This window comes from Oryctolagus cuniculus, chromosome 9, assembly GCF_051225735.1.
Source record: "Oryctolagus cuniculus isolate XC-2025 breed Fujian yellow rabbit chromosome 9, ASM5122573v1, whole genome shotgun sequence".
NCBI lineage: Eukaryota > Metazoa > Chordata > Mammalia > Lagomorpha > Leporidae > Oryctolagus > Oryctolagus cuniculus.
The window spans coordinates 13,028,822-13,173,000 of NC_142875.1; the positions used below are offsets into that span (position 1 = coordinate 13,028,822).

The window sequence follows — 144,179 nt, forward strand, 5'->3', positions numbered from 1 at the left end:
AAAATAAACAAAAAGGGGGAAATGTGGTGGAATGAGGTGAGAAGGTCATATCAAGATGGCCACTGAGGTGAAAAGTTCATGCCAAGATGGCCACTGAGGTGAAGAGGTCATACCAAGATGGGCACTGACAACAGACACTGCCTGGCAACAGGCCATGATTGGATGGCTTCGGAAACCACATGACAACAGAGCCTGACTGATGGCAGGTCGTGATTGGATGGTTTCAGAAACTGCCTGGCGACAAGAGCCTGACTGGCAACAGGCTGTGATTGGTTGGGGCATAGACCGCCCCTTGACAGGATTGGCTGGTCTTGGCTATATAAGCTGTTGTACTAACTCAAACAAACAAGTCTGCGGGCTGCTTGCCTCAGGCCTGCTTTCACCTGACTCCCGGGGTCTCTGTGGTGACTCTGTGCCTCTTGCCCCCACGACGCTCCTTCTCTCAGAAGGACCCCACTGCAACATTGTTGAGAAATCAACTGACACATACCCCCATCTGACTGCGTCCCTCCCACTCCGGCTCCACTCCCCTCTGCGCACACGTTGGGCAGCAGCCTCCCTCCCACAGGTGGGCGGATGCTCCTGTGCATCCTGTAGGTGACCGTCAGTTGTTCAGGTGCGGCGCTCTTTTCTGATGGAGGCGTTGGAGCCAGACGCACATTTCCCCAAGGGCAAAGCAAACGCTACAGCCCTGGTAGCGTTTCTGGATGTCCTGAAAATTTGTATCTTTTAATTTATTTGAGAGGCAGAGTGATAGAGACAGACAGATCTTTGATCCACTGGCTCACTCTCCAAACGGCTGCAGCAGCTGGTGCTGGGCCAGGCCTGGTCAGGGACTCCATGCAGTCTCCCAGGTGGGTGGCAGGGGCCCAAGCATTTAGGACATCTTCCGCTGCCTTCCCCGCTTCCCAGGGACATTAGCAGGAAGCGGAATTAGAAGCAGAGCAACCAGGACTTGGGATACTGGTGTCACAGACAGTGGCTTAACCTGCTGTGCCCCAACACTGGCCCCTGAAAAGATTCTACCTGTCTTGGGACTCCATCCATTGTTTTCAGGGGCCAACACACTTGGGCCATCGCCTGCTGCTCTTCCCAGGCCATCAGCAGGGAGCTGGATCAGAAGTGGAGCTGCCGGACCGGAACTGGCACCCACATGGATGCTGGTGCTGCAGGTGGCGGCTTGACCTGCTACGCCATAATGCTGGCCCCTTCATCAGTTTTTCATTGTATTGCCCCAGTGACAACTTCACCTTCTCATTAATAACGAGTCCTTTATTTTCTGAAGAAGAAAACATGGCTCTATAGTCTTTTATGCCTTCAGAAAATTTTTGGCAAAAACTGGTCTAGGTTGAACGGATGACGGTGATCAGGATACATAAGCAGCATCAAAATGATCATGGAGGCTGGTGTTTGGGGTAGCAGTTACGACGCTGTCAAGTCAGTACCAAGAATGAAAGAGTGAGAGGGCAGATGTGAAATCAGGGTGAAGAACCTGCTCTTCCCAAAGCTAGAGGAATGTGCAGAAGCAATGATCAGCCGTGTTGCTAGTTAAGGAGAGAAATAGAGACACAGGCTGGGTTCTACCAAAGAAAACATAAGAAAAGCATGATTTTACATACAGGGATGTTACGGTGGGCAGATACTATGGTCATCATCTACTTGGGCTGTAGAGAAAAGAATGTAATTATGAAAGAATATTTTCCTAATGTTTACATATTAATCAAGTGTGCAAATAATCCTGTTATCCGTAAACAGAAGTTGAAGACTTCATTCTGTGTTTATTCTATTCACTAACCAGAGCGGGTCTGAAGGTGGTCACTTCGAGACATAAACCTATTTGTGATTTTAAAGTGTTCTGCGATTGCTGGTGTTATGTGATTTTATATACAAGCACACTCAAAGGTGTGTTTGAAAAGTGCAAGGTACTGACTGTACAGGTTTAAGTTATGGTTAACCTCCAAGTCAAACACAACCAAAGTAGTCAGATACCGGCTTGTGATCACACAGGACAACTCTGACCTGTGTACTCACGGTGGCCTGGAAAACCTGTTTGCCTGCTGCCCCCAAATCATCTCATCTCGATGTCACTCTTTGGAGTCACTGAGTACACACCATAGACCTTAAAATGCAAATGTTACAGGACACGATCAGTTAAGGGCAAGTTCTGTATGGCCACTGCCTCGATCATCCAATCAGCCGCAAGTCAGGATGGAGAGGGACTTGATTAGGATTCTGAAGCAACAGAGAGGGACATCAGATTCTGAAGCATCCATTTCTTAATTCAGAGAACTCACGGCTAGGGGCCACGTGCACAGCTGCAGGACAACCAAGATGAGCCAGGGTCCCCGCTTGGAAAGAACTGAACACAACCCTTTGGAGGGGGCCGCACCCAGTAACTGTTAGTACGAAGGAAATGGTCTTTACTGGTGAGGATTTATAAAAAACACTTTCCAAGCAGCCGGAAGCCATCTTTCTGTCCCCTCCCTGGGTAACTTTGGCTGTGTGAGGAGTAGGATTACTCACGTGGGCCAGGATCTGCCGGGAATCCAGACGCAGAGAGAATGTCCTTTATCCTGCCGATGCAGCGCACAACTGTCCAGAGCTGTTCTTGGAAAACCCAGCCATGGTGCCGATACCCTCACTGCCTTGCTAATAATCCCAGGCTTCTGGGAGGGGTGGGAGCCGGCCAGAGGAGGGCTGCCCCAGCCTGAACTTCTTCTGCCAGGGGTCCCCTCCTTAACAGTGATCCCAGAGGGAATCCTGGGGGCGTTTAGTTCAACGGGTGGTTTGGACTTCAGTGCTGAAAGAATTCTGGTAAAGGAAGGAGAGTCCTTGGTGTTGGTTTTCACCAGACGCAAGGCCACCAGGTGTAGTATGGACACGTGTGTCCCTACTCCCCACTCACACTGAAGCCTGGTACTTCCGAGGCTAAATGAGGTCTCACTGGCATCCTTATACTGAGACAATCCAGACTCAGGGAGACATGGGGGATGCGCACACACAGGTGAGGACACGGGAGAAGATGGCCATCTGCAAGCCACGGAGAGAGGCCGCGGGAGGAACCAAACCCACAACACCGTGGCCTCGGACTTGCCAGCCTCCAGGGCACTGAGACAGTAACACTCTGTGGTACTGCACTGTGGCATTCCTAGTAAACTCACACTGTGTTAAAACCAAACACACAGACCTCTATTAAAATAAAATACAACTTTGTGTGTGTTTTTTAAGACTTTATTTATTTACTTAAGAAGTAGAGTAAAAGAAAGGGATAGAGATAAAGGTCTTCCATCCACTGATTCACTCTCCAAATGGTCACAATGGAGCTGGCCTGATCTGAAGTCAGGAGCTTCTTCCAAGTCTCCCGTTCGGGTGCAGGGGCCCAAGGTCTTGGGCCATCTTCTACTGCTTCCCCAGGCCATAGCAGAGAGCTGGACTGGAAGTGGAGCAGCTGGGACTCAAACCGGCACCCATATGGGATGCTGACACCATAGGCGGAGGCTTAGCCTAGTACACCAGAGCGCTGACTTTTTATTCTTTCTATCAGCTCTGAAAACAGCTTTTGGCAAAGAGGTTTATATCAGACAGAACTTTAAAGCAACTGCATTTGAAACACCTTTAGGTGTTCTCTCTGTACCAGAATCTCTGACAAATTCCCATGTCCTATCTACTCTGAGTGGTAAAGCCAATTTATATGATCTGTCTGAAACAGTCTGCTTACGTAAGCCCTTAAATAGTTCATCATTTTTAAAAAAAGATTTATTTATTTGAAAGTCAGAGTTACACAGTGAGAGGGGGAGAGGGGGAGAGGGGGAGGGGGGGAGAGGGAGAGAGGGAGAGAGGAGAAGAGGGAGAGAGGGGGAGGAGGGGAGAGGGGGAGAGGGGGAGAGAGATCGATCAATCTTCCATCCACTGGTTCACTCTCCAAATGGCCACAATAGCTGTGACTGGGCCAGGGCCAGGTCAAAGCCAGGGGTCAGGAACTTCTTCCAGGTCTCCCACATGGGTGCAGGGGCCCAAGCACTTAGGCCATCTGCTGCTGCTTTCCTAGGCACACTGCAGAGAGCTGGATCAGAAGTGGAGCGCTGGGACTGGAAGCGGCGCCCACATGGGATGCCAACACTGCAGGCGCCGGCTTTACTCCACAGGCCACAGCGCCAGCCCCCTATGTGGCCTAGCTACACTTTCAGGAGGCCTTTTCCTAACTGCTTAAATCAGAGCCCCGTGAAAGGTTTCCAGGCCTGCTCTTATCGCATCTCTGGCAGGTGCCGCCACAGAGGATCCTGCAGGGAAGTCAGTAGCAGCTGTTCCAGGAAGCCAGTGGTCATTCGTAATGACAGAGCAAGGGGACAGAGGATGTGAGCACACAGAAGTGAGTAAGGAACAGACACGGGACAGCCAGGTTGTAAGCAAGCCTGGGGTAAAGGCACAGCGGGGGCAGAGGTGGGAGGCCCTGGGCAGCCAGGAAGCTGCCTGAAGGCCAGGACACCTTCCTGATGCGTCGGGCAGAGATGCTGCAGGCGAAACGCCTCCACTGCCGCCAAATGCCTCAGCTCTGGAAGTGACCTGGGCTGACAAAAGGGCTCGAACGCTTCCCCGGCAGGAAAAAGCCTCCGTTACGGTTTCCAGTCTTCGACCACACGCCCCTTTCTTCTCAACAGCTCAGACTCGTGGCTCAACCTGACCACGGGCACCTGCTGCGAGCAGAGCGCCCTCCGTGGGAGAATGTGCTCAACGCAGTGCCGTCTCCGCTGCCCTCCTCGTCGTCCTTGTCAGTCTCCCTCCTCTGCTGTCCCCCTCCTCAGTCTTTTCCTTTGATACTTTCACTTCATTTTCCTCAACTGGCCCTCCACTGTCTAAGTGTGACTTACGGTTAATTCCAAGTAGAAAGCAAAACAGAACTGATATCAAAACAGGAAGTCGGTCATTCGAAATTTTTATTTTATTTGAAAGGCAGATGACAGAGACACAGAGAAAGGGCCTCTATCCCTGGGACCCAATGTCTGCAACGGCCAGGGCCGGGCAGGGCCGAAGCCAGAGGCCAGGAACCCCATGCAGGTCTCCCACAGGGCAGCAGGGACCCGGCGCTCCGGCATCACCCGCCGCGTCACAGGCACACTGGGAGGAAGCTGGCTGGGAGCAGAGGCGGCCTCCAGCCCAGGCGCTCCACATGGCATGGGGGCCTCCCAAGCAGCGGCTTCATGGCCCCAAGCTGGCTGCTTCACTGAAGAAAAAATAAAACCGAAGAAACTTAATTTGACCAACAAAACTAGCCCAACGCCTGAAAAATTCTGTTTTTCAGGGGCAGAGATGGAGAGACAGACAAACAAGTGGGCTGCCAGCTGCTCCCTGGCTCATCCCCACACAGCCACAACGGGCAGGACAAGAACACATCCTCCTGAGCCACTGCCTGCTGTTTCCCAGGTGCACAGCAGCAGGGACAAGTGGGAGTGCAGCCGCACGCAAACTCGGCCTCCCATAAGGAATGGGGCACCCCAGGCAGCCTCTTAGTAACCACCACGCTAAACACCCAGCCCCGTGTTTTTGGTTTATTTTTTTTTTTGCAAATGAAATTTTGTTTAGTCAACCAGCCTATCTCAATGGTACCTTACCAGAACTACATATAAAAACTAAATACACTGTATGTAAGAGATCTGAAAGGAACTTTCTATTGTAAATCCTCTATGTGAGAGGTTAAAAATAACTAGAGCTCCTTTACTCTTCTAAACCAACAGGTCAGTTTTTTTAAAAAAATGAAATGTGAAAAAATTATGCAGTAAGAACCCAGCAACATCATGTAAGGTGATAGCCAGTCATTTTAGCTGTGAGTTTAATGACAGTACCTGATTAACTTTCAAAGCAGCAGGCAGTAAACCCCTAAAGCACAAACGAGTATTCTCATAGCTGTAAGCCAACTAGATTTCTGAATCACCTCAAATTTCTATATTCCATATAAATGGAGTTCAATTACATGAATGTGAAAGACAGTCCTTTCTTAAGTCTAAGAGAGAAAACCGTTTGCAAAATCCAAACTAAAACAGCATAATGATAAAGATGAAGACTTGCTAGTTATTGCTAATGTATAGATCATAAAATCCAACTCTAAAAAGGTAAAAAATACTGTATTTTGGAAAACAACAAAAAAGTATAAAATCCTTCGTAACAATGTAGTACGGCCCACACTGATTACTGGACTCACACCATCTCTATCACTAGATAGGTGCAACAAAAGTTAATTATACTCCCTCACAGTGAAAAAGCTTAGACTTCTCACAAAGCTCATAAAACCGAAATCTCATTTAGATTAAAACTCAGAAAGTGTTACATTAACAGAATTCAGTAAAATCTGATAAAACAGTGTAATTCATTAAAAAACAGCCTTTCTAAACAGATTTGTATTTACAGAAACTCCTTGAACATAGAACAGGTAATGATGCAATGAAGACGTTTTTACAGTATTTATTAAGATAACAAATTTATAAATTGATAGACTCAGAGGCACATAGTTTAAAAGGCCAATACCATGGGAATAATGAAGTCAACACAGAAAAGAAAGATATGAACAGTTACAACCAATACAAGATTTTTAAAAGCCACATTCCCAAAGAACACATCATAGGAATCATCCTTCAAAATTACCATGATAAAAAGTTATTTCCTTCAAAGAAAAATAATTCTTTCCACCTACCGAGCCTAGAAAATCCTATTTACAATGAACTGTCCTGCATTTCGTCAGTATTATTTAATATGGCCTCCTCTATTCTGCCAGAAGTACTGAAAATTTTATAGCTATTGTATTTACAAATGCACATAATATTTAAATTTGCTCAGACTGAGAACAACGGAATATATACGTAATCAAATCACAATACAAATGCTTTAGTGTCGAAAACACGTTTTGTGGGCACAGGTGTATAGGAAGAGGTGCATTTGGAATCGTGTTGTTTCTGAAGGATCACTAGGCCAATAAGTCTGATAAACTCAAGGTAGTCACAAAAACAGGTCTTTGTTGATGAAGAATTTAATTTATTTCTGTGTACCTGGACACACTGGGTTTCTTCAGTCAACCTTCACCACGCTGTATATTTTGGTAACAAACCAAAAGCATGCAAAGAAGCCAATTGTTCCTATAAAAGAAAATACAAAAAGTAAATCCCATTTCAAAGGAAGCTTCATAATCTACACCAAAATATAGACTTAAAAAATGAATTGTTCCTTTAAAGCCTCAAAACCATAAATGTTTACCTGCCAGGAACACATCACAGATCCATAAGCTTTTTAAAAAGAAAGAAAGAAACGAAAGGAGGGAGGGAAGGGGAGGGAGGGAAGGAGGGAGGAAGGGTGAAAAGAAAGAAAGAAAAGATACCCAAAAAACAACTACCCAAAGAAATCACATTTCTTAGAGAAACCGACGGAATTTTTACTGGCGGCTAAGTTTTCTGTAGTATACCTAATTATCCTTACTATGTGCTGAAGACTGAATTAAAAAAATGAAAAGATCGCCAGCTTTCCTTTTTAAGAATATTTTATCAAAAAATGGAAGTTATTAAAATTTTTTAGGGCACAATATGGATATTCTATATAGATGCCAGATTCACAGAATAAACAAAAATATTTTTAAAAAAATGATGTATTATTTATTTATCTGAAAGGCAGAGTGATGGGTAGGGAGGGAGAGAAAGAGAGACATGTAATCAGTTGGTTCACTCTCCAAATGGTTGTAAGGGCTGGGGCTGGGCCTGGGCCTGGGCCAGGGCCAGGCCAAAGCTAGGAGCTTGAAATTCCATCCTGGTCTCTGACTTGGGTAGCAAGGGCCCACGCACTTGGGCCACATTGCACTGCTTTCTCGGGTGCAACAGCAGGGAGCTGGATATGAAGTGAAGCAGCTGGGGCTCAAACTGGCACAATATGGGATGCTGGCATTGCAAACTGTGGTTAACCCACAGCGACACAAAGCTGAGCCCAAATTATTATTATTTTTTAAAGATTTATTTTATTTATTTTAAAGACGGAGTTACAGAGAGAAGTAGAGACAGAGAGAGAGTGAACCCAAATTATTTCTATAAAATGTAACAAGCAGAATTAGGTCAATAGCAAAGACACGCCCAGCTAAAGACCAGACACAGCACAGTACCAGAGGACAAAGAGCAGCACCACCCGCAAGTGTGTGTATCATCCTGGACATGTCCACTGGCATCTCCAAGCCCATTTAGTCATCTTATTAAACAGAAATGTATCTGCTGCAGTTGCCTCAGACTGTTTTTGAAGGAGATAATCAAAAAAAGTATGTCTAGATTCTTAGCTATTTCATCAGTTTGGAGTCCAAAAACCTGAATCTTAGACAGTGACACCCCTTTAGTGTGCTCAAAACGAGCCTCAAAAACAGATCAGGTGACTGTCATATGGCCACACAGCTGGGTAAGCAAGGCTGGGACTCAAATTCAAATGTAGTGCTTTTTTTTTTCTTTATTTATTTGAAAGGCAGAGTTGCAGAGGCAGAGAGAGAGAGAGAGAGAGAGAGAGAGAAACAGAGAAAGGGTCTTCCATCTGCTGGTTCACTCCCCAAATGGCCACAACAGCTGAGTACTAGGCTGGGTCTCCCATGCAAGTGCAGGGACCCAAGCACTTGGGCCATCTTCCATTGCTTTCCCACGCCATAGCAGAGAGCTGGATTAGAAGTGGAGCAGCCGGGACTAGAACCAGTGCCCATATGGGATGCCAGCACTGCAGACAGCGGCTTTACCCGCTACACCACAGTGCCAGCCCCCAAATAAAGTACTCTTTAAAGTATAGTGTGTCTAGGGGCCAGTGTGTGGCACAGTAGGTTAAGCCACTGCCTCTAACACTGGCATTCCATACAAGTGCTGCTTCAAATCCCTGCTGCTCTACTTCTTATCCAGCTCCCTGCTAATGTGCCTGAGAAAGCAGCAGAAGATAGCCACGTGCTTGGACCCCTGTAATCCATGCAGGAGACCAGACAGAATTCCAGGTTCCTGGCTTTGACCAGCCTGGAACCTTGGTGACCCTGGCCTTGGTAGCCATTTGGGGAGTGAACCAGCCATTTGGAGAGTAGATACAAGATTATCTCCCTCCATCTTTCTCTGTAATTCTGCCTTTCAAAACTTTCAAATATTTAAGTCTTTAAAAAAATACAAAAAACCCTATCTAGGTTTAATAAACAAATGCAGAGATTTTGTTTTGCATAAGAATGCACACTAAATTGTAAAACTGCCTAACATATTTAAAAATTAAACTGAGGCACACCATTTTTTCCCAGCAGTGGCCTGAAAAATACACCAGATAGAGGTAAAGGGAAGACACACCTTGTGAAATGCTCATGTTTAAAGCCCCAGTGGTCTTTCTTGTTATGTCAAATCACTATACAGAAAAGCATCGCAGGAGACTGTCTACATCAGGAGGCCACGTGAGGATGACCATTTGGGACGTGATAGGCACTATCACCCACAACCTGACATTGTACACACACCAAGGATTGGCTTTGGGAGGGGCACCATCTGTGTGCAGGGCATAAAAACGTACCTTTGGGACACTCAAAAGGGCCATCAGTAAGACTTGGAAAGCGGTTGGGGTTATTTTGAAAAGGAATGGTGAAAACATAAATATGTTTAAATAATCTAGTGGTTAGGAAGGATTTCCAGATGACGAGTCAGTGTATCTTAAGATGAGAAAAAACACCTACCACCACCCTGGCAACTCCATGGGATACCATGTACATACTAACCCTGGACACCTTTTTTTCTCATGTTACAGAATAATTATTTTTGTTTTGTAACATGAACTGACTTAGATAAGAAGGTATCAGTTTGGAGTTGTTGTGAAAATAACCCACTATGCTTAGCTGTGCTGAAAGTTAAAAAGAGAAGTACTGAATAACAGAAACTTTTATGGGTACTGTGAAGGGAAAACATTGATAAATTATCTAAAAGTTTTCTAAGAACAACCTTTTAAGTTCTTACCTGTAAAAAGAAAGAAGATCAAAACCATTATCATGGTATAACCAAAGTACAGAATTGTACTTGCTGTCCCCGTGATCTGCAGTTTGGAGAAGAAGTAGTGTATTGCATATATTAAGAAATAAACGGCAGTAAACCCACTGGTGAGGAAGGAGCGCCACTGCCAATGATAATCCTAGGTAGAAAAGTGAAAAAGAACAGGAATCACTTTTCAATGATTAGGTAACATGGAGCTAAATAAGTAACTCCACAAAGCAAACACAGTTCAGCAAAACAGTCCCTAAAACCTAGTTTTTGCTACCAGTTCTAGTCTATCTTCTGAACTTTGCCCATTTCTCACCTCACTAAAGGTGCTAAGAAGCAAACCCTTACGTTTCATGGAGCTGAAGATTGGCTATGGCATGTGCAAAAATATTAAACAGCTTAGGACTAAGAATGCATTAGATTATACTTCAACGTATGTCTTCCAAAGAAAAGCAATGTACAAACAGCTTACTCAAGTGGTTCAAAATTACTTCTATTAAAGTTCAGTCAACCCTATACTAGAAAAAAAGATAATTCTTTTAAGGCCTGGTTGAAATTCATTATCAGTTATTACTAACCTAACAAGGTAGGCTACAAAAACAGTTCTTCTTGGCGTTTACACAAGTGGCTTATAACTTAGCAGATCTTTTAAGAGAGAATACTGTCTCTCCTACTTTCTGGAATATGTGAAAAATAAATGTTTTTTAAAAATCAAGACTAGAAAATGCTATAGAATCCATATACACAAAAAGCTATCAAACGCTAATAAGTGAATTCAGGCTGGCGCCGCGGCTCACTAGGCTAATCCTCCACCTTGCAGCGCCGGCACACTGGGTTCTAGTCCTGGTCGGGGCGCCGGATTCTGTCCCGGTTGCCCCTCTTCCAGGCCAGCTCTCTGCTGTGGCCCGGGAGTGCAGTGGAGGATGGCCCAAGTGCTTGGGCCCTGCACCCCATGGGAGACCAGGATAAGTACCTGGCCCCTGCCATCGGATCAGCATGCTGCGCCGGCCGCAGCGGCCATTGGAGGATGAACCAACGGCAAAGGAAGACCTTTCTCTCTGTCTTTCTCTCTCTCACTGTCCACTCTGCCTGTCCAAAAAAAAAAAAAAAAAAAAGTGAATTCAGCAAAGTCTCAGGGTAGAAGATCAACATACTGGGGCTGGCACTGTAGCACAGCAGATAAAGCTGGCATCCCATATGGGGGCCAGTTTCGAGTCCTGGTTGCTCCACTTCCAATCCAGCTCCCTGCTAATGTGCCTAGGAAAGCAGTGGAAGGTGGCCCAAGTCCTTGGGCCCCTGCACCCATGTGGGAGACCTGGATAAAGTTCCTGTCTCCTGGTTTTGGCCTGGCCCAGACCCAGCCATTGTGGCCATTTGGGGAGCAAACCATTGGATGGAAGATCTCTTTCTCTGCCTCTCCTTCTCTGTAATTCTAAGTTTCAAATAATAAATAAATCTTAAGAAAAAAAATCAACATACAAAAATCTTTTTTTTTTGTTTTTTGGCTAGGCAGAGTTAGACAGTGAGAGAGATAGAGAGAGTGTTACAGACAGTGAGAGAGGTCTTCCTTCTGTTGGTTCACTCCCCAAATGGCAACAACGCCCAGAGCTGTGCCGATCCGAAGCCAGGAACCAGGTGCTTCTTCCTGGTCTCCCATGGGGGTGCAGGGGCCCAAGCACTTGGGCCATCTTCTATTGCTTTCCCAGGCCACAGCAGAGAGCTGGACTGGAAGAGGAGCAACTGGGACTAGAACCGGCGCCCATATGGGATGCCGGTGCAACAGGTGGAGGATTAACTTACTGTGCCACAGCGCTGGCCCCAGTTGTGTTTTTGTATTATAGAAATAAACAACTCAAAAAGGAAATTACAAAAAAAAAAAAAAGGAAAAAAGGAAACAGTTCATTTAACACAGTATTCAAAAACCAAATACCTTGGAATAAATTTCATATAGGAGTGAAATACCTGTATATTGAAAACTATTAAAACATGTTGAAATTACCAAAGACATAAACAAATAGAAAAACATCTCATGTTCTTAGATTGGAAGACAGTATCTTTAAGATGGCAATATGCAGGGGCCAGCATTGTGGCACAGTGGGTTAAACCAATACTTGTGATACTGGAATCCCATATGAGCACTGATTCAGGTCTCGGCTACTCTGTTTCTGATCCACTTCTCTTTTTCTTTTTTATTAAAGATTTATTTATTTATTTGAAAGGCAGAGTTACAGAGAGGCAGAGGCAGAAAGAGAGAGAGAGGTTTTCCATCTAATGGCTCACTCCTAAATGGCCACAATCACTGGAGCTGGGCCAATCTGAAGCCAGGAGCCTGGAGCTTCTTCCAGGTCTCCCACAGGAGTGCAGGGGCCCAAGCACTTGGGTCATCCTCCACTGCTTTCCCAGACCATAGCAGAGAGCTGGATCAGAAGTGGAGCAGCAAGGGCTGGAACAGGCGCCCATATGGGATGCCAGCGCTTCAGGTGGCAGCTTTACCCGCTACTTCACAATGCTGGCCTCCCATTTCTCTACTAATGTGCCTAGGAAGGCAGTGAAAGATGGCCAAAGTACTTGGGCCCCTGCCACATGTGGGAGATCTATATGGAGTTCCTGGCCTAGACCTAGCCATTACAGCCATCTGGGGAATAAAAGGGAAGATCGATCGATATCTCTCTCTCTCTCTCTCTAACTCTGCCTTTCAAATCTTTATTTATTTATTTGAAAGGCAGAGCTACAGAGAGAGAGAGAGAAATCTTCCATTCGCCAGCTCACGCCCCAAATGGCCACAACTGTTGGGGCTGTACCAGGTGGAAGTCAGGAGCCAGGAACTTCCTCCGGGTCTCTCACATGGATACAGGAGCCCAAATACTTGGGCCATCCTCCACTGCCTTCCCAGGCACATTAGCAGGGAGTTGGATAGAAATGGAACAGCAGGGTCTCAAACCAGCACCCATATGTGATGCTAGCATCCCAGACTGCAGCTTTACCTGCTATGCCACAATGATCTTTTATTAAAGATAATTATTTTAAAACAGATTTTCTTTGGCTTGCTAAGGTTTGAACATGATTTGGCTACAAAACTCATGTGGGACTTTAATTCTCCAAACCACCACTAGCATTAAGAAGCAGAAACTTCATCCAATCATGCTGTTTAGAAGGTGGGCCTAGTGGGAGGTTCTTAGGTCCCTGGGGGTGTGCCCTCAGAAGTTAGTTCTTGAAAGTTGGGTCATAAAAACTACAGTCATATCCATCCATTTTCTCTGCTTGCTGGATTGCCATAAAGGATTGTTCCTCTACTAGCTCTACCACTGCCATCTGCCACCATCACTCCTTGCTCACTTGATGCCAGACCAACAAGGCTGCACCGTCTTGCCAGTGAGTTGAATAAACTTTTCCTCTTTATAAAGTTAGTTTCCTCATATACTTTAAGCATAAAGCTGGCTTAGACAACTCTCCAAAGCAATCTTCAGATTCAATATACTCCCTATCAAATTTCTAAAGATTTTTTATTTTACAGAAACAGCAAAGCCAACCCTCAAATTCATATGAGACTGCAAGGGACTCTGAAGGGCCAAAATAATCTTGAAGAAAAAAACTGGAGGACTCCTCTTTCTCTATTTCAAAACTTCTATTTTATTTATTTATTTATTTGTTTTTTGACAGGCAGAGTGGACAGTGAGAAAGAGAGACAGAGAGAAAGGTCTTCCTTTTTTCCATTGGTTCACCCCTCAATGGCCACTGCGACCGGTGCACCGCGCTGATCCGAAGCCAGAAGCCAGGTATTTCCTCCTGGTCTCCCATGCGGGTGCAGGGCCCAAGCACTTGGGCCATCCTCCACTGCACTCCCGGGCCACAGCAGAGAGCTAGACTGGAAGAGGAGCGACCGGGACAGAATCCGGTGCCCCAACTAGAACTAGAACCCGGGGTGTCAGTGCTGTAAGGTGGAGGATTAGCCTGGTGAGCTGCAGCGCCTGCCTCAAAACTTCTTACAGAGCTACGGTAAGCAGTACAACACGGTACTGGCATAAGGAAAACAGACAACTGAAACGGCATTGAGAATCCATAAACTGTCCAATCTTTTGGGCAAAGCAGCTAAGATCATTCAATGAAGAAAGAAGAGTTTTTTTTTCAACAAGTTGTCCTGGAACATTCCAGATACCCACATGCAGCACAACACAGCTTGGGGTAGGCATTTGGCTCTGCTTTAGGCTGTCCTCAGCCCATACTGCAGTGCCTGGGTTAAAGACCTGGCTTCACTTAAATTCTGGGTTCCTGCTAATGCACTGCATGTTCTAAGAGGTAGCGGGTAACAGCCCAAGTATCTAGGTCCCTAATTCCTACATGAGGACCCTGACAGAGCTTCAGGCTCCTGGCTTTGGCCTGGCCTAGCCCCAGCTGCTGTGTGAACTTGAGGAGTGAACCAATGAATGGACAATCGCCGTGTCTGTTTCTGTTTTGAAATAAACTAAAAAATTTTTTAAAAGTTGGATCCTCATCTCATCGTTTTAAAAAAATTAATTGCAAATAGATCAGTGACTTAAATATATGACACTAAGACTATAAATCTTAGAAGAAAACATTGAGTAAATCTTCACAATCCAATTTGGCAAAGAATTCTCAGAATATGACACCAAAAGCGCAAGAGACAGAAAAATAAACTTCATCAAAATTAAAAACTTTTGTGCAAAGGACATTAAGGAAGTGAAAACAAAGGGCAGAGTGGGAAAAAATGTGTGTAAATCATGTGTCTGATAAAGGTCTAATATTCAGAATATATAAAGAACTCTTATAACTCCACAAAAAGATAATCAATCCACTTAAAAATGGGGAAAGGACTTGAACAGACATTTTTCCAAAGACATACAAGCTGCCAACAACCACAAAAAGAGATGCTCAACATCATGGGTCAATGGAAAATGAAAACCAAAATGAGATACCACTTAACACCCTGTAGGATGTTAAAATAATAATAACAAAAACAGAGTAAGTGTTATAGGTGTTGGCAGGACTCTGGAGAAGCTGGAATCTCTGTATACTGATGGTGTAATGTAAAACAGTACACCCACTGCAGAAAACAGTTTGGTGATTCTTCAAAAAGTTAAGAATTATCAAATGATTCAGCAATTCCACTCCTAGGTATATACTCAGAAGAACTGAAAACATGTCCTGTAAGAAATACTTGAAAGTGAATGTGCACAGTAGCCATTCTTTACAATAGCCATAAAGTAGAAAGAATCCATGTCTGTCAACAGATGCATACTGTTTAACACAATCACAAAAAGGAGTGATACAGTGCACTACAGCATGAAGAACCCTGAAAACATTCAGGGCAAGAAGCCAGACACAAAAGGCCATGTATTGTATCATCTCATCTACAGTAAGCACCCAGGAAGCAGACCAGTGGCTGCCAGACTTTGGGGGAAGACAGCAATGGGGAATATCCTGCTTAAAGGGTATGGGGTATTATTTGAGAATTCTTTTGAAATTCAATAGAGGTAGGGGTTGCACAATATTATAAATGCAGTATGAGGCAGTGGCTTTTTACTTTTAAATGGTTACCTTTATGTCATATGAAATTAACCTCAACTTTTAAAAAATACCCATTTTAAAAGATTTTATCTCTTCTATAGAAAGTAATTTTAAAAGAATGGATTTAACACAATTTAAGTCTTCAAAAATCAATTCTATCTAGTTTACGATATCATCATTTTGATGCTGCCATGAATATAACTATAATTAATCACTGAAACATTTTCTAGAATCCTCCCACTTAAGGTGCTTCTTTTTAATAAATTTTCAGAGGTTAGAAATTTTAAGAAGAATATTAGTTTTTAAGCCAGACATAATTTCAACAGTGAAAATTCAGCACAACATGCTATGCTAAGGAAGCAGACATTTTGAAGCCTTTAACAGAAAGCTCTAAATAAATACACTGAACTGAGATTTGATCATAATTCAGTCCGAAAGAGGACCACATATGATTTAGGAATATAGGTCAACTGCTAGCATAATAAACATGTATCTCCAGAAATTATTCAATCAATAGTATTCCAGATGCAATCTGTAAAAGCTATAAGAAGTCTGTGAATTAACAAATATTACTAATACATACCTCTGCACACAGGTGGAAATAACAAAGAAGTATAGTTGCTTCAGAGCATGTAATAACCAAAATGATAAACACCAGGAAGAGGAAGCCAAACATGTAATACATCTGGTGTGACCTGTAATCAAAAATGTCAAGATGCAACGACAAATACCTTCTCTCTGACACAATAAATGACACATTTTTTTTTGTTTTCTTGAACTGGAAAGGTTTGCTTTTCCTACCAACTAACCACACAAGAAGAATTTTCATGGGTTTAAATGGTGATGGCAGGAGGAGGAAGAGGAGGAAGAGGATGGTAATGGCATTGGACTTAACCTTCCTGCTCAGGTAGAACTTGCAACTCTTACTCGATCAAATATTGTGAGTCATATGTATTTGATAAACAATGAAAAGGCAAAGATAAACTAACTGCAAAGGAAAATAGGTTCTAATGGCTAACAATCTCAGATTCAGTTCTAACTTAATAAATCCTACATCAAACCTTCGTACTGGGACATATCAATGTGATGAAATAATGGTCGTGGCACGCAAACATACACGTACACAGTAACAAAGTGGCTCAAAATTACGAGCTTTGCAATGTGCAAAGGAGCTCAGAGAATAAAGGGGGCTGGAAAAGACAGTCATCTAGCTGAAGCCTTCTCCACGCGTCCCCAGCAAGCCCTCAGGGCACCTCTCTCCTGAGCAGCACAGAGCAGTTATTTCAGAACAGAGGCTTGGAGAGACTTAGGCTAATTTTCTGTCACCTGGCTGCATCTCCAAAGCCCCATTTTCATTTTCCTAAACAGAGTTCTGCGAATTAAGTAGTAAGAAATTAAAATAGTAAGAAATAAAAGTAGGAATTATTAAGCACCCAATTAATATCCATCTTTTATCACTATGCTTCTTTTTCCTAACTAGAAAAGATAAAATAATCTTTTGTTTCTTAAGATCTCTGATTGTTGGAGAGGTGCATCCATTTGTAAGACACAAATCATAATCCATTTAAGTAAATGAAAAGTGAATTTTATACACAACGGTAATGAGAGTAGGAGATTTTGTCCTTAGCTTACCAAATACTATTCAGGATGAAGAAGAGCTGTATGAAGATGCAGCCAAAGGGCAAAATCCCGCCCATGATAATACCAGGTAAGGGCTTCGTGTAGAAGGACTGCTCAGGAATCTGACGCGGAATCTGATTTGTCCGGACTGGGTGTTCAATGGCCTTCAGTAAAGAAAGAAAGAAGGGACTCCTAAGTCTATTTGAAAATTATTCTCTATACAAGACTATTTGTCTGCTTTTGCTCAGCTTCCATGCTGACACTAATGGCAATGAAAATCTATTTAAGTCATCAAACTGAAATTTGTATTTAGAAGCAATGACCCAGACACTATCAGGTACAATGCTCAGTGTTTCTACTGGAATGAGTCAACTGTCTCCAGCAGTTATCCACTAACTAATGGCTTTAGACAGAATAAGAAATACACAGGAAGTAATACAGTACTTGGAAAATGACAGTTTAAGAAAGAGTATAGTTAAGTTTTTTCATTTTAACTACTTACTGCAAGAAATACTGCAAGAAATCAGCTAGTTCTGAAATCTATCAATGTATTTTTATGTGGAAATGAGTAATGTCATGTTTATTAAAATTGCTCAATTTTACTAGGACTTAGAAAAGACAAAGATGACAATGAATGGCTGGATGAGGATTAAAATGACCATAAGGTGCTGCTAATTTCTGTATTATTCACCCTTCATGATACAGCAGAAATCAAAGTACCTCGACATAGCTACATGAGAGGCGAAAGGTACATATTCAGAAATTTTCTTGCCAAGAAGTTAAAAAAAATCCCTCTATAATTTGGTGATGATAAATAAAAATATAAAACTTGGCATTTTTATTGACATCATATTTTCGTGGACTAATTATTTTACAGAGGGACACACATACAGGTATACAGTCACTGTATCATTCTCCAAAATTTGTACTTTTAAGTAGTGTATTTTTATAATTTTAAGTACTTGATCTGTATAATATAAAAAATTCAAATATCTTACCATTTATGATATATAAATTTAAAATCATAAATTAAATGCCACACAACCAAAAAATCCTTTAGTAGCCTGGCACCAGGTGTGCCGTGGAGAGGAAGAAGCGATGACCGTTTTGGCCAAGGTGCACCAGGTGTGTTGCACACAGTGCACTAACATAGGCTGGACTGCTTCTTTCTTTTTAAAGGTGTATTTATTATTTGAAAGGTAGAGTTACAGACAGAGGGGGCAGGGGAGGGAGGATCTTCCATCTGCTGGTTCACTCCACAAATGGGTGCAACAGCCAGAGCTGGGCCAGGTGGAAGCAGGACTCGTGAACTCCACTCCTGTCTCCCATGTAGGTGGCAGGGACTCAAGCAGTGGGCCATCATCTCCTGCTTTCCCAGGTGCATTAACAGGGAGCCGGATTGGAAGTGGAACAGGCAGGACTCAAACCGGTGCTCACATGGGATGCTGGCAACGAAGGTGGTGGCTAAACCCACAGTGTCCTAAGGCTGGCACCAGCTGTGTTGCTTTTACCCTTGTCAACTATTTCCACAGAAGAGCAGGGACAGTACAGTTATAGAAGCATACTCTCATCTGGGGAGTGAACCAGGGGATGGAAGACCTTTCTCTGTGACTCTTTCAAATAAATAAATTTAAAAAGGCTGGCCGGGGAGGGGGTCGGGGGGGGGAGCTGGCGTTCCAACGCAGCAGGTTAAAGTCCTGGCCCGAAGCGCCAGTATCCCACATGGGTGCCAGTTCTAGTCCGGCTGTTTCTCTTCCGATCCAGCTCTCTGCTGTGGCCTGGGAGGGCGGCTGAGAATGGCCTAAGTCCTTGGGCCCATGTGCCCATGTGGGAGACCTGGAGGAAGCTCCTGGATCCTGGCTTTGGATTGGCCCAGCTCTGGCCATTGCAGCCACCTGGGGAGTAAATCAGCGGATAGAAGTCCTCTGTCTCTACCGCTCTCTCTGACTGTCTTTCAAATAAACAAAATAAATCTTTAGGCCAGCGCAGTGGCTCACTTGGCTAATCCTCCGCCTGCGGTGCCAACACACTGGGTTCTAGTCCCAGTTGGGGCACCGGATTCTGCCCCAGTTGCTCCTCTTCCAGTTCAGCTCTCTGCTGTGGCCCGGGAAGGCAGTGGAGGATGGCCCAAGTGCTTGGGCCCTGCACCCATATGGGAGACCAGGAGGAAGCACCTGGTTCCTGGCTTTGGATTGGCACAGTGCGCCGGCTGCAGTGGCCATTTTGGGGGTGAACCAACGGAAAAAGGAAGACCTTCCTCTCTGTCTCTCTCTCTCACTAACTCTGCCTGTCAAAAAAAAAAAAAAAAAAAAAACCCGACGAGATGTAAGAAGACATCCTCATTCTCCTATTAGTCTGAGGGTGGACAGGGGGTGCAGAAGTGGAGACAAAAGGCTGGAGGGAGGGAGAGGCAAGAAGCAAAAAAGGGAGGAGGAACAGAGCCCTGATTATAACCTTCCTTAAACTCAAATATTAGTAGGTAAGTGTATAAAATTTCATAGTTACATATCAAAAAAAGGTATTCTTAATTTATAGTCACTTCTACAGCTTCACTTCCTAATTTACATTCTTTGCTACCCTAATTCAGTACTGTGCAATAGAATCAGTGATCGTGCTAAGGAAAAAATGAGCATGTTTTTAGGTTTAAAAGTAATAAAAATACCAGTATATTTAAACTCAAAAGTTCTAAGCTTGCATTAGTTTATATCAGCTTTTCTGTCAATTTTATTATTCCTTTACTTAAAAAATTTTAAGTTTTTTTTTTTTAGATTCATTTTATTTATTTGAAAGCAGAGTTATAGAGAGAAAGAGGGAGAGTCAGAGACAGAGCATCTGCTGGTTCTGTCTCCAGATGGCCACAATGACGGGGGCTGGGCCAGGCCAAAGCCAGGAGCTTCATTTGGGTCTCCCACGTGGATGCAGGGGCCCAAGGAACTGGGTCATCATCTGCTGCTTTCCCAGGCACGTGAGTAGGAGCTGGACTGGAAGTGGAGCAGACAGAATGTGAACCACTGCCCACATGGGGTGGCAGCGTTTCAGGCAGCAGCTTTACTCATTAAGCTCTAACACATTCCTAAATACTATTTTAGTAAGTTTGTTTTTATTTGAAAGGCAGACTGACAGAAAGGAAAACAGGGAGTGTAGGAAGGAGGAGGGAAGAGACATCTTTCATTTGGGTTCACTCCCCAAATGCCTGCAACAACCAGGGCTGGGCAAGGCTGAAGCCAGGAGACGGGAACTCCGTCTGAGTCCCCCATGTGCATAGCAGGGTCGCAAGCACTTGAGCCACGTAAGCCGTCATCCACCGCTTCCCAGCACGGCATCGGCAGCAGGAAGCTTGGTCAGAAGCAGAGGTCACACTCCGACACAGGACACGAGCATCCCGGGCAGCAGCTTACAAGCCTGGGCCACAGCGCCCACCCCTGCTTTAAGAATCTTCTGTGAAACTGAGATCCTACAGGACAAGTTTACATTCTTCAGGTACTTTCATGGTATCCTTCAGGGGGATATGCAATTTCCACAGCTATAAACTTACATTCTTCTTAAAACCAAAGTATGCACCAATAAACGTCAGAGGCACAGAAATGCAGAACCAGAGGGCCAAGATGGCAACCAGCGTCCCGAATGGAATGGCTGCTGAAGACCCCTCTCCCCAGAGAATCAGGTTCATCAGGAAGAAGTCGGCAAACACAATCCTGAATGACACAACAGAATAAAACCAGAGTTAAGAGCAAAAGCAGAACCAGTATTGCAGAATTAACTGTTTCCAGGATACAGGTTGTACCTCCTTAACGTAAAAACATGAGACCTAAAAATGCTTCAAAATCTGAAAGCTTTTGAGAGCTACGACTTTCTAAAGGTTTACTTCAAATTCTGGAGCTTTCTGGACTCCGTATTTTAGGGGTGCTCAACAGCTGAAGTCTATACAAGTACTCCAAAATCCGCAACTCTGAACCCTGAAGCACTCCTGGTTCCATGTATTTTGGATAAAGGATATTCAACCTCTATACAGAACTAAAGAAACGGTATGTGACTAAAAACTGACTAAAAACTGCCAAACTGCTCTTCAGCTTGTATTCATCTGATCTAAAATCCCACCAGCAGCCTACCAATGTCACCTCTTTAAATATTTTCATCACACTTTCATTCACACTTGTTGTCTGTGCACCTGTCTCCTACTGACAACAGCAGTGAGCACCTGGTGCTGGCCGGCTGCTCAGGTTTTACCTTCTCTGACTTGCTAGTTACATTCTCTGCTCACTTCTCAGTTGGTTGCAAGTCTTTCCCAAAGTCATGTATGTGAGTTATCTATACACTCCAGTTACTAACGCCTTGTAAATATCCTATTCTAGTGTGTGGCTTTTTGAAACCCAAACACCAGAAAAGTGTGTACTTTCCTTTCACTCTTTATTCTACCTTTTAAAAACCATAGCTGTATCAAGTACATCACTTTTATATGCAGCCCCCTCTTGAAAATGCTTATTTTTTCCCCTTCGATCTGGACACTAAGAACAACCTGAGATCACAAAGATACTCTTTTGTATTCCCATCCCACAGCCATGCCTATTACATGTAGTATGTGTGTATGGATGGATGTATTTGAAAGATGGGGACCGCGAGAGCAAGAGATCTGGTTTACTTCCCAAATGTCAGCTAAACATTGATCAGGACCCTACATGGGTGGCAGGGATCTAACCACTCGAGCCATCACCACTACCTCCCATGGTGCACAATAGCAGGAGGCTGGAATGGAGAGCAGAGCCTGGACTTACGGCAACTTAATCACTATGCCAAATGCCTGCTCCCACATTAGGTTGCTTTTGTTAAATGCTTATTTATTTGTTTTTACTGTATTTGAAAGAAGAGCTACAGAAAAAGATAGAGATCACATACTGCTGGTTCACCCCGCAAATGCCTGCAGAAGCTGGGGCTGAGCCAGGCTGAAGCCAGGCACCAGGAACTCCACCTGGGTTTCCCAAATGGGTGGCAGGGTCCCAACTACTTGGCATGATCTGTGGCCTCTCAGGAAGCAGGATCAGACTACGGCACTCCAATACAGGATAAAGGTGTACCAAGTAGCAATTTAGTCTGCTGAGCCATAATGCCCAACCTGTATGTGTGAGGGGAAAAAATGGGATTTTATGTATTTTCCCAGCATTCATTTTATTTAAAGATTTATTTATTTGAAAGGCAGAGTAACACAGAGAGAAGAACAGACATAGAGAGATCTTCCACCTCCTGGTTCACTGTCTTAATGGCCACAACAGCCATGTATGGGCCAGGATGAAGCCAGGAGCCAGGAACTCCATCCTGGTCTCCCACATGAGTGACAAGGGTCTAAGCACTTGGGCCGTGTTCCTCTGCCTTCCCAGGTGCATTAGCAGGAAGCTTGATAGGAAGCAGAGCAGTCAGGACTCACACCAGCACTCTGATGTGGGATGCTGGTGTAGCAGGAGGTGCGTCACAATGCCAATCCCTATTCTTATTTTTTTTGCTTTTTGTTTTTTTAAGATTTATTACTTGAGCTTCCATCTGCTGGTTCACCTCCCGAATGGTTGCCATGGCCAAAGCAGGGCCAGGCTTAAGTGAGGGGCCTCAGTATTTGAGCCATCTTCCTCTGCTTTTCCAGCCACATTAGAAGGGAGCTGAATCAGAGGCAGAGCAGCCAGGACTCAATCGGTGCTCAAATATCGGAGGCTAGTAGCATCACAAGAGGTGGCTTAACCCTCTGCACTACAACGCCAGTCCCATAACTACTACTGCTCTTATAAAACATAAGTAGGGGTGGGCGTTTGACATAGTGGAGAGGCTGCTTGAAATGCCTGCGTCCCCTATTGGGGTGCATGGGTTAGAGTGTTGGCTCTGCTTCTCATTCTAGGTGCCTATTAATGCGAGCCCTGGGAGGCAGCAGGTGACGGATCATATAGATGGGTCCCTGCCACCTGTGTGAAAACCAGAACTGAGTTCCAGGTTACTGGCTTGGACTTGGCCCAGTCGTGGTTGTTGGAGGCATTTGGGGTGTGAACCAGAAGATGGAAGATTTCTTTCTGCCTTTCAAAAATAAAATAACTAAAAACAAAAAGAAAAAAAAAATACTTAATTGGCTATTGGTTATATTCTGAGTTTGAAATACTAGCTAACATCTAGGCATTTCTCCAAATTTTCTTAAATTAATTCTACAAGTTCTCAGCTTTAAACTGTACTGGCATTCTTTGGATACAAATCATATCACATATCAACAATAATATGACCTCTATCTTTGTACAATGTATTCCTCTCAATTCTGTTCCCTGCCTTACTCTAAGAACTTAAGTAACTGGAACCAGGGAAGGGATTTCATGGGAATGTCTCTTATGGTTCATCGCTAAATGATACTGATTTTGAATGAGATAAGATTTTTAAAATATAAGGAAATATTTTTCACTAAATTTCTTTTAAAAACCTAGAAATGATGTTAAATATCTGTTGCACCTTTTGTGATGATCATAGCAGATATTTATTTATGAGAAACTATGACTGGCATTTCTGTTGTTAATTGATGCTTCTTTCCCAGGTAAGCACAAAGTCCCCCTGCCCCTGGAACACCTGGGTGCCCAGCTCTTTCTATTTACCTCAGCATCCTGCAGGTACACATTAGTTTTAAGACTGGGTTGAGGCCGGCGCCGCGGCTCACTAGGCTAATCCTCCGCCTAGCGGCGCCGGCACACCGGGTTCTAGTCCCGGTCGGGGCGCCGGATTCTGTCCCGGTTGCCCCTCTTCCAGGCCAGCCCTCTGCTGTGGCCAGGGAGTGCAGTGGAGGATGGCCCAAGTGCTTGGGCCCTGCACCCCATGGGAGACCAGGAAAAAGCACCTGGCTCCTGGCTCCTGCCATCGGATCAGCGCGGTGCGCCGGCCGCAGCGCGCCGGCCGCGGCGGCCATTGGAGGGTGAACCAACGGCAAAGGAAGACCTTTCTCTCTGTCTCTCTCTCTCTCACTGTCCACTCTGCCTGTCAAAAAAAAAAAAAAAAAAAAGACTGGGTCGAATACATGAAAGTACTTTTTTAGTGTAAAATTTTTTTTTATTTATCTGAATAGTAGACTGAGAGAGAGAGAGAGAGAGTCTTCCATCTACTGGTTTACTCCCCAAAAGGCTGTAACAGTCACAGACAAAAGTACTTGGGCCACTACCTGCTACTTCCCAGGCACATTATCAGGGAGCTTGGGAAGCAGAGCAGCTGCAGCTCCCACTGGCGCTCTGGTATGAGATGTGGGCATCCCGAGTGATGTTTAACCCCTGCACCAAAATCCCAATCCCCTGGTGCAAAAAAATTTGAAACCCATGTCTAATTTTTGATAGCATGCATTCTTCATGAACCTTTGAAGACCTCTTGTAAATAACTGCCATGAAGCCAAAAAGGACAGTTTCAGGGCCTGTCTTGGTTAGGAGGTGAACTTTTTTTAAAGATGTATTTATTTTTAAAAGTCAGGGTTAGGCTGGCGCCGCAGCTCACTAGGCTAATCCTCCGCCTTGCGGCGCAGGCACACCGGGTTCTAGTCCCGGTCAGGGCGCCAGATTCTGTCCCGGTTGCCCCTCCTCCAGGCCAGCTCTCTGCTGTGGCCAGGGAGTGCAGTGGAGGATGGCCCAAGTGCTTGTGCCCTGCACCCCATGGGAGACCAGGATAAGTACCTGGCTCCTGCCATCAGATCAGCGCAGTGCGCCGGCCGCAGCACGCCAGCCCCAGCGGCCATTGGATGGTGAACCAACGGCAAAAGGAAGACCTTTCTCTCTGTCTCTCTCTCACTGTCCACTCTGCCTGTCAAAAAAAAAAGGTTAACAGAGAAAGAGAGAGATACATCTTCCATCGGCTAGTTCATTCTCCCAGATGACCAAAATTACCAGCCTTATGCCAGGAGATTCATCTTGGTCTCCCACGTGGGTGACAGGGACACAGACACTTGGGCCATATTCTGCTGCTTTTCCCAAGCCATTAGCAGGGAGTTGGATGGAAGTGGAGCAGCTGGGACTTTAACGCATGCTCATATAGGATGCCACCATTACAAGCCTGCTGGCATCACTGACAGTGGCTTTATCTGCTACACCACAATGCCCTCCCCAGGAGGGGCACTTCTTGAGAGGACAAAGGGCATGGTTTGAGAAAAGCACAACAATTTGAATGGAGCATGAATGACTGAGAAGCATGCATATCTTCAAAAGGGGTAGTATTTGGAGAGTATTTACTGCAAACGTGTGTAAACAGTCCTAGTTTCTAGATTTTACCTTTGGCTTTATTACTGCCTAATCAGGGGCCAGTTCTTGCCTACCAGAAATGTGGTGAATGGCAGAGAAAGCCAGTTTTATTTCTAGGACAGACACTTGAATCAGACGCTGCCTTCTAGACAGTCAAGGTTTTTTGTTTTGTCTTGATTTGTGTTTGTTTATTTCTGATATATTTCCCTACTTTATTATCTCTAAAAAGTAGATTATTAAGGCCACAACAGCCAAGGCTGGTCCAGGCCAAAGCCAGGAGCCAGGAGCTCCACCTTTGTCTTCCCACGCAGAGGGCAGGGATCAAGCACTTGGGCCCTCATCTGCTGCCTCCCAGGTGCCTTATAAGGGAAAGATCAGAGCAGCTGAGCCTTGAACCCGTGTCCATATGGGAGGCCAGCGCTGCAGGCCATGGCTTACCCCACCACGCCACAGCTCTGGCCTCACAATGGCAATAGTTTTAATAAAAATCCAAAAAATGCATGCTTGCCCAAACCACCTTTAGATGAGGGGCCTTACCCGTGATTAGGTCAAAAGCTTTAAATGCGTCCTTACCACATGCTGGACTAACCACTACAGACTGAAAAACAGACTTTAAAGAAACAGAACAGAGGCTGGCACTGTGGTGTAGTGGGCTAAGCCTCTGCCTGCAGTGCCAGCATCCCACGTGGGCACCAGTTCGTGTCCTGGCTGGTCCTCTTCCAATCCAGCTCTCTGCTTCTGGCCTGGGAAATCAGTGAAAGAAGGTCCAAGTCCTTGGGCTTCTGCCCCAACGTGGGAGACCCAGAAGAAGCTCCTGGCTCCTGGCTTCAGATAGGTTCAGCTCTGGTCATTGTAGTCATTTAGGGAAGGAACCAGCAGATGGAAGACCTTTCTCTCTGGCTCTCCCTCTGTCTGTAACACTGCCTCTCAAATAAATAAAATCTTTTAAAGAAGAAACAGAATAAAAAGATTTCTCATCTGTACAGGAATATTTCCCAGATAGGACATGCAGTAGTCACTTGGTAAATGCTTACTCAATGTTCACTGTATACCTCCTCTTAAATGTTAAATTCATTTTCTTAGTGCATGATTTACAGACAGAGGATTAAAAACTTGGGATTGAAAATTTGAGCACTAAATCATGGCTATGCTAAGAAATAAAGTACTGAAAAATTCACTTACCCAGGACAAAGAAATGATGTCAATAAAACATTTGTTTTCCACTTTTCTCCTCCAAAGGCTACAGAAGAAAATGAAAGTAAAATAAATTCAGACTTCTCTTTAAAACAAACCAAGTATCTGCACTCTAGGTGCTTACCAGACTGCCAGGAAGCATGAGCCGCACACTCCTACAAACTGTACAGACATGCTCTGCTGCCCTCGTCCAAGGGCCCCAGACTGAGACACACAGCACAGGACAGCCCTGCACAGGCCCTGCTCCCGAGATTTCTGCTTCAGCATAACCTAAACCCAATGCCAAAACAAAGTCATCCTGACAGTTCTTTCCTACTTTAACTTCAAAATGAGACATTACATATATGTACATATACACACAGACACAAATATGAATTCACAGTGTTACTCAAAGAGACTGGTGTAATTAAATTTGGGCTTAGCACAAACCGATTAAATCCTATGCCTGTATCAATCAATGGGACTGGATCCAGAAGAAGCACACGGGGGACTCTCGCTTCTCTTGCGGTCAGTTACAGACCTGGTTTCTACAGCTAGACACCCTGGCGCCCAGCATGCAGGGCAGGGCCGTCCTCCAGGACTCCTCCAGCACAAAGTGTCCACAGTGGCTGAGGAGGTGAGATGACCCTGCCTGATCAGGCAACTCACAGGAGAAGGGGTATGTATCTGACACACACACACGCTTAAAAATGTGACGTTCTCTCTCTCTCTCACTATCCACTCTGTCAAAAAAAAAAAAAAAAAAAAAAAAAAAGTGACTCTCCTTTGTCCCTCTCCAATTTGTTTTTTTTTTCCTGCAAACTTACAAATAAGCAAATACTGAAGCACATAGAATAAAATAAAAGTATTCTTCAACTGCCAGTTCAAAAGTCTGAAATGAAACCGAGAATCCAAGAACAGTTCTGATTTTTTAAAAGGTTTTAATGAAGTTTATGAACAAATCTAAATACCATTGACCCTAAAAGTAGAGAAAGAATGGTCTATGAGCAGCACCTAAGTGTGCTAATTTTACTGTCTAAGCCGTGTGAACAAAGACATCTAAGTAGAGCCACTCACACCGTGTAGGCTTCTGTAACCCACAGACACCTGTACCACACACTGCGCACGGAGCATCACCTGTGGACAGTGGACTCAGGCCCTGACCCAACACCCAGAGAGAGCGACTTTTACTTACACTTATAGAATCTGGCAGCAACGTAGCCTGCAGGAGTGCCCAGCAGCACCCACAAGACCACAGCACACGTCATCAGTGCTCCGCGGTTGGCAGGTGACAAAAATCCCAGACATGCAAAAACTAAAAAACAAGCCATTAAAAGTTATAAACATTATTGTTGTCTCATGTGCTGTGAAATGAATAAACTTTATTTTAAAAATTATACCATCCTGAGGCCGGCACCGTGGCTCACTTGGTTAACCCTCCGCCTACGGCGCCGGATCCCATATGGGCACCAGGTTGTAGTCCCGGCTGCTCCTCTTCCAGTCCAGCTCTCTGCTGTGGCCTGGGAGGGCAGTGGAGGATGGCCCAAGTGCTTGGGCCCCTGTACCCGCCTGGGAGACCAGGAGAAGCACCTGGCTCCTGGCTTCGGATCGCCGCAGCGCCGGCCGTGGTGGCCATTTGGGGAGTGAACCAACGATCCAATGGAAGGAAGACCTTTCTCTCTGTCTGTCTCTCTGTCTATAACTCTGTCAAATAAATAAAAACAACAACAACAATAACAAAAACCCACAAAAAATATAAAATCTTTAAAAAAATTATACCTTCCTACCAAGCAGCTACACCAAACCTTAGTAATAGCATCACACCCTATGTGATCACAGGTAAGTCAAACTCCACTCTGCAAGCTTCCTGTCAAGGTACATAAGACCTCACCTTCCCACCATCAGGGAAGGCTGACTGATATTTCAAGCTCTTTTGAGATTTAAGCACAGGCTTTAAATTAACATAAACAAAATATTCCCACTATGAAATATTCTGCTTTCATTTCACTGAAAGATATTAGGTCTTATGAGGATGAAAAAAATTCTTACAACATTCAAACTTAAAGACACAGACAGAATCTAATCAAAAGGCAAAACCGGGAGGAAAAGGTATCACAGGACCACTAGCTTTTTGAAAACAAATTCCTGAAGCACTTGGTAAATGACATGGAAACTCTGGTCCCTACCTTTATTGAGCTGGTTAGTTTTATTTGCTTTTCTTTATACAGTCTGTCCTACTAATGAGAATAAAAATGCTATTTTCAATTCTTAGAGATTCTCAGCTTTAAGCTGGGCTCTGAAGCTATGACATGTTCAGAATTCCAAGGCTAGTAAGGTACTACCAAAAACTGTTTCAATCTTTTCCTAATTCCAGCAACAAGAAAATCACCAGTGTTATCCAACAGGTGTGCATGACCAACTACATATATGACCAAGCAAGCAAACCTTCTGATTGGCACCAAAAGCCACGATCAGGACAGGGACAGAGTGGCTTTAGAAAACCAACCAGGATTTAAGCCATGATGCCCCTCTTATTCTTTTCTTTTTTTGTTATTATTTTTAAGATTTATTTATTCATTGGAAAGTCAGAGATAGATATATATAGAGAAAAAGACAGAGATTTTCCATCTGCTGGTTCACTCTTCATAGGCTGCAATAGCCAGTGCTGGGCCAGGCTGAAACCAGGAGCCAGGAGCTTCATCCAGGTCTTCTACGTGGGGGGCAGGGACCAAAACACTTGGGCCATCCTCCACTGCCCTTCACAGGCCATTAGCAGGAAGCCAGAATGGAAGTGGAGCAGCCAGAACAGGAACTGACACCCATATGGGATGCTGGCATCCCAGGTAGCCTTACCCATTACGTCACAACACCAGCCCCAGCCCTCTCTTATTCTTCCTCAGGTCTGAGAAATCAACTCTCCTTAAGCTGAAAGTTCATATTTGAGGACTGAAGCAGAACGATTCCTTTTTTTTTTTTTTTTTTTTTTTAAATTTTTATTTTTTGACAGGTAGGGTGGACAGTGAGAGAGAGAGAGACAGAGAGAAAGGTCTTCCTTTTGCCGTTGGTTCACCCTCCAATGGCTGCCGCAGCCGGTGCACTGCGCTGATCCGATGGCAGGAGCCAGGTGCTTCTCCTGGTCTCCCATGGGGTGCAGGGCCCAAGCACTTGGGCCATCCTCCACTGCACTCCCTGGCCACAGCAGAGAGCTGGCCTGGAAGAGGGGCAACCGGGACAGAATCCGGCGCCCCAACAGGGACTAGAACCCGGTGTGCCGGCGCCGCTAGGCGGAGGATTAGCCTAGTGAGCCGCGGCGCCGGCCCAGAACGATTCTTACCATTTCCTATCCTAGGCTCTCTGGAAGTTCCTTTTTTTTAATTATTATTATTATTAAGATTTATTTATTTGAAAGTCAGAGTTACGGGGTGGGGGTGGGGGGAGAATCTTATCTGCTGGTTTACTCTCCAGACAGCTGGTGCTGGGCCAGGCTGAAGCCAGGAGCCAGGAGCTTCTTTCTCCCACATGGGAAAAGCAGGCAGCTAGATCAGAAGTAAAACAGTAGAGCAGCAAGGACTCGAACTTACACCTGTGGTATAACAGCATAGCAGGCAGTGGCTTTACCTGCTATGCCACAACGCTGGGCCCTAGAACTTCCCTTCCTTAAAAGTTTTCTTTCTAGCAGTCCTCAGCAAGGTCTAGACGGTGGCAGAGCGGTTCCTGGGAACATTTTAAAGCAGAACTTTACCTCTAAGCATCCATCCTGCCCTACATTTGTTAGTCTGCTGGCATCTGGTGCCTTTGTGCTATCTTCTGGCTGCATCCAAACTCCTTCTTACGCCTTCTCCCAAACTACCCCCTTCAGTACAATATCCTGGCAAATTCTAGCTCCACCTATCAGAGATACCATCTCCTTGTCAGTAGGTAAAAAATGTTCCAGTCAGTCTTCAAACGGGGCCCCAAGGTATAAACCAGCTACTCCCAAAAGTATTTAGGTGCTGGACATTTGGAAGCGATGATGCTCTTTGTAAACCATTTATAGAGATTATCCGATCATAAAAATCTGAAACAATTTTACTTACATAAAATGATTATGATTTTTTTTTCAATGTGCAATCAAACATCAGAACAAATGTTTACTAAAAATTATTAAAGGTCAGCTGTTTCTGATTTCTTTCAGTAACATTCATTTGTTACTGCTCATGCGTGGTAGACATCAATAAAGTAAATTTGGAAAGCCCTTTTCATCAGCATTGATTATTCTTACAATTAAGAAATTGAGAAGACTCTGGAATTTACAGGCCCAGAAGGCAGAACTATGCTGTGGCTGACGGACACCTTTAAGTGAAGTCTGCGAACAAACACAACAACGATCATCTAACTGACAGCAATTCCAGTAATAAAAGTTTTGGAGCCGTTCAGGTGGCACAGGAGGACATATTTTTGCAAAGGAAGGTTTTCCCTGACAACTGATAGACAGGTCGTCCTTCCTAAACCCCTCCCATGGGAAAAAGCTATGGGAAGCTCCCTGTTCCATTCCCTCTCAGGGGAAGCCAGAGTGTTCTGCAGTCCTAACCCAGCTGCCCTTCCCGTGGAGGCTGGGTGAGTGGCCAGGCTGCCCATACTCAGTTCCTCACGTCCAGCTTAGTGCTACCACAACAAAGGCATCACTGACCTTCAGTGAGTCGAGAGGAGGCACAAAGTCAGCCTCTGGGCATCGCAAACCTGTGCTCAAATCACTGACGAGTCACAGCACACAGACTGTGAGAGCCCAAAGGACTCTCAGAAACCAAGGAGCCCAGCTACCTCATGTAACTAGGAAAACTGGTTTTCAAATAATTACTTTGAAAAAGTATTTTAAGTATTTTTTACTTTTAAATTTTCACTTTATACTTACATAGGGTCACGAAAGTCATAATTAAAATCTGTGTCCCGGATCCTAGAAAGACTGACAGCAGCATGCCCTTTCTTGGAGGACGGAATATATCACCATGAACCAGCTTCCAGCCAAATTCTTCCTGGGCATCCTCCTGAAAGGGAATGAAATCAGAACAACTGTCATAGCTATCACAAATACAACCAATTTATCCACTGCGGAATATGCAGTTACAGAAAAAAAATTTAAATGAACTTATCTTTTAATTCCATTTGCCACTAACTTTTTAAAAAATATATTTATTTATTTATCTGAAAGAGTTACAGATACAGAGGCAAAGACAGAAGGCAGAGGCAAAGAGAAAGATCTTCCACTGGCTAGTTCACTTTCCAAATGGCTGCAAAGGCTGGAGCTGGTCCAATCCAAAGCCAGGAGCCAGGAGCTTCTTCCAGTTCTCCCACATGGGTGCAGAGGCCCAAGCACTTCGGCCATCTTCCACTGCATTCCCAGGCACATTGGCAGGGAGCTGAGTCAGAAGTAGAGTAGGGGCTGGTGCTGTGGCGTAGTGGGTTAATGCCCTGGCCTAAAGCGCTGGCATCCCATATAGGCTCCAGTTCGAGACGCAGCTGCTCTACTTCCGATCCAGCTCTGCTATGGCCTGGGAAAGCAGTGAAAGATGGCCCAAGTCCTTGGGCTCCTGCACCCGCATGGGAGACTCGGAAGAGGCTTCTGGCTCCTGGCTTAGGATCCGCGCAGCTCTGGCTGTTGCAGCCAATTGGGGAGTGAACCATCAGATGGAAGACCTCTCTCTCTACCTCTACCTCTCCTCTCTCTGTGTAACTCTTTCAAATAAATAAATAAATCTAAAAAAAAAAAAAAAAAGGAAGTGGAGTAGCCAGGACTTAAACTGGCTCCTATATAGGATGCCAGTGCCATTACCTGCTATACCACAGTACCGGCCCCAGAAAAAAAAAATTAACTTATGTATGTTAATATCTATTATAATTTTTGAGGAATACAACTTTATACTCATGGAGCTTTCTATGGCTTTCTTGAATTCTTTTTAAAGAGTTTTGTATATCACAGGTTACAAATAGAGCTATTAAGAAGCTTAACTTAAAAGACATTGTGATTCCTACCTTGCACTAGTCAAAGTAAAGCTTCATGATCCAACTTGATGATTTAATTTTAATCACACTACCCTTTCAACTTAAAGTTACCAATCTCCAAAACCAAATATATATCTGTTCTGATAGCTAATTAGCTAGTACAGTGAGCTCAGCTGTAAGCATATTAATAAGTGTGTGCAGCCCAAACAGTAGATCCAAGTGTTTATCACAGGCATTTTGAACACAATCATCTGCAACTCAATTGATTCTCCCTGCCTAACTCTGCACTTCCTCCAGCCTCCCCTGGTCTCCATCTTTTTTTTTTTGGACAGGCAGAGTGGACAGTGAGAGAGAGAGAGAGAGAAAGGTCTTCCTTTTGCCATTGGTTCACCCTCCAAGGGCCGCCATGGCCGGTGTGCTGCGGCTGGCGCATCGTGCTGATCCGAAGCCAGGAGCCAGGTGCTTTTCCTAGTCTCCCATGCGGGTGCAGGGCCCAAGGACCTGGGCCATCCTCCACTGCACTCCCGGGCCACAGCAGAGAGCTGGCCTGAAAGAGGGGCAACCGGGACAGAATCCGGTGCCCTGACCAGGACTAGAACCCGGTGTGCCGGCACTGCAAGGCGAAGGATTAGCCTATTGAGCCACGGCGCCAGCTCTGGTCTCCATCTTTAAAGCTCTCAGTCCTTGCAGGTTATGCTTATTTTTCCATGTCTCACATAAAACCCTTTAATAAGTCCTATAGATCCTATAGGTCTACCACCAAAATGTATCCACAGGACCTCCACTAACCCTGTTGGTTCATGTCATCACATCTTACCTGTCTACTGCAATACCAGGAAACCTGTCTGTTTCTGCCCTTGGCTCCATTTTGCTCAACCCTCAATACAGAAGTGAGGAACCGAAGGTCACTTCACTGACTTTTTGTGTTGTATACACCCCGCAGCCAACAATCAATCAGCTCTACCCCACCTCTCTCAGACCCCCTCTGTATTTAACTGTCCTCCTCCGTCCTTCCTTGCTGCCACCATCCTGTCTTTGGGACTCCCTAACAGCCTTCCAACTGGTCTCTGTGCCTCCAACTTTTTTTTTTTTTTAATTTATTTATCTGAAAGGGAGAGTTACAGAGATGGTAGGAGAGCCAGAGAGCCAGAGAGCCAGAGAGCCAGAGAGCCAGAGAGCCAGAGAGCCAGAGAGCCAGAGAGCCAGAGAGAGAGAGAGAACATGCATGTGAGACCTTCTATCTGCTGGTTCACTCCCTAGATGGCCGCAATGACTAGGGCTGGGCCAGGCAGAAGCCAGGAACCAGGAGCTTCTTCTGGATCTCCCACGGGGGTGCAGGGGCATTTGGGCCATCTTCTGTTGCTTTCCCAGGCACATTAGCAGGAAGCTGGATCAGAAGTGGAATAGCTAGGTCTCAAAACAGCACCCATATGGGATGCCAACAACGCAGACAGAGGCTTAACCTGCTATACCACAACACATGCCTCCAGTTTTGCTGAATGATTCTCCTTATAACATTCAAAGTGGTTTTCCTAAAACCTAAGTCCGGCCAAGTCATTGCTACTTCAAATTCAACAGCTTCTTAATGGCCTTCAACCTGCACGCTTGTAAATCCTTCAGGATGTGGCCCTGCTCACTGTTTCAGCTTCTGTTTTAACAGTACCCCTGGGTCCATCCGTATCCCTCCTCCCAATTCCCAAACTCCTATCCTTTCAAGTAGCAGACAATCCCCTTGCTAATACATATTTATACTTTTCTTATAATTTACAAATACAAATATATTATATAAAATATATAAACCAATTGAAATTTGAAACATGGATAATTGTATGGTTAAGACAATCATAAAAATCAAAATATTTTCTTCCTCTGGCACAAAATATTTTCACACATGTGGGAATTAGACTCTATCTGCTCATTTACAAGGCATGTACGAACTGAACTGTTATCAAAAGTACATGGGCAGCCGGCACCGCGGCTCACTTGGTTAATCCTCCACCTGCGGCGCCGGCACCCCAGGTTCTAGTCCCAGTTGGGGCGCTGGTTCTGACCCGGTTGCTCCTCTTCCAGTCCAGCTCTCTGCTGTAGCCCGGGAAGGCAATGGAGGATGGCCCAAGTGCTTGGGCCCTGCATCCGCATGGGAGACCAGGAGGAAGCACCTGGCTCCTGGCTTCAGATCGGTGCAGCGTGCCGGCTGTAGCAGCCACTTGGGGGGGGGGGTGAACGAAAGGTAAAGGAAGACCTTTCTCTCTGTCTCTCTCACTATCTAACTCTGCCTGTCCAAAAAAAAAAAAAAAAAAAAAGTACATGAGCTCCAAGTGGACTGCATAAAAATTATAGCCTGTATTAGCATAAAAAACCAGGGCGGGGGAGGGGAGTTGTGTATTCTACAGATCAAACAAGACTTGATCATTTTGGGGTGATTGACACACAGATCCCTCTGCCTCTGTGAAATACCTACTTAAGTAGAGAGTAAAAGAAGGACTAATTTTGATTTTAATAGTTAAAAAAACTTAAAAAAATTTCCTAGAAGAAAGTAAGATCCCCTCTTTGGAATAAACCAATGTCACAAGGTTCTTGTTTTAACTGCAGATATTCCAACCTGTAAGGAAATGTGTGTAAACACCTTTTTCCTTAATCTTATATTACACATTATTTCATACTTCATTTTTTTTTTGTTCAATAATATCAGGAAAGTCCTTTTACTCTGTATATATACAAAACTGCCTTTTTTTTTTTTTTTAAAGATTTTTATTTGAAAGGCAGAGAGAGACAGAGAGAGAGTGCGCGAGCAAGGGTGGGGGAGGTCTTCCACCCACTGGTTCACTCCCCAGATGGCTGTAATGGCTGGAACTGCACCAATCTGAAGCCAGGAGCCAGGAGCTTCCTCTGGGTCTCCCACATGGCTGCAGGGGCCCAAGGACTTGGGCCATCTTCTACTGCTTTCCCAGGCCATAGCAGAGAGCTGGATTGGAAGTGGAGCAGCCAGGCCTTGAACCGGCACCCATATGGGATGCTGGCCCTGCGGGCAGTGACTTTACTCACTACCCACAGTGCCAGCCCCCAAAATTGCTTCACTTTTAAAAAATTATTTGAGAGAAAGGGACAGACAGAAAGGAAGTTCCTATCCACTGGTTCATTCCTCAAATGCCTGTTTTGGCTGAGGCTAGTCCAGACTGAAGCCAGGAAATTAGACCTCAATCCAGATCTCCTAAGTGGGTGGTGGGGACCCAACTATTTCAGCCATTACCTGCTGCTTTTCATGGTGCATATCAGCAGGAAGCCAAAACCAGGAGCAGAGCCAGGACTTGAACCCAAGCACTCTGATGTGGATTACAGGTGTAGGTGTCCCAAGCAGTTTTAACTGCTGGGCCAAATCCCCACCTCTCCACATTCTTTTTACTAAGTATAGACTATTGCACAATATGGATATTCTATAATTTATATAACAGTCCCCTATTAATGGGTATTTGAGTTGCTTATAATCTTTTGCTATTTGTAAGCAACAACATTCATTGTTTTAAAATAAAAATTAACAATAATAAAATCCTTCGCATCCAGGTTAATTTCCAGGAATAGAACTGCTGGGTCAAGCTAGATTATAAACTAAAACAGGTATTGCCAGGGCCAGCGCCATGGCATACTAGGTTAATTCTCCACCTGTGGTGCCGACATCCCATATGGGTGCCGGTTCTAGTCCTGGTTGCTCCTCTTCCAATCCAGCTCTCTGCTGTGGCCTGGGAAAGTAGTGGAGGATGGCCCAAATGCTTGAGCTCCTGCACCCGTGTGGGAGACCAGGAAGAAGCACCTGGCTCCTGGCTTCAGATCAGCGCAGCTCCAGCCATTGCAGCCATTTGGGGAGTGAACCAAGAGAAGGAGGACCTTTCTCTCTGTCTCTCCTTCTCACTGTTTATAACTCTACGTCTCAAATAAATAAATAAAAAATCTTTAAAAAAAAAACAGGTATTGCCTGAATGTCTTTATACTGCTTTACATTCTCATACCCTATGTATCTAAACAGTCATGTCCTCCATCTCAACACAGGATTATTCTGAACGTGTACGTTTCTGCCAACTTACATAAGTGAACCAACAATATAGCACATTATAGTTTTAATCTGTATTTCTGTTATTGTGAATGATGTCTCATCTTTTTATAGTTTTAAGAACCATTTGTCTTTTCTTTTTTTATGGACTCTCCCTTCATGTACTTTGCCTAATGTCTTACTGGGTTATTGACTGTCTTCTTAATGGCTTTAGGATTTATTTACTAGGAAATTAACTATTTGATAGGTATTAAAATGCTTTTATTTTTCTCTTTTGCTCTTTTTTAGTTTATGAAATTTCTTGCTAATGAGAATTTTTCAAACGTAGCTATAAGTAAGCCATCATTTCTTTTTTTTTTTTTTTTTTTTTTGAAGATTTATTTAGGGGCCGGCCCTGTGGCACAGCGGGGAAAGCCTCACCTGCAATGCTGGTATCCCATGTGGGCGCCAGTTCCTGTCCCAGCTGCTCTGCTTTCATCCAGGTCTCCCATGTGGGTGCAGGGTCCCAAGCACTTGGGCCATCTTCCACTGCTTTCCCAGGCACATTAGCAGGGAACTGGATCAGTAACACAGCAGCCAGGAACCCAACTGGTGCCCAACTGGTGCCCAAATGTCAGCATTAGGAGCAGTAGCTTTACCCATTAGGCTACTACGCTAGCCTGAACAATTATTTCTTTTACAGGTTTTGGCTCTTTGTCAGAGTAAATTCTATCCTTTTCTAAGATGTAAACCCAACTTCCCATGTGTTCTCCAGTATTTTAGAGATTAACTTAATCCAAATCATCATCTACAACTAAAGAATAAATTTGGAATCTACCTTATTTATTTCCTAGATGATCACAACTCTATCCCAGTACCACTTACTAGCAATCTGGTTTTTTCCTGTGGTTATATCTTTATTAACTTCCAAATTCAGACTTGTCATTATATACAGAAAATGTTTATTTGGCATTTCATCAATCCTTCCAAATCTCCTTTTAGGGTTGGTTTCATTCATTTATTTCCTGCTAAATTATTTGTATAGACATACCTTTGGAGAAGATCAACTGTTTGTGTTTATCCAAAAAGGTATTACACCTCTGTCTGAAAGACAGTTTCCTACACCGGGCACATAATTCTACAACAGTTCATTTCTCTCACCAACTGAAAGATGCTGTGTCTGAGCTTCCACCGGCCCCCCGACTGCTTCTCCACGCCTGGTGTTCAGTGTTTCTCCCTGGCTGATTCTAAGACCTACTCTTTTCTCTGGCCTGCTATGGTTTTTCTGCAATTGATGTAATGCACGTATTTTAAAAATTTACTTTGAGATCCACTGTCTTTTCTTTATGGTATGGTTTCTTAACGTTCAGCTGTTCTGGAAAATTTCTTATTTTTTTTTCTTATTTTAAACTCTGTAATTAATAGTTCCAGTATCTGAAATTTTAGGAAATCTATTTTATTTTTTAAAGACTTTTTGTACTTGAGAGGCAGAGTTAGAGAGAGAATAAGAGACAGAGAAGAGAGGTCCTCCGTCTGCTTGTTCACTCCCCAAATAGCTGCAACAGTTGGAGCTGGGCTGATCCAAAGCTAGGAGCCAGGAGCTTCCTCTGGGTCTCCCACATGGGTGCAGGGACCAAGCACTTGGGCCATCCTCTACTGCTTTCCCAGGCACATTAGCTGGATTGGAAGAGGAGCAGCCAGGACATGAACTGGCAATCCAACTTTTTTGCACTCATTATAAATTTCTGTGATTCCTGTGGAAAGTTTATTATGTTGCCATGAAAGGAAAAGTTGTAAAATGTATAATGTTGGGGCCTATACTATGGCATAGTGAGTAAAGTTGCCACCTGCAGTGCCAGCACCCCATAATGGTGACGGTTCAAGTCCCGGCTGCTCCACTTCTGATCCAGCTTCCTGCTAATGTGCCTGAGAAAGCAGTGGAAGATGGCCCAAGTCCTTGGGCCCCTTTACCCACATGGAAGACCCAGAGGAAGCTCCTGGCTCCTGGCTTCAGCCTGCCCTAGGCCTGACCATTATTGTCATTTGGGAAGTGAACCAGCGGATGGAAGAACCCCACCCCTGCCTGCCTCTGCCTCTCCTCTGTGTCTCTGACTTTCAAATAAGCAAATAAATATATTTTTTTAAAAAGTATAATACACAACTTAAAGTATTTAAGAATAACCGAGGCTGGGGCAGTAAATTACTCTGAACATATCAAAAGGCTGAAATAATAAAAAGTCAGTTAAAATTAACAAATGTAAAGATACACACAAAATTTGCTTGGGAGTTACTCCGTTCCACTTTGTGTTTCACAAACTGGATGTGTGCTGGAGAGACTGTGACAGAGGATGGCACCTGGGTAAGGAAGGTGGCAGGGCTGTAGCTGTGCACCTCTCTGCCCACACAGAGGACCCCACGAATGGCTCAGCACTGAATGGTGTGGTGACTATTTCTAGAAAAGAGCAATTCTTACAACCCACTTTCTCATTTGAAAATGTGAATTCAAGGTAACGTCTGAGAAGAATACTTAAAAAAGCAGACTCTAAAGCTACTGTTTCAACTTTTTCAAAAGCAACAATAAAAATTGCACTTGGCAAATTAAACACTAGTTAGTTAAAATGTTTCTACTCACCGTGGAATCCATCTGATTGTATCTGGCAATATCTTTGTGCAGTGTCCGTAACATGATCATAGCTACCATTCCAGATAAGAAGAGGACAATGACTAGAGAATTCATTATGCTGCAGGAACAAGCATGTCACAGTAAATCTGTAGCTTAATCTTTGGATCGGTTCAAGAAAGTTTTTTAAAGTTTTTTACTGAGTAACATTAAAGCAGAATTAATGAAAACCAAAATCAAACTACCAAAAAATTCATCTGACTAATTTAACAGTTGTGTTTTTGCATGTTTCCTTCTAGTAAATATGTAACTTTATACACTTATCACACAGTATACAATCTAAATATAGAACTAGAATTTTTTTGTCCACAGTCAACTTTATTAATAGCCACTGCCCCCAAACCACCGCAGCACAAGCTGCAAGGAATCCGCAAAGACCAGCCTGGCGCCTCGGGGAGCTTACTGTTTTCAGACGCTCACCATTGTGTTCTTTAATCCTCAGAACAACCCATGGACCAAGTATCTTAGGAGCTAAAGACGTCTAGATAGAGATACAAACTCCGAGAAACTGAGCGGTCTGCTCTGACTCCTACTCCATGACTCAAAGCCAGGATCTGAACCTGGGTCCAGACTTTGGAATACACTAAAGAGGATTAAAGAGTAAATGAAACGTCCCAGGGACAAAGGGCAGAGTAAGCAGAAGGCAAAAAGCAGACTAACTCTATACTCTTACCTAAACCACTGAATGTGGGTGTGAGGCATGGACTCCAGAATATAGTCCCATCTAGACGCCCATCGGATATTCTTATCTTCCTACAGGGAGAAAGGAAAAAACTCTTCAAGCATCTGCTCACCAAGCAGTAAGAACCAGAGAGTTCCCATTCACAGCTTGCTCTTCCATTCAGGCATGACTGTAATTCCTAATTCTCATAACTTGGTCAGATATGAGGTACAGAGTTATAGATTTACTCAAGTCCAGTGGAAATCAGGATGAGATTAGGCAATAAGCAAATGAAAAACATAAGCCCTCCTACCAATAACTACATATAGTGTTTACAAATAGTAAAGGTTTATTATACTCTATGTCAAAATCTAGAGCTACATTTGATTTCCTCAGAAAATAAATATATCTTACTCTTAATGCCTTTCAGACAGCTAACAAAACCACGAAGTCCTAATAACCCAGGCACACTGAGCATCTGGCAAAGACCACTCACTCACACTGAGCTCTTAATACCTAGAAATACACACTACTTACTGCATTGGGCTCACAAAATTAAACACCATATAGGGACAGTAAATGTCACAACTCTGTTAGCTTGCCAAAACAAGTTTTGAAAACCAGGTGGAATATTGCCTAAGGTTTTCACAACAAACCTTTACTTGCCTCCTAAGAAACTTCTCCATTGATGAAAACATTGCCTTCAATTTCCAAAGAAAATCTACCAACTGGAAACTCCATTCAAGTTTTTGCTAAATCCTAACTTTGGATTAAAAATGGTAGTATTCTCCCAAATGCTTTTCTGTATGTGTCTTTGACATTTTCATACCCTCCCCTGAACCAATTTTCTACCTTTTGTCTTATATGTATGTTTAATACAAATCAGACTCAATTCTCCAATTTCCCTTACCTTATGAAAAAAACCATTTCAAAGGCAGAGAGACAGAGAAACATAGATGAGAGAAGGGTAGGGAAAACCAGGAGGTGAGGAGGGAGAGCGAGTGAGAGGCAGGAACAGAGACAGAGAGCGCTCATACACCCTCCCCACCCCCCAATCTGGTGGTTGATTCTGTGTATGTCCATGATGGCCGGGGCTGGGCCGAGGCCAAGAGCTAGAAACTCAATCCAAGTTTCCCACTTGGGTGGCGGAAACCCAATCATTTGAGCCATCACCACTGATTCCCAGAGTCCACACTAGCAGGAAGCTGAAGTCAGGAGCTGGAGGTAGGCATCGAACCCAGGCACGCTGGTATGGAATGCAGGTGACCCAGCCAGAATCTCAACGGCCAGGCTCAACACCTGTCCCTAAGATGTATGTTGTTTGGTGGACTGACAAACTCTTCCAAAAATCAGCTCATCAAAAGCATACCTATTCAGCAAACTTAATCATGGTATAAGTAGTACAGATTTAAAATCAATTTCAGTCATACTAAAGATAAAAACAAACTCACCTGGAAACTAACAGAGTAAGTATAGGCAATTTTTATCTCCCCAGAAGCTTTGTTACTTATATCCATGGGGGGTCCAGAACAGTCTGGTTTATCTATATGGGTATGTTTGAAGCTGAGGGAAGAAACATTTTGGAAAGATACTGATAAAGTATGGCTTAAAAAACCATTCAGAATAAAGGTTAGAAATTTTGAATATATTTCACAATGCTACTGACATTAATTAAATAATTAAATGATGAAATTAATCATGTCACATTTAGTAGCACAACTATTCACTTTATATAAATAATAGGCTTAGTTATAAGTATATGCATAATATTTTAAAGAAACTTCTGAAATATAGAGTTTACTATGCTCTTTTTAGTTACAAAAAGTAAATGAGAGTCTTTCAGTTAACTGGCATCTCACTATGGCATGCATTTATTTACCACCAGGGACAGGAGGAAATGGCTAATTCAACGGCAGGCAAAGTCACAGGACATCCAATCAGAACAGGATCTCACCACTGAGACCTACTTTCAGGCTAACAAACTGGAAACCCCAAGAGATGCTCTCTCAATGGCTCAGGTACTGGCACGTCAGATGGCACACAGGCTTCAGACATGACAGCAGTACTCAGAACCTTTGACAATCGCTCATGTTCCCCACCCCCACTGACACACAGGAACACTGTCAAAACTTCCTGACTGAAAAACAAAAGGGCATCTTGGCTTGACCAATTCCAGGACAGGAAAATTATATTAGTTATGGTTTCTTTGAACATCTTGTAACTCAGAAACAAACCATGCAAAAGGGAATTTTACTAAAATCAATCCTGAAATGCCAGAATAATGATTAAGGAACAAACTAATGGGGCCCAAAATGCTTATTCTTTGGACCTACATTTCAATTATATTTATTTACTATTTATTTGTTTGAATAATTACCTTTTCGGTTCAAGTTTAGCAGCCACTAATCTTGCTCCCATGGACCCAGTTTCCACAACATGATAGTATATTTTGATGTCAACATGGTTGAAGATGTAAAATGTATCTCTTTCATGGAATTCTGACTGTGGAAAAGAGCTTAAAGTTAAAGGCAGAAAATTTGGCTATAAGAGTCAAAACATAAAACCTAAAAATGGGCTATAAGAAGAAAACTTATCCCCATTAAAATGTCTAAGTTTTAAGCTTAAGCTTTTTATAAGTCAAAAATTAACTGAGGAAGATAAGAATTATGCTTCTTTTTTTTTTTTAGAATTATGCTTCTTAAAGTTTAATTTTCGGCCGGCACTGCGGCTCATTAGGCTAATCCTCTGCCTTGCGGCGCCGGCATACCGGGTTCTAGTCCTGGTCGGGGCGCCGGATTCTGTCCCGGTTGCCCCTCTTCCAGGCCAGCTCTCTGCTGTGACCCGGGAGTACAGTGGAGGATGGCCAAGTGTTTGGGCCCTGCACCCCATGGGAGACCAGGAGAAGCACCTGGCTCCTGCCATTGGATCAGCGTAGTGCGCCGGCTGCGGCGGCCATTGGAGGGTGAACCAACAGCAAAGGAAGACCTTTCTCTCTGTCTCTCTCTCTCACTGTCCACTCTGCCTGTCAAAAAATAAAAAATAAATAAATAAAGATTAATTTTCACATTAAATATTTTCGCATTAAATACGAATATTGTTGAAAAGAACATAAATCTACTATTTTCTACCTTTTCGTTTATAGTGAAAGTAACAAAATAAAATTTAAAATATTGTTATAAGCATGCTAAATCTTACACATTTAAATACTTTTCCTCCAAGGAAGTTTGTAGCTTTTTTTTTTTTTTTATTTGACAGATAGATTATAGACAGTGAGAGAGAGAGAGACAGAGAGAAAGGTCTTCTTTCCGTTGGTTCACTCCCCAAATGGCCGCCACGGCCAGTACTGCACCGATCCGAAGCCAGGAGCCAGGTGCTTCCTCCTGGTCTCCCATGGGGTGCAGGGCCCAAGCACTTGGGCCATCCTCCACTGCACTCCCGGGCCACAGCAGAGAGCTGGCCTGGAAGAGGGGCAACCGGGACAGAATCCGGTGCCCCAACCGGGACTAGAACCCGGTGTGCCGGCGCCACAAGGCAGAGGATTAGCCTAGTGAGCCGCGGTGCCGGCCTGAATCTAACTTTTCATAGAGCTAGAACAAAGAAAGTTCTTAGAAAACAACAGATACTCCCCGTAAATTTTGAACTGAATCTGAATTACTTTAATTCGAGTTAACTTTGCCGATTATCTAGTCTAAGTTTAAGATCTAAGTAGTTGTACTTCAAAACATCTGAAATATCCTCATGCAATTATTTCTGTCCTGGTGAAGACTAAATCCCATCAAAACCGTGTTTTAAAAAGTGGCTAAAAATTCATTATAAACTTACATTAATAACACAGGCATCTTTTGCATGACCTTTATCTGTAATGTAACAGCCAATAGGAAATCCAGGATTACAGAATCTCTGACCATCTTCCACATCGTAACACCACGTTACAGGCATATTATCCACAATCCTATGCACAGAAACCAGAGTCAGGTTAGAAGAGGATAAACGTGACTAAGAGTGACTGCCCAAATCACTGTCATCACACTGTAAAATTCCAGTCTAAATGCCCATGATTCCAAAAATCAAAAAGAATGTACATGAAAATGAAATGTGGTATTTCAAAAAGTAATGACATTATGCCAATATCTGATACACTATAGTGATAAAAAGAACTTTAAGCCTCTTTGAAACTATAAGTGTACATAGGAAGTTTTATAACTTAATTGTAATTGCTAACTGAATGATATTATCTAGACACCAAAGCATAATCTACCTTTAGTTTGACATTCAAGGTTCATAACAGCTACAGACCACTATTTCTAATTCCTTTAGAACATTTAACTACTTCAATAAAATGAAGAGGGGAGGTGTTGTGGCACAGCAGGTGAAGCCACTACTTGGAACACTTGCATGCGACATCAGAGTGCCGGTGTGAATCCTATCTACTCTGTTTCTGCGCTAGCTTCCTGCTAATGCTCCTGGAAAGGCAGCAGACGATGGGTGGAGTGCTTGAGTCTCTTCCACATGCATGAGAAACTCAGAATGAGTTCCTGACTGAAGAGGCATCTCTCAATCACTCACTCTGTATTTCATATACATAAATAAATAAATATTTTGGGGCTGGCACTGTGGCAGAGTAGGTAAAGCCTCCGCCTGTGGTGCTGGCATCCTATATGGGCACTGCTTTGAGTCCCAGCTCTCCACTTCCAATCCAGCTCCTTGTCCAGGAAAGCAGTGAAGATGACCCAAGCACTTGGGTCCCTGCACCCACTTGGGAGACTTGGAAGAAGCTCTTGGCTCCTGGCTTTCAATGAGCCCAGCTCTGGCTGCAGTGGCCATCTGGGGAGTGAACCAGTGGATGGAAGATCTCTCTCTCTCTAACTCTGTTTCAAATAAATAAATAATCTTTAAATATAAATATAATTGATATAAGAAAATATTTAATTAGTGTCAGATGAAAAAGGTGAAAACTTACAGTATTTATTGAAATTATAAATTCAAATTATCTCTAAAAGAAATACTGCTACAAAACTAGAGAACCAAATCTTTCTCAAACTCTACAGTGCAAGAGAACTGTGCTGAAAAAGGACAAAAGTAGAAGTGCTGTAGCATTTATAACTATATAAAGTCTGAGCATGTGGTCCCTTATGCCCAGAGCACACTGCAGGATACCAATAAAAAATTAGTAAAATATACTAACTATATTATAGTCATAAGACAACACTCCAGGGCATGTTTTATTTCTTAATTAATGTAAGCCTTAGGAAGTAAAATTATGATTCCATATTCACCAAATGTGTACATTCATGACCCAATAAAACACGCCTCACTACATTTAAATGCTGTTTAATAGTACCCAATGTACTAAGCTTTAATATCACCTATCCTATTAAGTTGCTTATTATAACCAGTAGGCTACTAACTGCAATGAAAAGACTATAAAATATTAGAAGCATAAAATCAATGCCATGTAAAATAAACAATTCACATTTTTAAAGGATTAAAGATTCAGTTAAAATTTTTTTAGATTGAGAATGTAGTTCAATCAATAAGTACATACTAGTAATACATAATATCTTTATATTATATCAAAGAGCAAGTACTATATAAAAGTTATAGTACTATTTACAGAATGAGGAATTAGGAACAATTTATTTTTTTAAGCAAACATCTTAAATTTATATAATTCTTTGACATAATAGTCTTTTTCTAGTTATAGGACACATTAAAATACAATGACAATAGCAAACCTCTTGAAATACTTTAAGTTAGAGAATAGTATTTATTTGAATGTTTAACATCAAAAAATTAAAACTCGCCTATTTCCACTCTGACAGCAGGAAACATGTATGAGAAGCGGCGCCGCAAGGACGCAAGCTGAGTGACCAGTTCCAGCTTTTTACTACTGGGGCTCCTTTCCATTATCCCCTCTAACCTCCACAGACTCCACTTGGCACACTTCTACCAATCGAGTTTTGTTTTAACTCATTTTCCTAATAAATTCCAAAAGGTTCTGATCAGAATGGAATAACCCATGTGGGGGTGAAGTACTTAGAAATACTGCAGCCAAGGGGCCGGTACTGTGGCACAGTGGGCTAAGCCTCCACCTGCAGCGCTAGCATCCCATATGGGTGCCAGTTCCTGTCCCACCTGCTCTTCTGATCTAGTTCTGCTATGGCCTGGGAAAGCAGTACAAGATGGTCCAGGAAACAACGTTGTGACATAGCCAGTAAAGCTGTCGCCTGCAGTGCTGGTATCCCATATGGGTGCCAGTTCAACACCTGGCTGCTCCACTTCCGGAGCAGTCCTTGGGCCCCTGCACCCTCGCTGGGGACCTAGAAGCTCCTGGCTCCTGGTTTCAGATGGGTGCAGCTCTGGCCATTGTGGCCAATTGGGGAGTAAACTGTCGGATGGAAGACCTCCCTCCCTCCCTCCCTCACTCCCTCCCTCTCTCTCTCTCCCCACTCTGTGTAACTCTTTCAAATAAATAAATCTTTAAAAAAAAAAAAGTTCCTTGCAACGAGGGTCAGATGGGAGAGAAGTGATGGCAAATTCCTTTTCTTTTTTAAAAAATATTTATTTATTTGAAAGGCAGAATGACAGAGAAGGCAAGATGGAGACAGATCTTCCATCCACTGATTCACTCCCCAAAAGGCCTCCATAGATTGGGCTAAGTCAGACAAAGCCAAGAGCCAAGACCTCCATCTGGGTTTCCCACACAGGTGGCAGCACTAAAGTGCTTAAGCCACCATCTGCTGCTCCCCAGGCACAGAGCAGAGGGCTGGACTGGATGAGAAGCGGGGACTTGACCTGAAACTCCAGTATGAGGCATTGATGTCCCAAGCAGCAAGGGTAACCTGCTGCACCACACCCCCCTTAAACGCAGGTTTCTGAAAGTACCCATTCCTTCCTCCTTCTTCTAACAGTCCCGCATGCTGTGGGGAACTTCCTCCTGGGCGGTTTAAGCACATGCTACCCAGGTCTGGCGAACAAAAGACTCCGTGGAAGCACAGACAACGAGTTTACAGACAGGCACGTGAGCCAAGGCTGTTTTTCCGTTCTTTATATATGGCAGTGGGAGGCAGAGAGAAGAACCCTGGCAAGAGAAGGGAACAGAAACTCCACCCACAGGACCTGGTCCCTTCTGAACTGAGACTTACTGCTCGGAACTTCCCTGAGGAGAGCCAAAAGTTCAATCTGAGATTCCGACAGAAATTCAAGGACACAGACAGACCACCTGCTTCAGGAGCTCACTCGTGTGAGAGGAAGGCAAAGCACACGTAAACTCTGACCCTATGTAAAACTCAGGGATTTGCAAGCCAAGGGTTGGGTTTAGGAAGCTTTTAAAAATATTCTGTGTTTGAATACTGTGTAAATACCTGCTACTTTAGAAGCAAAAATAGGCTTTATTTTTACTTATTTATTTCAGAGGCAGAGCAATGGAGGGAGGGAGGGAGGAGGAGACTGGGAGAGAGGGAGAAATGTGCTCCCATCCAGTGGTTCCCTCCCCAACTGTCTGCAAGGACTGGTACTGGGCTACAGCTAACAGTTAACTCAACTTGGGTCTCCCAGTGTGGATGGTAGGAGCCCAATTACTCGGGCTACCACCCCTGCTTCCAGGGTCTGCAATAATAGGGGCCTGAAGTGTGGATTGAACAGAGGTGCTTTTTTGGTGAAATGGGCTTCTAAACCTCCAGACTAAATGCCCACCACAAAACAGAACTGTTTTAAACGCTTGCTGATTTTTGACACAACTGGTACAGAATTTGTTAAAGTTACGTACACCATGGTGGCAAAATTAAAGCCAGGTTAAGCAAAATATCAGTGTTGTATCTGAAGTATACCTTATTTATCAAGCATCAAAAAGTTAAATTTGTTCTCTATGAACATTTCTTCATGCCCCACAACTCCCCACCCCACAGGGAGTGTAAAATACAACTCCCCGCCCCGTGCATTTTTCTGGAAAACTGACCCAGGCCCTTCCCTAAAGCACAGCACACTCCTGTTGACTACACATGAATCAAAGACACACCAACATATCAGGTCCACCTACCCAAAGTATTACAGCCACCCAGGCAGAGGCAAAACATGGCCTCTTATTCGATGACATTACCTTCAACAATCCCCTGGCAAGCAAAAGCCACCACTTCATGATACTACTACTAGTAACAGAAAAGGAAATCAACTGATTTGCTCTATTTTATAGTCATTTAAACAGTCCTTTAAACAGCAGTTTCATCTTGCACAGAAAACAGCCAAACATCCAAAGGCTCGTGTCTTACCAGTGATGCTGATAATTCAGTAACATACTCTTTTTCAGGAAGTCTAACTTTTGCTTATCTTCACCTTTCTCTGTGTGGTATGTTTTTGTACAAACAAGCTTACAGGTCTCCTCCTTATTAAATGTAAACTGTTAAAAAAAAAAAAGCAGAAAGCAAATTAAGAAAAAATACCCAGGCCCTTCAACAATAACACAGAGTAAAAGTACACACTAGGCTCAGTAAATTACTTAAACACATTCATGTTGGTAATAAACATTTTCAAATTCCTTATAGCTCAATCATTTTTCAATTTCAATTTTATTTCTCTAAAAACTTAAGTCATTAATTTTTCTTTCGACAGATTTTTCTTCTTAAATAATTTCAATCGTTCTACCTCTTAAATGCAATTGAGTCCTGGAAGAACAAAGAAACCCACAGGTGGACTATCAGTCTTTCCATAGTAATATCTCACCGTCACGTTTTAGAAATTCTGGAGCTGACTGCTTTCTAATAAGCCAATCTTTGTGTTCAAATATTTGATAAATAATGAGACGCGCCCTCCTTAAGTGCCAAGTAATGGAGATTCAGCACTGAATAACAGACAGGATGAGGTAAGAAAAAGCCAAATTTCACATTAGGCTGCCACAGGAAACACCTGCATCCCCTATCAGAGCACTGGCTCAAGTTCTGGCTACTCTGCTTCCAATCCTGCTTCCTGCTGATGTGCCTGGAAAGGCATCAGTCGATGATGGCCTGTTTGGGACCCTGTCATCTACGTGGGAAATGTGGATGGAGTTCCTGGCTTCTGGCAATGACCCAGGCCCAGCTCTTGCCTGCATTTGGGGAATGAACTGGTGGACAGAAGACTGGTATCTCTCTTTCACTCTGTTTTTCAAATAAAGCTTAGAAAAAAAATCAGGGTCTTACAACTCTTTTTACATTTCAAAAACTGGTTGGACCCCAATAAAAAAAACACAAATGGTAGGCCGGCGCTGCAGCTCACTTGGCTAATCCTCCACCTGTGGCACTGGCACCCCAGGTTCTAGTCCCAGTTGGGGCACCAGATTCTGTCCCCGTAGCTTCTCTTCCAGTCTAGCGCTCTGCTGTGGCCTGGGAAGGCAGTGGAGGATGGCCCAAGTGCTTGGGCCCTGCACCCGCATGGGAGACCAGGAGGAAGCACCTGGTTCCCGGCTTCAGGGCAGTGCAGCGCCAGCCGCAGTGGCCGTTGGGGGTGTGAACCAATGGAAGGAAGACCTTTCTCTCTCTCTCTCTCTCTCTTTCACTGTCTACTCTGCCTGTCAAAAAAAACAAAAACAAAAACAAAAAACCACAAATGGTAAACTTTCAGAATCTTATTTACAAGCACAGTCGAAATACAAATTTCAATGTTTCAAAAACTAAGTTTTAAAAACTACAGATTCATCCAATATATAAAAATAACAACTTGTTGGAGCTGGCACTGTGGTGTAGGGGGTTAAGCCCCCGCCTGCAGTGCCAGCATCCCATATGGGTGCTGGTTCGGGACCCAGCTGCTCCACTTCCGATCCAGCTCTCTGTTATGGCCTGGGAAAGCAGCAGAGATGGCCCAACTCCTTGGGCCTCTGCACTCATGTGGAAGACCCAGAGGAAGCTCCTGGATCATGGCTTTGGATAGGCCCGGCTTAGTCCGCTGCAGCCATCTGGGGAGTGAACCAGTGGATGGAAGACCTCTGGAACACTGCCTTTCAAATAAATAAATAAATAAATCTTAAAAAAAAAAAGCTTGTATAAAACTATGACATTCACAGGCCAGTGTTGTGGCTCAATTGGTAAAGCTGCCACCTGCAATGCAGGTATCCCACAGGAGCACCTTTTAAGTGTCCTGGCAGCTCCACTTCCGATCCAACTCTCTGCTAATGGCCTGGGAAAAGCAGGGGAAAATGGCCCAAATGTTTGGGCCCCTGTCACTCACATGAGAGACCTGGATGAAGCTCTTGGCTCCTGGCTTCAGCCTGGCTCAGCACTGGCTGCTGCAGGCATCTAGAAAGTGAACCAGCAGATGGAAGATCTCTGCTCTCCCTCCCTCTGACTTTCAAAATAAATAAATAAATCTTTTTTTTTTTTTTTTTTTTTTTGACAGGCAGAGTGGACAGTGAGAGAGAGAGACAGAGAGAAAGGTCTTCCTTTGCCGTTGGTTCACCCTCCAATGACCGCCGCGGCCAGCGCACTGCGGCCGGCGCGCCGCGCTGATCTGATGGCAGGAGCCAAGAGCCAGGTGCTTTTCCTGGTCTCCCATGGGGTGCAGGGCCCAAGCACCTGGGCCATCCTCCACTGCACTCCCTGGCCACAGCAGAGGGCTGGCCTGGAGGAGGGGCAACCGGGACAGAATCCGGCGCCCCGACCGGGACTAGAACCCGGTGTGCCGGCGCCGCTAGGCGGAGGATTAGCCTAGTGAGCCGCGGCACCGGCCAATAAATAAATCTTCTTTAAAAATTACATTCAAATATCAGAAAGAATTTGTCTTATTTAAAAAATAATTTCCATGTGAACTCTTGGTACTACTTTACAATTTCTGATTTGTATATTTAAAACTATTCTGAAAAAGAAAGTTAAGTATCTATTTCCTAGTTTCCAGAAGGCTGTCATCTACCATCTACACAGACTCATAATTGTATATTTTTAATACATTCAAGCTTTATTATAGTCAGCAAAATGTTATATATGTTTTACTTCTAAGCGGTCCACTTTTCTTTTTTCAGAAGCAGACACAGAGTGTACCTTCATCCACTGGTTCACTCCCCAAATGTCTTCAAGATGCCTGCAGGAAGGGAGCCAGGAATGCAATCCAGGTTTCCCCAGTAGATAACAGGAACCCAACTACCCAAGCCATCAGGGCTGCCTCCCAGGGCCTGCATTAGCGGGTTCTCAGGATGCGGAATGCAAGCATCTTAAACACTAAAGCCAATGCCTGCCCCAGCCCACTCCTTTGTAAATTATTTATTAACATTCCTAAACCAATTGCTATTCATCAGTTCAGAAGTGAAGTGTGAATGCAGCCCGCTGCTGCCACCTGCCAGCCAAGATGCTAATTTGGCCTGCACTGATCTTTCTATTCATATAATAATATTTGTACCATTACTTGACATTTTTAACCTTACATGTACACTAAAGGTTCATATTTTAAAAGTAGAAAATGGGAAAACGAAAGCATGCAGACTAAGGAATCAGATGCATTTGCTAGTCTCTTCATCTGGAACACCTTCTCCTAGGCATTCCCAGGGCTTATTTCCTCACTTGCTACAGGTTTTTTTTTTTTCCAAGACTTTATTTATTTCATTTGAGAGTTAGAGCTACAGACAGTGAGAGGGAGAGACAGAGAGAAAGCTCTTCCTTCTGTTGGTTCACTCCCCAAATGGCCGCAATGGCTGGAGCTGTGCTGATCCGAAGCCAGGAGCCAGGAGCTTCTTCCTGGTCTCCCATGTGGGTGCAGGGGCCCAAGCACTTGGGCCATCCTCCACTGCCCTCCCAGGCCACAGCAGAGAGCTGGACTGGAAAAGGGGCAGCTGGGACTAGAACTGGCGCCCATATGCGATGCTGGCACCACAGGCAGAGGATTAACCTACTGCGCCACAGCGCCGGCCCCTCTTCAGGTCTTTTACTCACCTCTTAGGGAGATTTTCTAAATTAAAAATTTTAAATATCATCTTCGTAGTAAGTCTATGTAAAACTGCAAATTCCAAGGCTGGTAGCAGTTATGAAGTTGTTTGAGGCCTCTGCATCCCAAATGAGAGTGCAGGTTTGAGTCCTATCCCTTACACTTCCATTCAGGTTTCCTATTTTTTTTTTTTTTTAAGATGTATTTATTTATTATTTGAAAGGCAGAGTTACAGAGAGGCAGAGGCAGAGGCAGAGAGAGAGGTCTTCCATCTTCTAGTTCACTCCCCAAATGGCCACAATTGGCTGGAACTGGGCCAGTCTGAAGCCATGAGCCAGGAGCTTCTTCCAGGTCTCCCACACAGGTACAGAGGCCCAAGGACTTGGGTCTTCCTCTACTGCTTTCCTAGACCATAGCATAGAGCTGGATTGGAAGTGGAGCAGCTGGGACTCAACCAACTCCCATGGGGGATGCCAGCACTGTAGGCAGCAGCTTTACCCGCTATGCCACAGGGCCAGCCCCACAGGTTTCCTATTAACAGGCATACAGGGAGGCAGCAAGTGATGCTTCAAGGACTCAGGTTCTTGACACCTACATGAGACCTGAATTGAGCTTGGGAGCTCCTGCTTCCAGCCTGGCCTATCCCTGGCTGTTGTGTGCATCTGGGGTAGAGGCTATTGCAGGCAATTGGGAAAGCATTCTCTCTTTCAAATAACATGAAACCATTTTTTAAAAATGTTAACTCCTCTATCCTCATCCCCTGATTTATTTTCAACAGTTCTTTCATCAAACTACTTCAGTAATTGACTGCTTCTTCTCCCATCAGAAGAGCAGACCCACAAGGGCAGATGTTTGTTTTGGGCACTGCCATATCCCATGTCTACCACAGAGATAATAGTCAACAAATGGGTTCACTGAGTGAACCTCTCTCTGAGTTGGAACACTGTGCTGGCTTTCCCTGTGTTTACGGCTGGGTATTATGGGCTTTCTGTTCACTAATGATTCCTGTTCTTCATGTTCACTGGGCACACTACCCATGTCCTCCCTCTCACCATCTCTTAAGGTCAAGGCACATATGAACAGAAAGATGGGGCTGAGATATCATTAGAGTATTGAATTCGCTTGTACAATTAAATAAATATCCCTGAAAATCACCCTCTGCTATTAAAAAAAAGGCAGCAACTTTCAAAATATCACAACAGAGATGGTACACAACTACTATGCATGGCCTGCTAAATACTCTCAAGTCCATACCAAGTTCCTTCCTCCCCAGTGACTTCATCCCATTAGACCTTAAAATCTACTCTCTGAAAAGTTTAAAATTGATATTTTCAGGATAAATTCCAGATTATATTAGACTAAGATCTATCAATGGCTGGAAAGTACACATTCGCAGTGGATTAAGCCTGCACGATGATATGTCTTTTTCCCACAATGCAGGGGTGGGGAGAGCCAGTAATACGAGTTCAGGTATGGGCATCTGCCAGACGTGTGCTCCATGTAATGAAGAGCCAAGGGAGCCTGGGGAGGCCGTGTCCTGAATGAGAAAATAGGGAAGTGCTGAGAGCAGGTCTAAGCCACAGGAAACAGGACCAGAAGCCAGGAGGGAAGCCAGGAAAGGCAGCTGACAAGCCAGGGAATAAAACCTGGGGTAAGGTTACAGTTATTAAAATCAACGTTCTGTGGGGGACAGATGCCCACGGTAGAGAGTTAGGTAAAAATGCAAAGTGCAGAAAACTATGTTTAAACATGAACAAGTGAATCCAAAGAAACTGTAAAGGGAAGAGACGCACTTTTCATTTTCTACTCTTCTGCACCATTTAGTCTGGATATGGTGATACACAGTTATCTTTCTAAAAGAGACAGACAATGTTCTGGGTGCAGCAGGCAAGCAGATAGAAAATGAACAGGGGACTATGCGATGTGCAGTAAGAGCAAGCTTTAAAGGTGATCGATTTAGAAGCAATTCTGGGAGATGATGAAATATATGTGAAGAGAATATTTTATATTGTGCTTAGTTTAACTGATGTCCGAAAAATGTATCAAAGATTTCCAAACATACTTCCAGTGGTCAAAATAGAAAGGCTGGCTTCCTGAAAATGCAATGGGGGAACAGAGGCAGCTTTACACTTGCCAACAGAGAAATCAACAGATACTGCTTGAAAAGAGGAGGCAGGATACACAGAGCAGCTGAGACCACGGCTCATGCCTGGCAGGCACAGTTCTAGGCTCTGGTGGGCAGGGATCTGAGCACAGTCCTCAGGCCATCACCTTATCATGAAACACCAGCTGTATGCTCACTAAAACAGCCTTATCTAGGACGTGTTGTAAGAAGGACAAGGATCCTTCTAAACTGTGATTTTAAGAAATTATTCCTGGATGCAAAAAGAGAATGAGTTCCTCTTTCACTGTGAGGGCTAGAGTTATCTCACTTTATCAAAAAACAAAAGGATACTGTAACTAATGAATTTCTGTATAATACTAAATACAAACCTTGTATGGTGAAGGTTCAATTCTTTCCCCGAATAACACCTGACCAAGATTTTCAGATGGGCGTTTTCCTTCTGATGCTTGGCAAAAATCAAACCTGGAGTAAGAGTAATATTTAAGCGGTCACATAAACACAAGAGGGAACAAGGAAATAACAAACACTCCACCAATCTCCAGAGCAGATGAGGTGTGGTCATTCTAGCAGCTCTAGTAGGTAGATAAAAAACACATTCATACCAAGTCCCAGGTACCACATGTCCCCCAAACAAAGCAAAATTACCCCCCGAAAATTACACCTTACAATACTCTGATTCCTAATATTCTTTTACTAAAATGTAAATTACAGGATTTTTAAAAACTGACATATTTTCTAATTGATTTCTGTTCATTCCAATGATAAAATTATCTACATCATTTTTCAAATGAATTCTGCGTGCTTTATCTCCTTTCATTGTAACTTTCCACTCCATATCTTTACTTAAAAACGACATTTCAGCGGCCGGCGCCACGGCTCACTAGGCTAATCCTCCGCCTAGCGGCGCCGGCACACAGGGTTCTAGTCCCAGTCAGGGCGCCGGATTCTGTCCCCGTTGCCCCTCTTCCAGGCCAGCCCTCTGCTGTGGCCAGGGAGTGCAGTGGAGGATGGCCCAGGTACTTGGGCCCTGCACCCCATGGGAGACCAGGAAAAGCACCTGCCTCCTGGCTCCTGCCATCGGATTAGCGCGGTGCGCCGGCCGCAGCGCGCTGGCCGCGGCGGCCATTGGAGGGTGAACCAACGGCAAAGGAAGACCTTTCTCTCTGTCTCTCTCTCTCACTGTCCACTCTGCCTGTCAAAAAAAAATAATAAAAATAAATAAATAAATAAATAAAAATAAAATAGTCTAGATTTAAAAAAAAAATGACATTTCAGGAAGATCTACTAAGTATACCTAGGGTTCTGTCTCATCCCAATATACTGGCCAGCACATCCTAGTATAAGAAATGCTTTGGCTAAACACTCTGAGGACAGAGTTGTGGAGAACACATATCCAGGCACCTGTAATATTCTGTCCGTGTTATAATTCCCTTGTATTACTAACCAATTTTATTTTAATATACTTTTGTTTAAACATTACAGCCTAATTTCAGCATTGCCATAGAAAACGAAAGGGCAGTCCTGTGTTCACCCAGGAACACTATGAGGAGTGCCTGACCCCAGGACAGAAATGGCAATACATTAGTGAGATTCCAAAAAGGAAAGTCAATCTCAGGTGATAAAAGACTGAGACTGGGGAGACTCCAAATGAAGACATACCATCTATTAGATACCGCAGATCCACTGACTTTCCTAAGAATATTTCTAAGATTTAAATAGAACTTGTTTACTTAGGAGAACAAACACACACTAGAAAAAGCATGTTAAGTCTCCAAAAGTTATACAAACTATGATCTGTTCATTCATTCAATTTTGTGCTCTCCTATATATTTAGGACTATGAATTCTCAGGGGATAGCCTTACTTTTGAGTGTAATGCTTTTCTCTATGGCAAACACACTTTATTCTTTTTTTTTTTTTTTTTTTTTTTTGACAGGCAGAGTGGACAGTGAGAGAGAGAGACAGAGAGAAAGGTCTTCCTTTGCCGTTGGTTCACCCTCCATGGCCGCCGCGGTCGGCGCGCTGCGGCGGGCGCACCGCGCTGATCCGATGGCAGGAGCCAGGAGCCAGGTGCTTTTCCTGGTCTCCCATGGGGTGCAGGGCCCAAGCACCTGGGCCATCCTCCACTGCACTCCCTGGCCACAGCAGAGGGCTGGCCTGGAAGAGGGGCAACCGGGACAGAATCCGGCGCCCCGACCGCGACTAGAACCCGGTGTGCCGGCGCCGCTAGGCAGAGGATTAGCCTAGTGAGCTGCGGCGCCGGCTAAACACACTTTATTCTAAAACTCTTTAAATAGCACAGAAATTCTAAGCCAACTAAAATTTGTAAACTGATTTACAATATGGAATACACTTATCAAATGATACATGATATGATATACATGCAGCATTTTTCATAGTACTAAAAAATTGGAAATAATCTATGTTTATAAATTGAGAATTGGGAGAACAAATAGCACATGGGAACTCTACAATGGAATAATGGGCAGCCACTAAAAAGAACGAAGGGGCTATACTCTGACTTGCAAAGATAACCACAAAATATTCAATGAAAAAAGTAAGACTCATATCAAATCTAGCAGTATGAACCTACTTTGGTTCCAAATAAAAATGCATAAATGTGGTTATATACATAAGAATACTCAAAGAAAAAATGAGGAAAAGAAGACATAAAAGTCTAAGTCATTTCTGGGGGCTGATTATGTGGGATATAAGTATTTTACTTTAAAATACATGAGAGGTTTTTTTTTTTTTTTTTTTTTTTTTTTTTTTGACAGGCAGAGTGAACAGTGAGAGAGAGAAAGAGAGAAAGAGTGAGAGAGAAAGGTCTTCTTTTTCCGTTGGTTCACCCCCCAACAGCCGCTGCAGTCAGTGCGCTGCAGTCGGTGCGCTGCGGCCAGTGCACCGCGCTGATCCAAAGCTCGGAGCCAGGTGCTTCTCCTGGTCTCCCATGCGGGTACAGGGCCCAAGCACCTGGGCCATCCTCCACTGCACTCCCGGGCCACAGCAGAGAGCTGGACTGGAAGAGGAGCAACCGGGACAGAATCCGGTGCCCCGACTGGGACTAGAACCCGGGGTTCCAGCGCCGCAGACAGAGGATTAGCCTAGTGAGCCGCAGCGCCAGCCTGAGAGTTTTTTATAATTAAAAATTTTTAAGAAAATGGTTTTCTGTCCAGATAAACAAGGAAATCCACTGTTGTAGCTGGTGTTTCAAAGCAAAAGAAAATGAGTGCCACATTTTAACTCTGCCCTGAAAGTAGAGAGTATACTGTAAAAACATTCTCAGGCCACGTACATTCAAAAATGCATACAAATTCATCCACAACTGTGGAGAAAGCAAAGTTCTAAATGTTCAAAGTTTAGATGAGTCACATAAAATCTTACATAAAACCAAGTTGAAAAACTTACGCTGTATATTCATAGGGAAGAACTGATTCAACTGAGTCGAGTCTGTTCACAAACAGTTCTATTTCAGCCTGAAAATGAAGAAACACATAATCAGAATACAAACAACTGGAGAGAAAGCCTTAAGTCATACACAGAATTGAAAAAAAATTTGATGTGTTTGAAATGTGAAACTTCATAACATCCAACCTACTTTAAATAATTCTTTTAAAATCCATTCACTGAGTGGATTTATATGCATTTAAAATAAAACAACTTTCAGAGTTGCAAATGCCTCCAATATTTTCTTTTTAAAGATTTGTTTTATTTATTTGAAAGGCAGAGTTACAGAAAGGTAGAGCCAGAGAGAGAGAGAGAGGTCTTCCGTCCATTGGTTCACTCCCCAAATGACCACAACGGCCACAGCTGAACTGATCCAAAGCCAGAAACCAGGAGCTTCTTCCAGGTCTCCCATGCCAGTGCAGGGGCCCAAGGACTTGGGCCATCCTCTACTGCTTTCCCAGGCCATAGCAGAGAGCTGGATTAGAATTGGAGCAGCCGGGACTTGAACTGGTGCCCATATGGGAAGCCAGCGCTGCAGTCTGGGGCTTTAACCTTCTGTGCTACAGTGCCAGCACCAGCATCCAATATTTTTAAAATTTTTTTAACTCCTAAATTTTATTTTAAAAAATGAAGATAATTTAAAAGCATTCATTACATTCATCACACTGATACTGTTTTTTTGTTGTTGTTGGTTTTCTTTTTTGAAAGGCAGAGAGACAGAAACACAGAGCGAGCTCCCTTCCACTGGTTCATTCCCCAAATGCTCGTAAGAGCTGGTGAGGTCTGGGTCACCCCTGCCAAAGCGAGCAGCCAGTAATTAGGGACTCAATCCAGATTTCCCACACTAGCGGCAAGGAGCAAACTGTGTGAGCTACCACCGCTGCCGCCTAGCACGTGGTACAGCAGGAGCATCAATCTAGGCACTAAGATAAGGGATGCACACTTGCCAACCAGCATCCTATACGTTAGGCCAAATGCCCAACCCTATATGCTGTTTTTACAAATCTGGTTTCCAAATTCATTATTCTGCTGTATACAATTTTTTTAATTTAAACATCCTCACAACAACCAAGAAAGGCTGCCAAACTGGTCAGGAATTTCCAGATTTGTTATAGTAGAAATATTATCCCACACTCATATACTCCTAAGCACACAGAAGACAGAGGATGACCACATGTCTAGCCTTACTGGACTTGCTTTGATCAGTTTGTGAATGAACCACACAGTCTTACAGTGATCAGACAGAGTTCAGCAGCAGGAGAGGGGGGTAAAAGCTGTTTTTAACCTCGTAAGAGATACAGGATAATTGAAAGCTACGTCTTCCTTTTGAAGCGTCCAAAATTTCTCCCAGGTGTAGATGAAATTTCTTAAGACCAATAACAGTGATCCATCCTCAAAAGCTCACTGCTATTCACGACAGAATTCACTAGTTGAAGGCGGCAGCAAGTCATTTTTGCCCTGAAGCACTTTCGGAGCTAAAAGAAGCTAGCTATTTGGGACAGACTGCTCCGGCTGCTTCCTGACTCTGATCAGACTACATGGAATGGCATAAAGCTATGCCTAGCATTCTGATCTTACTTGTCAGTGCTGTCACCAGTCTTCTGTGCTTGCTAACATCCCCCAAAGAGGAGACATCTGACACACAATTTAGACAAACTAGTAGTACACTGCCACTGCAGCAAATCACAGCGGGCAAGAGCAGACTCGTGCCAGATCACCTGCATTCTAATCCCAGCGCAAGCACTAACTAACAGGGCAGCTCTGGTCAACTTTTTTTTTTTTTTTTTTTTGACAGGCAGAGTGGACAGTGAGAGAGAGAGAGAGAAAGGTCTTCCTTTGCCGTTGGTTCACCCTCCAATGGCCGCCACGGCCGGCGCGCTGCGGCGGGCGCACCGCGCTGATCCGATGGCAGGAGCCAGGAGCCAGGTGCTTCTCCTGGTCTCCCATGGGGTGCAGGGCCCAAGTACTTGGGCCATCCTCCACTGCACTCCCTGGGCCACAGCAGAGAGCTGGCCTGGAAGAGGGGCAACCGGGACAGAATTCGGCGCCCCGACCGGTACTAGAACCCGGTGTGCCGGCGCCGCAAGGCGGAGGATTAGCCTAGTGAGCCGCGGCGCCAGCCTAGTCAACTTATTTCATGTCAGTATCCTCATAGGTGCTTCAGTTTTTTTACAAAATGGGAAAAATAGTAGTTATTATCATAGGGATACGAAGATAAATGAGTTAACATTCATAATGTACCATATATCTGGAAATAATTTAATGATAAATAAATTTAATGATATTTAGAACAGAGAAGGACTAACTATGGTGTTCATCCACTAAAATTTTCATTTAACATTCATGATACACAATGGGAGACATTATTAGCCTTTGCACACATAGGTTAAGCAAAACCAAAAATTCAAAATCTGAAACTTTTTACTTGACATGATGGGTCACAGTCAATATACAGAATTCTTCAAAAGGTTACCTAGAATTACCTTTATACTATGTGCATAAGGCATATGTGAAACAATGACTTTTGTATTCAGATTTTGGTCCCAACTTCAAGATATGTCATGTTATATGCAAATATTCCAAAATCTGAAAAAATCCAAAATCCAAAGCACTTCTGGTTCCAATCACTTCCAAAAACGATACTCCACTTGCAGTGCTGAAAATAACATACACAAACCTTACAATTCTACTTAAATGAAATGACAACTCAAAGGCAACACTGTCTCCAACACAAAAAAATTTCACTGTGTTCCCCTGCATAAAATATTTCACATTGTACCATCGGTCCTTTTAGCTAAAAAGATAATGGTACATGACACTGCAACATTACAGCTTGCTTGAATAAGCAACACAAATATATGTGACTGTTCTGAAGGCAAAATTTCCATATGACAGCTTACTGTGTCAAAGTAATATTAACTAATTAGAAAGATAAATCAGATTTCAAACCATCTATGAAACATATCTTCATGAACAATGAAAAGCTAATCTAGTTCATATCTCTAGATTTCTCTCTAGGAAGGAGTGGAGATACTCAATTTTATAGCTTTCAATGTTTTTGAGTTTCAAAATCCATAGAGCCACATTGTCATCACTTAAGCTAAGTCCCTCTTGTTCAGTTCAGAATGATTAAGAATCTGTATGCGGGAGCCAGGTGCCTAGGCTTAAAACCTGATGCTCACACTTACTGTGTGGTCATAAACATGTTTCCTCACTTCTTTGTGCCTCAGCTTTCTCATCTGTGGAATGGAGGTAATAATCAAACCTACTTCAAGTGGTTTTTGAGAAGCTTCAAGAGCAGTGCCTGGCACAGTCTTAAGTAAGTTGTGTGCAACTGTGCAGCAACGTCCAACAGACCTTGGAGCAACAGTGGAAACGCTCTTTATCTGCACTATCAAATACGGTAGTCTCTGGCCACACGTGGGTAACTGGACACTCAGGATGTGGTCAGCATGACTGAAGCACTGAATTTTAAATTCTATCTAATTTTAGTTAATAGTCAGAGGAGGCTGGTGGCTTCTGCACTGGACAGCACAGCAATACCACCGAATGCAGTTTAATACTGTTTATGTGACAGCTCTCCATACACTCACACTCTGCTCACCACAATCTTTTCTTTTCCTGGAAAAACAACTCTAACTTTATTTATGTAACCCAGAAGTTGGCAATTTTTTTTTTCTGTAAAGAGTTAGAAAGTGACTATTTTAAGTCTTGCAGGTCATGCAGTTTTTGCCTCATTGAATGAAATCAACCACAAGCAATACACAAACAGAGTGGCCACAGACCAACAAAAGTTTATTTATGGGCACTGAAATTTGATTTTGATGTAATTCACACTCATCACCAAGTATTCTTTTGATTTTTTTTCTCTAGCTGCTTAAAAATGTAAAAACAAAACAAAACAAAACAAACAAAAAAACAAAACAAAAAAACCCGCTTAGCTCAGAGCCCTACAAAAATCACTGGGCTCCTACTCCATCCCTGAGCAGCACTGTCTGGGTATTTGTGTGTGTGTACGTGTGTGTGTGTGTTCGGCTGATTTCTAGAAAAGCAGAGTGACAGACCAGGAGCAAAAGAGAGAGTGAGAGTGGCTCTAGTCCCGGTCGGGGCGCCAGAGTCTGTCCCGGTTGCCCCTCTTCCAGGCCAGCTCTCTGCTGTGGCCAGGGAGTGCAGTGGAGGATGGCCCAAGTGCTTGGGCCCTGCACCCCATAGGAGACCAGGAAAAGCTCCTGGCCCCTGGCTCCTGGCTCCTGGCTCCTGCCATCGGATCAGCGCGCCGGCCATGGCGGCCATTGGAGGGTGAACCAACGGCAAAGGAAGACCTTTCTCTCTGTTTCTCTCTCACTGTCCACTCTGCCTGTCAAAAAAAAAAAAAAAAAAAAAAATAGAGAGAGAGAGACAAAGATATCTTCCATCAGCTGGTTTACCCTCTAAATGGCTCCAAAGCCAGGAGCCAAGAACTCCATCTGGGTCTCCCAAAAGGATGGCAGGAACCTAAGTACTTGGGCCATCATCCACTGCCTCCCAGGATATTAGCAGGAGTTGGATCAGAAGCACATTAGACTGGGACTCTGATATGGGAATGCAGTCACTCCAAACAGTAGATTAACCCACTGTGCCACAACACATGGCCCCAGGGTATTTTTCAATGTTAATAAACTTACATCTCAGAGGACCCAAAGCAAGGCACATTATTTAAAGATCTGAAGCTATGTGAAAAATTTTAGGACATTACCTAAGGAATGTGGCAAGAATTTTGGTTTAGCTTGTTGCTCTGTCGTCCCTAAAGCACTGCTCTAGGATTACAGATTGAGAGAAAAGGACTCTCATTTTCTGACTCCTCTCAGACCCCCTCAGAGGCACAATTCTTCAGAATGGAAAGATGCTAATCTTCTGAATCACTGTCTCTTTGGCTGTTTTCTTTGGGACTTGCCCTGCTCTCATGACTTTCTTAACAGTTATGCCAATGGAATTACAGCAGAATTTAAGGTTTAGACACCCAAGTTTCTTAGGTGTAGAGGGACATTACTCTCTACCCATATGCACAAATTCTTCAACAGTACTCTTCATCTCTTTCCTATATTGCAAAACAGATAGCTCGAGCTTGTTGTCCGAACAGTATTTCTCTTCAAATACACTTTCTTAAATTGTCTGTGACCAAATTACTTACTACTTTTTTCTCTTACTTAACTTTGAAAGCTTCTGGAAATATATTCCCATTAATTTTACATTGTATTACACATGGAGTTTCATATTCTACCACCGGCAGATTAAAAACTCCATGTGTGTTCTTTTTCCTAAATTTAAAGCCCAAATTAGCCTTCAGCACCAGCCCTGAAAGTCTCCACTATTACCATTCCCCATGGACTTATCTCCTACCCTACTCAGCCCTTAAGCTAACCCACACTGTTTCCTTTAAATAATCTTGTAAAAATCTTAGAAATCAGAGAGAGAAGGAGAGGCAGAGAGAGAGAGAGGTCTTCCATCTGCTGGTTCACTCTCCAGATGGCCACATGGGCCACAGCTGTGCCAATCCGAAGCCAAGACTTCTTCTGGGTCTCCCACATGGGTGCAACGGCCCAAGGACTCGGGCCATCCTCTACTGCTTTCCCAGCCCATTCCAGAGAGCTGGATCAGAAGTGCAGCAACGGGGACCTGAGCCGGTGCCCATATGGGATGCCGGCACTGCAGGCGGCAGCTTTACCCACTACACCACAGCAGCGATTCTAATATATCTGATAGTACAGTTCTGACATCCTTTCCTTCCCCATTTTCTTATCTGTACTGTATTAGTTTTTACCCACCTTATATTAATTAGCATTTTATCTAAAATCAAATCCTCATTATCTGTCAACTTATCCTGATTGGATCAAGCAGCTTCCAATTCTACTCCTAATACCAAAGGTGGTAAAACCAACACCTAACAGGCATACCCTTTAGCCTTGCTCTGTGATTTGTTAGTGTCTATAACTATAAGGGGGTGGGCGCTGTTGCACAGCAGCTTAAGCTGCTGCTCCGGATGCCACATCCCACACTGGAGAGCCTGGGCTGGAGTCCTTCCCCTACTTCTAATACAGCTGCCTGCTAATGTGCACCTGTGAACCTGTAGGTGATGCAAGTACTTGGGCCCCTGTCACCCATGTGGTAGACCCATCTGAGTTGCAGGCGCCTTGCTTCAGCCTGGCCATGCCCCACCTGTTGAAGGCATTTGGGGAAGTCTGTTGCTCTGCCTTTCAATTCAATAAAAATTTAAAACAAAACAATTCTTTTTTTTTCTTTTTTCTTTTTTTTTTTTTTTTTTTTGACAGGCAGAGTGGATAGTGAGAGAGAGAGACAGAGAGAAAGGTCTTCCTTTTGCCGTTGGTTCACCCTCCAATGGCCGCCGCGGCCAGCGCGCTGCGGCCAGCGCACCGCGCTGATCCGATGGCAGGAGCCAGGTGCTTCTCCTGGTCTCCCATGGGGTGCAGGGCCCAAGCACTTGGGCCATCCTCCACTGCACTCCCGGGCCAGAGCAGAGAGCTGGCCTGGAAGAGGGGCAACCGGGACAGAATCCTGCGCCCCGACTGGGACTAGTACCCGGTGTGCCGGCGCTGCAAGGCGGAGGATTAGCCTATTGAGCCGCGGCGCCGGCCAAAACAATTCTTAAAAAAAAAAAAAAAAAAAAAAAGTATTCATTAAAATGACATTTTAAAAATAACTCTATAATTATAAAGGGCAGTCCACAAAATTTTCTGAACTAGGGGTTCACGTTGTGGCCCAGTGGGCTAAGCTGCCACATCCTGTAAGGGAGCACCTGTTTGAGTACTGGCTGTTCTGCTTCAGATCCAGCTCCCTGCTAATGTACCTGGGCAAGCAGCAGGGGGTGGCCCAAGTACTAGTGGCCCTGCCACCCATGTGTGAGACCAGAACGGCCGAGTCTCTCGTGGTTTTGGCCTGGCCCAGCCCTGTCTGCTGTGGCCATTTGGTGAGTGAACCAGAGACAGATTTCTCTCTCTCCACCTTTCAAATAAATGAATTTTTAAAAATATTTTTTCCAAACTAGCAAAACCCTCAAAACAATACTTCTCCCAATCTTTTACCTCTAAAAACAATATTAATTTGAACGCAGAGCACAGAAATAGAGAACATGATTTCAGTTTGAAGGGTCGCTGCTCTCAACAAACATGTGCTCTTGGGCAAGTAGTAACTTTGAATGTGAGACTGAACAAGTAACAATGCAACAGGCAAACAGTACTTGCAGAAGTTGGCACAGTTATTTGAATAAGCACAGCTGTTATCCACTAAATAACTGGACACTCTTGACACTGAACAAGGAGTAGTACACAGGTAACCTTGATGGTTTCTGTGAGAGGCCTTCCCCGACCCCTCCATCAAAGCAGTGGGGGTTATTAAAGGACATTAAGACAGCAGTAAGTCTTCTGAGCTAGTGTTTATGCCTATTCATTACTCTTATCTCGGCTACAAGTCTAGAGAAGGAAAGACAATAAACAAGCACAAGTCTCATAACAACCTAATGAACTAGAGATTATTCACTCTATTTCAGACAAGGAAGAAAGCTCAAAAACCGGACTACAGAAAACAGTGAGGAAACCCAACCATCACTACCACCACTTTTCATTTCTGCTTTCATTCCTCTCAAATTCCTTTGTTTGTCTCCTTACTTTTATGGGAAAAAATAACTCCTTACTTTTACTTTTTTGACTCCTTTTTGCACCCTTACTTTTATGGGACAGTGAATCTATCTTAGATTCACCACTAATTTATAAACACATTTCTGTTATTTAGGAAATAATCAAACACACTTTGAATATTCCATTCATCTCAGCTATTTCTGTGCCACTTTCACTCACTATGCCTTTTTTTAAATTGTGAGAACCTAAAGACTTAAGAAATATCATGTCATTTAAAACATGCTAGGGGCCGGCGCCGTGGCATAGTGGATAAAGCTGCCGCCTGCATCCCATATGGGCGTCGGCTCGAGTCCTGGCTGCTCCACTTTCGATCCAGCTCTCTGCTAGGGACTGGGAAAGCAGTAGAGGATGGTCCAAGTCCTTGGGCCCCTGTACCCATGTGGGAGACCCGGAAGAAGCTCCTGGCTTCAGATAGGTGCAGCTCTGGCCACTGCGGCCAACTGGGGAGTGAACCAGCGGATGGAAGACCCCCCCTTCTCTCTCCTTTGTAACTCTTTCAAATAAATAAATAAATCTTAAAAGACATGCTAAGATTCTCTAAAATTACAAATGAAAACATCTTTGATAGGTAATAAACCGACTTATATTTGTAAATATGCTACATTTGCAATTACTTTAAATATTGACCCTTCTGCAAGACAAGAAATTTCAAAAGTCTGAAGAGATGTCAGAAAGTTTGTGGAAAAGCAGAATGAAAATATTTCGTGAAAAATGCATTTTCCATGAGCTGTCTGAGGATCTCTTGTATTACAGAATGAGCTCCTCCGAATATGGCAGTGGAGCAAATGTCAAAAACTGGGAAAAGGAGGGGCTGACACTGTGGCCTAACAGGTAACACTGCCAAAAGCAGCTATGAGTGCCTGTTCATGTCCTGGCTGCTCCACTTCCCATTCAGCTCTCTCCTATGGTCTGGGAAAAGCAGAAGAAGATGGCTCAAATGCCTGAGTCCCCGCACCCATGTGGGAGACCCAGAAGAAGCTCCTGGCTTCCACCTGGCTCATCTGGGAAGTGAACCAGTAGATGGCAGATTTCTCCCTTTCTCTATAATTCTTTCAAATAAATAAATAAATCTTAAAAAAAAAAATCTGGGAAAAAGGAAATGAGACTGCCAGAGATTATGTGGTTCAATCACATGATGTCCACAGACATCATGACATTCATCCCTAAAAAATATAAAGGCCGGCGCCGTGGCTCAACAGGCTAATCCTCCACCTTGTGGCACCGGCACACCGGGTTCTAGTCCTGGTCGGGGCGCTGGATTCTGTCCCGGTTGCCCCTCCTCCAGGCCAGCTCTCTGCTGTAGCCAGGGAGTGCAGTGGAGGATGGCCCAAGTGCTTGGGCCCTGCACCCCATGGGAGACCAGGATAAGTACCTGGCTCCTGCCATCGGATCAGCGCAGTGCGCCGGCCGCAGCGCACTGGCCGCGGCGGCCGTTGGAGGGTGAACCAACGGCAAAGGAAGACCTTTCTCTCTGTCTCTCTCTCTCACTGTCCACTCTGTCAAAAATAAAAAATAAAATAAAATAAAAAAATAAAAAATACAAAGACATGGATACATAAAACATGTAAAAATGTAAATAACTATGGCGGTCCAGATGAGTAAAACTGACCACTGTACCATTGTTTCAACTTTTTTTGAATTTTGAAAAATGTCACAAACTTGGAGAAAGAAAGAATGTAGACTAGACTTCAATCTTACCGTGATATAACATAAGTCAAATGAAAGCAATAAAAAATAAAGATAAAACATTAAAATTTAGGGTGGAAAGATGTTTTAGAAAAATGACTTTAAAATCAATTAACAGGAGAAAACAAATTGCAACAGATGTGAAAATCAATGGTCATTTACAACAAATTGAGAGATCTTCCATCATCTGGTTTACTCTCCAAATGCGCACAACAGCCAGGGCTGGGCCAAGCTGAAGCAAGCAGACAGGGACTCCATCCTAGTCTCCCACAAGGATGGCAGGAAGTTGGATCTGAAGCAGAGGCAAGATTCAATCCTAGGCACTCCAATATAGGATCCCACTGCACAGTAATGCCCGCCCCAGAATTTAGTTTTGTTATCATTAAAAGAGCATGTGCTATAAGGGGTGGTATTTATCTTAAGGTCACTTTCCTCTCTAAACATCTTTATTCCCCATCTAAAAGTTAACTAAGTCAATCTCCTTTTGGAAATTTGCCCTAAACAGAGACAGCCAACTCTAAATTACCGCTGACATGATTATAAAGAGCTTTAAAGGTTGGTTATTGGGGCTGGAGCTGTGGTGCAGCAGGTTAACACCCTGGCCTGAAGCGCAGGCATCCCATATGGAAACCGGTTCTAGTCCTGGCTGCTCCTCTTCCAGTCCAGCTCTGTGCTATGGCCTGGGAAAGCCGTAAAAGATGGCCCAACTCCTTGGGCCCCTGCACCCGCGTGGGAGACCTGGAAGAAGCTCCTGGCTCCGGATTGGCGCAGCTCTGGCTGATGCAGCCAACTGGGGAGTGAACCATTGGATGGAAGACCTCTCTCTCTTCTCTCCTCTCTCTGTGGTGTAATTCTGACTTTCAAATAAAAATAAATAAATCTTAAAAAAAAAAAAAAAGAGGTTACTTCACATTCCTGCTTTTAACTGTCCCCACCTAGGCTATTACAAGGAATGTTTTAAGAACATTAAACATTTTAAGGAAGTTACAGAATCCTAAATCATGCAGACAAAGCAAGACTATCATTCTGTACTAAGAAATTTTTTATGGAAATGGTTTTATGTAACTTAGAGTTCTATGATCTCCCTTCGAAATCCTTCTCCTAACTACAATTTTATTTCTACTCTGAATCTGCTCATTCCACATCTGATCCCAGCTGTGGTCACATCTATAGTCTTATTACTTTGAGGCACACAGGCCACACCCTCCGACTGCATTTGTCCTTGGTCTTTGTTTCTGCTTTTTTTTTTTTCCCAAGTATCACAATGTTTATTGATAGATACAAGTATATAAAATCAGGGCATGAACATAACTTGATAAATTAAGTAGACTTAATTTCAATACTATAATAAGAGGGACCAATTCAAATTCTCACCATTTGTTTCACACCCACAAAAACCACTTCAAGGGCATTAACGATCTCTCAAAACTGATCAGTTTTGTGCAAGTAAACCATGTTTCTTTTAAAAAGACTTACGCACTTGCCCAGGCTCAAAGATATTAAAATCTTGACTAGAGGTAGAAATACAGGCAATATACTATTACGGCAACAACCATCAATTACAGTTAAGAATTTTTCTGTAACAACCAAATGGATAATTTGCAAGAACTCAAGTATTACTGAGCAAAGTGCATTCTGCTTTTATTCCACCTTATCTGACTGCCACCACATCTGTCCACTCTATACCTACAAACGGATTTTCAAGGAAGAAAGAAATCTCAGTGAAGAATGTGACTTTGTACAAGGATCAAAGCAATGAGTAGTCACAAAAGGGTTGGAGACACGAAGGCACAGCCATAAAAAAGGGGAAGCTTTCCAAATTTTCAACTGCTTTTTAATATCAGATGTCCACAGTGGGAAAAATCTGAAGGAAAGTGAACTCAGACACAATAAAACTCCCAACAGGAATGCTGGAACTCAATGGACGTTCAGGAGCTCTGGGTTATCATACCAGCAATGCTCAGAAGCTGATCCTAGATAACAAGGATTCCTGTGTCACAACCCAGAGGGAAAAATGCGATCTTAGACTGTAACAAAGAAGGGAATAAATATAAAACCCGATGATCTAAAAAAGTAATTCCATAGGTACAAAGTTCTTTGTTGATCACATTAATTCTGGAAGTCCAGGATGTGACTGCTGTCCAAGGGGAAAGCAGAGAAGGGGCAGGAGAGCGCCCAGACAGGAAGAACAGCAGCTTCCCAACATGATGAAGAGCACAGCTTTGGAAGCAGGGCGTGCCGCAAGTGTTTGCATCATGGCTATCTACGTATGCTTAACGTGGGTACCAAATCTCACGGAGCCTCAGCTCCCCATCTAGAAAACACAGCGCTGTATCAAGATTGAGTAAGGTACTATATACCTGGCACACACAACTGTAGTCTGTAGCATTATTTTTTTGCAAGATCAATAAACAGACTTAAAACGTGAGAATGAGAGGAGCAAAGAAATATATTTCACAGAGACGCTTAATTTTAATGGCAATAAAGAACGACCTTGTAGAGTACACATGAAGTCCTGCAATGACCTTAGACAGAACGCCGCAAGGAAGCACTGGGAAGCAGGGGTGTGGGGAACTGGGCTGTAAGGCTGACAGAGACCACCTCTGCACAACTTCTGTGTCTGTGCTGGGGTGTGAAGCGCATGCCTGTGATTCCATTCCACCTTGGGAAGGGGCTTCCCTCTGCCGGGGGTCAAAGGCGGAACATTATTCCTATGGTCCTTATTTTCCAGATTCTAGCCCCCACTTTGCAATCATGAACAATCACAGTTTTAAAATAATTTCATTCAAAAACTGAGTAAGAAAAGCAAACTTTTTCACAGGAAGGAAGAACAACTGTTAGAATGTATATTTATTAAAGTAAAAGTGATTTTTTACAACACCTGATTTCAGACTTGAAGTGGTATCAGTAACACCCATACACTATTAGTTTCAAGAAAGCTAAGAATCAATGTTCTCACTCCAGAGAAAACTCTAAGTACACGTATAAATTATATTTTTTTCTTTACTTCAAAATCTACAACTACATCTATGGTCAAATCAAGACAGGTATACTACATGTACTTATAATCTATCTGTTCAGAGCAATATTCAGGACTATTTTCTTAAATTCCACTTATATCATATTCAAAGGCAACTGCCTCCAAAATAATAGAATTTATAAAATTCTAAAAATTAACTACCAAGGAAAGATTAAAAGTACAACTGAGTTGCAGGTGGAAGGGTGGTTATGGGGGGAAAAAACCACTATAATCCAAAAGTTGTACTTTTGAAATTTATATTTATTAAATAAAAGTTAAAAAAAAAGGAAACAACAAAAAAAGTACAACTGAGTTTAATTTTTATCAAAAAGGTATTAATTTATTTAAACATGTTTTTTACCATAGGAGTTATATTTGGTCACTTCTCCTTACAACAAAGAAAATCTTAAATCTTTCATCTAAAAACATGATCTACACATCAAACAGTAAAACAGTGGAGAGTTAATGCTACTTATAGTGTTTAGGCCTCAATTCATGTTGACAAGTCAATAATTACTTGACAGCAGCAAAGGTGACCCGCTAATTTCCATCCGTAAGTCATCAGAATGCTACCCAGCACACCAAGACTTCAAGCTAAGCTGCATGAAGCAGCTATCTGAAATAGCCAAAACCTTTACAGACTAAATTAGAACCACACATTTTACCCTGCGAAGACCTACTCACTTCCAATCACTGCCTTATTCTACTACCTGCAGTCACGTACAGTCCTATGATTTTAAGGAAGTACAGATTTTACAAGAAAGGAATCCCATGGCTCAATCGGGTATTACTATGCTTTCAAATCTAAAAAGAATAAGCAAAATAAAGGAAAGAAAAAAAGACACAGAAACCTTAATAGCAATGAAAGTAATGCAAAATAAATTTAAGGTACCAACCTACAGCTATTAAGTTGACAGATAAAATTAAAACACTGTGGAGACACAGGAATCATTATTAGCTTATGGCCCTGTAAATCGATCTATCCTTCTTGAATTATTGAAGGATAAAACTGTGTCTTACCTTTGATCTGTAATTTTACTTTGGGAATATATAGATAATCCCTCACAAATACATTCTAGCAGAGCTACTTAGGACACAGAAAATTGGGGACCAAATTAAATGCCCTATAATCAAGAAATGATTAAGTAAACCACAAACACTCTAGTAACAGAATGAAATACTGTAGAGTTGATAAAAATTTTAAGAATGTATACTATGTTGTTATGCAAACGTATGTACATGTAAGGATGGTAAGAAAAAAAAAGCCACAGAAACAATCACGTTTATGAAGGCTGCAGTCATAAATCCGAAGTCAAGAGCAATATAAATAAAGTCTATGTTTACTGAACTCCTGTTCCTCTGCCAGTAAATTAAACATAAAAAAATCATTCTAAGGAAAGGGGAGTGGGATGACCCAATCATCTGGGTTTTTCTGATTGGTTTTGAAAATAAAAACTAAGCTAAATATAGGACAGGGACTTCACAGTATTGCAAAGACTATGCCACATAAATTATAGCTACGTGGAAGACATCTTGTTTCATCTCTACATTTATTTTATGTGGAAGATGTACTTTCTTCATCTCTACACTTATTTTTCATAATATCCTAATGATAAGTATTGTACTTTCCTCTAAGAAATGTCAACTATTTTCTAAAGGAAATACATAATGATTACTTCTGCCTGACACATCAGAAACTGATGGCAACAGTGTCAGTGACCTGCCTTAGTTCACCCAACTCCTGACTCCTCCCCTAACAGGGTCTTTTGGAAATCATTATCCCCTTTTCTTTTTCTTTTTCTTTTTAATTATTTGACAGGTAGAGTAATAGTTAGTGAGAGAGACAGACAGACAGAAAGGTCTTCCTTCCGTTGGGCCGCTACAGCCAGCACTGCAACGATCCGAAGCCAGGAGCCAGGTGCTTCCTCCTGGTCTCCTATGCGGGTGCAGGGCCCAAGCACCTGGGCCATCCTCCACTGCCTTCCCAGGCCACATCAGAGAGTGGACTGGAAGAGGAGCATCCGGGACTTGAACCCGGCGCCCATATGGGGTGCCTGCGCCGCAAGCGGAGGATTAGCCAAGTGAGCCGCAGCACCGGCCCAATTATCCCCTTTTCACAACTCTCATTTCCTTTTTTTTTTTTTTTTTCAGATTTCATAATCTTTATGGTAAACTTTTGGACAACTTAATGCTTTACTTACCCTATTTTTTTTAACTTTTATTTAATGAATATAGATTTCCAAAGTACAGCTTATGGACTACATTGGCATCCCCCACCCCCCCTCCCGATGACTTCCCTCCCACCCGCAACCCTCCCCCCTCCCGCTCTCTCTCCCCTTCCATTCATATCAAGATTCATTTTCAATTTTCTATATATACAGAAGATCAGTTTAGTATACATTAAGTAAAGATTTCAACAGTTTGCACCCACATAGAAACACAAAGTGAAATATACTGTTTGAGTACTCGTTATAGCATTAAATCTCAATGTACAGCACATTAAGGACAGAGATCCTACATGAGGAGTAAGTGCACAGTGACTCCTGTTGTTGACTTTACAAACTGACACTCCTGTTTATGGCATCAGTAATCTCCCTATGCTCCAGTCATGAGTTTCCAAGGCTATGGAAGCCTTTTGAGTTCTCCGACTCTTATCTTATTTAGACAAGGTCATAGTCAAAGTGGAGGTTCTCTCCTCCCTTCAGAGAAAGGTACCTCCTTCTTTGAAGACCTGTTCTTTCCAAGCTTTAAAAGAAGTTCCTCCTGCTCTTCTGAATAATGTATACAAGACTGTCATTCCTAAGAAAGATGGACTTGGGGCCGGTGCTGTGGCGTAGCGGGTAAAGCCTGCAGCGCCGGCATCCCATATGGATAAAGCCAGTTCGTGTCCTGGCTGCTCTACTTCCAACCCAGCTCTCTGCTATGGCCTGGGAAAACAGTAGAAGATGGCCCAAGTCCTTGGGCCCCTGCACCCACATGGGAGACCCGGAGGAGGCTCCTGGTTCCTGGCTTCAGATCGTCGCAGCTCCGGCCATTGTGGACAATTGGGGAGTGAACCCGTGGGTGAAAAACCTCTCTCTCTCGCTGGCTCTCCTTCTCTTTCAAAATAAATAAATAAATCTTTAAAAAAAAAAAAATGGACTTGAGAAAAAATTGCTAGTACTACTGTAGTAATAAAAACTGTAATTATTTACGTGTTATTCAGAGCATCTCCTTTGAAGGCAGAGAGAAAATTTTTTTAAGATTTATTTATTTATTTGAAAGTCAGAGTTACATAGAGAGAGGAGAGGCAGAGAGAGAGAGAGAGAGAGAAAGGTCTTCCATCCGCTGGTTCACGCCCCAAATGGCTACAATGAATGGAGCTGGGCCGATCCAAAGCCAGGAGCCAGGAGCTTCCTCCAGGTCTTCCACGAGGGTGTAGGGGCCCAAGGGCTTGGGCCATCTTCCACTGCTTTCCCATGCCATAGCAGAGAACTGGATTGGAAGAGGAGCAGCCAGGACTCAAACTGGCACCCAAATGGGATGCCAGTGCTGCAGGTGGCGGCTTTATCTGCTACACCACAGCACCGGCCCCGACACTTGTTAACTACAGTTAGACTAACTGGTGTAGCAAATTTTCAGCAAAGTTTTAATATTTCTCTCTGCCTGCAGTGCTGGCATCTCATATAGATGTCGGTTCAAGTCCTAGCTGCTCCTCCTCTCTACTATGGCCTGGGAAAGCAGCAGAAGATGGCCCAACCTTGGGCCCCTGCACCCTCATGGCAGACCCAGAGGAAGCTCCTGGCTCCTGGCTTTGGATAGGCCCAGCTTAGTCCATTGCAGCCATCTGGGGAGTGAACCAGCGGATGAAGACCTCTGGAACACCGCCTTTCAAATAAATAAATAAATCTTAAAAAAAAAAAAAAAGTGCTGAAAGTACACCCACTTGCTCTTCCAAGAGCTGTTCCCCTGACCAAGAGGTGAGAGCAGCTGCAGCAAATCTAAGAATCTGAACACTGCAGACAATGACCTCCCCGCCTGCTTTACCGCTACCCCTATGAAAATTAAGAATCCAAATGTATCTCCCAAATAAAGTAAAAAGTAGCCATTTGGGGTGGGGGTTGCAGCTCAGCAGTGTAAGCCTCCACCCCCACCCCCCGGGGATGCCTGAATCTGGAATCAGAGAGCAGGGTTTAAGTCCTGGCTACTCTGCAGTTGGCCTGAAGCCTTCCACTAATACACCGAAAGGCAGCGGAAGATGACCAAACACTTGGTCTCCTGTCACCCACACGGGAGACCCAGAAGGAGTCTGGCTCCAGGTTTCAGTCTGGCTTCTAAGGAGTGAACCAGGGGACGGAAGGCATCTCGCTCACTCTGTCTTTCAAATCAACCAATCAGTCTTTGGGGGGGAGGGGAGCAGCCACTTGGAAAGAGCTTTTGGGAAAAAAAGCTCTGACTGGCAGACCCCTGTAAATTTCACTAGCTTCCCCTGAGGACGGGAATCCAGAGACACATTCTCCTTAGGGTCTCAGGGCACCCTGGGTACACATCTTTTATTACATATCACATTTCAGTAATCCTGTTCACAAGCTTATGACTTTGAGATTCCTGGAGTGCAAGGAATGTATTTTTCCATCTGTGAGGCACTAGGAATACAACATACACGACTGCTGTTAAAAAGAAAACTTCAAAATGAAATACTAGGCTCTCGGACTAGTTACTAAACTCTCTAATGGGAAAACCAGTGCGCTTGCAAAGCTAGCTCCGCTTGGCTTAAAAGCTCTAGATTCTTCACCTGGAACCCTCAACAAGAAGCGACAGCTTCCTGCTCCGCAGGGCACCGAGTTAAGTACTTTAGTGCTGTCGCCTTGAGTAAACCTGAAAGATCCTTAGACATGTTCACAGGAACAAATTTTAACACAGATGTATCAACATGTGACAGCTGACAAACCCAAACAGAAACTGCAAAACGCCATGAAAATTTCATAGCTGCTCGACTGCCCTAAAGAAACCTCAAAATTCACAGCTACAGTAAAGCGAGCCGTCATAAAATAAACGCCAGCTTTAAAAAAAAAAAATCAAACTTAGTAAATCAACCTATTTATAGATTGTAAAAGCTTGCTGGCCCATTCCTGGGGCCAGCTAAAACTCCAATGATCCCTGCGGCCAGTGCCCGCCACGCCCTCGCTGGCTGACCTGCAGCGTGTCGCCGCACCCACCTTTCACTAGTAATGCCAACACCCTGGCCTGAAAGTCCTAGGAGATGCCCGTCTCCAAGAGCAGCCCTGGGCCACACCAGCTTCGCACAGGACCTCGCAGAAACCAGGGATAGCGACCTTACATCTTCTTGTCTGCTAAGAAGTTCTTTTCCCTTCTTTGACATTCCAAAGGCAGAAATCCAATGTCTCAACCATTACAGCAACTTCCTTTTTTATTTATTTTTTTCTCTCTCTCTCCCCCTTCAACGTAGTTCATATGCGGGTCTGGATGTGAAAGGGATCAACGGCTAACTAACCGTGAAGGCGGAGATCAAAGTCCTAGAAATAAAGAAGCCCTCCTAACCGGCCCGGAGCCCCGAGGTCCGGAGAAGCAGGAAGCGACGAAGTTAGCGGGGACTGCGGGCGGCGACCCGCCTGCCTCACGCGCGTGACACGGGGCTGCAAGCCGCCGAGCACCGGCGGCCTCTGCGCACCCAGCCCCCCGGCCCGGGAAACCCCCGGCCACCCCGAGGTCCTCCGAGCCCCCGGCCCGCAGCGCCACTCCGGCCGCTCGACCCCACCCACTGCTACGCCCCCTTCCCCGCGCTCCGGCCCGGGGACCCCGGCTGCCCCTTCGCGGAGCGTCCTCGGGCGCCCGCCGGGGCCTCGCCCACCTTGCATTCGTCGCTCTTTTTTTCCTCGTCACAGAAGTTGACTGGCGCCAGGCCCGGCAGGTAGAAAGCGCTGCTCCGGCGCGGGCCCGGGGCCACCCCCAGCACGAGCAGCGACAGCAGCAACAGCCGCGGCCACCGAGGTGGAGCCGTCGCGTCCATGACGGCCGCTGCGAGGGGAGGGCAGCCGAGCGCGGAGGGTGAAGACGGTGAGAGGGACGGGGAGGCTTGGGCACGACGACCAGGCCGCGGGAGACGAGGCAGGCCGGCCCCGCGACGGCTAGTTCCGGTTGCGCTAGGAGACACCGCGGGCCCCGCAACAGAAACCTCCCCGGACCTCTACCGGGCATGCGCGACGCCGTCTGCACATGCTCAGTGAGAGCGGCCGCCGGCGCCCCGAGGAGTTTCCGGGAGCGGGCGCGTGGAAATCCAGCTTCCGGGTTTTCGGCGCGCCGGCTGGGGTGCGTGCGGGAGAGCGGTCGCGGCGCCCGCGTTCCGGTTCCAAATTCCGGTCTAGAGCGCCCTGGGGACGCCGTGCAGCGCCGCGCTGGCCGGGCGCTCCCCGTTTGCTCCTTGTGTCTCATTAATTTCTCATCAGCTTCCTAATACACAGCATTGCAACAGACAGTACTTAGTGATGGAGGGAGGATTGATTGCGGAGAGAAAAAGTTCAGGAGAACACCTGGCTGGGAGCAGAATATGAAACAAATGGGAGGGAACGGGCCTAAAGTCTCAAATACACAGCTCTTCAAGAAGCTGCCAAGCCCCGGGAGCTCGGTGCCGCATTTTTTTTTTTAAGTTTTATTTATTATTTGAAGGTCAGAGTTACACAGAGAAGGAGAGGCAGAAAGAGACAGGTCTTCCATCCGCTGGTTCACTCCCCAAGTGGCCACACTGGCCGGAGCTGTGCTGATCAGGAGCCAGGAGCCTCCTCCGGGTCTCCCATTCGGGTGCAAGGGCCCAAGGACCTGGGCCATCTTTTACGGCTTTCCCAGGCCATAGCAGAGAGCTGGATTGGAAGTGGAGCAGCCGGGACTCGAACCAGTACTCAGATGGGATGCCGGCACTGCAGGCTGCGGCTTTACCTGCTATGCCACAGTACCGGCCCAGTGCTGCGTTCTTGCGTGGGCCAGTGTGTGCAGAATAGACAGACCTCTGGAAGTGAGTGTGGAAGTGAGGCGGGAACAAAAATGGCAGCAGGTGAATAAGGGGAGTGTTGACATTTCTTTGCAAAGAACACTCTACTACTAACCTGTTTGTCCAGAACTGTTCCCCCAACTGGGCTGTTTGGATGCCATTACCCTTGAGTAAATTCCTGTCACTTGTTTCCACTGATGATGTGAAACAGTGTCTGGGTGTGTGTTACCTTTTCTGAGTGTTTTTCAAGTGCAAAATAAAAAAAATTTTTTCAACTAAGCTTCAGAGTTCAAATGAATACTTTGAAAAAGTGCATTGTCTTCAAGTACCTCCCAAGGAATCATAACCCCGGGAGTAACTCCAGCTCAGAATTCAATTGTAGGCAAGTTCAAGAAAGTTTGGGGAGGCCGGTGCTGTGGCCCTGGTTGCTCCTCTTGTGATCCAGCTCCCTGCTATGGCCTGGGGAAGCAGCAGAAGATGGCCCAAGTGCTTGGACCCCTGCACTCACATGGGAGGCCAAGAAGAAGCTCCTGGCTCCAGATAGGTCAGAGTGTGGCCTTTGAGCAGTGAATCAGAGGATGGAAGACCTTTCTCTCTGTCTTTTTCTCTCTCTGTAACTCTACCTCTCAAATAAATAAATCTTTTTTTAAAAAAGTTTGGAGCCCCATAAACCCCTATCTAAATACTTGTGGATGTTAGCCCAGGAAAGGTTTATAACTTGCTTGACATTTTCAAAGGGATCTAGCATACTGAAAAAAAAAAATTAAGAACCACTGGTCTTTATTGTGGGGTGACAAGAAAAATGAAAGAAAAAAATTTTTTGAAGATTCACTTATTTGAAAAACAATTACAGAGAGAGGTAGAGACAGAGAAGTTTTCATCTGCGGTTCACTCCCAACTCCCCAAGTGGCTGCAATGGCTGGGAGCCGGGCTGATCCAAAGTCAGGAGCCAGGAGCTTCCTCTGGGTCTCCAATGTGGGTTTTAACTCACCGCACCACAACGCAGCCCCACAAAAGCTTTTTTAAGATTTATTTATTTATTCGTTTGAACGAGATACAGAGAGGAGAGACAGAGAGAGAGAGTGCGTGTGCCAGCTTCCATCAAATGTTTCACACCCCAAATGGCTACAATGTCAGGGCTGGGTCAGGCTGAAGCCAGGAGACAAGATCCTCCTCCGGGTCTCCCATGAGGGTGGCAGGGGCCCAAACACTTGGGCCATCTTCCACTGCTTTCCCAGGCCATTAGCAGGGAGCTGGATCGGAAGCGCAGCAGCTGGGACTGGAACCAGTGCCCGTGAGAGATACTGGCACTGCAGGCCATGACTGTGCCACAGCACCGGCCCTGAAAAAATTCTTGCTGGCAGGGGCCAGCATTGTGGTGCAGCAGGTAAAGCCACCTGCCATGCCAGCATCCCATATGGGTGACAATTCCAGTCTGGCTGCTCTACTTCTGATCTAGCTCCCTACTAATGGCCTAGGGAAAGCAGTGGAAGATGGCCCAAGTGTTTGGGCCTCTGCAACCCTCATGGGAGACCTGAATGAAGCTCCTAGCTCCTGACTTTGGGGCCTGGCATAGCCTTGGTCATTGTGGTCATCTGGGGAGTGAACCATCAGATGGAAGACCTCCCTCAGCCTCTCTGTCACTGTTAACTCTTTCAAATAAATAAATCTAAAAAAATTCTGCATGGGCTGTCAGGTTCCAGCTTTGGAGTCCCGCTGTCTAGTTCCAGGACATCCAGCAAGTTGACAGATCAAAAGTGAGCTGAGAGGTGGAGAGAAAAGAAGGTCGGGGCTGGTGCTGTGGCATAGCGGGTAAAGCTGCCACCTGCAGTGCTGGCATCCCAAATGGACACTGGTTCGAGTCCCAGCTGCTCCACCTCCAATCCGGTTGCTCCACTTGCAATCCAGCTCTCTGCTATGGCCTGGGAAAGCAGAAGATGGCCCAAGTCCTTGGGCCCCTGCACCCACATGGGAGACCCAGAGGAGGCTCCTGGCTCCTGGCTTCAGATTGGCGCAGCTCCAGCCGTTGCAGCCATTTGGAGAGTGAACCAATGGATGGAAGACCTCTCTCTGCCTCTCCCTCTCTCTCTGTGTAGCTCTTTAAAATAAATGAATAAATCTTTAAAAAAACGAAAAGGAAAAGGTCTACCTTCTTAAGATTGTTGTGAAGACTAAATGAAGACGGTATGGAAAGCTCATTGCTTGGCCCAGGGGATTGGCAGCTGTTTTTATTACGAAAAACCAATCTGGAAGGGCCGAGAAGTATGCCCAAGTGTCTCTCTCGCACACCCTCATCGCTCAAATAAGTCAACTTATTGGTTCCACTTTGGGCTAGTGGAAATTTTTTTATTAATACATCTTGTACTCGAAAGACTTTTTTAGTAAGAGTTAAACTTTTAGTAAGAGGCAGGTGTTCTTTCCAAATAGAGAAGGGGAAGGAAATGAATTTTTTGCCCACTATCTTCTATTGATCGGGTACCCTGATCTTGGTTATCTCTCTGTCCCCACTGCCCCCTTTGCTGCCCGCAGTTTCCCCCACCCCAGGAGACGGCTCTACCGCCCACCTGGGAGTGAACCTAAATCCCCCGGCCCCTCACGCCCCATCTGCAGCTGTGTGCGGGGCCGCCGAGCACTGTCCTCGGCCTTGGTTCCCTCGGGCTGCTTGCGGCTGCAACACCTACCAGCCCCTGGGGAACACCTGCTCCCACCGTGGCGTGCCAGTCTTCACTACCGGGAAAGCCCACGTTTATGTGTCGACGGCTCATTCCCCCACTGATGTGTGACCCCCACGGAGGCCAGGGCCCGGCTTCTAGACCCCACACCTCCTCTTCATCCCGGGGGGCCCAGAGACGCCAGAGGGGAGCTGGACAGCACCTGGTGGCCGGTCCTGGCCGGACCACGCAGTTCACCGCTCCGAATACCCGGAGGTTTTCCCCGAAGCGTTTCAATGCCTCTTAGGACAGAAGCCCTGCTAAAGAGATGCACGTGACACCCCGCACACTCCCGGCTCCTCCGCGAGGCCGAGCCCGCCGCGACCTGGGGGCGGGGGCGGGGGGGTCCCAGAGGCCCCCAACATTCTTTCCTCCAAACCCCGCCGCTCCCTCAATCGCCTGCGCTCGGCGTCAGCAAAAACCCGGAAAAGTGGAGTCTTTCTCATTGAAAACGACCGTCCGATTCCGGACACAACCTGTCCGACCGGCGGCGCACCGCGCAAGCGCAGAGCTGGTAGGCCGCACCTCGCCAACTCCTCCACGGACACGTCATCCAGCTCCGCCGGGGCCCGGGGGCGGGCCCGGGGGCGGGGCTTGGCCTTGGGGCGGGGCGGGCCCCGCGCTTCCGGATCCGGTGGCTCCGGGCGCCCTGTTGCTCCCGGCGGAGGCAGCCCCGATCCCTGGGCGAAACGGAGGGAGTTTTCCTGGGCCGTCATGCAGGCCACAAAAATGGAGACCCTGCGTTGTGGGGCTTGTGTCTTGGGGCTCTCTCTTGCAGAAAGCAATGAGAAAGGGGGGAATTGTGGTTTAAAAGTAGGAAGAAAGGTTTTCCTACCGTTCGCCCCTTGACCTGTCTCTGGGTTGTAAACCTTGCCAGATGAGATTTTCTCCTTCGCTCGCCCACAGGTTGTGTTTGGCAACTCCTGTTTCAGATCCGTACTCCGGCGTTATCACAGGCACGGAGGAAGAAAGTGAGCAGTGGTTACAGAGAGGTTGAGGGGGGCTCCAGTTCCTGTTTAAGGAGACATCTGTTCTGGAGAGAGCTGGTGATGAGGGTCGCACAACCATATGGTGTACTAATCCCACCAAACCGTACACTTAAAGGTTAACATAGTAAAGAAAAAAATATATTTATTTGAAAGGCAGAGTTGCAGAGAGACAGGAAGATCTTCCAACTAGCAGGTGCCGGGCCAGGCCAAAGCCAGGAGCCTGGAACTCCATCCTGGTCTCCCACAGGGGTAGCAGGGGCCCGGGTGCTCGGACCATCATCCACTGCCTTCCCAGGTGCATTAGCAGGGAGCTGGATCCGAAACGGGAAAGCCAGGACTCCAACCAGTCGTCCAGTACCGTGATGCTGGCTCAACCTACTGCTTCACAAGGCTGATCAATGGAAAAATATTTTAGTATAAGTACATTACAAATACTCTGAGATGTATGTGTATTTAATCTGGTCATGCTACTTTTTTTTAGATTTATTTATTGAAAGAGTGATGTGGTTGTTCACTCCCTTAAATGCCTGAAACAGCTGGGGCAGGGCCAGGTTGAATCTAGAAGCCAGGAACTCCATCTGGGTCTCCCACATGGGTAGCAAAAACCCAAGTACTTGGGCCATCATTTGCTGCCTTCCCAGGTGCATTAGCAGAAAGATGGATTGGAAACAGAGTAGCTGGCCCTCAAACCAGACACTCCAATTGGGAATGCAGGCATCCCAAGCAGTAGCTTAACCTGGACCACAGTGCCTGCCCTGAACACGCTCTATGTATCAAGCTGATGTTACCAAAGCTGCTTCCTTTGCAGGAAGTCTAGTATTCTACTAGTTATGTGTCTGTAAACAATGAGGTTTTCAAGATTTTCACTGTCTTTCATTTTCTGATGTAAAACTGTGATCTCAAGGGACAAAAAGTGAGTCAATATCCTCCAAGGAGCCCTGAATATGCCATCCCAAAATATGCCATTTTGACATAAAAATTAATTTGAGTTTATTTATTTGACAGGTAGAGTTACAGACAGTGAGAGGGAGAGACAGAGAGAAAGGTCTTCCTTCCGTTCACTCTCCAAATGGCCGCAACGGCTGGAGCTGCGCCGATCTGAAGCCAGGAGCCAGGTGTTTCTTCCTGGTCTCCCATGTGGATGCAGGGGCCCAAGGACTTGGTCCATCTTCTACTGCTTTTCCAGGACACAGCAGAAAGCTGGACTGGAAGAGGAGCAGCCGGGACTAGAGCCGGCACCCATATGGGATGCCAGCGCTTCAGGCAGAGGATTTAACCTAGTGCGCCACGGCGCCGGCCCCAATTTGAGCTTAAGGTAGTAGAGAAACAGCAAACAGGGGCCGGTGCTGTGTTACAGTAGGTTAAGCCTCTGCCTGCCTCCCATATGGTTGCCAGTTCATGTCTCAGCTGCCCCACTTCCGATCCAGCTCCCTGCTAATGGCCTGGGAAAGCAGTGGAAGATGGCCCAAGTGCTTGGGCCCCTTGCACCAGCGTGGGAGACCCAGAAGAAGCTCCTGGCTCCTGGAATCAGCCTGACTCAGCCCTGGCTGTTGTGGCCATTTGGGGAGTGAACCGGTAGATGGAAGAACACTCTATCTCTGCCAGCCTCCTAACAGTGCCTTTCAAGTAAATGATAAAATAAACCTTTTAAAAATAAACTCTGTCTACCATACTTTTTCCTACTCGTTTTTCCACAATTTATTGCTGCTGGCTGCCCAAACTCCATTCCTCTATCTAGTCACTTCTCCACAGCTAATCACCTTTTGTTAAATTGTTATATAAAGCTTCTAGAGGGCTTCACTTTTCTGAGCAGGCCCTGCACAAGTAAAAATATGAATAAAATTTGTGTGCTTGGAGTGCAGCTGGTTAGTGCTTGGGATGCCTGCACTCTGTACTGGAGGGCTGGCTGAGTTCCAGCTACTCCACTTCCTCTCCCCCCCCCCTTCTTCTTCTTTTAAATTTATTTATTTATTTGAAAGTCGGAGTTACACAGAGAAAGAAGGAGAGGCAGAGAGAGAGAGAGATAGGTCAGGCCGGCGCCGTGGCTCAATAGGCTAATCCTCCACCTTGCGGCGCCGGCACACCGGGTTCTAGTCCCGGTTGGGGCGCCGGATTCTGTCCCGGTTGCCCCTCTTCCAGGCCAGCCCTCTGCTATGGCCAGGGAGTGCAGTGGAGGATGGCCCAGGTGCTTGGGCCCTGCACCCCATGGGAGACCAGGAAAAGCACCTGGCTCCTGGCTCCTGCCAGGATCAGCGCGGTGCGCCGGCTGCAGCGGCGGCCATTGGAGGGTGAACCAGCGGCAAAGGAAGAGCTTTCTCTCTCTGTCTCTCTCTCTCACTGTCCACTCTGCCTGTCAAAAAAAAAAAAAAAAAAGAGAGAGAGATAGGTCTTCCATCCGCTGGTTTACTCTTCCAATTAGCTGGAACGGCCGGAGCTGTGCCAATCTGAAGCCAGGAGCCAGGAGTTTCTTCCAGGTCTCCCATGCAGGTTCAGGGGCCCAAGAACCTGGGCCATCTTCCACTGCTTTCCCAGGCCATAGCAGAGAGCTGGATCAGAAGAAGAGCAGCTCGGACTTGAACCGGCGCCCATCTGGGATGCCATCACTGCAGACGGCAGCTTTACCCACTATGCCACAGCGCCGGCCCGCTACTCCCCTTCTGATCCAGGTTCCTGCTAATGCACCTGGGAGATGGCAGTGATGGCTCAAGTGCTTGAGTCCCTGCCACTTGCATGGGAGACGTGGATGGAGCTCCTGGCTCCTGGCTTTGGCCTGGTCCAGCCTGGCTGTGGCAGGCTTTCAGAAAGTGAACCACCAGACGGAAGATCTCTCTCCCTCTATCTTTCTCTTACTCTTGCTCTTCCTTTTAAGTAATTTTTAAAAAAATATGTATGCCTTTTCTCTTGTTGTTATCTCTTTTGTCAGTTTAATTTGTAGGCTCAAGGTACAGATTTAATGTTGGGAAAGTTTTTTTTCCTCCCTGTCTCCTTTACCTTCCCAGTGTAAATATTACAACTTGAAATAAAACTGGCCCTGAACAATAGGGGTATAAATGCAACTCATAGGAAGGCAGAGCCAAGTTTTGAGGTAAGGAGTGGTTCTCAGGACACAGCTTCGTGCATAAGCTAGTGCAGGAGTTGCAGCCAGAAGAGGGACTTTGGTCAGAAGAACCTTGAAAGAAAGCCACAGAAGCAAACAAACTGCCTCTTAGGGAAGACAAGTGTGTAGTTTAATGCTGTAGATGGGTGTATGCTAATCACACTGCTAATTCTCTCTTGCACTGATTTAATTCCCAGCGACCAACATTCTCCTTGCCGTGTAGTTTGCTGTTGGGGGAGAATATTTGCCTGCTGGCTTCAAGTGAGTCTCCTCTGGAATTACTGTTGTTTTCACAACTTTAAATATTCGATGGGTTTTATAAACTTACCAGCTTGTCCAGCCGTCACTGTAACACGGGTTTAGATGTCTGCACTGCCCCAGTAAGATCCCCACATGCCCTTCACATTTAATCCCCTTTTTACACCCAGCCCCAGGCCAGCACTGACACACTTCCATGTCTCTCTGCATTCATCTTCTGACTCTGCCAAAGCTTTATTTTGCCTAAATTCATCCATTTTATCCATCCATACATACTTTTATGTAGCTGTAAGTTTCTGTGTCTCTGGCTAATGTAATTCACCCCTGAGAAATAAGTCTTGTATCTAGTATCCTGACAAATAAGCTGTCTCCAGCGGCTGTGTTTTCCTGGGTTCTCCAGCCAAGCGCCAGCAGAAGCAACTCTGGCTGGGCTGACCACTCATTGCAGTAAGGAAGAATGCACACCAGGGGGAGCCATAGGGCGCCTCTGAGAGAGGGTAATTAGGAAGGAATTCACAGTACTTGAACTTGTCAGGTGGTTTTGGGGAGTGTTTTAAGAAGTGGAGTTTTGCTCTGGAATGGGTGCTGTCAGGAAGCAGTGGTAATTTTAAAGTATTTGCCTGTGAAAGGCAAAGAGACAGATTCCATCTAGTGGTTCCTTCCCCCATTGCTTACAACAGCTGTGGCTGCACACACTGGAGCTGGGATCTGGGAACTCGGTCTAGGTCTCTCTTGTGAGGGGCAGGAACCCACTTTGGTGGCCACTGCTGCCTCCAAGAGTCTGCATTAGCAGGAAGCTGGAGTCATGAGCTGGAGCCAGGCATGAAACCTAGTGTGGAAAGTAGGCATCTTCTTTTAAAAAATTCTTTTAATTCTTTTTTAGTAAGCATTTATTTATTTTTAAATATTTTATTGAAAGGCAGAGTTGCCCGGCGCCGCGGCTCACTAGGCTAATCCTCCGCCTAGTGGCGCCGGCACACCGGGTTCTAGTCCCGGTTGGGGCGCCAGGTTCTGTCCCGGTTGCCCCTCTTCCAGGCCAGCCCTCTGCTGTGGCCAGGGAGTGCAGTGGAGGATGGCCCAGGTGCTTGGGCCCTGCACCCCATGGGAGACCAGGAAAAGCACCTGGCTCCTGGCTCCTGCCATCGGATCAGCGCGGTGCGCCGGCCGCAGCGCGCCGGCCGCGGCGGCCATTGGAGGGTGAACCAACGGCAAAGGAAGACCTTTCTCTCTCTCTCTCTCTCTCTCACTGTCCACTCTGCCTGTCAAAAAAAAAAAAAAAAAAAAAAAAAAGAAAGGCAGAGTTATGGAGAGAGCGAAGAAGAGAGAGATATCTCCCATCTGCTGCTTTCCCAGGCTTATTAGCAGGGAGCTGGACCTGGATTGGAAGTGGAGCAGGTGTGACTTGAACTGGAGCCCATATGGGATGCCGGTGCTGCAGGTAGCTGCTTACGCCATTGTGCCACAGTGCCGGCCCCAGAAAGTGGCATCCTAACAGGTAGACTAAATTCTTGCCAGCAATGGTAATGTTTAAGATGGTGTATCCTAATACATCTTTCCATTTGTTTTTAAAAAGATTTATTTATTTATTTGAAAGGCAGGCCTACAGAGAGAGGGGGAGAAAGACACAGAGAGAAAGATATTGCATATACTGATTTAGGGTTAGGGTTATGGCTGTCTACAGTGTCTGCAGTGGCTAGAGCTGGGCCAGGCTGAAACCAGCAGCTAGAACTCCATCCAAGACTCATGTGAGTGGCAGGAACCCAAGTACAGATTTTTAAATGGTTCACCCTTCATTTTATAAGACAGTGAACAACAGTGTCAGTCTTGTTTGCTTTCTTTCATGAACCTAGGAATCTTTTACGTGCAGTAAAGCAATATTTGTAGTGTAAATAGCTAATAAAGAGTTCCTATGCAGGATACAAGAACTCTTACAAGTGAATTTTATTTAAAAAAAAAAAAAGGTCACTATGGAGAAAAATGGAGAAGAGACTCAAACAGTCATAAGAGTAGTCAATAGTCAACAAAATAAAAAATATGTTCAATATTGTTACTCATCAAGAAATTACAAAGTAAAGCCTTGATAAATTATTACTACTCAAACAGAAGACTAAAATGGAACACTGACAATTCCATGTGTTCATGAAGATGTGGAACAGCTAGAATGTGTATACACTGCTGGCGAGAGTGTACATTTGTGGGAAACTATTTAGCACATATATCCTACAGCCCAGAAATTTTGCTTCCAGCTCTAAAATTCACCAAAAGGTATGTTTATCAGAGCAGTGTCCATCTACAATAGAACAGGTAAAGAAACTATCGTACAGTTGTATGATAGAACACTACACAGTAAGGAAACATTACTAAGCAACATGTATTGATCTCACAAACATGATTCAAAGTGAAAGAAGGCAAGAACATGTGTTTAATTCTATTGACATAGAGTTCAGATACAGGCAAAATTAATTGGTGATGAAAGAAGTCAAGATAAAAATGAGCTTTGGGGAATTATGAGAAGGTAGTGAGTGGCAAGGCACAGGGCTTCCTGCAGTGCCGGTGATGGCTGTATCTTTATCTGGCTGCAGTACTTTGTAATAATTGATAACAACCAATACTTACATTCTGTGCAATTTTTGTATGCATGCAAAAAAGCTTAGTGAAATGGAGAGCTGGCATTCCATATTGGAGTGCCTGGATTTGATTCCCATCTTCTCTCCTGGACTCCATCTTCCTGCTAATGCAGATCCTGGGAGGCAGGACGGGACAGGTCGAGTAGCTGAGTCCCTGCCATCTACATGAGAGACCTAGACGGAGTTCCTGGTTCCCAGCTTAACAGGGCCTGTTCTCAGGCATTGTGGCCATCTGGGGAGTGGGCAGTGGACAGGAGCTCTCTCTATATATATATCTAGATCTATCTATCTATCTATCTATACCATTATTAAAAGACAATTGATCTTCGCTGGAGTGAGGTGTTGGGTACTTGGAGGTGGATAATGCCATTCTTTCTGTGCATTTGAAAGTTTTCATGATCCATACAAACTTGAAATACATATGAATGCATGTGGTAGGATCTATGCGTATGAAAATCTGTGTGCACACATATGCATATCTGATTGTGAATGTTTGATTTGTTCACAAAAACTGCAAAATCGGGAGGGGAACACATGGTTACTAGGGTCAAGCTGACCTAAACCTATGGGAAACTTAGTATCAGTTATAATCTTGACAATACCAGTTACAATCTTAACAATTTTAATTATAATCTTGACATTAATCCAGGTATCGGTTTTAATCATATGTAGGACATAGACAAATTACATTTTTATCATTAACCCAGGTGCAGCCTATCCACTTCCAAGCTTGAGCGATCATGCTAGGGGGTTTCTATGCTCTGCCAAGTGTGATGTAGTGGCTGCTATTGTCCGACTGTTTTAGATCCTAGTTTCAGACCAGAGTCTCACGGGGTGGGGGACCACCTTCCCAGAATGGAGTCTCAAGTGCTCCAAAATGGAGTCCCTACTGTCAAGGTGTTACTTCAAACCAAAGCAATATATCTGATATGAAAATGACAGCCTGAGTGAACATTTTCATGCACATATTAATACATATATCTGTATAGATAGATATGGATCTAAATATGTGGGAGAAAATGAAGACAATTTGGCAGTGTCTTTACTACAGGCCAAAAGAGTGTTTTGTTTTTTATTTGAAAGGCAGAGTTACAGAGAGAGAGAGGAGACACACACACAGAGAGAGAGAGAGAGAGAGAGAGATCTTCCATCTGGTGGTTTACTCCCTAAATGGATGAAATGGCCAGAGCTGGGCCAATACAGAGCCAGGAGCTTCCTCTGGGTCTCCCACATGGGTGCAGGGGCCCAAGCACTTGGGCCATCTTCTGCTGCTTTCCCAGGCACATTAGTAGAGAGCTGGATTGGAAGTAGAGCGGCTAGGAATTAAACTGGTGCACACATGGGATGTTGGTGTTGCAGGTGGCGGCTTTACCCACTACACCACACTGCCAGCCCCCCAAAAAGTGTGTTTTATGCCATGAGAAGATTTGGAATGTTACAAATAATGTAATTATGGGGCTGACGTCATGACACAGCCAGTTAAACCAGTGCTTATGACCTGAGCATTCTATATGGCAGCACTGGTTTGAGTCCTGGCTTATCTGCCTCCTATGCAGCTCCCTGCTAAAACTCCGGGAAAGGCATTGGAAAATGGCCCAAGTGCTTAGGCTCCTGCCACCCACCCGGGGGACTGGGGTAGAGTTGCTGGCTCCTGGCTTCAGCCTGTCCCAGCCCTGGCTATTGTGGCCATTTGGGGGGTGAAACAGCAGATAGAAGTTCTTCTATCTCCTCCTTCTCTCTCTCTCTCTCTCTCTGTCTCTCTCTCTCTCTCTCTCTCCCCCTTCCTCTCTCTCTCTCTGGTTTTCAAATAAATAACTGTTTTTAAAAATTTAAGAGATAAACGGAGTTTGGATGTCAGTCAAGAGGTGTGTTTGAGAGAAATTAATAGCACTCTGTACGTGTTCCTTTGAATTCCTGGCTAGTGATTGCTGCGGCGCCTCTGAGAGTACGCAGGTGCACTTCACTGAAATGAGCTGTTGGGCAAAGTTTTCTGAAGAGCTTCCATAAAAAGAAACGAAAGGCAAAGGGCATCGGCGGGACACGATTGCTCAAGAGCCGTGAGGCCTTTCACCGCGACGCCCCTCGAGCAGCTGCTGGACGGGCGAAGGCGCACGGATCCTTCCAGAAGAAAAATACTCAAGAACGATCCGAGGGTAGGACGGTTACTCAACATGAAACTGAGACTGAGGGACCTGGGAGCAGGACTGAAGGGTAGTGGCGGAAAGCAGTTCAGTGGGGCCGCACTGTGGTCAGGTGTTTTTGGTGCTGACTTTGGAACAGAGTATCCACCACCACTACTACCAATAAATACTTGCTGAAACATTTTAGACATCTGACATAAAACAAGAAAGCCTGCAGGTGAGTGGGAACACTTAGACAAAACCCTCTTTCCTCACCACGCCTGTTGACACAAGAGTAAGTGGTTTGGAAGAACTACCATAGAGGGTCAAAGGCAGAGCTCCATGCATGCTGAATGCTAAAAGTATTTAAAGAACTTCTGAATCAAAAAATTTTTTGCAGGCTCTGAAAAAGTAATGTTGCCTATTTTCTTTTAAGAATTATTTACTTATTTGAAATGTGGACAGGACAGAGACTGTTATCTCCTACTCATTTGTTCACTCCCCCAAATGCCTGCAATGGCCAGGACTGGGCCAGCTCAAAGCCAGGAACCCAGAACTAATCCCTGGTCTACCAGGTGGGTGGCAGGGACCCAAGTACTTGAGTCATCATCTCCCAACTCCCAGGGGTGCGTTAGCAGGAAACTGGATTGGAGCAGAGCTGGGCCTGGAACCTGGGGGACTCTGATATGGGATGTGGGCTCCCAGGCAGAATTATGCTGTGCTAAATCCTCACCCCTTCTTTTTATTTGTAAAATTCATTTATTTATATGAGAGGCAGAGAGAGATGGAGAGAAAGAGTTCCTTTCACTGGTTCACTCCCTAGATGCCTGTGACAGCTGAGTCCAGAGCACTCGTGGGACCCCAATCACTTGGGCCCTCACCACTGCCTCTCAGGGTCTGCATTAGCAGGGAGGCTGGTGTTAGGAGCCAGAGCCTGGAGTCAACTCAGGTACTTGGTCGGACGAGGGACAGGAGTGTTTTAGCCACCAAGTCTAATCTTCCTTTATTTAAAGTACTTTGAAGGGCACTCTTGGACTTACACAATTTTGCCAGATTTGGTGAGTTTAGAACCTAATACAGAATTCAACAACACTCTACTCTAGTTGTAATGCCTAGCTGCAACATAGAAATGGAGTCCAGTAATCTTAATTACATATACATTACAGATAAAAAAATAATTTTTGGCATAAGCTTGTCCCATACAAATTTGGGGCATAATTATTAACCAGTTATGTGCTGTTTATTTTTATGTGCTAAATCTGGATCCTTGGTTTACAGGGACTCTTGGTTTACAAGGGCCTTAGCAAAGAGTTAGAAGGAGACTGCACAGTTAAGGTACATTGAAATAAAACTCTGGAAGGAAAACATTTGCAATGAAATAAACAGTTATTATAGACTAATAAGAAAAAGTGAAGTACCCTATATAAAAACACATAAAAGACATCAAGAGACTATTCATACACACACACACACACACAAGATACAGAAATCTGGAAAAAAAGTATTATTGTATTAAAACAATGGTATATTTTAAAAAACCAGAAAGACACTTTTTATAATCTGCCAAGGATTAAATCTTAATCTGCCAACTAAAGTAAGTTAAATCTAATGTTAAAAGGCAATGATAATACCCAATTTATTTCATCCCCGATGACGAGTGTTTCTAGGGGATAATTTGGCATTATGTATTTTTTTAAAAGTCTTAAGAACAATTCTCCTTCTTGGGATCTGTCCTAGAGAAATATTTAGTGTGTATGGAAAGATTCAGCCCTAAAAACGGAAAACAACCTAAATGCCCAAACAGGAGTTTGTTAAATGGATCATGGCACTACACCCATGCAACAGAATTCTCTGCAATATTTAAAGTATGTTGAGGGGCTGGCACTGTGGTGTAGTGGGTAAAGCCACCAACCGCAGTGCCAGCATCCCTTATGGGTGCCAGTTCAAGTCCTGGCTGCTCCACTTCCCATCCAGCTCTTTGCTATAACCTGGAAAGCAGTGGAAGATGGCCAAAGTCCTTGGGCCCCCACACCCTCTTGGGAGACCCAGAAGAAGTTCCTGGCTCCTGGCTTCGGATCAGTGCAGCTCCAGCTGTTGCGGCCAGTTGGGGAGTAAACCAGCAGATGGGAGACCTCTCTCTCTCTCTCTCTCTCTCTGCCTCTTCTCTCTCTGTTTAACTCTGACTTTCAAATAAATAAATAAATCTTAAAATAAAAAAGTATGTTTGGAAGAATGAATGACATGGAAAGATGTTTATGAGAACATTGCTAGATAGGAAGATTATATTATAAAGTAACATCCTGATTCCATTTCTATTTTTTTAAAAACATGCACTTTGTTACTGGAAAGGCAGAGTTACATAGAGAGAGGGAGAGACAGAGTGAGATTTTCCATCTGCTGACCCACTCCCCAGATGGCCACAATGGTGGCCAGGCCAAAGCCAGGAGCCTGGAACTCTACCCAGGTCTCCCATATGGGTACAGGGGCCCAAGCACTTGGGCCATCCTCCGCTATTTTCCCAGGCACATTAGCAGGGAGCTGGATCAGAAGTGGAGCAGCCAGGACTGCAGGTAGCAGTGTAGCCTACTGTACCTCACCAGCAGCCCCGATTGTATATGCTTTTTAAACCATAAAAAGATGGGATATGCCCTGTGACGTAGTAGGCTAAGTAGGTGCCACATGGACTCCTGTTCCTCTTCCAGTCACTCTTCTTATCCAGCTCTCTGCTGTGGCCTGGGAAAGCAGTGGAAGATGGCCCAAGTGCTTTGGCCCCTGCACTCACGTGGACGACCCAGAAGAATCTCTTGGCTCCTGGCTTTGGATCAGCTCAGTTGTGGCCATTTGGGGAGTAAACTAGTGGATGGAAGACCTATCTCTCCATCTCTCCCTCTCTGTGTCTGTAACTCTACTGCTCAAATAAATAAATAAAATCTTAAATAAATAAATAAAGCATAAAAGACAACTACTAACTGGGAGGAAGTATTTGTACATTACCTACTCAACAAGGAACTTAACTCCAATATATAAAGAACTCCCAGGCCTGGCATTGTGGTATATCAGGTTAAGCTGCTGCCTGCGACACCAACAATTCACATGGGTACCAATTTGAGTCACGTCTGCTCCAATTCTTTTTCTTTTCTTTTAATATTATTTAAAGGGCAAAAATACAGAGAGAGAAGGAGGGGGAGAGGGAGAGAAAGATCGAGAGAGATCAGTCTTCCATCCACTGGTTCATTGCCAAATGGCCACAATAGCCAGCAGCTTCATCCATGGCCCCAAACACATGGACCATTCTCTGCTGCTTTCCCAGGCACATTAGCAGGGAGCTGGATTGGAAGTGGAACAGACAGGACTCGAACCGATGCCCATATGGGATGATGCCAGCACTGCAGACAGAGGCTTAACCTTCTATGCCACAGTGCCAGTCCCTGCTCCACTTCTGATCCAGCTCCCTGCTACTATGCCTGAGAAAGCAGCTGAGGATGGCCCAAGTGCTTGGACCTCTGACACCCACTGGGAGACCCAGCAGCTCCTGGCTCCAGTCTGGTCCAGCAGTAGCCATTGTGACCATTAGGGGAGTGAAGCAGCAGATGGAAGATCTGCCTGTAAGTCTCTCCCTCTCTCTATATATAACTCTGCCTTTCAAATAAATAAATCTTAAAAAAAAAAAAAAAAAAACAAGTAAAAAGAAAAGAAAGAACTCAAAAAATCAACTGTAAGAAAACAAACAAAAAAATTTAAAAATGGGGACAGACTTGAACAGACATTTTACCAAACATCTGTGGATGACAAAAAATACAGAAGAAGTGTCAACATTATTAGCTGTTAGGGAAACGTAAATGAACACCATGAGATACCATTACATGCGTATTAAGATAGCTAAAATTAAAATCCTAGCAATACCAAGTGCTGACAACAATGTGAAGCCCATGGAACTCTCATATATTGCTGTTGGGAATATAAAATAGTATAGACATTCTGGAAATCAGTTTGACAGATTCTTACAGTTATGCGTATACTTACCATCTGACCCAGGAATCCTATGCCTAGGTATATGTACCCTAGAGAAACAAAAACTTGCGTTCACTCAAAAATGTGTTCACAAATCTTTATAGCTGATATATATTCACAGTCTCCAAAATTAGAAACATTGTGTGTATGTTTCCATAGGTAAATGGATAAACCATGCTACATTCACACTATGGAGTACTGCTCAGAAATAAAAAGGGATGAGCTACTGGTACACATGTCCCACATGAATCTCACGAGCACTGAGCAAAAGAGGCCAAGTCTCAGGAGGCTGCATACTCTATGATTCCGTTTCCATGGCATTTGCAAAAACCCCAAACTAGAATAAACAAGAAGGGATGGGGGGGGGCGGCACCATGGCGCAGTAGGTTAACCCATATGGGTGCCAGTTCGAGTCCCAGCTGCTCCTCTCCCCATCCAGCTCTCTGCTATGGCCAGGGAAAGCAGTGGAGGATGGCCCAAGTGCTTGGCCCCTGTACCTATGTGGGAGACCTGGAGGAAGCTCCTGGCTCCTGGTTTTGGATTGGTGCAGCTCCAGCTGTTGTGGGCATTTGGGGAGTGAACCAACGGAGGGAAGACCTTTCTCTCTGTCTCTCCCTCTTACTATCTGTAACTCTACCTCTCAAATAAATAAATAAAATCTTTAAAACAAAACAAAGCAAGAAGAAATAGGTGGGTATCCTAGGAATTAGAGGTGAAGAAAACCTGAATTCAGAGGAATTCACTTTGGGAAGGAGGGGTGACAGACATGTATCCTGATTTTGGTGGGAGCAACGTGAATGTATGTGTGTATTAAAACTCATGGAGAGACTGACACTGTGGCATAGCGGGTAAAGCTGTCACCTGCCGTGCCGGCATCCCTATGGGCACCAGTTCGAGTCCCGGCTGCTCTTTTTCTGATCTAGCTCTCTGCTGTGGCCTGAGAAAGCAGAAGATGGCCCAAGTACTTGGGACCCTGCACCCACGTGGGAGACCCGGAAGAAGCTCCTGGCGTCTGGCTTCAGATCGGCGCAGCTCTGGCTATTGCAGCCAACTGGGGATGAAAGACTTCTCTCTCCCTGCCCCTCCTTCTGTCTCTGTGTAACTCTGACTTTCAAATACATAAATACATCTTTAAAAAAAAAACTCATGGAAAGAAGTTCTAAAATGTGAAATATGTATATGTTATTCATAGGCAGACAAAATAATAGACGGATGCACATGGAAGTACTAACAGCGGGGGCTATCTTTATACAAATAAATAGTGTTTACTCCATCTTGGCTCTATAATTTTTTTAAATAATGAATGTGTTTCATTTTTAAAGAGTTTTTTTTTTTTTTTTTTTTTTTTTTTTTTTTTATGTTTTGACAGGCAGAGTGGACAGTGAGAGAGAGAGACAGAGAGAAAGGTCTTCCTTTTGCCGTTGGTTCACCCTCCAATGGCCGCCGCTGCAGCCGGCGCACCGCGCTGATCCGATGGCAGGAGCCAGGAGCCAGGTGCTTTTTCCTGGTCTCCCATGGGGTGCAGGGCCCAAGCACCTGGGCCATCCTCCACTGCACTCCCTGGCCATAGCAGAGAGCTGGCCTGGAAGAGGGGCAACCGGGACAGAATCCGGCGCCCCGACCGGGACTAGAACCCGGTGTGCCGGCGCCGCAAGGTGGAGGATTAGCCTAGTGAGCCACGGCGCCGGCCCTAAAGAGTTTTTACATGGATAGGTAACATACACATCCACTTACGTATGTGAACGTATCTTGCTATAGGAAAACTTGGCCTGGCGTTATTGCAAACGGGTTCAGTCTTTTTGCTGCGTTGTTGGGAAAGGATGTTTTGGAAAAGATGTGTCTTTTACTTGCAGAACTGGCAGTGCTGACCTCTCTCCAGAAACGCTGTGCTTTGTCATGGGCCATTGTGCACAGGAGCCTGGCCCTCTGCTGCACCATCGGGTTTCCCATTAGCATCCATTAACCAACCACTTTCACTTCTTGGTGCGCAGCCAGAATTCCTTATGAAATAAAAGAAGAAGTGTGGGAGTGATGATGTGATCATCTGCTTCCCTTTGCCATCCGTCCTAATTGTCTCACAAGTAGACAAGCACTGTCGTCAAGTATCCAGTGTGGGTAAGCACCCAGGAGACCCAACAGCACTTGGCTTCTTTGCTTTTGCTGTACAAAGTTATGCTAGGTGGAATTTTTTTAAATTGTTTGATGCAGGGATCCAGAAATAAGAATTTGAACCAAGTGCCTCTGGCCTCCTCATGATTTGCAGCATCTGTGGCAGAAGGCTGGGGTTCTAGTCGCAGGCTCAGTACTGGGAAGCAGACCCCTGCTGGACCAGGGCAATCCACACTTCCCAGCACTCTCTGGGGATCCAGCCTCCTTCGTCTGTCCCAGCGGGAAGTGTGACCACAGGCATCCTGCAGGCCAGCACCAGTTCTCAGAAACCCTCGGCTGTTATCAGACATCATGCTTCAGCTTGGTGGGTTGGTAGTGAGCCATTGTCTGCCTTTGAGAGCTAACCCCAAAGGACCAGGATATGACAAGAGGCTATGAAAGACATTCAGATTTCTTAGGGATTTGGCCTTAGCTCTCATGAACAGTTCTACAACTCAAAACAAAGCTATTCTGTACATTGTAATCCCATAGCTACCTAAACATATGTGTAAATATACAGAAAATGATCTGCAATGTCTCTGGCAAAAAAAAAAAAAAAAAGAAGAAGAAGAAGACCTAAATGAAAGATCTCCATGAGTGAGATCCCAGTGAAAAGAACAGGTCATCAAAGAAGGAGGTACCTTTCTCTGAAGGGAGGAGAGAACTTCCACTTTGACTATGACCCTGTCTAAATATGATCAGAGTTGGCGAACTCAAAAGGCTTCCATAGCCTTGGCAGTTCATGACAAGAGCCTCAGGTGATTACTGACGTCATAAATAAGAGTGTCAATTGTTAAATCAACAACAGGGGTCAACTGTGCACCTACTCCCCATGCAGGACCTCTGTCCTAAATGTGTTGTACTATGTGAATTAACAGTAAAACTAGTACTCAAACAGTACTTTACACTTTGTGTTTTGGTGTGGGTGCAAACTGTTGAAATCTTTACTTAATTTATACTAAATTGATCTTCTGTATATAAAGATAATGAAAATGAATCTTGATGTGAATGGGAGAGGGAGAGGGAGCAGGAGATGGGAGGGTTGCAGGCAGAAGGGAAATTATGGGGGGGAGGGGAAGCCACTGTAATCCATAAACTGTACTTTGGAAATTTATATTTATTAAACAAAAGTTAAAAAGAAAAAAAAATGATCTGGAATGATACATACTTCCTTGGTGAAAATAGTTAAGATTAGAAGTGAGAAGACTGGGCCGGTGCCGTGGCTCACTAGGCTAATCCTCCGCCTTGCGGCGCTGGCACACCGGGTTCTAGTCCCGGTCGGGGCGCCAGATTCTGTCCTGGTTGCTCCTCTTCCAGGCCAGCTCTCTGCTGTGGCCAGGGAGTGCAGTGGAGGATGGCCCAAGTGCTTGGGCCCTGCACCCCATGGGAGACCAGGATAAGTACCTGGCTCCTGCCTTCGGATCAGTGTGGTGCGCCGGCCGCAGCGGCCATTGGAGGGTGAACCAACAGCAAAAAGGAAGACCTTTCTCTCTGTCTCTCTCTCTCACTGTCCACTCTGCCTGTCAAAAAAAAAAAAAAAAAAAAAAAGAAGTGAGAAGACTTTAAATTTGTCTGTAGCCCTTGTCTTTATGCCTTTATATCTGTGAATTTAAAAAAAAAAAAACTGAAAACAATCATTAGAATCCCTTTTCTTTCCTTCCTTCCTTTTCTCCATCTGTTTCTTCTCCTCCCCCTCCCCCTCCCCCTCCCTCTCCCCTCCTCCTCCTCCTCCTCCTCCTCCTCCTTCTTCATTTTCTTGAAAGTCAGAGTTAACAGAGAGGCAGAGGCAGAGGGAGAGCAAGAGAGGTCTTTCATCTGCTGGTTCACTCCCCAGAAGGCTGCAATGGCCAGGACGGAGCAAAGAAGAAGCCAGGAGCCAGGAGCTTCTCCCGGTCTCCCAGGAGCATGCGGGGGCCCAAGGACTTGGGCCATCTTCCACTGTTTTCCCAGGCCATAGCAGAGAGCTGTATTGGAAGTGGAGCAGCCGGCTCTCGAACTGGCGCCCACATGGGATGTTAGCACTGCAGGCGGCAGCTTTACCTGCTATGCCACAGTGTCGGCCCCCTACCCCTCCTTCCTCCCCTCCCTCCTCCTCCTTCCTCTTTCCGTCCTTCCATCCATCCATCCATCCATCCATCAGAATGAGACCATTTCCAAGGGGCCATGACAGATATGTAATGACCTTCTATCAGAAAATTACAGTGAGTGACTCAGTGCAAGAAAATGAGTCACCCTGTTAAGGCAAAGGCAATAGAAGTTCACAGGAGTAACTGGGATGAATGTTCTTCCGGGGAGGGAACAAGATACTAGAAATAAAACACCGTTGTTCTGAAATACAGCCTGCTTCTAAAGTGCAGAATTTCCAAGTGAGAATTTAAACTCCTTGCTGATGTCATTGCATTCTAATATTGCTTTTATTCTGGGTACAACCTGACATGTTTTAGTAAAAAAAATTAATATAATAGTTCACATGACCCCCTTTTTATATACACAATTGTATTTGCCCTTTATTGAAATATGAGGCATTATTGTTAAAGACATTATCAAAATTATATATATATAAATATATATATACCAAATGTCTCTCAGAATATATCATTCCAAGAATGGTGGCAGATCATTTTATATTTGAAGAAAAATGTCCTTTTTAGAGAGAACAAATTTTCCCTTAATATGTTTATTCACTTAATTCATCCATTCTTTCAGGTTCTTTACATGGTTCTCCCCAGTAAGGGAGTGAAAGAAATTTACCCAGGGCGAGTGCAGTGGAGGATGGCCCAAGTGCTTGGGCCCTGCACCCGCATGGGAGACCAGGAGAAGCACCTGGCTCCTGGCTTCAGATTGGCACGGTGTGCAGGTCGCGGTGCACTGGCCACAGCGGCCATTGTGGGGTGAACCAACGGCAAAGGAAGACCTTTCTCTCTGTCTCTCTCTCTCTCTCTCTCTCTCTCACTGTCCACTCTGCCTGTCAAAAAAAAAAAAAAATTTACCCAGGGCATGTGTCTGTTTTTTGGTAGTAGCACTGTCCTAACGCAGCTGCTCAGCTATGCAGGGCTCCCAGCAGACCTGCGGGCACAGGGCTTAGAGAGAGAGGCCTGAAAGGTGGGCATCAGAAGAACAAGACCAGCGTGGAAAAGTTGCTTTCCTCAGATTCCCCAGACTGACTCTCTCCAGCTTCCGGAACTACTTCTGTCCAACCTTCAAGGTCTCCTTGCTGTTGAATGGAAAATATGAATTGAGTGAGGTGCTCTGCTGGGGAGCCACGGGACACCAACCAGTGCAGTCACCATGCTCTGGGGATTCATGATAAGACAGAGGAAGAGAGACTTTTGATCCAGTGATTACCAAACTATGGGAGTACAACAATAAGGCTACAGAACAACAACAACAAAAATACAACTGGTCAACCCGAGGAGTTGTTCTATTGTGACTGAGAGGTCCAGGGAGCCAAGCGCAGCTGGTGTCAGCAGGACCTACTAGGGTAGTTAGAAGGGTCACTGGTGAGGTTGCTGAGAGAACAGCAGGAGACATTCCCACACTAGCCTTGGCATAGAGTGATTTCCAGGGATGCAGAATGAATTGAAATATGGTTTATCTAGTTGACGCAGCCTTGAGTGCATGATGGGGAGGGATATGGAATGGGTGGCCTACAAGCCACTTTGGACTTTATTGTGAAAGAGCCATTGAAGGCTTTCAAGGAGGGATGTCACATATGCAAATATGCTCTTTTTTTTTTTTTTTTTTTTTTTTTTTTTTGACAGGCAGAGTGGACAGTGAGAGAGAGAGACAGAGAGAAAGGTCTTCCTTTGCCGTTGGTTCACCCTCCAATGGCCGCCGCTGCAGCCGGCGCACCGCGCTGATCCTGGCAGGAGCCAGGAGCCAGGTGCTTTTCCTGGTCTCCCATGGGGTGCAGGGCCCAAGCACCTGGGCCATCCTCCACTGCACTCCCTGGCCATAGCAGAGAGCTGGCCTGGAAGAGGGGCAACCGGGACAGAATCCGGCGCCCCAACCGGGACTAGAACCCGGTGTGCCGGCGCCGCAAGGTGGAGGATTAGCCTATTGAGCCACGGCGCCGGCCCGCAAATATGCTCTTTATAGAAAGATAACGCTAGCACTGGTGTACAGAGCAGGGTGGCATGAACAGTCATGACCCACATAAAGCCAAGGGTACTATTCACAATCCAATAGATTATGTAGGAAAGGTGCCTTCTAGAATTGTGTGTGTTGGGGGGGTGGGGTGGCTGAGAGCAGACATGCCAGAGACAGAGTGGTAGAGGCAGCAAGTAGGGTTTTTCAATTGCAAGCAACAGAAACCGACTGTGACCAACCTAAGGGGGCAGCAAAGAAATGTATTACAAGGACGGAAGTGCCTCCAAGAGCGAGAAGGAAGCACAGGCATCAACCACTTCATGGACCTCATGGACTGCCCCTTCCAGGCGTAGGCCTGGCTTGCTTCCTGTCACCTCCAGGCCCTGTGGGGGCTGCGTTCCAAGACGGAGATGCTTGAAATCAAACAGTCCCAGGCTCTATAGAGAGCGTGCTTTTCCTATACATATCGCCTGTGATGAAATGTAACTTATAAATGAGGCACAGTGTGCGACCAACAATAACTACCAATGAAAAGAGACCAACAAGGTAGTGAAAGTGGTCTCTGTCTCTCTCACCTGCCACAGGTGGGCAGGGTGTACAGTGTGGACACACTGGACAAAGGGATGCCCCACGTCCAGGTCGGACGCAGTGGGCCAGTGTGAGATTTCGTCACACTACTCAGAACAAGAAGCTAAACCCTATGAGTTGTTTATTTCTGGAATTTCCACTAATATTTTCAGACCATGATTGACTGTGCGTAACCAAAGCTGCAACAAAGCAAAACCTCAGATAAGGGAGAATCATTGTACCACAAACAGCAGAAATGTGTCTTTTCACAGCTCTGGAAGTTCAAGCTCAGGAAGGAGGAGGGGTTGGCTCCTCCTGAGAGTGGTGAGGAGGGGGCTGTCCCAGAGGGTCTCTCCTTGGCTTGAATGGGCTGTCTTCATGCTCACTTGGCCTTTCTCTGTGTATCTGCCCAAATGTCCCCCTTTTTCAAGAACACTTTTCATATGGGATTAGGTCCTGTCCTAATGGCCTCATCTTAACTGATTTCATCTGCATGGCTCTATTTCCAAATAAGGCCACACTCTGAGATCCTGGGTACCAGGACTTTAACTTAGGACTGCAGCAGGCAGTTGAGAGGAAAGGGTTGTATTTGCAACACAAACCCAGCTCAAAATCCTTTAAGGTAGGGGTCGGTGCTGTGGCGCAGTAGGTTAATCCTCCGCCTGCAGCACCAGCATCCCATATGGGCACCAGTTCTAGTCCTGGCTGCTCCACTTCCGATCCAGCTCTCTGCTATGGCCTGGGAAAGCGGTAGAAGACGGCCCAAGTCCTTGGGCCCCTGCACCCACGTGGGAGACTGGGAAGAAGCCCCTGGCTCCTGGCTTCGGACTGACGCAGCTCCAACCATTGCGGCCATTTGGGGAGTGAACCAGCGGAAGGAAGACCTTTCTCTCTGTCTCTCCCTCTCACTGTCTGTAACTCTACCTCTCTAATAAATAAATAAAATATTTAAAAAATTCTTTAAGGTAGAAAGGGATATTGCTTCTCATCTGAAAAAGGGGCAGAGGTCTTGAGAATAATGGAGACTGAGGTGGCTCGTGTCTTTGCTTCCGGGAAATGGCTTCACCTCTTCTTTCAGAGTTTATTCGTACAGACCAGGGTGTGGTGATGGACAGCTCCAGAGTCCTGCCTTTCCATCCCCAGAGAGGAAGGGCATGGCAGGTGCCAGGTTAACACCTGTGGGGGTCAGGGCTGTGACTGGTCTGGTGTAGTCCCTAGATCGCTGTTGCCGTTCGCCAATCTTCTTCTGAGCAGAAGGGATTGTCTCAGAAGAGGGGAGAGTGTCTTAGTAGATGAAAGAAAAGCACCTGTGGCCTCCACCCTAGTGGGTGGAGTTCTCCCACAAGGCCACTTTCCAAAGATGCTTCCTGCTGTTGGACCAGGCCCCTGATAATGGTCTGATCAACATGGCCAGGGTTACAGCGTGCTGTGAAATCAAATGCTACGAAGCATGGCGTCCTGTAGTGATATAGAAGGAGCTCTTTAGCAGGACACTGTGGACAAGACAGTGGAAAGCTTCTCACAGTTGGACAATGCAGTTACAAGGGTGGATAGACAGATACAGACACACCTATAAATACCAACTGCAAAAATCCCCAGGACTCAAACTACAGGCTGTGGGGTTTTATAAAACAAGTTTCTAGGGAGGGCATTTGGCACCACTGTTGTGACTGCTTGGGATGGCTGCATCCCATGTCGGGGTGCCTGGGCCCAAGTCCCAGGACAGCTCCCATTTCTAGGGTTCTGCTGTTGTACACCCTGGGGGCAGAAGGATGATGGCTTGAGTGGTTGGGTGCCAGCCACCCATGTAGGAGATCCCGATGGCCTTAGCCTGGCTCATCCCTGGCTGTTGTGGACACTGGAGGCTGATTCTACAATAAAATGCATTTTAAAAAGTTTAAGTTGGGGCTGGCGTTGTGGTGTAGCCAGTAAAGCCACTGCCTGCAGTGCTGGCATCCTATAAGGGTGCCAGTTCGAGTTCCAGCTGCTCCACTTCCAATCCAGCTCTCTGTTATGGCCTGGGAAAGCAGTAGAAGATGGCTCAAGTCTTTGGGCCCCTGCACCCACATTTGAAAGAGTGACACACAGAGAGAAGGAGAGGCAGGCAGAGAGAGAGAGAGAGAGAGAGAGAGAGAGAAAGGTGTCTTCCATCTGCTGGTTCACTCCCCAAGTGGCCGCAACAGCCAGAGCTGTGCAGAACCGAAGCCAGGAGCTTCTTCCGGGTCTCCCACAAAGGTGCAGGGGCCCAAGCACTTGGGCCATCTTCTACCGCTTTCCCAGGCCATAGCAGAGCTGGATTGGAAGTGGAGCAGCCGGGATTCAAACCGGTGACCATATGGGCTGCCAGCACTGCAAGCAGGGGCTTTACCCTCTACATCTTAGCGCCGGCCCCTGTTTTGTTTTGTTTTCCAGATTGTTCACGATTTTTATTTTTACTCAACTATCAGCAAACAGAATTAACACAGCGAACAGCAAGTCCAGACCAGCCTCTCTTCCAGAGTGAAGATCAACCCAACAAGCCCAGACAAGGATTCCTGACAACAGCTCACCAAGGACTGCTGCCTGGCCAGATGGCCGTGCCCAGCCACGGAGAAGCCTCCTTCCCAGTCGCTTTTTCCGGTAGTGCCAAGGAGCCAGAGTGGGTCCTGGCGCCCTAGGCCATCTGAGGCGTCCCCTGCCGGAGCTCACCAAGGAGACCCAGGTGTGCTCAACCCGGGAACCAGGGTCACAACGGCAGAGGCAGAGACATTGCGCTCCTACACTTTGATACTTTGCTGTGTTCCTGAGGCTTTTTTTTTTTCCCCCTTTTCCCCCCCTTCTTTATATTCTGGGTTGCTAGCTTTCTCTTAACTATGTAGTGTCTCCATTATGGTACCAAAATAGCCCCCTAAATGGAGCTCAGATTTGACCACGACATCAAGGGGGACGCGGAGGGCGGGGCAGCGGGAAGTCACCCCACGTGTTGGCGCAGAAGAGCATCCACCTGCGCCCCAGAGCGTGCGGTGCCGCGGGGGTCTCCGAGCTCCGCCCTGCCTCCCAGGGAGCCGCCCCCTCGGCCTGGTAGCACGTGCCCGTGGTCTTTACAGAGCCACCTCGGTGACTTGAGGCTGCACACCGGTTGCTGAGAATGGGCTCCTGGCACTTCTGCCGACGTGGAGGTGGAGGCCTGGGCCCCAGGGAGGCCCGGACCCCACGGAATCGGAAAGCGCCGAGCTGCGGCTGAGGCTGCCGCTCTTCCTGTCGATCGCTGTGCCTAGATTATTACGGTTCCATGCAAGGCTGGTGGACCTGTTCTTGCCCCTGGCACTTGGCCCAGCTCGCCCATACCACACCGCTGCTGGGGCCCTGCGGCGGCTGCCACAGCTCAGTTCCACATCCTGAAGACTCATGGGCCCGCACCAGTTGCTGGGGTCCACGGCGTGGCCGGGCAGGGCGGCACCAGCAGGCGGGAGCGAGGGGTCCAGGCACTGACCTGCACCACAGCCTCCCGATGGTCGGCAAACTGGCCAACGAATCAATCTTAAAAAAATCGTAGTAGCTTGTTTCCTTGTGTATTTGTTCTCTATACTTAAAATCAAATGCAGGAGAACACACCCTGGCTAACTGTGCGTGTTAAATTCTCTGGTTCCTGTAGCTTGCCATCTTTACCTTATTTATCCCGACGGTGTTCAGGCGACTTGGTTGTCACTCTAGGAGCGATTGGTAAGAGACTGTAATAGGGGTGCCCTGCATCAAATAGTTGTCAGAACACCCTGGAAATGCACTGCGCGGAGTGCACCCTGAGCTGAGAGTAACATCACAACACAAATGCAAGATGCTAACAGTAGGGGAGACCATGGGGGGTGGGGGCGTACACGGGGACTCCACGTTTTCCGCTAATCTTTTCTGTGAACCTAGAACTGCTCTGAAAAATAAAGTCTGTTTAAAAAAGGAACTTGCAGATGGTGCTTGCTCATTTTTCATGTAATGATTGAGGGGAATCATTAAATGGGAAGTGAACGATCATAATTGTTGCATATTTGATAGTATGTTATGACTTTTTTTTTGACAAGCAGAGTTGGTGAGAGAGAGAGAGAGAGAGAGAGAGAGGAGAGAGAGAGACAGGTCTTCCTTCCATTGGTTCACCCCACAAATTGCTGCCATGGCTGGCGCGCTGCGCCAATCTGAAGCCAGGAACCAGGTGCTTCTCCTGGTCTCCCATGGGGTGCAGGGCCCAAGGACCTGGGCCATCCTCCACTGCCCTCCCGGGCCACAGCAGAGAGCTGGCCTGGAAGAGAAGCAACCGGGACAGAATCCGGTGCCCCAATTGGGACTAGAACCCAGAGTGTGGGCACTGCAGGCAGAGGATTAGCCTATTGAGTCGTGGCGCCGGCCAGTATGTTAAGACTTTGAGACACCTTAGCAAACTATGAAGAATGATTTCAGCTGGCACTGTGGCGTGGCATGTAAAGCCAGTGCCTGCAGTGCCGGCATCCTTTATGGGCGCCTGTTTGAGTCCCAGCTGCTCTACTTCTGACCCAGCTCTCTGCTATGGCCTAGGAAAGCAGTAGAAGATGGACCAAGTCCTTGGCCCCTGCACCCACGTGGGAGACCCTGGCTCCTGGCTTACAATTGGCACAGCTCTGGTCATTGTGACCAACTGGGGAGTGAACCAATGGATGGAAGACCTCTCTCTGCCTCTCCTCTCTCTGTGTAACTCTTTCAAATAAATAAATAAATCCTTAAAAAAAAAAAGGAGAATGACTTCAGGGAAAAGTTGATTGCTTCGAATGTAACGTGGACTGTTACCTAGATCTACAGTAAAAGCCCTCAGCCTCACCCAGGTAACCCTCTCGGGGGTATGATCTCCCACCAGTTCCCTGTGCCCATGTCGTCCTCGCAAAACCTCCGTGACGAATGGAGAAGCTATTATGTCAGCTCCTAAGGGGTCAGAGTGCTGTTTCCAAGACAACACCTGAAGGTACCATCTTAGCATCTGGCACAAAGAGAGTCCTCAGCAAAATGATGTTTTCTGTCTTCTCCCTGTAACGGGCATTTGAAGATGTACCTCTTTATTCGATGTGAAGCGTTTAAAAACCTGCTCAAAATGATTGAAGACCCTAAAAAAACCAAAAGGGGTCCCTGCCAGAAATGAGAGCGATTACTTTGGTTGGCACTGGCGGACTTCCGTGCCCTGTCCTGTTTCGGGGCCTGCCCAGTCTGTTGAATGAAGACATCCAGGGCAGGCTGAACAGAGAGCAGGTCGCCCTGTCTGGGTCATGACTGAGACTGGACATCCAGCTGGTGGCAATGTCAGTGTTTGCTTGGCTTTGTGAAATCTTTTATTGACTTCGACCTGCTGGGTCGAAGTGTTTTTTTGTTTTTTTGTTTTTTTGTTTTCTTTTCTTTCTATTTTCCACCTGTTTGTGGGTAGCTTTTTTTTTTTTTTTTCTTGACAGGCAGAGTGGACAGTGAGAGAGAGAGACAGAGAGAAAGGTCTTCCTTTGCCATTGGTTCACCCTCCAATGGCCGCTGAGGCCGGTGCATTGCGGCCGGCGCACCACGCTGATCCTATGGCAGGAGCTAGGTGCTTCTCCTGGTCTCCCATGGGGTGCAGGGCCCAAGCACTTGGGCCATCCTCCACTGTACTCCCTGGCCACAGCAGAGAGCTGGCCTGGAAGAGGGGCAACTGGGACAGAATCCGGCGCCCCGACCAGGACTAGAACCCGGTGTGCCGGCGCCGGAAGGCGGAGGATTAGCCTAGTGTGCCGCGGCGCCGGCCTGTGGGTAGCTTTTTATGACTGGTGTTGCATTCCTTGACACATTGGCTCATGTTTCATGCTTGGTATTTGATAATGGAAATGGTTCTTTCTCTGTTGGTTCCCGGGAGCAACTGTAGCTGTGTGACAAACCAGGCAAGGTGAAGCAAAAGTAAGGAGCTTAGGAAAGAGGCAGCTACTTAAAATGAGATCAGGCCCCTGCTGTTAGGCAAACCCTGTTGCTAAATTGCCTGGCGCAGGGTGGTACTCTGGTTTACGAAATAAACAGACGTAAAGGCTTAGCAACAAGAAAGTGCACTGAACCTCTAATGCCTTCAAGCCCTCGCTGTCATCTCTTGATTACTTTTCCACCTCGAAGGAAGATGCGGTGACAGACGGTTGATTCCGGGCCTGGAAAGGGCAACCCCATTTTTGAAATCGTCCTCACGAGTAAGCAAATGTGCCTCTTTAACATCATTGAGGTTCCTGAGGAATGAGTGGTCGTGTTCTGGAACGTCATGGGCGGCTGTGGGTTCCGCACGGTGTGTGCCAGTTGGCCTGCCAGTTGGTGGCGCTACACAAAACTCCCAGATGTCACGGGGACTGGGCGTACCCAGGAAAAGCGCAGTGAAAGCAGCAAAGTGGAGCCAAAGTGCCGCGGCAGCGCTGGCCTGCAGCTCTCCGGGAAGCTCTTCCCAGGGTGCTGCCTTCAGCGCCTCGGCAGGCCTCTGACACCTGTCGAGGACCAGCTCCCACGTGTGGACACATCCCAGCACCCTGGGACCTGATGCGTCTTTGACATCACGATTTTGGAAACTCTGACCATTTGAGGAAAGGCTTAGGATCTACTTTACGCCAAAGAAGCAAAATAGAAAATGAATTTTGCTGTGATTACAACTGCGTCATGATTATGGGCCTATTTAAACAAGGTCTCCAAGACAACAGCTAAAAATGAACAATATTTGATTTCTGGTGAGACTTCTGAAAAATCTCTTAGCTGCCTTGCCTTTTTTTTTTTTAAAGATTTATTTATTTATTTGAAAGTCAGAGTTACATAGAGAGAGGAGAGGCAAAGAGAGAGAGAGGTCTTCCATCTGAAGGTTCACTCCCCAATTGACCTTAACAGCCAGAGGTGTGCTGATCTGAAGCCAGGAGCCAGGAGCTTCTTCCGGGTCTCCCACGTGGGTGCAGGGTCCCAAGGATTTGAGTCATCCTCCACTGCCTTCCACAGCAGAGAGCTGGATCAGAAGTGGAGCAGCCGGGACTAGAACCGGCACCCACATGTGATGCCGGTGCTTCAGGCCAGAGTGTTAACCACTGCACCACAGCGCTGGCCCCCTGCCTTGGCTTTAATCTTGTTGTAGTTGGTACAAAAAGGAAGAGAGAGAGAGAGAGAGAGAGAGAGAGAGAGGCAGGGGCGGCGTTCAGGGCAGGTTGCTTCAACAAGCAGCTGCGGCAGTTACGGAAGGCTCCAGAGGTAGCAGTAAACACCATCTTAGACGCAGTGGCACCGCGCATTTTCCCAAGGGGGCTCCAGGCTGACATCGCCCTTCCAAGGTCTGGGCCTAGTCTGTCTGGGGCTTACACACGGGACTGGGTCAGGGCAGCCTTAGGACGCCCTACCTCAGGTCAGAGCTGCGGGAGGGTGGGAGGCACTGGCTGGGATCAGCATCCCTTAGTCCCCACAATCCTGTATCATTTCCTTCCTGCCTGCCCTTTTGCCTGCCTTTCTCTCTTTGAAAGGCAGAGCAGCAGAAGGGGGGGGGTGTAGAGAGAATCTTCCAGCTTCTGGTTTACTCCCCACATGGCCACAATGGAGATGCCCAGGCAAAAATTTCATCAGCTTTAAAGTATGTAGCTAGAAAATAGATCTACCATATGACCCAGCCATCCCACTCCTAGGAATTTACCCAAATGAAATGAAATCAGCACATGACAGAGCAATCTGTACCCACATGTTTACTGCAGCTCGGTTCACAACAGCTGAGATAAGGAATCAATCCAGATGACCATCAACTGATGACTGGATAAAGAAACTGTGGTAGGGGGCTGGCACTGTGGCATAGTGGGTAAAGCCTCTGCCTGCAGTGCCGGCATCCCATTTGGGTACAAGTTCGAGTCCTCACTGCTCTACTTCTGATCCAGCTCTCTGCTATGGCCTGGGAAAGCAGTAGGAGATGGCCCAAGTCCTTGGTCCCCTGCACCCATGTGGGAGAACCAGAAGAAGTTCCTGGCTCCTGTCTTTAGATCAGCGCAGCTCCAGCTGTTGCAGTCATCTGGGGAGTGAACCAGTGGATGGAAGACTTCTCTCTCTCTCTGCCTCTCTGTAACTTTGCCTTTCAAATAAATAAATAAATCTTAAAAAGAAAAAGAAATTGTGATATATATACACACACATATATATATAATGGAGTACTTTTCAGCACTAAAGAATGAGATTCCGTCTTTTGCAACAAAATGGATGCAACTAGAAACCACTATATTTAGTGAAATAAGCCAGTCCCCAAAAGACAAATACTATATGTTTTCCCTGATCTCTGGTAACTAATAGAGTACCAAAAAATGTAATGTGTAGGAATGAAATTGACATAATTTTTTTTACAAATTTTTTCAACTTTTATTTAATAAATATAAATTTCCAAATTACAACTTTTGAATTATAGAGGCTTTTCCAAACATAACCTCCCTCCCACCCACAAGCATCCCATCTCCCACTCCCTCTCCCACCCCATTCTTCATCAAGATTCATTTTCAATTATCTTTATATACAGAAGATTAACTTAGTATATACTAAGAAAAGATTTCAACAGACTGCACTCACACAGACATGCAAAGTATAGAGTACTGTTTGAGAAGTAGTCTTGGCCAGCACCGTGGCTCACTAGGCTAATCCTCCGCCTAGCGGCGCTGGCACACCGGGTTCTAGTCCCGGTCGGAGCACCGGATTCTGTCCCGGTTGCCCCTCTTCCAGGCCAGCTCTCTGCTGTGGCCAGGGAGTGCAGTGGAGGATGGCCCAAGTACTTGGGCCCTGCACCCCATGGGAGACCAGGAGAAGCACCTGGCTCCTGCCTTCAGATCAGCGCGGTGCGCCAGCCGAAGCGCGCCAGCTGCAGCGGCCATTAGAGGGTGAACCAACGGCAAAAGGAAGACCTTTCTCTCTGTCTCTCTCTCACTGTCCACTCTGCCTGTCCAAAAAAAAAAAAAAAAAAAAAAAAAAAAGAAAGAAGAGAAGTAGTCTTTACCGTTAATTCGCATAGTACAACACATTAAGGACAAAGATCCTATATGGGGAGTAAGTGCATAGTGACTCCCGTTGTTGATTTTTTTTTTTTTTTTTTTTTTTTTTGGACAGGCAGAGTGGACAGTGAGAGAGAGACAGAGAGAAAGGTCTTCCTTTTGCCGTTGGTTCATCCTCCAATGGCCGCCGCAGCCGGCGCACCGCACTGATCCTGGTCTCCCATGGGGTGCAGGGCCCAAGTACTTGGGCCATCCTCCACTGCACTCCCTGGCCACAGCAGAGAGCTGGCCTGGAAGAGGGGCAACTGGGATAGAATCCGGTGCCCCAACCAGGACTAGAACCCGGGGTGCCGGCACCACAAGGCGGAGGATTAGCCTAGTGAGCCGCGGCACCAGCCCCATTGTTGATTAACAATTGACACTCTTATTTATGACATCAGTAATCACCTGAGGCTCTTGTCATGAGCTGCCAAGGCTATGGAAGTCTCTCTTTCTCTCTCCCTCTTTTTTTTTTTTTTTTTTTTTTTTTGACAGGCAGAGTTAGACAGAGAGAGAGAGAGAGAGAGAGAGAGAGAGAGAAAGGTCTTTCTTCCGTTGGTTCACCCCGCAAATGGCCGCCATGGCCAGCATGCTGCACCAATCTGAAGCCAGGAGCCAGGTGCTTCTCCTGGTCTCCCATGGGGTGCAGGGCCCAAGCACCTGGGCCATCCTCCACTGCCTTCCCGGGCCACAGCAGAAAGCTGGACTGGAAAAGGAACAACTGGGACAGAATCTGGCGCCCCAACCGGGACTAGAACCTGGGGTGCTGGCACTGCAGGCAGAGGATTAGCCTAGTGAGCCATGGTGCCAACCTGGAAGCCTCTTGAGTAGGGTTAATCTTATGAATATAAACTAAACTGAAAGTAGATCATTGTAAAAATAGAGAGAGGGAAAAAGAGAGGAGGAGGAGGATGGGTGGGATTGTGGACAAGAGGTAAGGTTGGTGGGGAGTATCACCCTGCTTCTCTATCTGATTATATGAAATTTGTTTACCTTAAAAATTTTTAAAAATAACAGACATGTTAAAAACAATAAAGTATATAGCTAAATGTCAATCACATAGCCATCTTTACAAATGGCATTGCTGTCCCGGGCTGGTGTGGCTCAGCAGGCTACGCCACGGCCTGCATGCCGGTGTCCCATATCAGAGTGCTGGCTCAAAGTCCAGATGCTCCACTTCTGAACCAGCTCCCTGCTAATGCTGCTGGGAAGGTCGTGGAAGATGGCCCAATGCTTGGGCCCCTGCCTCTCATGTAGGAGACCCAGGGGGAGCTCCTGTCCTGGCTTCAGGCTGGCTCAGACCTGGCTGTTCCCCACATTTGGGGACTGAAGCAGTGGATGCACACTCCCGTCTACTGGTTAATTTCCTAAATGCCCACAGTGGCAGGGCTGGGCCTGTCCAAGGCCAGGAGCTGGGTCTCCCACAAGAGTGGCAGGGGCCCAACTTGAGCCATCACTGCTACCTCCCGTTGTGCCTCAGGGAAGGCAGGTGCCAGCCTAAAGGGGAGGGACTCAAACCCTTTGACGCCCCCTCCTGGCCAGTGAAGATGGGCCACGGGACGCCCAGCCACAGACTAAAGCTGCATTTCCAACATGTCCATGGCACGAGGCAAAGAGGAACTGCTGGCCACGTGTGCGGGGTGTGGCCATGAATCCTGTGGAACATCCTTTTGGAGGTGGCAACCACCAGCATATAGGCAAACCCTCTACTATCCGCAGGGATGCCCCTGCTGGTCGCAAAGTGGGTCTCATCGCTGCCCGCAGGACAGGGCGCCTCCGTGGAACCAAGACTGTACAGGAGAAAGAGAACTAGGGGTGACGGGCTCAATAAAGTTTGCCCTTCTACCAAAAAAAAAAAAAAGATTTATTTATTTAAAAGACAGAATTACAGAGAGGCAGAGGCAGAGGGAGAGGGAGAGGAAGGGGGGGGGGAGAGAGAGAGGTCCTCTCTCTGGTTCACTCGCCAGATGGCCACAATGGCCGGAGCTGCACCAATCCGAAGCCAGGAGCCAGGAGTTTCCTCCGGGTCTCCCACATGGGTGCAGGGGCCCAAGGACTTGGGCCATCTTCCACTGCTTTTCCAGGCCATAGCAGAGAGCTGGATCAGAAGTGGAGCAGCTGGGACTTGAACCGGTGCTTATATGGGATTCTGGCACTGCAGGTTGTGGCCTTACCTGCTACAGCACAGTGCTGGTCCCCCTATTTAATCTTTAATAGACCTTAAAACAGTAATAACAATATTTATCAGAGAAATTTCTCATAGGAATTTGGCAAGTACTGCCCAATCCCTTTTCTTATTGCAATATGTATAATTTATCTTCTGAAAAAATGTATTACCATGACTTGATACCAATATACAAGTCACGAACAGCTCCTCCAATTTCTTCTTCACAAGAAATAAAACAATCATTACCCATATTTAATTTATGAACCCATAAAACAGCATTTGGCTAAGGTCTTCTCTCGGTAGACCAAAGCACACTCACAATTAGAGAGTCAAGCCCATCCTGTCTCTGTGTGGGTTTTGCTGTAGAGGAAAAATGGTTCTTCTATCTTCTTACGCTCTGTGCCTGAGGCCTGCGAGTTAACCGATGGATTCAGAGGAGAAAATCAATGAGAGTATGGATGCATACACGCAGAAGAGTGCCGGGTGCGTGGCTCACGGGCGTGGTGAGAATCCAGAGCTTACACACCATCGCAGTGTGTGATTGGGGAGTGAGAAAGTGCGTGTGGGAAAGCAATGCTGTTTTGGAATGGAACGGGATCACAGGGGAACAGGCAAGAGATAGGAGAGTAGTGGTACTGCTTTTCTATCCAGCTGGACTCGACAGAGGACCTGGAGCGTGTTTATTCATGCTTTCTCTCCTTCGCTTTGTTCTCCAGCTAAGACAGGAGAAAAGATGACCTTCCCCACATATGTTACGCTCAGCACAACTACCAACAGAGCCAGCCCAGAACAGGCCCAGGGCAAAGGCCCAGCAAAGGCTGGCTTTTAAACTTTTTTTTTTTTTAAGATTTACTTATTTATTTGAAAGGCAGAGCTGAGAGAGAGAGAGAGAGATTTTTCATTCACTGGTTCACTCCCCAAAAGGCTGCAACAGCTGGGGCTGAGCCAAGCTGAAGCCAGGAGCTTGGAACTCCATCTGGGTTTCCCTCTTGGGTGCTGGGGCCCAAGTACTTGGGCCATCTTCCACTGCCTTCCCAAGTACATTAGCAGGGAGCTGGATCAGAAGCAGAGCAGCCAGGACCTGAACGGGTGCTCACGTGGGATGCCGGCATCACAGGCAGCAACTTAGCCCACTGCGCCACAACAAGGACCGCTTTTGATGTGAGGAAGGCGGGGCTCTCCTCATGGGTTCAGGGAGGCCATAGTGACAAAAGTCCTAGATCTGTCTAGAGACAAGTCCTAGACAGCAGCACACAGTCCAACCCCTGTGCCAGCATCCCTGGCCCCAACAGTCCTTCTTCCTGTTCCTTTGGCCACCACAGGTGCACAAGCCAGCACTTCACTACCAGATCACCTGGAGAGAAGCGGGGACTATGAAGCTGCAGACTGCGATGGAACCGAATGGAAAAACCAGGGCAGAGGGAGAGACTGGCTTCCTTGTCTCTCGAGCATTCCAGCCAAGCTTCCTATTGGTCAGGGAGAACTCGTGCGTTTCTTCAAAGACTCTCTTTGAAGGACTGAGCATCGTCTTAGCACATAACAAGACCTTTTCACTCTGCTTCCAAAAGATCCGGGTTGGTTTGATTATAAAAATAACAGTTTACTCCCCTGAAAGTCGTCAAGGAAAATTGGCCATGCAGGGAGTGGTGCTGCATTCAGCCACGTTTGTGTTCTGACTCCTTATGCTCCCCGCGGCCACACAGAACCACCCCCACCCCACAGCAAACAATTACGGCCTCTGTGCCCTTTTCTCTGTTTAAACACTTTCCAAGTAAAAGTTGTTTGGGGAAAAAAAGATGTAATCTCTCCTCAAGATACACAGTTCCTGGCATGTTCACTCTCTTTGTATAGTTTTTAAAGATTTATTAATTTGGGGGCTGGTGCTGTGGCGTAGCAGGTTAAAGCCCCAGCCCACAGTGCCAGCATCCCATATGGGTGCTGGTTCAAGTCCCGGCTATTCCACTTCTGATCCAGCTCTCTGCTATGGCCTAAGAAAGCAGTAGAAGATGGCCCAAGTCCTTGGGCCCCTGTACCTGTGTGGGAGACCAGGAAGAAGCTCCTGGCTCCGGGCTTCGGATCAGCTCAGCTCTAGCTGTTGCGGTCACTTGGGGAGTGAACCATGGATGGAAGACCTCTCTCTCTGGCTCTACCTCTCTATAACTCTATATTTCAAAATAAATAAATCTTTAAAAAAAAGATGTATTGATTTGAAAGGCAGAGTTTCTCTCTCTCTCTCTCTCTCTCTCTCTCTCTCACACACACACACACACACACACACACAGTCTTCTATATGCTCATTCACTCCCCAAATGGCCAGAATGGCTGGTGCTGGGCTAAGTCAAAGCCAGGAGTCAGGAACTCCTTCTGGGGTTCCCACACAGGTACAGGGGCACAAGCACTCGGGCCATTTGCCACTGCCTTCCCAGGCAGGCACATGAGCAGGGAGCTGGATCAGAGACGGAGCAGCTGGGACTGGAACTGCTGTGATATGGATTGCCAGAACCACAAACAGCAACATAACCTATACCAGGCCACAACACTGGCTCCCGGACATGTTGTCTCGGTCTGATGTTTCTTTGGTTACTATTTTACTTCATCTGTTGCACATTAGTAATGGGGATTAAACTGTTATGACAATTCTATTTCCATATTCACCTCTCTCCCTACACCCACACATATCACTTCTACCTGGAACACGTTTGCATGGGGCCAACTTCTAGTTCATCCCTTATCTTTCCACAAACTCCCTATGCTCACCTTTAAAAAAATTTATTTAGCGGCTGGTGCTGTGGCACAGTGGGCCAGGCCTCCACCTGCAGCCCCGGCAACCCATGTGGGTACCAGTTTGGGTCCCAGCTACTGCACTTCTGGTTCAGCTCTCTGCTGTGGCCTGGGAGAGCAGTGGGGGATGGTCTAGGTGCTTGGGCCCCTGTACCCATGTGGGGGACCCTGAGGAAGCTCCTGGCTCCCAGCTTTGGACCTGCTCAGCTCTGGCTGTTGTGGCCATTTGGGGAGTGAACCAGTGGATGGAAGGCTTCTCTCTTTCTGCCTCTCTGTTACTCTGCCTTTCAAATAAATAAATAAACCTTGAGAGAGAGAGAGAGAGAGAGAGAGAGAGAGAGAGAAAGAATCTTCCATTCACTGATTCACTTCCCAAATGGCTGCAATGACCAGGGGTGGGTGAAGCCAGGAGCCAGGAGCTTCATCCATGTCTCCCACGTGGGTGCAGGGAGCCAAGCACTTGGGCCACCCTCCACTGCTTTCCCAGGCACATTAGCAGGGAGCTGGATTGGAAATGGAGCAGCCAGGACTCAAACTGGTGGCCCTATGGAATGCCAGTGCTGCAAGAGGTAGATTAACCCACTACATCACAATGCCCCCCTCCCACTCCATGCTCACCTTTTAAAGCCACATTACCAGCACCTTGAGGGCTTCTCCGTCCCAGTGGGCTAATCACTGCCATCCTGAGGCACTGCCACTGTGCTCTGCACGCCTGGAGGAAGGGGCACTGGGGGCAGCAGAAATCTGACCATCAGTGGATGAAGGTAAAGGTGGCAGAGTGGCATTAGACAAGGGGTGTTACCGGAGAATGGCAGGGTTCTTGTCTTCATGCAAGAATTCAGGCGTGAGACAGAGAGTAGGAGGAGGTAAAATAGAAAGGAAGGGACATCCGTAAGGACAGATGGGCACCTCTCCAGACAGGACCTGAGGGAGTGCCCAGTCACTCGGACTTGGGGGGCAGGAGGAGGAGCGAGGTTACATGGTTGAGTGGAGAGATTACACCTGACCAGGCTAGGCGGGCAGCTCAGCAGAGAGGCAGAGGGCTGAGCGCGCAGTCCGGTTGAGGCCGGGGGTTTTTAAGGAGATGCTAATGTGCCTGGGAAAGCAGTGGAGGGTGGCCCAAGTGCTTGGCTCCCTGCACCCACGTGGGAGACATGGATGAAGCTGGAGTTGAGAGTGAGGGTTTGGAAGGTGTCTCCAACAACACAGCTCCCACAGAAATGTGATGTCCTCTCATCCGATCAGCTTCTCATCCACCGCCTGCACTAGGAACAGCCCTGAGGTCTCGCCGAGTGACTCCTCAGCACATACTTCCTAAGCACTGCCTTGTGCCTGCCACTGTTCTAGGGTTGGGATGTAGAAATCAAAAGGACCAAGTTCTTACCCCAAGGAGCTCACATTCAAGGGACCCTTGGGTCCTTATGTTCTCTAGAGGTCATGGTCACAGGCCCTGAAACGTGGATGTGGACCTGACGGATTCGATCTTTGAGACACAGGCCTGTGCGCCCGTCCTGCCTGCTTTGGCCTACCTGCTTCCATGTCGGCCTCTGACATAGCAGCCGCGGTCTCCCCAGGCACTGCTGGGGTCCCCGAGGACTGCTGTTCCCGGTGAGTGCACCGAGCACTTCCTGGGTCAGGCTGCAGGTGCACAGTGGACTGTCAGGTCTGGCTCCAAGTCAGTCCCAAGCCTGTTTCCTGATCCATGCCCAGGCTTCCTGTCTCTGCTGGAACTCGCGTCAACTTAAGCCCACACCAGGCGGTACATGATTTCAAAGCTTGTCTCCTTCTTGAAGATTCTGCAAAAAGCCACAAGGAGTAGCCAGGCGTGGTCCTCAGGTCCCCTAAAGCTCCAGTCTCGAGAGGCACACGGACAGAAGTGCAGGACACAAGGGGACCTGGGTAGCCAGGGACGTGGAAGGACAGAGGAGTCTCTTGTCTTACCTGATTCAGTGGAGGGAGTGTGTTCCTCCCAGCCTCTCGCTCCAAGCTCCTCGTCACGGTTCTTTGATGGTCAGCCATGGAACCCAACATTGGTTAATTAAAGTAAAAATGGAATTCATTCAAAGTACATGGTGTAGCTCGCAGACTCAAAGGAGAAGCCAGGCCCCAGAGAGGGAGGCAACTTAAAAAGCTGTGCAGAGCAAGATCTGCGGGCGGTGTTCTTGTTCCTGTTCTGTTTTAGAACAGGCAACTGCTATTACTTTTGGTGACGCTGTTGGTTCACCCTCCAATGGCCGCCGCGGCCGGCGCGCTGCGGCTGGCGCACCACGCTGATCCGATGGCAGGAGCCAGGAGCCAGGTGCTTTTCCTGGTCTCCCATGGGGTGCAGGGCCCAAGGACCTGGGCCATCCTCCACTGCACTCCCTGGCCACAGCAGAGAGCTGGCCTGGAAGAGGGGCAACCGGGACAGAATCCAGCACCCCAACCAGGACTAGAACCTGGTGTGCTGGCGCCGCTAGGCGGAGGATTAGCCTAGTGAGCCGCGGCGCCGGCCAGGAGACGGGTTTTTTATTTGTGGCACTCGGGTCAGGTGCTCACCCCCTTGGCAGGGGTAGGGGTCGCATCCACTGACAGCCCCTGCAGGACCATGTGCAGCAGGAAGGTGTTTCTAGCAGAGGGAGGGGCTGTGGTCCCCAGGGAAGCAGAGGTATTCAACACACCATGTTTTTGAAATTCAATGTGCACGTGAACTGCCTGGGAACCTTATTAAAGACACAAATTCTGATTCGAGGGTCTGGGGTGAGTGATGGTGCCAGTGCTGCTGTTCTGAGGACCACACCCTGAGTACCCACATGAGGTCTAAGAAAAATGCCAACCACTCCACACGCGCTCTTTGTCCCGGTACCTGCCGGGGAGCTCCACTGAAAGCAATTTCTCTCTCTCTCTTTAATATGTTTTCTTATATTTCACTCATTCACCCATCTTAAAAAAAATTTTATTTAAAAGGCAAGAGAGACAGACACAGATATCATTCATCTACTGGTTCATTCCCCAAAAGCCCGCAACAGCTGGGGCTGGACCAGACTGAAGCCAGGAGTCAGGGACTCGTTCTGGGTCTCCCATGTCTATGCCAGGAACCCAAGCGCCTGGACCATCGCCTGCTGCCTCCCGGAGTGTGTGTTACCAGAGAGCTGGATCAGAAGCAGAACCAGGATTCAAACCCAGGCCCTCTGATCCAGCTCCTTGCTCATGTGCCTGGGAGAGCAGCAGAAGATGGCCCACGTACCTGGGCCCGTCCCACTCACGTGGGGAGACCAGGATGGAGTTCCAGGCTCCTGGCTTTTCCCTGGCTCCTTGCGGCTTTTCAACGAGTGAACCAACAGATGGAAGAGCTCTGCATCTCCTTCTCTGTCGCTCTGCCTTTCAAGTAATAAATAAATCTTTAAAATGTATATATATATATATATATGTATACACACACACATATGTTGTATATATTCCCTATATATCAACAACCAAGAAGAAAATGAAGTGGAAGAGGATACTGACTTGATAAAAAGTGGGATTTCAAAGTTATGGAGGAAAGATTTCTCACTCCCAGTGGTGATGGGGCAGTTTGTGATGTATCTGGAAAAACATAATTTAGAGCCCCATCTCGCACTATGCATAAAACAGAAAATCTCAAATGAAATAGAGTTCAAGTATTAAAGGACTAGAAGTATGTGCAAGAGAATGGTTCTATAAACTTGTATGGAAAAGGGCTTTCCAAACATGAATCAATACTCAAAGGCCAGGGGGCCGGCGCTGTGGTATAGCCGGCTAAGCCTCTGCCTGCGACACTGGCATCCCTATGGGCGCTGGTTTGAGTCCCGCTGTTCCACTTCTGAGCCAGATCCTTGCTAATCCAGCTCCCTGCTAATGGCCTGGGAAAAGCAGCAGAAGATGGTCCAAGTGCCTGGGCTCCTGCCACCCACATGGGAGGCCTGGATGAAGCTCCTGGCTCCTGGCTTTGGCCTGGCTGTGCCCTGGCTGTTGCAACCATCTAGGGAGTGAACCTGCAGGTGGAAGATCTTTGTCTCTCCCTCTCTCTGAAGCTCTTTCAAATAAATCTTAAAAAGCAAACAAATAAAAAAACCCCACAAAAACCTCAAAGGCCATATGAAAAAGGTGACAGATTCATTCATAATATACAAAGAGTGTCTACAGATCAGTAAGACAGTTCAATAGGAATACAAGTAAACAGTATGAACTAGCAATTCACAGAGAAATATCTGTGACTAGGAAATACACAAAAACAGGCCGAATCTCCCTTCACTATCATTCAGGAAGTGGTTTTTTTGTTTTTGTCTTTCCCATTGGACTGGACAAATGTCCCAGCTGATGATACCCAAGACTTGTAGCAGAACAAATCACCCATAAACCGTGTGCACGGTATGTGTGGCAGGCCTACGTGAACAGCAGCTGGGCCACTAAAAATGCAAATCCTCCAACCCCACTTCTAGGAGTCTCTCCTACAAGAAGAACTGCGCATGCGCACAAAGGGTGCCCAATTACCTGGGGAACCAGGGAACCGTCCAACAGGCGACACCACCAGAAACCACACAGCCACTAAAGGAAGAACGGGTGTGTGCGCCCATGTATTCCACTTCCACCCTGAATTGATTAAGCCCAAAGGCAAGGCTCAGCCTGAATAATAGAATCAAAACATCTGGCGCCGTGAGAAATACGCTCTGCAATGTGCTAACAGGATATGCGTTCAACTGCCCCAGTGGTTGTGGTTGTCACGCAAAACAAGTTGTGGTTGGGGGAGGCAGCGGTGCTGGGCCTCCCTGTTCCCTCCAGGTACTTTGGAGTTGTTTGACTCTTTTACAACAAGGAGATATTCTTGTATTATTTAGCATAATTAACCACATTAAAGTGCCTAAGCTTAATACCAATTCATTTCAGAATCTTTGTAAAATTCAGAAAGAAATGTGAAAAATCACCAGCAGAATCATCACCCCTATAAGCAAAATCACTTGAGAGGCCGGTGCCGTGGCTCACTAGGCTAATCCTCCGCCTGCGGCGCCAGCACACCGGGTTCTAGTCCCGGTCGGGGCGCCAGATTCTGTCCCGGTTGCCCCTCTTCCAGGCCAGCTCTCTGCTGTGGCCAGGGAGTGCAGTGGAGGATGGCCCAAGTGCTTGGGCCCTGCACCCCATGGGAGTCCAGGAGAAGCACCTGGCTCCTGCCATTGGATCAGCGCAGTGCGCTGGCTGCAGCGCACCGGCTGCGGTGGCCATTGGAGGATGAACCAACGGCAAAAGGAAGACCTTTCTCTCTGTCTCTCTCTCACTGTCCACTCTGCCTGTCCAAAAAAAAAAAAAAAAAAAAAAAATCACTTGAGAGACGGGTCACGTGCAGGACTCTGGCTTTGATAAGCTCCATTCTGAAAATTAGACACCCATCAGAGCATACCTTCTGCAATTCACACCCACATCGCTTTAATGGTTTGACTTAATTTCGTTGGAAGCTAATAGAGAAGAATCTTAGAACACTTAGAGTCAACACGAGTCATTGCAAAAGCATGTTAACAGCCTGCACTTCTGACAGGGTCTGACGCCAGAGAGATGCCTGCACTGGCGTGGCAGAAGAACTTGGACTACAAGTGTGCACTTCGCGTGGGCTGATCCAGCCAATCACGAGGGGCCTGCCCGCCTTGGTCCATCACCTGCTCAAATCAGATCGATAATCCTGGTTATATGAAGCACGCTTCAGTGCTTTCAATTTTCCTGTGCCATCAGAGGCCTGAGCGAGAGCTGGAGTAGCTAATGGGAATTCTCGCATCCTTTAGTAAGCGGAGATCCAGGCCCCCTGAGGCCGGAGTTTGCACCAACTGCATACATCATTCAAAGTCTCACCCCCAGCCAGCTCCTGGCTGCCGGGCCCCTGCAATGGTTCTGTGCTCTCCTTTGTCAGCATGGTCACCTGGTCCATTTCCAAAGTCACAGTCATCCTGCAGAGGTGTCCCGGGACCAGGGTGCTGCTCCAATCCACTTCAGTATGGCTGCTGATTGCATTACCAGATTCACGCCTGGTAGCGCCAAGAAAGCATCCCTAAGAGCATGGCGTGACAAACAGGAAGTCCCAAGTCAGAGGAGCTGGTGGCTCCCGTAGACTCTAGCAGACACCTGGTGCTGTCCGTGGGAAGGAATGAAGCCCAGGGCAGTGAGGGGCTGGCCCACCCCCTGGCTGGCAGTGCCTGGTGGGTTTCCTATCCCAGCACCCCTCAGCATGGACTCGGAGTCAGGGCCACAGCCTGGGATGCGCACAGACAGAAAGAGGCTACCCGGAACCCCAGGGTCTGAGTGTGGTCTTAAGTTCAGCCGTTAAAAACGCACAATGATTTCTGGACCGTATTTGCAGAGCTGGGCAACTACCACCACGTTCCAATTTGATTACATTTCCATCTCCCCCAAAAGAGCCCCCTCCCCCAGTACCCACACACAGTCACTTCCTGGTCTCACCAGCAGGCATAGACATTGGTCTCTGTGGATTTGTCCATCTCTGGACCCGCGGGGTTTGTGGTCACTGGCTGTGTTTTGTGTGTCTGACCACACAGTCCTCGCCTTGGAGAGGAGGTGTGTTCTGTCGGCTGTTAGCTGTGACCAATCCTGTCTGTGACCGCAGCCTGCCTCGGCTGCCACTCCATGCACCGCAGGGCACCATTTTGTACCCTCTGTGGTGCCCTCTGTCCGTTCCCTGGCTGTATCCCTTTTGTTCAAACCAGCTCAGTGCATGCCTGCCTACGTCCAAGCTGCCAGGACCCCCCTCTAGTCTGATTTGGTAGTGGGCATTTCTGGCCATGCTGGTGGGAAGGGCATGGAGTCCACACCCTGTGGGCACGACCTCAACCAAAGCTGGCAGGGACCGTATGCAAACACCCCAGCCCCCTTCGACCCTGCAAGTGTGTGTGCTCCGTACTGGCTGTCGCTGTCCACGGCAGCCCGGCTGGACTGCTGACCGCACATCGACCATCTGCCAATGAGGTGTGATGAATCCATGTAACCGGGGACGGTGACCTTGGTCGGATTTACCTAGAGTCACACCCCTTACATTTCCTGCTCACTGAGGGACAAGGCGAAGCGACAAGTCCTGGCTTGGGAAGCTGGGATCCTACGTGAATCGTGGCAGAGATTGAGCTACCACATACACAACTTCGAGGACACTTTCAAATCCATGTATAGCTTTTTTTTCCCATAATGTGCATTTCCATGACCTTTCTGAAGACCCCTTGTAGGCATGGATCCCAAATTATTTTGCACCGAAACCAACTTATCTTTTCATTTCATTTTCCACGAACTTTCTGAAGGCCTCTCATTATATCATCCATAGCTGTAGCAGATACATGGTCTGAGACTCTTTTGAAAGTTTCCAGACACACAGCAAAGTTGGAACAATGTGATGGTGAACAGCCGGACCCCACCATCTGGATTCTGTCATTAGCATTTAGCAGATGCTGTCACATCCAATAGCCTCGCTCTACCCATGCACAGCCTATCCCGTGAGTGAAGTAAATCGCAAACATCATTGCACATTGCCTTCAAGAACTTCTTAACCACATTTCAGTATCTATGTAGACTGTTGGTTCCAGTGTAAACCTTACCTTCGGCGAATTGGGATTCTTAAGTGAACATTTGCTATTTTGAACCTGCACGTGGACCTGATAGAGATTGGACTCATAACCATTGTCAAGGTTACAATGTATTTAAAGATCTAACTAGCTTTTATTTTAAATCCTAGAATTGGGCATCACCCCGTCTACACGCCGAATGAGCATTAGCCTGAGCTGAGCGAGGGCTTGGCTGTCCAGGGGGAAGTGGGCTGGAGAGAGCAGAGACAGAGAAGATTCTCGGCGCCTCGTCTTCCGGGGAAGTCAGGCAGAAAGCTGCTGGTTTGCCGTGAGAGGTGGGGTGGGCAGTGGGAGAGAGAGAAGGAGGAACAAGTGTCCCACTGGGCTCCAGCCCGGAAGTGTTGAGAGTGAAACGCATTTGAACGGCTCAGCGCCCGGGACAACTGAACAGAAATCAAAGCACTGAGCCCCAGCAAAGGCGATCTGAGCTTCTTCTGCCAACACAACACTGCACTGCACACACTAAGCAGGGCTTGGGGAACTGCTCTCCTGGTGCTGGGCAGGGCCAGGAAGGGCCCCTTGTCCTGCAGGGCACAGTGTGGCCCTGCAACCGCACACTATGGGTGTTCTGTGTCTCTTTGTAAGGTTTGCTGCCCTACCTGTATATGAGTTCCTATATTATGCCCACTATTATGCCTACGTCCAATACTTTGGTATTGGACGTAGAAATTACAAGGTAGTTGCAGCCATAGGATACGGTTTAAAAATAACAGCACCAACTGTTCATGTAAGCGTTTTTAAACGGTATGGAAATTTTAAGTCAACAAATAAATAGGACAGCAGGCCTGCAAGTGTTTCCACCTTCTGATCACAGTGCGTACATTGTTAATATTCTAAAAATAATGTGAATTTAAAGAACATTTCTGTATCTATAATAGAGGTACTGTTGAATGTACAGGAGCAATGGCTGCGGGTATCTTTGCACAGGTACGCTAGCGCCCTCTTCTGGAAATAGTGTATTACTACATTCCAGGAGGACCTGATCCAGAGAAATCTGTGACCCTTGCCCAATGGTATTTTAAATACATAAAAAAAAAAATTAAGAGAAGAATAAAGGTAACAGTTATATTGAAATTCTGTTATGTATCAAAATATCCTCATTATTTATCATCACAAATAAAGGGAGCTACCTTTGGGACCGATTATGTTAATTTCATAATGATGAACTTAAACATTTTTAGGTATCTGTATTACACAAAATAGACCTGGAGTTTCTGCTGGGGACACAGTTTTAGCGTGTACCTACGAGTCTCCCAGGGCTCTGTAACCAAGTCTCACAAGCAGGAGGGATCAAAACAACAGATACTGTGCTCTCTGTCTAGAGGTGGCTTCTCTCCTCTTCCAGCTGGGGGCGTGGGGGCTCCTGGAGTCCTTGGCTGGGGCCACATCACTCCGGTCTCTGCCTCTGTCTCTCTCCGGCTGTTTCCCCGCTCTGTGTGTCTCTCCCTCCCTATAAGGAAACCAACAAGAATAGAAAACGTACACGATGATAAGAAGAATCATTCTAAGGACTACGACTTCGGCAGCCTGAGTGCTGTCCGTGGGAAAATATTTCCCCCTCTGCCCTTCTCAGTTCTTGGCTGGGTCCCCGTCACAGAACACGGAAGACGAGAGGGAAGCACAGGCCTCTGTGTGATGGAGGCTTTCCCTGCCGGGAGCTTCCATCAGATAAGAACTAAGAAGCGTGAAGCCTGCGCGCTCTGGTGCGAGATGGGGCGAGGGGTGGGGAGGACGGGAGAGTGGGGCAGGGCAGAAAGGGGCGCGACCAAGAGCAGCCCACGGGGCGGGGGGGGGGGGTCAGCCGGGCCTGGGCGCTCAGATCCTCTTCCACCGGACAGGGAGGGCGCCTCCCACCGGAGGTCTCAGGACCTGCTGCACGGGACAGTCAGAGAGCCCCTCCTGCACCTGCTGCTTCCCAGAATCCCTCAGCTGAAAATCCTCTCTATGCCCAGGTGCTTATTTGGAGGCGTCCTGCCCTCAGCCCTGTCACTGTGACCTCTAGGATATTGTGAAATGAGAAAGGCAGTTGTGCACACACGCGTTTTTGCATGCCTGTGCATGAAATGCCCTGCCAGCACTACACGCTGCTGATCTCACTGGGTGCCCTTTCTGAGACCCGGGGGAGGGGCGTGCGTTAGTCCACACCTGCTGAGTGCTGAACCATGGGAATGCATAACCAATGCCGGGAGCCGACACCCTCTGGCGAATATTCTAGAATGATGAAGGTAAATAATTTATTTTAGAAAGTATTTATATGAGAGGCAGAGAGACACAGAGAGAGTTCTCATCTGCTCATTCATTCCCCAAGAGCCCATAGCAGCAGGAGCTGGACGGGCCCAAGCAGGAGCCTGGAACTCAATCCCGTCCCCTGAGTGGCTGGCCTTTGCCTGCTGCCTTCCAGCCTACACATGGGCAGGAAGCTGGGACCTAGACCCAAGCACTCCAGTATGGGATGCAGTGACTTAACCACTGAGACAAACACTAGCCCCTGCTAATTTAGTTTTTTTTTTTCTTTAAAGATTTTATTTATTTATCTGAGAGATAGAGTTACAGACAAAGGTCTTCCATCCACTGGTTCACTCCCCAAATGGCTGCAATGGCCAGAGCCGAGCCGGTCCAAAGCCAGGAGCCAGGAGCCTCCTCAGGGTCTCCTACACAGGCGCAGGGGCTCAAGTGCTTCGGCCATCTTCCACCATTTTCCCAGGCCAGCAGAGAGCTGGATCGGAAGAGGAGCAGAAGGGACTTGAACCAGTGCCTCTATGGGATGCCAGCACTGCAGGTGGCGGCTTTATCTGCTGCACCAAGGCACCGGCCCCAATTCTTGTCTTATTTCACTCAGCACAGTGGTCTCTAGCTGCACCTATTTCATTGCACATGTCAGGATTTCATCGCTTTTCATGGCTGAGTAGTAGTCCATCATGTACATGCACCACATTTTCTTTATCCAGTCGTCAGTGGAAGGTTGACTCCAAGTCTTAGCTACGTGAATTAAGCTGCCATGAACACGAGAGTGCAGGTACCTCTTGCATATGCTAGTTCCATTTCATTGGGATATTTTCCCACGCGTGGGTTGACTGGGTCAGATGGTGGATCTATTCTTGGTTTTGTGAAGAATCTCACTGCTGTCGTCCATAATGGTCACGCTAGTTCACATTCCCACAACCAGTGTATTAGGGTACCTCTTTCTCCATGTCCTCGCCAGCATTTGTTATTTTGTGATATTTGGACGATAGCCATTCTAACTGGAGTGAGGTGAGACCTCATTGTGTTTTTTTTTTTTCCTTTAAGATTTAATTATTTTATTTGAAAGGCAGAGTTACAGAAAGGCAGAGGTGGAGAGAGTGAGAGACTCTTCCATCAGCTGGTTCACTCCCCAGATGGCTGCAATGGCCAGAGCTAGACTGAGCTAAAGGAGCCAGGAGCTTCTTCCAGGTCTCCCGCGTGGGTGCAGGGGCCCAAGGACTTGGGCCATCTTCCTACTGCTTTCCCAGGTCATAGCAGAGAGCTTGATTGGGAGTGGAACAGCCAGGACTAGAACTGGCACCCATATGGGATGCCGGCACTGCAGGCGGCAGCTTCACCCACCACACCACAGCACCAGTCCCTCCTTGTGGTTTTGATTTGCATTTCCCTGGTGGCTGGTGGTCCTGAGCATTTTTTAATGTATCTGTTGGCCATTTGTATTTCAGTCTTTGAAAAATGCCTGTTCATATTCTTCACCAATTTATTAACTGGATTGTTTTTGTTTCTTGAACTTTTTATATATTCTGGATATTAATCCTTTATCGGCAGCATAGTTTGCAAATATTTTCTGCTGTTTTTGGTTGCTTCTTCACTTTGTTAATTGGTTCCTTTATAATGTAGAAGCTTCTTAGCTTAAAATAATCTCATTTGTCTATTTTTGCCTTTATTGCTTCTGCTTCTGGGGTCCTATCCATGAAGTCTTTGCCTAGGCCAATGCCTTGCACTGTTTCCCCTGTGTTTTCCTCCAGTAACTTGATACTTTCAGATCTTAGGTTTAGATCCTTGGTCCATTTTGAGTTGATTTTTTGTGTAGGGTATAAGGCAGGGGTCTTGTTTCAACTGCATGTAGAAATCCAATTTTCCCAATACCATTTGTTGCAGAGACTGTCCTTTCTCCAGGGAATTATTCTAGTTGATCTGTCAAAGATTAGTTGGTTGTAGATGCGTGGATTAATTCCTGGGGTTTCTATTTTGTTCCACTGGTCTACATGTCTATTTTTGTGCCAGTACCAGGATGCTTTGATTATAATTGGGTTCAGGGGCCCAAGGACTTGGACCATCTTCCTACTGCTTTCCTAGGCCATAGCAGAGAGCTTGATTGGAAGTGGAGCAGCCGGGACTAGAACTGGCACCCATATGGGATGCCGGCACTGCAGGCGGCAGCTTTACCCACTACACCACAGCGCCAGCCCCTCATTGTGGTTTTGATTTGCATTTCTTGAAATGTCTCGAAATCAGGCATTGTGATGCCTCTGGCTTTGTTTTTATTGTTTAAGACTGCTTTCCTTATTTGGGGTCTTTTACGTTTCCATATGAATTTTAAATTTCTTTTTCTAGTTCTATGAAGAATGCCTTGGAATTTTGATAGGGATTACATTGGATCTGTAAATTGCTTAGAGGCACTATGGACATTTTGATATTAAATTCTTCCAATCCATGAACATGGAAGGGTTTTCCATTTCTATGCGTCTTCTATTTCTTTCCTTAATGCTTTGTAATTTTCATTGTCGAGATCTTTCAACATCCTTGGTTAAATTTATCCCAAGGTATTTAAATCTTCTTGTAGCTATTGTGAATGGGACTGATCATGTAAGTTACTTCTCAGTTGGAACGTCACTACTGGTGTATAAGAATGCTACTGTGGGGCCGGTGCTGTGGCGTGGCGCGCCAGGCCTCCACTGCAGAGAGAGCCTCACCAGGACACATCCTAGTCAAACTGTCAGAAGTAGAACGTAAACAGACTGTCCTGAAGCTTGCAAGAGAGAAACACCATCACTTTTAAAGGAACCCCAATCAGATCGACAGCAGATTTCTCAACAGAAACCCTGCAGGCCAGGAGAGAATGGAGAGATATAGTCCAACTCCTAAAAGCAAAAAATCACCAACCCAGGATATTTTATCCACGAAGCTCTCATCCATAAATGAAGGTGAAATAACTATCTTCCAAGATGAGCAAAAATGGAAAGAACTGGCCACCACCTGGCCAGTCTCAGCACTGATACTCAGGGATGTACCACACACAGAAACAGAGAACAGCAAGCAGACTCAGGGGAGAACGTGAAGACAGGAAACTGCCTAGGGAAAGAACAGGAGAGACTGAACACAAGCAGGGATATTTATGGAAAACTGGCAAGACCAACTCACTGCTAATTAATAACACTGGTTGTAAATAGGCTAAAGTATCCAATTAAAAGATATAAATTGGCTGAATGGATTAAAAAAGACCCATATATATGCTGCCTACAAGAAACACACCTCACCAACAAAGCTACACACAGACTGAAACTGAAAGGATGGGAAAAATATTCCATACAAATGGAAATCAGAAGTTAGCAGTAGGAGCTATACTCTTATCAGACAAAATAAAATTTAAGACAAAGGCTACTAAAAGGAATAAAGAAGTTATTATGTAATGATTAAGGGATCAATTCAACAAGAAGATGTGACCAGAGTTAATGTATATGCACCCAATGTTAGGGCACTCCGTTTTATAAAACTAATCTTAAGGGATTTAAAGGGAGATATAAGATCAAATACAGTAATAACAGGGGACTTCAACACCCCACTTTCATCAAGGGACAGATTGTCCAGATCAAAATTTCAACAAAGAAATAACAGAGCTCAGCTATAGCACAGAGCAGATGAATCAAATGTGTATCTACAGAACACTCCGGCCCATAGCCACAGAACACATTCTTTATCAGTGCATGGAACATTCTCTAGGATGGACCACTTACAGGCCACAGAACAAAGTCTCAACAAATTCAAAAAAGATTGAAATCACGTTGTCTATCTCTGACCCCAACGGGACGAAACTGGATATTAACTACAAAGGAAACGCTAGAAAATACACAAACACGTGAACAGCGTGCTCTTGAATGAACAGTGAGTCATAGAAGAAATCAAAAGGGAAATTTAAAAATTCCTCGAAATGAGTGCAAATGAAAACAGAAAGATTTATTTATGTATTTGAAAGGCAGAGTTAGAGAGAGGAAGAGGCAGAGAGAGAGAGAGAGAGGAAAGGAGAGAGGAAGGGAGGGAGGGAGAGATCTTTCATATCTTTCATCCACTAGTTCACTCCCCAAATGACCGCAACAGCCAGAGCTGGACCAAACCAAAGCCAGGAGCCAGGTGCTTCTTCCAGGTCTCCCATAAGGGCACAGGGCCCCAAGCACTTGCTTTCCCAGGGGCATTAGCAGGGAGCTGGATCAGAAGTGGAGCAGCCGGGACTGGAACCAGCCCCCATATGGGATGCCGGCACTGCAGGGGGAGGCCTAACCTGCCACACTGGAGCACCGGCCCCTTCCTACCTTATCTCTGTGAGATGGCATTTCCCAGCTGGGCGCTGGGAGCTGGCTGTGCAGATGCAGCGGTAGCACAGCCAGTGGTGTCGGATCTGTCCGCTCTCCTCACTGCCCACGGAGTCTCTGTTCTGTTCCGTCCATTCTCCACCGCAAACCTGCCTCAGCCTCCTGGGGACGTGGTCCTTGCTGGTGTCTTTCTGTGGCCGAGGCCAGGCTGGCTTCCCACGCCCCAGCTGTCCTGGATCTCCCTGTTCACTTTATTTCTGAATGCATTGCCACATGAAGGATCTGGGCCAGCGGAACCCTAGAGAGCTGCCGTGGGGCTAAGGGGTGGACTACCGGGGTTGGAGGATGTGGGTGCAGAGTGACGATGGCAGTTTTTAGGGCAGTTATCCCAGGAATGGCACAGGTGAGGGACAAGGACACCCCGGTCGACATGGGCCACTCCAGGCATCACCCCCAGGTCATCTTGCTCATCCCGAGCGCACTGCCAAGCGGTGACTCTGCTGCAGAGACACGAGCCAGGTCAGTGCCCCAGCTCCCGGCAGCCACACACTGGGGGGGCAGGAACAGGTGCACAGCCTTTCAGGATTCTACACTCGCTGGCACGGTTCTGCCAGCAGCCCCGGTCTGTCAGCCAAGCGTGCACAGTGTCGCACTGCTTGGTTCTTCTAACTCTGCGTCACCCCTGATTCTAATCAAGGGGAGGGCCCACAGCACCTTGGAGCCTGCACCTGCAGGGCCCTGGTAAGTCTCACCTCAAGCAAGTGTGTGTCTCTTGCATCCTGCCTGTGTAGACTGAAAAGTACCCCCCCAATACACCCACATCACATTCCCCAGAGCCTACCAATGGGTCCCGATTGGAGGAAGAGTTCTTTGTAGATGTGATTCAGCATCTTGACCTGAGGAGCAGCCATTAAAAAGAGAGCCGAGGGAGGAGGCCAGGTGAGAGGCGGACACGAGGACGATTTGGCCATGAGCCCGAAGCCAGCAGAAACCGGAAGAGACAAGGACGGATTCACCCCCGGAGCTCCCGGAGAGAGCACGGCCCTGTCCCCTTGGCTGTGACCAGTGAAACTGAGGGGTGGCCACCAGCCCTGCGAAAGATGACGTTGGTGCTGTCTGAGGCAGCTCGCTTTCAGCCGCAGAGGCGAGAGAGCTTGCTGGGGCTTCCCAGAGGAAGCACCTGCAGGAGCCTGGTCCTCGCTCGGCAGCCAGAGGAGGGCGGGGGCCCAGGCCTGGGGATGCCCGGGGGGATACAGCTCCGCGTGTACGTAGCACACAGGCTCCCGGCCCCCTGACGGTCAGCGACGCCTCTTGCACATACCTGGGCTGGTTCCTCCTCCCCAGCCAGTCACCCCAGCCTCCCTGGACCCCTTCCCAATAAACCACATGAACTCAGGACCCAAATCTTGGTCTCAGCTCAGGGACTGGACTTGGTCAGGCAAGTGAAACCAAACCCCCATGATGTAAAGGCTGGGTTCAGCCTCTTCTGTCTCCCTTAGCCCGAGCGTCCTTGTCTGTTTTTCACCTGAAGGAACTCGCTGACTTGAGGGAGCGATCCAGCTGGCCTTACAAGCTTCTAATCACTGGACCCAGAGTTTTCTGCTTCTCCCATGGGTATGAACCTTGATGGCAGGTCCGGCGCAGTGGGTTAAAGCCACGGTCTACAGCACTGGTATCCCAGATGGGCGCCAGTTTGAGTCCCGGCTGCTCCACTTCCAATCCAGCTCTTTGCTGTGGCCTGGGAAAGCAGTGGAACATGGCCCAAGTGCTTGGGCCCCTGCACCCGTGTGGAAGACCCAGTAGAAGCTCCTGGCTCCTGGCTTTGGATCAGTCCAGCTGCAGCCATTGTGGCCATCAGGGGAATGGAAGTGGATGGAAGACCTCTCCTCTCCCTCTTTCTCTGTCTCTCCTTCTCTCTATAACTCTTTCAAATAAATAAAATAAATCTTAAAAAAAAAAAAAAAAAAGAACCTTGATGGCCAGTGTTGTCCTGGGGGTAGTTTGTGTAGGAGAATTCCAGGTCTGGACGGAATGTCACTGCCGCCTTCATGTAACCCCCAGAGCAACTGGAGCCCTCCTGGCCGTCATAAATTCCCTAAAGACCAATCAAAGGGAGGTCACGAGCTCCACTAACCACCAGGAACTTGGACATGAGCTCATAACACACCGCTCAGCCTCCGTTTCAATCTGTGAGAACCATCACCCCCTCTCAGAGGCTGGGAGTTAAGCAACAGATGTGCGACGCCTGCTCTGAGCTTCGCAGTAAACGCCTACTTTCCTCACCACCTCGATGTCTGTGATCGGATTTCTGCGCAGTGAGTGAGTGAGTGAGCCCAATGTGGGGGTCCTACAGCAATACCTCCAGCCAGCGAAAACTTGGGGAATTTTTGAAAACACACGGCTAAAGGGTCAATCAACTCGAAGCACAGTGCTGATCACTATTAACCAGACAGTGGGGCATCAATGGCTTTGCTCTCTACCCACAATCCAAAGCCACATTTATCACACTGAGGTCCACGAAGAGTGGCTGGCTGGGGTGGGCACTGCGGCACAGTGGGTTAGCCGCTGCATTCAATGCCAGAACCCCGTATCAGAGTGCCGGTCTGAGTCCTGGTTGCTCCACTTGCGAATCAGCCCCCTGCTAGTGCACTTGGGAAAGCAGCAGAGGCTGGCCCCAGCGCTGGGCCCTGCACCCTTGTGGGGGGCTTAGGGAGAGCTTCTGGTTCCTGGCTTTGGCCTGACCTGGCCCCAGCCGTTGCAGCCATTTGGGAAGTGAACCAGTGGGTGGAAGACCTCCCTCCCTCCTTTCCTCTCTGTCACTGTGCCTTTCAAATACATCAACCAATCTTCAAAAAAAATTTTTTTTTTTTTACAGGCAGAGTGGACAGTGAGAGAGAGAGACAGAAAGAAAGGTCTTCCTTTGCCATTGGTTCACCCTCCAATGGCCGCTGCGGCCGGCGCACCGTGCTGATCCGATGGCAGGAGCCAGGTAGTTCTCCTGGTCTCCCATGGGGTGCAGGGCCCAAGCACCTGGGCCATCCTCCACTGCACTCCCTGGCCACAGCAGAGAGCTGGCCTGGAAGAGGGGCAACCGGGACAGAATCCGGCGCCCCGACCGGGACTAGAACCCAGTGTGCCGGCGCCGCAAGGCGGAGGATTAGCCTAGTGAGCCGCGGCGCCGGCCCAAAAATATTTGTTAAGTGCTTGGTCGAGTTGAGGGAGGGAGGCAGACCCTTGTCACATGTCCCTCAGGAATTAAATTTAGCTATGTTTCCATTTCCATGGAATTCTAAAAACCTGTGTGTGTTCAGGGCCAGTGGGGCCGTCCCCCAGGGAGGGCCCACGCCTCTCACGGCCTCCACCTGGTGCTGTGTTCTTGTCACGGTGCCCGAGGGTCACTCACCCTTACGGTTTTACTTTTCATGCTGTTTCTCTAACTGAAGTCTTTTTTTTTTTTTTTTTTTTACTTGAAGATAGCATTTCCTTTAAAAGGGACACACAAATAAATCTTTAAAGTGGGGGGGCGGTGGCATAGCAGGTAAAGCTGTCCCCTGAAGTGTCGTCATCCCCTACGGGTGCCGAGTCCCAGCAACTCCACTTCTGACCCCCTCTCTGCTGTGGCCCAAGTCCTTGGGCCCCTGCACCCGTGTGGGAGACCCAGAAGAATCTCCTGGCTCCTGGCTTCAGATCAGCGCAGCTCCGGCCATTGTGGCCATCTGCGGAGTGAATCAGAGGACGAAAGATCTCTCTCTCTCTCTCTCTGCCTCTGCCTCTCTGTAGCTCTGCCTTTCAAATAAATAAATAAATCTTAAAAAAAAAAAAAAAAAGAAAGAAAGATAAAAGGACACATGGAAATCATGTCTGAGAAATACTGCAAAAAAACCTGCTTGAACTGTGCCTGGCGGGACTCGTGTGCTGGGGAAATGGTTAAGAACGTGGGGTGAGGCCCAGGATTCAGTCCTGGACCCGCGTCCATGAGCTGTGCAGCTCTGGACTGGTTCCCCAACCTCTATGAGCTGTGGCTTCCGGCTGTATGAGTGGCAGGGGTAGCCTTAGCGACACAATGGGGTTGTGATGGATGGTTCACGAGCTAAGGGGTCTTCAGGGCTTGCCTGGCACACTGCCAGGGTCTAGCATACTGTTATATTAGTCTCATGAATAACAAAAGGCGGCCATTGGAAAGCTAGCAGCCAGGAAAAGGAAACACCATGGCCAGGCACCAGCCACCCTGTCGTGCCCCTTTTACCCACCAGGGGGCGCAGATGCATGTGCAAAGTTTAGGAGAAAGAACTTGCCACCCTCCTCTCAGGCAGCACAGGGTTTGAACGCAAGGAAGGCTGCTCTCCCGGGGGCCCTAGCCTCTCTGCTCCCACTGCTTCCTCTTTTTTTCACCTGGATTCCAGAGGCCAGACTCTGGTCTGAAGCGACAGTAGTGGCAGCGCCAGCTTACGCACGCTGGCCGGGCCGTGGTGTGCCCCCATCTAGGTGCCTTCCAGATGTTCAGGACATCTCAGGGGGAAGTCAAATGTTATAAGGAAAAAGGGCTGAGAGACGTGGATTTTCTCAGGATCTGAATATCTGACAAAGTTACAGCCAGCCCAGGAGAAAGTGCAAGGTTTGCCTGTGCAGTCTGTTATCCACACGTGCCAGTATCGCACAGCTGGACACAAACACGCCCGCACAGCCTCCCAGTGCACCTGAAGGGTGGCTGGGCTCCCAGCTGGAGGCCACTGTTACCAAGGGGTGACTTCAGGACCCACAGGCATGCACCCCGTGCAGCTCAGTGCCAGGGATCTGAGACCCTCCCCACCATCACCACCACCCAGGGCTAAGCACCACTTACACTTCTGGAGTGAGAATTAAAGACCCCCCTCAAATCCGGAAGTGTGCAGGACAGCCCTGCTGGTTTCCATGAGTGTCCCACCCTAGAGCGAAAGAATCTTTGTGGGATTGCTTTCACAAGGGTGCTTTGGATCAGATTAACCTGCCCAGCCTTGCAAACCCACAGGACTGCACCTGTTGGACCACTGGGAGGCGTGCAGGTCTTCCTTTGCCGTTGGTTCGCTCTCCGCTGTGGAAGGCGCATCGCGCTGATCCAAAGCCAGGAGCCAGGTGCTTCTCCTGGTCTCCCATGGGGTGCAGAGCCTAAGGACTTGGGCCATCCTCCACTGCACTCCCTGGCCACAGCAGAGAGCTGGCCTGGAAGAGGGGCAACCGGGACAGAATCCGGCGCCCCTACCGGGACTAGAACCCAGTGTGCCGGCGCCGCAAGGCGGAGGATTAGCCTAGTGAGGCGTGCAAGTGCCAGACCTTTCTCTCCGTCTCTCTCACTGTCCACTCTGCCTGTCAAAAAAAAAAAATCATATTAAGCTGAGGCCATCAAGACATCCAGCCTCCCAAATGCTGGAGCTCAGCCCAGCCTGCCTTAACCAAGCATAGACTTACATGAGCCTACAGCTGGGCAAAATCATCCGACAATGCCTATTTTACAGTAAAGTGTTGACTATCTCAGGCAATTTATTTTTTAAAAGATTATTTAAAAGGCAGAGTGACAGAGAGAGAGAGGTCTTTCATCTGTGCGTTTATTCCCCAAATGGCCACAACGGTCAGGGTTGGGCCAGGCTGAAGCCAGGAGCTTCTTCTGGGTCTGCCACATGGGTGTGGGGGCCCAAGCACTTGGGCCATCCTCCACTGCTTTCCCAGGTACATCAGCAGGGAGCTGGATCAGAGTGGAGCAGCTTAGACTCAAACAGGCGCTCTTACACGGGATGCTGGCATCATAGGCGGCGACTTAGCCTGCTGGGCCCCAAGGCCAGCCCCCTGCATGCAGCTTATTAAATACTGTACTGAGGGTGAACAGCAGAACTGGCATCAGGTGGGCTCCCCCACCACTGTAAAGCTGAATGATTGTGGACGAGACCAGCTCCATGCCCAGGGCAGAGGTGAGACAGGGCCGGGGGCCCCTCACCTATCGGGAGGGAAGCAGCCACTGCGTGCAGCTCTGCTGTAAGGGAGCTCTGTCCACCGGCCTCGGCCACGCCAAGATTCTCGGGGGCAAACGTTGCTGGATGCTGGGCAGGCGAGGCACAGACCCGAGTGCTCGCTTGCACAGAAAGAAGACCGGAAGGAGATCTCTCGAAACAGCATCTCAGCACGCTGACGTTGGCTGTAATGTTCACTTCCGTCTGTAGGGCTGCACGTGTCTCCCACCCTCTCTACAAGAGGAAAAGTGACTTTTAGCATCAGAAAAGGTAGTTTCAAAATTTACTTTGAGGGGGCTGGCATGGTGGCGCAGCAGGTTAGACTGCCGCTTGCAACGCCAGCATCCCATATGGCGCTAGTTCAAGTCCCGGCTGCTCCACTTCTGACCCAGCTCCCTGCTAATGTGCCTGGGAAAGCAGCAGGAGACGGCCCAAGTGCTCCAGTCCAGGCACCCATGTGGGAGACTGGGATGAAGCTCCCGGCTCCGGGCCTCAGCCTGGCCCAGCCCTGGCTGTTTCACCCATTTAAGGAGAGAACCAGCAGATAGTTCATTCTCTCCGACTCTCCCTCTCTCTATTTCTACCTTTCAAAAATAAATAAGTCAATCTGTTAAAAAATTTACTTTCATCAGACAGTACCAACTGAGCCGGAGGCAGGTGTGTGATGTTGGTGGCCCCATTTTTGTTCAGCTCTGTGTGTGTGTGTGCAGGTGACCAGCATAAGAGGGGGAAGCCGCAGCCCCGCCCTGTGGGTGGGGAGAGAAGACGGAGAGTGAACACTGGCTACTGCACCCCACACACAGCCCGTACTGTGCCTCCCACCCCGGATTCCACTGACTGGTGCTCAGTTCCCAGTGTGGTGCCGTGGGAGCCCATGGAACCCTCGAGATGGAGCCGAGTGGACATCCTCGGGGCATGGTGGGCACTGCCCATGGGAAAGAAGACCACAGAGAGCTGTGGTAGCAGCTGGAGCTTGGTCCTCCTCCGATCTCTGCTTCCTGTGTCCAGGCGAGCTCCTCCCCTACTTCCCGCACACACCTGCTGCACCTGCCACACCTGCACCTGCCCTCACCTGGGCCCAGGGCCGCGCGGCGGCTCCGTGAACCACTCTTCTCTCTGAAGTAAGCCTGTCTCAGGGACTAACACGCGGCATACCCATGACCCTGCTTCATGCTGGGTGCTGCTGTTCTCACCAGCACAGGAGGAAACCAAAGCCCAGAATGCAAAGCAAGCTGGGGCCTCCAGATCTGCTGTCCGCGAGACGGGGGCCCAGCACAAGTCAGTGTCTGTCCTCAGGCCTGGTGTGCGGGCTGTGGGAGGTGGTAACCCCCAATAGACAGGGTTCGGGTAGAGCCCACCCAGCTGGAGTTTCCAGAACTTTCTCCAGAGGCAAAGCAAGTGGTCCACACAGCCATTGGAGGCAGTGTGAATGGCAGGGGACTGAGACCTGGGACCCCTGTCTTCCCCAGCCCTCCAAGGCATTGCCAGCTAATGAGTGAAATGGCTTTAAAATTTAAAGATGGCCGCCAAGTGTCTTCTGGAACTTTGAAGCTGGACTTGTTAAAAATTCTCTCGTGAGGCAGGCACTGTGGTGCAGTGGGCTAAGCATTCACCTGTGGTGCCAGCGTCCCATATGGGTGCAGGTTTGAGTCCCAGCTGCTCCACTTCTGACCCAGCTCCCTGCTGATGCTCCTGGGAAAACAGCAGAGGAAGGCCCAAGTGCTTGGGCCCCTGCACCCACGTGGGAGACCCCGAGGGAGCTCCAGGCTCCTGGCTTTGGATCGACCCAGCTACAGCCGTTGTGGCCATCTGGGGAGTGAACCAGCTGATGGGAGCCCCTCTCTCTGCCTCTCACCTCTCTCTGTAACTCTGCCTCTCAAGTAGATAAATAAAATCTTGGAAAAATAATTCTCTGAGCTCTAGAGCCAAGTGCATTTCTAAGACACCTTGCCCCGAAGAAGTTCACGGAGTGGCATCGCCAGGCTGTGACCAGGTGTGTGTGTGTGGGGGGGAGGTCAGATCTGAGACCCAGGTGTCTGGAGGAATGGATCTGCCTGAGGCCTCTGTCCTCGGCTTGCACACGTCACCCGGGGCCACCCCTGTGTGTGCATCTGGTCCTGATGGCGTCTTCTCACTACGCCACCAGTTGGCTTGGATTAGCGCCCGCCCCAGTGGGCTCATGCTTACCCTAATCCCCTCCTTAAGGCCCTGTCTCCCAAGACAGCCACATTCTGAGGTCTGGCGGGGTCAGGCCTTCAGCCCTAGCGTGGCCGGAAGTAATAGGGGAAAGACACTGCTTTGTCCTTACTGGTCGGGAGCAGCCGCCCTGGGCCTCTGGGAGCTCAGGGAGGGAGGTCCCAGGGCAGGCGCCCCTCCCGCCACCTCCTCTAGCCTGGGGCTTCCCCTTCCAGCTCAGGATCAATAAGCCTGGCGCTACCGGAGAGGCAGGCAGCTAGGTAGGTGGGCGCTGGAGGTACCTGCAAGCCACCAGCCCTGCCCCATGGGTGACAGTCACCTCCTACTTGTCCATCAGCAGGCCCACTTTCCACCAGGACCCGGGGGAAAGGCACCATGTAAATGCGCGGGTTAAGCTCCAGGTGGAATAAACAGGAGGTGCTGGGAGGGACTGGAGGAGGAGCTGGGGGTTCTCTCTGCTCACCCACTCCCTTTTTCTTCTGGGTCCACTGCCCACTTGTGACGGGTATCTCTCTGTGTGGGGCAGCCCATGCTCACGTGTGTGTGTGTGTGTGTGTGTGTTTGCTTTCTCATGTTCTGAGTAAAATGCCTGCTTCATGTGCCCGCACTAAGAATCCCCCTCTTTATGCATGGCAAGAGCCTGGAATAAAGGTTGAACCGCACTCCCAATCCCGATCCCTGGGACCATGCATCGCGGTGCTGGGAGCGGGCAGAATTCAGCACACGTGCATCTAGCCCAGGTGTCGGCCACTCAACGCCGTGACCCGTTCCAGAGCCCTGGGCCGGGGGCAGGCGCATCCTCCCAGCTTACCCAGAAGGCACTGGCACCACAGCCAAGCGGAATGCAAGTGCCCTGCCAGAGTGCGCCGCGTGAGTGCTGGCAGCATCGGCTGTGTTGCTTCACCCCGCCCGGTCCTGAGGAGCGGGGATCCCCGGCCCCCTGTGCAGTGGGCTCCTGGGTGGTTTCCTGTTTCATTCCCCCGGCTGGCCTGGCCGCGGGAAGTTCCTGCTTCTCTGCCGTCTACACTGGGAGACGCACACCCGTGAGGAGGGATTTTTCTGGTCAAAGGAAAGTCCTGTGTCCTTGTGCGCACTCCTTTATAGAGCCTAAAAAAGCCAGCTCAAATGTCACCTCCCCGCGAGAGGCTGCGGCAGGTCCTCCCACGCCCCCGACCTGAATCACGCAGCCTGCGGTTCTCTGCTGGCTCAGCTGCTGGGGCCTCTGCCTGGGTCTCTGGATCTCACCCAAGACCACGATGGGTCTCTGGATCTCACCCAAGACCACCGATGTCAGGCCCAAGAAGGCGCTCCCTCAGCGTGCCCTGGGGCTGAATGACAGGGCCGGAGACCCCGCCTTCAGCCCGATCCCTGAGACCAGCGCCCCCACACGCGTTCTTACTCCATGGATTTCGAAGTAGCAACACGTGCATGGCGCGTTTTGAGAGATCAGCAACAACTAAAGCGAGGAATGGGAACGTCTACTAACGGGGCTGTTCACACAGGGAGAGGCCCGCCCGCCTGCAGCTGGAGGCGGATGGACGCAGAAGTGTTTTCTCCCATGTAAGCTCTCGGATGGCTCCTCTCACTTAAGTAAAACCTCCCTTCCGCTCTCACCGCTGCGACACCAGGACACGAACTTGGACTCAACAAACCAGTTGTCCAGTTTTCCCTGCAACAGCGCCCCCTGCCGTGTGGTGCCGTCAGCGCCCACCCCTCCACCTGCGCGGGGGTCCCCATCCCCAGGCAGCCCAGGGCTCCGCAGGGACTCCCAGCACAGGCCCCCGGAGCCCCTGGGGCGTTCTCCCCCAGACACTGGCTGCCCCACGCCAGGGCTTGTTTCTAGTCTTTTGTTCCTTCGCCCAGGCACTGCCCGAGGTCTAGCTGGCCGCCTCCTTCCTTCTTCGCCGCCTAGCACCTGGCCAGCCTCGCTCTGCCAGCTCCTCAGCGGGACACAGGTCCCTGCCGACAGGTCCCTGTCAAGCTGTTTAGCGCAGAATTCCTGGCACACCCACACCCAGAACTCTCCACAAAGTTCACTTTGACGCATTCAGACCCTTGCAAAAAGTCCGTGGAAAATGTGTATTATGAAAAAGCTATGCGAGGATGTCAATATTTGGCTTTTAACCAAAGTAAGCTTTTCATTACATTTTCATGACCCTTTTGAAGTGCGGGTGTTCACCAACATGTCCTTGGTCTTCTTGCTAGGCAGGCTGTTAGAGATTAGCCGACGTGTGTGAGAGCGGTCGGAGGAAGCACACAGCAGGCTGCAGCAGCCTTGGCAAGCACGCTGGGGACGCCGCCCAGTGTCCACCCTACAAAGTCCGGCCCGGACCCCAGCAATTTTACAGGTGGCCCCCGCCTTTCCCCAAGGAAGCCTCCCTCAGGGAATCTTCTGCCCAGTGCCAGATGCGCTCCCCAGACTGGTTTGTCCGAGACAAGAGGGTGGGGTGGGGAGGAGAAACAGCGGGAAGAACCGGACCCCATTTCCTTACAAGCTCACACCCAAATACAGACTGCACCCTCGTCTCGTCTGGGATGCCCACCTGGCCTGCCTGGATTCTTTCTTGCACAAAGACAAGACCCTCTGTTCCACCATCTCCACCAATGCCATTGCACAGAGTCAAGTGTTCTTTGAAGATCTTTGCTGCTTTGGGATTCTCCCCACTGATGGACCCTCTTCGGGGGTCCCTAGCTGTCACAATGGCTTCTTTCTTCTCACCTCTGGCCACTGCACATTCGGGGGGATTTGGTGCAGCCCAGAGTTCCCGAGGAGTCTTTGTCCCATGAGGACCCTGGGCCAAGCGCAGGTCCTCCAGGGCAAGTCGGGTCTCTGCAGCCCTGCCAGGGCCGCCGCAGGGAACCTGTGGATATCGGCATAAACCTCCGCCTCGGGCTGGGTGCTGTGGGGACACACGATGAGTGACACCAGCTACGGTTACCTCAGCAGACACCTGTCCCAAAGCGTCTGACAAAACTGGACATAGTTCACAGAACTCTCAGTCAGCCGAGCGAGAAGGCCCTGTTCCTACTGTGCGAGGAACGTGGAGACAGCTGTAGACCGTGGCAGCACGACTCGCCACTTCCCTTCCCCCTCCTGCGCCCCCACCCCGCCCCGCACCTGGGTCCTCGCCAAAAGGGCACAGATGCTACAGAGAGCAAAATAAAATAAAAACAAAGCGGTCACGATTGCAGGGGAAGTGATGATACACCTCGAAAACTCAGGACACTGATGACAGCTGCTGGGAGACACTGGGAAGGTGGGGCATGCAAGATCAATACAAAAATCAGGGGCTTTCACACCCATCCGAGTGGCTACTATACAACAGAACCAAATCATGAGAGCCGGTGAGGACGTGGAGGTCACAATCCCATGTAAAATGCTACAGCCACTTCTGGCAAAGTGTGGCACTTCCCCAGAAAACTCTACCTGAAGTCACCACGTGGCCAGCAATTCCTCTTGTGCGTGTGCATTTAAAAGCACGCAAAGCAGGAACTGGAAGAGCGCATCGTACGCCCGTGTTCCCGGCAGCCTGGTTCATAAGGCGGCAGCGAGTCAAGCATTGGTTGACGGAGGAATGGATACACGAGATGTAGTTGGTGAACACCGTGGAACATTATTTGTCCTTAAGAAGGAAGAATCAGGGCTGGCGCTGTGGCTTAGTGTTGCCAGCATCCCAGATGGGCACCGGTCTGAGTCCCGGCTGCCCCACTTCTGATCCAGCTCCCTGCTCATGCGCCTGGGAAAGCAGTGGAGGATGGCCCAAGTGCTTGGGCCCCTGCACCCGCGTGGGAGACCTGGAGGAAGCTCCTGGCTCCTGGCTTCAGCCTGGCCCCGCCCCTGGCTGTTGCAGCTGTCTGGGGAGTGAATCAGCAGATGGAAGATCCAACTCTGATTTTCAAAAAAAAAAAAAAAAAAAAAATTTAAACTCGCAGAGACTGAAAGTCAGTGGTGGGTGCACCGTTTCTGGGATGATAAAAACATTCTAGCAGGCCGGTGCTGTGGCGCAGTGGCTTCACGTCCCACCCTGCAGCGCCGGCATCTCATATGGGCGCTGATTTGAGTCCCGGCTGCTCCACTTCCCATCCAGCTCTCTGCTATGGCCTGGGAAAGCAGCAGAAGATGGCCCAAGTGCTTGGGCCCCTGCACCCGTGTGGGAGACCTGGAGGAAGCTCCTGGCTTTGAATCAGCTCAGCTCCAGCCGTTGGGGCCATTTGGGGAGTGAACCAGTGGATGGAAGACCCCTCCTTCTCTTTTTCAAATAAATGAGTCTTTAAAATAAATTCTGAAGATGGATGTGGTGAAGTTTACATACTGGGAAAGCACTTACTATCATTTTTAAATGATTTTCAAATGGTACATCTTATGTGCATTTTACTAATCAATGATTTTCTTAGTAACTATTATCAAGTAGAAAATAGAAAGGGTAAAGGATATGACTTCTAAGAGCAACAAAATACAAACTAAAACAAGAACGAGACCACTGATGGTGAGACCGTAGTGATTAGAACAGGCACTACCCACATGAGCAAACCCGAGAAGGGGGCCCGGAATTCCCAGCCCCTCGACTTCTAAGAATCTCCCTGATTAAAAAAAAATGAGTGGGTGCGTGCACTGGGGGACGTGTCCAAGGAGGCCCCGAGAGGCAGCACTGAGCACAGTGGACGCGTCCATTCATAGCAAGGGGGGTGATGAGACGATCTTGGGGATATGCTGAACAGCGCGTTCCACCTTAGCTCCTCAAGCATGACCTCATTTGTTTGTAAGCAGCCAAAAGCCCCTACATAGAGGCGTGCTTACGCCTAGAGGCAAACACATGGGAAAGTGCCTCGAAGTATATGCACCAAACCATTGTTGTGGTTCGTCCCCGGGGACTTTTTTTAATGTTCTAGAAAATTAGGAAGGAAAAGATAATGATGTAGGGCTCATCAATGAATGGGAAAGAAGCAGGCTTGTCGGCCCTGCAGCAGCTGGCCTTGTACAAGTGTCCACCAGCAGAGCTATGGGAGCTATGGCTGCTGGCTCAGGGCTCCGGATGGGGCAGCACCTTGGGGTTTGCTGCAGCCCTTGTCTGTGGGGTCACGGTCAGGGTACAGGACATGAGGGACAAGAGCTCTGACTTCCTCGGTGGTTTCCAGAAGAGGGGGTTGGCCTGGGGCTCTTGGGGGGGGGACCAAGGCTCTGGGAGTACAGGGCCTCCCCCGCCCCCACAGCCCTCCAGTTGCTGTGGGTGTGTAGTAAGCATTAGCACGGTTGTCCTTGACATTGACCTTGGCTGCACCTTGGAATCACCTGGGAAGATGAAAAACTGGTGTTGCCTGATCCACAGGAGGCGAGTCTCATGTATGTGCTCTGAGGGTGGCGAAGCCATCAGAATTCAGTACGTAGACTTAGGGGCACAGGAATCTTCCAGGCTCTTCCGTAATTCCGTGATTGCTCCAAGATGCTACCCAAGCTAGCCACTCCCAACGCACGCCCCGAACATTTGAAATGAAATACAAGCATTTTTTTAACTTTTGACGGAGCCGACTCCTGCTCACCATCCTATGCCACTGTGATCTTTTTAAACTGCTGTCCAGCACATGTCCGGGTCAGGACCAGTGCACCACGCGTGCTGTTTCAGCCTCCCAGGCCTGAAGCCTCGCCTGTGCCAACCTCTCTGAAACACCTTCCTCCTCTGTCGGTCACAATCCAAGGCCCGAGAACACACTGCTGAGCAATGAAGGTTACAGACCACAGAGAGCTGCACCCTGCAACACGGGCTTCAGGGACTCAATGTCCAGCCGAAGAAGCCAGGCACCACAACCACCTCTGGTACCACCGCACTCACGAGAAACGTCCAGAAAGAGCCAAGGTACATGAAGCAGATCAGGGGTTGGTTGGGACTGGGATAGAATGGGGAGCAACGGTGAACGGACGCAAGGGAGATTTGGGGTGATGGGAGAGCTCAGGATGGGACGGCGGCACTGGATGTGTAAGTCTGCATTTCTTTTTCTTTTTCTTTTTTTTTTTTTCAAGATTTATTTATTTAATTGAGAGGCGGAGTTACAGAGAGGGAGAGACAGAGATAGAGGTCTTCCATCTGCTGGTTCACTCCCCAAATGGCTGCAACGGCCGGAGCTGGGCTGATCTGAAGCCAGGAAGCCCAGAGCTTTCTCTGGGTCTCCCACGCGGGTACAGGGGACCAAGCATTGGGGCCACCTTGCACTGCTTTCCCAGGCCATGGAAGAGCTGGACAGGAAGACATGAACCAGGACATGAACCGGCGCCCATATGGGACGCTGGCACCGGAGGCAGAGGCTTAGCCTACCACGCCACAGCGCTGGCCCCACAAGTCTGCATTTCCTTCGCATCTGACCGTCTCCAAAAAAACCTACAGTTTAAGTAAAACCAGTGGGTGTTTGTGAACACAGCCTGGACCCCAGAATCTGTCTGCGGCCGTAGCTGGTGCTGGGGGAAAGCGACACTCGTGCCCCGTCCCGGGGTCATGGAGGGATGGTGCTTCTATCCCAAGCCACTGGGAAGGCAGTGCCGGGGTCTGTCCTAGGGTGGGACCTCACCCGGTGGTGCATGGTGAGACACTGCCGGCTGGTGGCGGCTCTGGAACATAGACCCCAGGAGGCCAGGATCCCCGGATCCCCTTCCTGCCATGGCTGTTCTGGGGGGACTTGGGGTTGAGGCTGGAGCTGGGATATGGGAAGCCAGCCTGCAGAGCTTGGGCACCGTGCCCTGGTTTTGCGGGGCTTCGGAAGAGGCTGGGAAAGTTTCTGGCGGGGGTGGGGTCTGCCTTTGAACTGTCCCCTGAAAAGCCCCGCCAGGGCCCTACAGGTGGAGACAGGCGGGTGTTCGTGGAACACTTCCTCCTCCCGGCCGCCCCCTCCCCTCTGAGCTCCACTCTATTTATAGTGCTTCCTCCCCGGCTCCACACATGAAAAGTGATCTTGAGACACAAACGAGAAAAAAGACTGAAAAATGTCAAACCGCAGGTCCTTTCCCCATTCTTCTTTTAAATTTCTAGGTTTGCACTATTCCTGGTTGACCCCACAGCACAGGGTCAGATGGGTGCCACTGGGTTACGCGGGAGGTGCTGGCTGCTGGCACCTCCTGTAGCCTGTTGGGGACTCACTCAAGGGACGAGGAGGTCGAGGCCCTCTGTCCCCAGTGGAGGGCCACAGAGATACGCCTGCAGACAGCGGCGTGGGAGCCGGACACACACTGCATGGGGGCTCCAGGTCGCGTTCCGGCCCCAGCTCTGGCCGGTGCACCGCCTGGGCCCCCCCCCCCCCCGTGTTCCCCACTCTGTGAATGGAAAGGACCGGGGCAGATCCCTGGCTCACAAACGCTTTTTTGACCCAGAGCGCAAACAATGGAAACAAAAGTTTCATTGAAAAGGATGCCCACTAGATGCATTTTCTTGTCTATTCGCATTCATTTTCTTATTTAATTAAAATTTCTGGCCATGACCCAGTGAAATGCTCCCCAAATCCATCCAGATGGCCAAAAAAGAAAAACTGTATGTCTATTTTACCACAAAGCACCATCATCACCATCATTATTATTTAAAGACCAACGCAGGGTAAGGGCCGAGCCCTGTGGTTAAACGCTGGTCAAGATGGCTGCTTCTCACGGGAGGGGAGCACCTGGGCTTGATTTCCGGCCCTGCTCCTGACCCCAGCTTCCGCTAACGCAGACCCCGAGAGGCAACGGAGATGGCTCGAGGAAGCAGGTTCTTGCTCAAGGAATCAGGGAGACCGGACTGCACTCCCAGCCTCTGACATTCGGGAACGAATCACAGGACGGGCAAGTCCTCTCCCTCTCCACCCTTCCTTCCCCTCTCCCTGCCTCTCAAATAACTAAATAAAAAAATGTAAAAACAGAAAAAAAAGCAAACTGAAGAAACAAAAAATAAAACAAAAATCCAAGGTGGATTTTTAACCCAAAATTTAAAATCTTGACTACATAAACAGTTCTATAGTTATTTTTAAAAACAACTAATCGGGGGCTGGTGTTGTGGCATGGTGGGCATCCCATGTGGGCGCTGGTTCAAGTCGCGGCTGCTCCACTTCCTATCCAGCTCCCTGCTGGAAAAACAGTGCCTGGGAAAACAGTGGCGGTCAAGCGCTTGACCCCCATGGGAGACCCGGAGGAAGCTCCTGGCTCCTGGCTTTGAACTGGTGCAGCTCCGGCCCTGTTGGCCATTTGGGGGAGTGAACCAGCGGATGGAAGATCTCACATTCTCTGTCTCTCTCTGTAATTCTCCTTTCAAATAAATAAATAAATCTCTAAGAAAGCACAAAATAACTATTGTTCAATTACAGAGAAGTGTGTTTGATCAAACACCGAGTAGGCAAAAATTTTATATTCAGTGTATTTTTTTCCAAAACTTATATTCGCAGTGTTTTCTCTGTCGCTTCCTAACAAATCTAAGTAGCTGAGTGTCAGCCTCAGTACGGTGTACCCGGGCAGATCCATGCGCGCACAGGCTCAGCAAGGCGCGTGCGCAGGAAGGCTCGGCTGCGCTGTGCGTAGCAGCCCTGCCGAGA

At 47.1% G+C, this 144,179-nt stretch overlaps 1 protein-coding gene and 1 long non-coding RNA gene across 3 annotated transcripts; both read right to left on the minus strand.

Annotated features, from left to right (window-relative positions):
* Positions 1-4,917: 4,917 nt before the first annotated feature.
* Positions 4,918-75,878, minus strand: TM9SF2 (transmembrane 9 superfamily member 2). 2 transcript variants are annotated; one of them, XM_051850483.3, is made up of 18 exons: positions 75,585-75,878; positions 57,299-57,366; positions 54,260-54,353; positions 48,154-48,281; positions 43,709-43,838; positions 42,264-42,388; positions 41,338-41,449; positions 39,899-39,978; positions 39,178-39,286; positions 31,434-31,566; positions 27,738-27,857; positions 26,552-26,609; positions 20,677-20,836; positions 17,154-17,305; positions 16,105-16,216; positions 9,975-10,146; positions 7,038-7,124; positions 4,918-5,221 (listed from the first exon to the last, which is right to left on the minus strand). In XM_051850483.3, exons 1-17 carry the CDS (start codon positions 75,741-75,743, stop codon positions 7,057-7,059), a joined length of 1,980 nt encoding a protein of 659 aa, XP_051706443.1. In that variant the 5' UTR covers positions 75,744-75,878; the 3' UTR covers positions 4,918-5,221; positions 7,038-7,056. The 2 variants fall into 2 exon arrangements, with proteins under 2 accessions (XP_051706443.1, XP_008258363.2); XM_008260141.5 differs by lacking the exon at positions 4,918-5,221 and having other exon boundaries at positions 6,441-7,124.
* Positions 75,879-120,975: 45,097 nt separating this feature from the next.
* On the minus strand, positions 120,976-128,534 carry LOC138843755 (uncharacterized). The gene is made up of 2 exons (XR_011378718.2): positions 128,303-128,534; positions 120,976-122,357 (listed from the first exon to the last, which is right to left on the minus strand). It is a non-coding gene; the product is annotated as an uncharacterized LOC138843755 (long non-coding RNA).
* Between the last annotated feature and the right edge of the window lie 15,645 nt (positions 128,535-144,179).

Coding starts and splice junctions, on each gene's coding strand:
- TM9SF2 (XM_051850483.3), bottom strand. CDS start 75,743: ATGGACGCGACGGCTCCACCTCGGTGGCCGCGGCTGTTGCTGCTGTCG. Junction 54,354..57,298: donor CTTCCCTATGAATATACAGC/GTAAGTTTTTCA, acceptor CTCTTACTCCAG/GTTTGATTTTTGCCAAGCAT. Junction 16,217..17,153: donor TTCATCCTGAATAGTATTTG/GTAAGCTAAGGA, acceptor TTTTGATTACAG/GTCACACCAGATGTATTACA.